This window comes from Phoenix dactylifera, chromosome 12, assembly GCF_009389715.1.
Source record: "Phoenix dactylifera cultivar Barhee BC4 chromosome 12, palm_55x_up_171113_PBpolish2nd_filt_p, whole genome shotgun sequence".
In the NCBI taxonomy this organism is placed as follows: domain Eukaryota; kingdom Viridiplantae; phylum Streptophyta; class Magnoliopsida; order Arecales; family Arecaceae; genus Phoenix; species Phoenix dactylifera.
Genome location: NC_052403.1, coordinates 4665077 through 4806365, shown reverse-complemented (window position 1 = coordinate 4806365; position 141289 = coordinate 4665077). Strand labels below are relative to the sequence as shown.

General features: G+C 38.2%; 9 protein-coding genes and 1 long non-coding RNA gene across 20 annotated transcripts in view; 5 read left to right on the top strand and 5 right to left on the bottom strand.

Moving 5' to 3' along the window:
* Positions 1-3026: 3026 nt before the first annotated feature.
* Positions 3027-20088, bottom strand: LOC103708902 (B3 domain-containing transcription repressor VAL2-like). Its single transcript, XM_017843264.3, has 14 exons — positions 19701-20088; positions 17712-17793; positions 17490-17591; positions 17213-17350; positions 15820-16598; positions 15566-15662; positions 14828-15002; positions 13190-13266; positions 12868-12948; positions 12526-12714; positions 11496-11545; positions 10172-10285; positions 8586-8653; positions 3027-4069 (listed from the first exon to the last, which is right to left on the bottom strand). Exons 1-14 carry the CDS (start codon positions 19820-19822, stop codon positions 3330-3332), a joined length of 2814 nt encoding a protein of 937 aa, XP_017698753.2. The 5' UTR covers positions 19823-20088; the 3' UTR covers positions 3027-3329.
* Positions 20089-27296: 7208 nt separating this feature from the next.
* LOC103708904 (U-box domain-containing protein 62) lies at positions 27297-35391 on the bottom strand. 3 transcript variants are annotated; one of them, XM_008794010.4, is made up of 8 exons: positions 34651-35388; positions 34288-34567; positions 33016-33097; positions 32257-32314; positions 29639-29727; positions 29439-29534; positions 29292-29362; positions 27297-27740 (listed from the first exon to the last, which is right to left on the bottom strand). In XM_008794010.4, exons 1-8 carry the CDS (start codon positions 35156-35158, stop codon positions 27614-27616), a joined length of 1311 nt encoding a protein of 436 aa, XP_008792232.1. In that variant the 5' UTR covers positions 35159-35388; the 3' UTR covers positions 27297-27613. The 3 variants fall into 3 exon arrangements, 2 of the variants coding, with proteins under 2 accessions (XP_008792232.1, XP_017698773.1); XR_604370.4 differs by having other exon boundaries at positions 27298-27740; positions 29649-29727; positions 34651-35390; XM_017843284.3 differs by lacking the exons at positions 27297-27740; positions 29292-29362 and having other exon boundaries at positions 29421-29534; positions 29649-29727; positions 34651-35391.
* Positions 35392-41780: 6389 nt separating this feature from the next.
* LOC103708905 lies at positions 41781-49310 on the top strand. The gene is made up of 4 exons (XM_039132669.1): positions 41781-41786; positions 43574-43913; positions 44405-44529; positions 48123-49310. The coding sequence occupies exons 1-4, from the start codon at positions 41781-41783 to the stop codon at positions 48579-48581; spliced, it is 930 nt and encodes a 309-aa protein (XP_038988597.1). The 3' UTR covers positions 48582-49310.
* A 5194-nt stretch (positions 49311-54504) lies between these two features.
* LOC103708906 (probable LRR receptor-like serine/threonine-protein kinase IRK) lies at positions 54505-59137 on the bottom strand. The gene is made up of 2 exons (XM_008794013.4): positions 56999-59137; positions 54505-56301 (listed from the first exon to the last, which is right to left on the bottom strand). Exons 1-2 carry the CDS (start codon positions 58438-58440, stop codon positions 54837-54839), a joined length of 2907 nt encoding a protein of 968 aa, XP_008792235.3. The 5' UTR covers positions 58441-59137; the 3' UTR covers positions 54505-54836.
* Positions 59138-71054: 11917 nt separating this feature from the next.
* LOC103708907 (aminoacyl tRNA synthase complex-interacting multifunctional protein 1) lies at positions 71055-84288 on the top strand. 2 transcript variants are annotated; one of them, XM_008794014.3, is made up of 12 exons: positions 71057-71290; positions 74891-74995; positions 75100-75270; positions 75875-75940; positions 78648-78713; positions 79215-79331; positions 79701-79882; positions 79956-80046; positions 80171-80239; positions 81737-81828; positions 83009-83072; positions 83902-84288. In XM_008794014.3, the coding sequence occupies exons 1-12, from the start codon at positions 71186-71188 to the stop codon at positions 84004-84006; spliced, it is 1233 nt and encodes a 410-aa protein (XP_008792236.2). In that variant the 5' UTR covers positions 71057-71185; the 3' UTR covers positions 84007-84288. The 2 variants fall into 2 exon arrangements, with proteins under 2 accessions (XP_038988316.1, XP_008792236.2); XM_039132388.1 differs by lacking the exon at positions 78648-78713 and having other exon boundaries at positions 71055-71290.
* A 1202-nt stretch (positions 84289-85490) lies between these two features.
* LOC103708908 (protein FATTY ACID EXPORT 3, chloroplastic-like) lies at positions 85491-92259 on the top strand. 3 transcript variants are annotated; one of them, XM_008794017.4, is made up of 8 exons: positions 85491-85867; positions 86745-87135; positions 87274-87441; positions 90138-90184; positions 90306-90343; positions 91652-91752; positions 91873-91905; positions 91984-92259. In XM_008794017.4, exons 1-6 carry the CDS (start codon positions 85616-85618, stop codon positions 91737-91739), a joined length of 984 nt encoding a protein of 327 aa, XP_008792239.2. In that variant the 5' UTR covers positions 85491-85615; the 3' UTR covers positions 91740-91752; positions 91873-91905; positions 91984-92259. The 3 variants fall into 3 exon arrangements, with proteins under 3 accessions (XP_008792239.2, XP_008792240.2, XP_008792238.2); XM_008794018.4 differs by having other exon boundaries at positions 91981-92259; XM_008794016.4 differs by having other exon boundaries at positions 91873-92259.
* A 2387-nt stretch (positions 92260-94646) lies between these two features.
* Positions 94647-102028, bottom strand: LOC103708909 (vacuolar-sorting receptor 1-like). The gene is made up of 12 exons (XM_008794019.4): positions 101271-102028; positions 99376-100068; positions 99171-99259; positions 98998-99067; positions 98830-98913; positions 98638-98714; positions 98462-98543; positions 96554-96636; positions 96411-96468; positions 96016-96144; positions 95470-95576; positions 94647-95108 (listed from the first exon to the last, which is right to left on the bottom strand). Exons 1-12 carry the CDS (start codon positions 101560-101562, stop codon positions 95010-95012), a joined length of 1863 nt encoding a protein of 620 aa, XP_008792241.1. The 5' UTR covers positions 101563-102028; the 3' UTR covers positions 94647-95009.
* Positions 102029-110221: 8193 nt separating this feature from the next.
* Positions 110222-113211, bottom strand: LOC103708910. 2 transcript variants are annotated; one of them, XR_005514342.1, is made up of 3 exons: positions 111523-113211; positions 110910-111420; positions 110222-110631 (listed from the first exon to the last, which is right to left on the bottom strand). It is a non-coding gene; the product is annotated as an uncharacterized LOC103708910 (long non-coding RNA). The 2 variants fall into 2 exon arrangements; XR_604371.4 differs by having other exon boundaries at positions 110910-113201.
* A 261-nt stretch (positions 113212-113472) lies between these two features.
* Positions 113473-130685, top strand: LOC103708911 (RNA-binding protein 28). Of its 3 annotated transcripts, none has more exons than XM_039132385.1 (20): positions 113473-113657; positions 114070-114190; positions 114287-114347; positions 115415-115451; positions 116962-117092; positions 117214-117306; positions 117408-117486; positions 118414-118547; positions 120155-120294; positions 120839-120889; positions 120980-121059; positions 121141-121195; positions 121272-121383; positions 123890-124445; positions 124602-124815; positions 124904-124974; positions 125630-125798; positions 125871-126000; positions 129623-130080; positions 130176-130685. In XM_039132385.1, the coding sequence occupies exons 2-20, from the start codon at positions 114077-114079 to the stop codon at positions 130431-130433; spliced, it is 2943 nt and encodes a 980-aa protein (XP_038988313.1). In that variant the 5' UTR covers positions 113473-113657; positions 114070-114076; the 3' UTR covers positions 130434-130685. The 3 variants fall into 3 exon arrangements, with proteins under 3 accessions (XP_038988313.1, XP_038988312.1, XP_038988314.1); XM_039132384.1 differs by having other exon boundaries at positions 117399-117486; XM_039132386.1 differs by lacking the exons at positions 113473-113657; positions 114070-114190 and adding an exon at positions 116577-116742 and having other exon boundaries at positions 117399-117486.
* A 4076-nt stretch (positions 130686-134761) lies between these two features.
* The window catches only part of LOC103708912 (glycerol-3-phosphate dehydrogenase [NAD(+)], chloroplastic), a 10632-nt gene continuing 4104 nt past the window's right edge, over positions 134762-141289 (top strand). The window contains exons 1-10 of one of the 3 annotated variants that reach the window (XM_008794025.3): positions 134762-135173; positions 135325-135461; positions 137352-137457; positions 137681-137882; positions 138141-138228; positions 138822-138969; positions 139471-139620; positions 139703-139852; positions 140569-140660; positions 140762-141181. In XM_008794025.3, coding sequence (XP_008792247.1) covers positions 134823-135173; positions 135325-135461; positions 137352-137457; positions 137681-137882; positions 138141-138228; positions 138822-138969; positions 139471-139620; positions 139703-139852; positions 140569-140583 — 1347 coding nt within the window. In that variant the 5' untranslated portion in view covers positions 134762-134822 and the 3' untranslated portion in view covers positions 140584-140660; positions 140762-141181. Of the gene's footprint in view, positions 135174-135324; positions 135462-137351; positions 137458-137680; positions 137883-138140; positions 138229-138821; positions 138970-139470; positions 139621-139702; positions 139853-140568; positions 140661-140761 lie in introns of those variants that run through there. The other 2 variants (XM_026805331.2, XM_026805330.2) reach the window with 2 other exon arrangements.

The following is a 141289-nucleotide window of genomic DNA, read 5'->3' as shown; positions in this document are numbered from 1 at the left end:
GTTGGGTGACAAGTCCTTTGTGTGGTCCTCGATGCTGCCATTGTTGACCTATGCCCACCCCAGTGCCTACCATTTACCACTTCTTGGTTTGGGTCCACACTTGACAAGAGGCAAACCCCATACTTTTCAATTTCTTAGCGCTCCAAACCTGTCACCAGGATCGATTACATAAACTGAGCCACATGAACATAGAACAATGCCCTAAAGATCATATAAGATCTAAGATGAATAAATTTTCCATAACTCTATAAATTTAAACCAACAGTTAATAGTCAGATAATCCAACTAAATAAATTTACCATAATCAAAGAATCAAACTTGTTCAATTACAAAATTTTCAAATGTTCTTTGATATTAGAAAATAAACCAACTAATAACTCTGATACTTGAACTCCACACCTAACCTGTCCGAAACTACGTATCTTGTGATTTTGGGAAAAAAACTATAACAAATGAATATGAGATTTTTAGCCCAGTAAGAAGTTAAAACTATAACAAATGAATATGAGATTTTTAGCCCAGTAAGAAGTGCAATTGCCACACCAATATAAATAAAATAAATTAATGATAAAGATAATCAGACAAACAATATTGGATAAAATAAATACTATAACAATATTCAGAAAGCTTATTCAAAATAATATATATATATATATATAAATGTCTCATCAAACGAAAAATATGTCTCAAATACCAACAAATTTAACTATTTATTCAGCAATAGTTTTCCATGTCATGTCATTTATTTCTCATTATCTCAAATTCAGATTCCGTAGCAATTTATTTTCCGGCTTTAGATTGACCAAGGTTATGTTCCAGTTTAAGACTGATAAAATTTCCATGCGCAAGTCTCCCATGTAAAGGCTATCCCACATGTAATGCCCACGGAGAATAATTTCATGCATAAGCTTCTAGAGGCTATCCCATGGCGAGGTTAGTTGAAGCCCCTTCTTATTCATCTGATTATTACTTGTTATGTTTGCGGAATCAATTCCAATTTAACAGTATATTCCTCATAATTTTAAAATAATTAGAATCATAATTTATATCATTATATTTCAATAGCTGATATTCATGTATAATAAACACATAAATATGCTCACACCATGATAGATGGCTACTATAGTCTACTTATCTAGTCCGACACCTACCATAGGGTCGGGTCTTGCATAAGCTGATTTTGCATCCATACAACTGCAATCTCACATCACAATATGGGCACATACTAAATTCTCTTCTGCCATGCACCACATTGTCGATACCCATACCAACTCCACGAGTCCCATCAAAGGCACATAGCCCAATTCGAGTGCAATTTTTCACAGGCTCCTCCTTCCCATCCTTAGCGTTCCGGTTAGACCAGAACAAGACTATGGTCGACCATGTTATCCCATACAGGCACCACATTTCCCACTGAGATTTCTTTAGATCCAAGTATTCCATCAAATTTTGCCACAAAGTGGTTCCCGAGTGGCTTCAAATAAAAACGGCACGGTCTTGGCTTAAAAAACCCTGCTACCGATCCGGTCTCATAGTGAATATATGGAGATCTCCCATTCTTCTGATAGGCGCTTCATGTATATAGCAAGCAAGCAAGCAAGAAGTAGTAGCACCTGGACGAGGGAACCAGAGGTTTGGAGCTACCGGGGTCGAAGATCATCGTGAAGTTCTGAGGCGGCGATCCGAGCCCAGGGTGGTCGACGGCGGTGGCATACGACTGCGCCTCCGGCGAAGGCTGCGACGGCAGCAACAGCCATGATAAGCGGTCGTGGATGAAGTCGAAAAAGGAAAGCAAAACAAAACTGGGGAGGTTTGGAATCTTGAGCCGGGGTGGAGGAGGGCCAGCGCTGGCGGCGGCAGACATCAACCAAAAGTCCGGCCTCCGGTGAAGGGAGGCAAGGAGAGCCGAGACAGAAATGACCGGTGGCGTATTCAAAGGAAAAGAAAAGAAACGCAGACGAACAGGGATTGGCTTGAAAACTGAGGGTGGAGAAGCTCGGCTCGCTCGGCGGCGGCCGAAACTCCTCCATGTAGTCCCGAGATCTCGGCAAGAGCTCCGGAGAGGACCTTGTCTTCGAATCAGGGAAGAGGGAGAAGAAGAGAGGAAGGGCGCTGGTGTTGAAGAGGGAAGAGGTAAGAGGGAAGAGGGAAGAGGCTTTATAGATTTCTTCCGAGGGTCTTGCCGGAGTCGGGAGTCCTCCTCTTCGTCCTCACGTGTAAGGCACGTGAGCTTTTCTTTTGAAAATTTCCGAATTTGGGCCGTCCCAGAGTCAGGCCGGCTGAAGGGCCGGGCCTCAAACACCAAGACCTCGAGGCTTTGTTTATTGGGTATCAAACTTTCCTTTTCTTGGCTTGGCCGCATGTTAGACCCACAACCTCCATGTCTGATCTCGGTCTTCAAATTTCTGACCTCTAACTTGCTTACACTAGTGTTGGCTTTCTTTTCTGGAATTTCCTTTGCTCTGTTTTAATTTTGGGCTTTTCTCAAGAGAGCATGCTAGTCTTGATCATCTGACTGACATTTTATCTTCCAATGTTCTTGTGACAATGCTACCTACCTCACAGATTGCCACGAAGGTTTCTACGTGGTCACTGGATCTGCTGTTAGTATTGGCTTCCAGAAAATATTCACTGGATAAAAATGCCCTAAATTCTACCATGTCTGAAAATCATTAACTTGCCAGTGATTGGGGTTGCACCTCTTTAAATGGTTCATTCAAGGTTCCGTTATCACAATCTCTCTCCCTGCTTGTTAAATAATGGCATATGGTAGGCTCAAATTCCTAGATAGCTGCACAATTCTTGCAAGTAAATGTTGGGTTGCACACAGAGGACTAAAATAAATCAGATCTTTTGCGGATGAATAGTTTTTATCAACAAGATTGCACTATGAGAACACGTGCAGGCAAATATCCAGTTCTGCATCAATTGTGCACTGGAAAACTCTTTGATCTTATAATAGACCAATGGATAAAAACCGGACGTTACAAATGATATCAAAAAGGAGCTGACTTATGATCCATGTGTAACTAAAAGATAACTGTAGTAGGAATTCTTTTAGGACTGGCCATGGACAATACTATGATTGGATTTGATTTGATTAAATTTGGACCCTTACAAGTGCAGCATTTCCGAGCTGCAGTGGATGGCTCCACTTCTCAACTTGAGGAGATTCTCCTCAGCCAAAACCAACAAACGTATGCAGCAAGAAAAGGTGATGCTCTGCTTATTAAAAAAAAAGACCAACATAGCACACGCTAAAACCCATTTTATCCTCTAATTCGGCTCATTGGACGGTCACTAAACAGTATAAAGAAAGAGGCAAAATTTCAAGCAGTATCATTCTGGACTTGGTCAGGTTTGTGATCTCCTTCATCGGCATTGACACTGCCCCGCTCCTGACATGGTGAAGAGAGGTGGCTTTCATCAGGGGTCCTTCCCTCCCTCTCTCCAGAGACCTGCGGCAATGTTTGGATGTTTGAGCTCGGTTGTTGCTCGCATGCCAAGCTTGCAAGTCCATTCTGCTTCAGATATGCATCCAGAGGACGACCGGCCTCCTGAAGAAGGCTCATCATGCTGACACGGGCCGGACCAGATTGAGTAAAGCCCTCATGCTCTGGGTGGCAATTCAGGTCCAGGTATCCCTTACTCATTTCAAGCCTCTCAGTAGCATTCTCCTGAAAAGGAACACACTTGAAAGAGCCATGTGCTTCAGTTTCTTCATTGCTGCTCCATAAGAGTCTCTTGTGGGACTCAGCTTCTTCTTGCTCGGACTGGCGCTTCTTCTTTCGCATCATAAGCGTAGCAAAGCGGCGCTTGACAGTCATACAAACATTGCACATGCATGTGGGCTTGTGCTTGGGGCCCTTGCCACTCGGTGGCTGGATGCACACAATGCACGTGCATCCAGGACGGTGCCGCGGGTGCTTGGTGGTAGTTGCAGCCCGGGTTGTTGCTTGGTTCCTGTTATCTGAAGGGGCTGCACCAATGCCCAGGGGTTCAGAAGTAGATGCCTCAAGATCTGGAGGACTTTGTTTGGAACTTGCAGCAATCCTCTGCCTTCTCATCTCTGAAAAGAATTTCGAGAAGACATGAAGGATTCAGGCCATTATATTTTAAAACATAGTTGACATAGCCAACTAGAAAAAAGAAAATCAGGATATAAATCGCATGTGATCTTAGAGAAAACCAAATACGATATTGAGACAAATGTAATATAAAAATAAGAACAATGAACAAGAGGAATGATTATATTAGAGAAGCTGTAAGACTTGCACCAATTAAGGACAGCGTGATTTAGAACTGATAATAATGGTAAGGGCATATACAACAAAAATTTGAGGACATTCTGATAAGAAGGAACACTTTCATCTGTCAAAGAAATTTAAGAGGGAAAACATAAAATGACATGGATGGAAGTAGTACAAAGAGGTATGGAAAAGCTTGGAATAATTGAAGGTGCCCCTAAATTATAAATAGTTGGGAAAAAGCTTGATGGTTATACATATATATTAGATGTGGCAATTTCTAATCCAACCAACCAGCCTGAACTGGCATGAAATCAACAGATTCAGGTTGACCAAAATCAACCCAGTGTAAATGGGTTGGGTATAGGTTTCATCCCAAACACAATGGGTCACCATGGGTTGGAGAAGCACTTAAAACCAATCCTAGGCCCCTAGGTTAGTGGTTGTAGTGTGGAAAGTTATAGGCCAGTCAAAATTTTGGTCAAGTGATAAAGAAGGTAGTGCAATTCATGAATTATTATTAAAAAAATAAAGAGAAGGTGTTCAACATTTATCACATTTTCTCCTCTTTAATTTCCTCTCCTCGCTCTCACTTTATTTAAATATTCAGTTACATGTCTCCTCCTCTTGGTGCTTTTTTCTTTTTCATTGTTTAAGATAAACGGTTAATAAATGAAGGCATAACTAGGTTGGCAGGTTAGGCATGGCTTTGTGCTTCTCAACCCAATTATAAATAGGTTGGGCATAAGCTGAGAGTTTTCTGACCTACCTTCTATTTGACCCAATCCATTGCCACCCCTATTATATACGTACGCACCCACATGCATCCGCATGCACGCACATACATAGGCGCATATGCATGCAAGCACATAATGCACGCACATGCGTATTACACAAGTTGCATGAGGTGTGTAACTTGATCCTCCTAGGAAATGATGATTCTACCTCTCATGTATTGCATTAGTTAGTTTTACTTGACCGGGAGATAAGTTTGTCATGCCTTCATAGAACAAATTCACAAAATTTATATCTCTACCACATATATACATGCATATATACGTAAGTACATACATATACACATATATGCATATGAATACATACATACATATATGTAAATATGTATATACAGTAGACATCTGCACTCATACAGACATGTGCAGATACAGACACACCAATGGATAGGGAAGATCATGTTTCAAAGAAAGATACTGAATCCAGACAATAAAATTACAAATCCCATGGCTACTAAACTAATATAAATATCAGAAAATTAAAAAATCTGCAATATTTGGTAAAATCCTGCATTGGGTAATCGTTCTCATCTTCTAAAATTCTCCAAGGTATAGTGATTGAGATATCATATTTTATTGTACTTTAAAATATTGATTTTCAAATTTAATTTTACTTCACTTTCGGTTGTTATAATCTCAATCAGCACAATAACAAGATATACTAAAGTTAGTTAAAAAATATAAAAAGTAATGATATATTTAGGATGTATATGCAAAAATAAGCTCGCATAGTTTTTGAAATGTTAATTTACATTCTCATAAATTTCTCAAAATTTCCATCTTAGCTTCCTCCATGCATCATGACTTAATGAAACTATATAATTGATTTACTTTAGGCAAAAATTCTGAACTTTTGGTAAATGATTAAGAAAGTAAGTTTTTTTTTCTATCAATTAATTCCCTGTGTTCTTGTTTCTCTTCTGATTTCTTCAGTCTCAAAAAAAGTAACTTTATCCAAGTTGTTCTGCTTCACAAATTCCCATCCCTGCCATGTTCATTCCAAAGCCTAATTTTGTCTTACATCAGATTATTAAATTCTTTAAGATACTTCATCTTTAGACTTGAGAAATTGACCCTGTTTTGGTACATGAAGGTGAGAAATTTTGCATACTTCAATGATTGGTACACAGATGCAAGGCTTACCCACCTAGCCTACTAGAAGTTTATCCACTGTGAGAAGGCAACCATCACCATCATACTTTGTTATAACAATGCATGGAAACATAATAATGGCTATAAATTTGAGTGATGAGCATAAATGAGTCTTTGCTGGCCTACCACTTCTAGAGATTTCATGGCTTGCAAAACCTAACTAAACATCCTACCTAGTTATGGGATGCAGATAACACAAATAGCAAAGAAAGATATAAGTTTTAACATTAAATAACAAATTAATTAATTTGACAAGTATTACAAGCATGCTTCCTGTTAAGACGGAAAGGCCACCAAAAGTGCAATTTCTGGCAATATTAGAAACATAAATAAGAATCTGCGGCTCTAGCAGGACAAGACCCCTTGATTATTGAAAACAATCTTCAACCACTTAAGCAAAATGTTTTTCAGCTATTTTAGCATGTATAATTTATATACATTATTAACTAACCAATTGATCCCAAAAGCTCAAGCTAATAGAGAAGGGTCAGCAATATATATCATACTTAACCCCCCCCCCCCCCCAACCCCCAACAGAAGAAGTAGGACAACAAACAGTCAGGGATAACTAAATAAATAATTGAACTAGAAGATTTGAATTCATCACTTCCAACAAACCTGAGCTCCGATACCATGTTAACTAACCAATTGACGCAAAAAGCTTAAATTGTCAAGGAGAGGGTCAACAATATCCAGCATACATAACATACATAATTCTATATGTTGATATAATATTTTCTTTCATTTGTTTTGCCTTTTGATTTAGAATCATTAAGAAGTGTAACTTGGTCATGATGCATGCAAATTGCACAATGTCCACAGGAATTCAAGGCTACCAAAATTAGATAATGCTGAAAACCAATATAGCCCTAAACCTTAAATATATACAAGCCATTTCACGGGAAAGCAGACTACAATTTATCAGATTAGATGACCTTCCCATTGATCGATGAAATTATCAAAAATGGTAGTATTTAGAATCACACAAGATGTTAGTATAATCATTGTAATTTATCTCATAATTGTACCACTAAATAATAGGTAAACATCATATATTCAGTATTGTCCTTTATTTCATAATTTTTATATAAAGGGGTTTGAAACCAGTAACAAGATATCAATACCTCTAATGTTCACAATGAAAACATAACGATAGCCTATGACCAGAAACTTACACATATTAATAATCATCTTTAGGGAGGGTAATAGGACCCTAAGAACGAAAATGAGGAAGGTAGTAAGTAAAGGTCCAATTGGGACAGATCAGTTCCAGAACCTCTGGTTACCTTCCAGCCTGAACCTGAATCCTTTGGGAGAGTGGAGGGTGGGTCAAGCGACTCGTTCAGCAGAAAGAGATGGAAACCCTACCTATGCAAGATTCAGTGCTGATTGCAATCCCTAACCCTGCACATCCATGAATTGGGTCTGGTCCATATTGGGTAGGATGATTAGAGACCGGGTTGGGTAAGGACTAGGTTCATGTTGAATCAGGTATGATTCAGGTCTGGGTTGGGTTGGACGAGGCTGCATCTTGGAGTCAAGTAGGTACTATTATCTGGAAAATCCAATTCCCTTTGTTCCCTCAAAATAATCACTGATAACTTAGCCTCATTTATAATTAATAAGTTTCATAAGAAATGTGAGAGATACAAAGTAAAACTAAAACATTATATACCAAGTAAACATCAAGACTGGATAAATTAACATCCTAACATAATTTATGACCAGGCTTGGTTCGATCCAAGTAGGTTAAATTTTTAGTAGATCTTACCTGGTCATGAATAATTTCATGCATCCATCTTTAGGCTCATATCTGAACCGTAGGCATATGGGTCCGGTCGGGCCTTAGGAGGGTCCGATACGGGTCCGTGGGTAATAGTAAGCCCTCCTGATAAGGTTGTAATGATTTTAAAAATATTTTTCTTTCAAACAGTTAGGACTAAGTTTCCTATTATGATTTTGGTTCTAGTTGTGTTTTGATAACCAAATACCCAGTTTTCTGACACAAATATTGACCACACTCATTCTTGCCATTATATTGTAAAATAGTCATGTATTTAATTAGCAACAATATGTTATTGTTAGGCTTTTAACTAAACCAATATCACTTTGAATCATTTTCTTCATGCTCTATTTGAAATATATTTTTATTGTTGCTGAAGTTGAAGAGCTTCCTCAATATAACACCATGATGCAATACAACAGCTCCATGTTAATCGAGTGCTCTCTATAACAGAGAGAGCCAAATAGTCCCTAGCACTAGTAGCATGTACTAGAAGTTCATTAAGAATTCATTAAACATTAGCACAGTTGCATTGACTTTAAATTGAGTTGGTGTGCTACTTTACATCCTAGCCAACTAGTTTTGTTAATTGTTCCAAAAGAGATCGCACACCTGCATTCTGCTGGAGAAGATTTTGCATCTCAGTTGGGCTTATTTCATTTGGTACTGAACATGAAGATCTGCAGAAATACAGGAAAAAATGGTAAAGAAAACTGTTATCAGTGTAAACTCGAAGAAGGGATAATTGACTAAATTCCTAGTTATATTTTAAGTATGTCCCGCATTATCAGGAGAATGGCAAAGATTTACATATGGTGTTAAAAAATAAAAATAAACTACATGACCACAAAATAAGAAAAGGCAGAATATTTTTTTTAAAAAAAAATCATGCATCAAAAAAATAGTGTGATGATTAAAATCAAACATCTTAGACCTCTCAGCGGGAAAATTAATTCTTAGGCTAGGATACCAGTTTTATTATTAAAATGGATAATAATACATAAACCTATTTTTTTAACAGTACATATCCCTTGTGAAAAATATAATAAAAGAAAATGGGTGTAAATACATATTGCTTGTGATAGAAATAAGCCAAACATAAGACAGCTAGAGCAGGCTTAAGCTCAGCTTGTTAACAGGCCAGCTCAAGCTCTGCTCAAGCTTGAACTGAGCCAGAGGCTGAGTTCGGGCCTTGCTCAATTGGACATGCCAGGCTCACAAACACACACACACACACACACAAAGAAGGAGGCAAAGGAGCACTCTTGGGGTGAGCAAGTGGCCAAAAAAGGTGAATTTGCTGATTCTGATGTATTTGGTGATGCCAATGTTGGTTAACTCCAATGTTATAAATGATGCAGGCTAAAAGATAAGCTCGACATGGAGAAGACAAGATAGTGCCAACAAGGATGGGCCAGTGATGATCAAAATCAGCCACACATCAAGATCGGGCATTAGAAGGCAGTGGATTTGGGAAATAGTGACGTGGATTGAGGAGTTTCCTTCAATAAAATTTGAGAAAGAGAGGGAGGAATAGAGGGAGAGGACATTGATGGAAGAAAGAAGAACAAAGGCGGGGTAATCTGCTCATGGGTCCAAGAATTTGGGTTAGGGTCAGTGCTAGATATCTTAACCCCATCTAAGCTCCAACATAACCATCAACTCTAAATTTTAAGCCCGAGGTGGTTGCAAAATACAAGAGTTATATTTTAAATGATAAAACAAGACAATTCTCATAAAAGGTCACACTGATGATTTTTTTTTATTTATTATTTTTATGCTATTTCAGAACTACTCATTTATATAATGATTTTCAAAAAGACATAAATAAATTAACTTTTATTTATTTATTTCAATTTGTATCGAGCCAAACATGAGCGACTTACAGCTAGCACATGTTCAGCTTCTCTACATATTGAGATCAAAATTATAAGTTGTATTCAGCTCATTTCCGAACCGAGCAAGCCCATTTCGGGCTAAATTTCGGGCAAACACAAGTTGCTCACAAACAGCCTGTTCATTTGACAGCCCTGGCTTGTGATAATGCCTAAATCCCCCCTTCCTTCCTGCCTCCCTCCATCCATGCTAAGGTATCTCTCTCCCTTCCCAAAGTAATAGTGGGCTAATGAGTATGGAACGGGCTAGAGTAGGATTTGGGAATAAAGAACACTTTGTTGGCAAAAATATTTCATGCTGACCTTTTTGGATCCCATTTGTTGTCAGTACACGTCCACTTTGAGGGAAGAAGAACATCCACAGGCAACCTACGCCATTTGAAACAGTTATCACATTGAACCCATTGATCATGTCCCCTGAAATTATAACAATCAACATAAGATCCAAGAAGAAGAGTTTCTTTGTTCTGAAAGCATGGTATCATCAAGTTACAACTAACTGAACTGAAAAGTATTGGAAAGCAATATCACCTAGAGTTACATTTTAGGCCACTAAATGCTATCTTAACCAGATCTTGAATGATTAGGTACAACCAAGGGGCTTACATGGCAATCTTAAAGTCGTAAGTAGCGTTTGCATGCAAGTGCATACATATGTACGAATGTGTGTATGCATGCATGTATTGTAATCACTGTTAAAACATATGCTGGTGGGCGGTTGGTGCATGGGCAAGGCTAATCTGATTTCAACCTAAAGTCCACTAGACGTTCTTAAAACTCAAAAGACAGTTTTCACTTATAAATCTTGTTATTGCTGAAGTCCAAAATCTAGAAAATTGCTTACAACTTCAAGCTTGGCATGCAAGCTGCTTACTTGTACCAGGTCATTATTTTATCTTAATTAGATAGCATAATAGTAGAACAAATATTACTAATACTGCTTTTCCAGTGCATGAGTAAATACATATATATATACACATACATACATATACATATACATATGCATACATATATATATATATATATATGTGTGTGTGTGTGCATGTGTGTATGTATGTATATAGTGCGGTCAAAGGAAACGAGAAATGGCCTTTTGCATTTGATATGCCATCTTTTAAGTTCTAAAACTCAAGAAAAGACCATTTAAGAGGATCTAGAGCTAGCTCAGAAAGAGGATTGCAATTGGACGCAAATATTCAAATATTTCGATCATCTTGATAAATGGATTCTCCATCACAAAGAAACTTATGCCTTAGGACTGTCTGTGTTACCCACACCTCTACATGAGAACACAACTTGCAAACTTATCTTTCCTTGTTTTGATTATTTTAAGAATTACACAATGCAAAATGGAAGGATATCCTGTGTGCTAATAACCTCATCAAACTCCTACTGATGCTTGAAACATGAGTGATGAGAAGATAAACTTGCAGCCAATTCTGCGGAACTGTATAATTAAGTGTAATTGTATGATTGTTAATCATGGTAGCATTATCATGACTACACTGTTTATTTATCCCTCAAATAAAAGGACTATTCAGCTTATTTTTCTATTTCATAAGTACATATGTACAAAGTACAAACACATTCAAGAGAATAAGCTGTTGCTGCCTGAAAACATCATTACCCAGATGCTCGGACTGTGAAAATAGTTCTCTTTCCAAAAACTGGGGGATCCTGAATAACAGCAATACAACAGATCAGAGATAGAAATTAGGCGTATGTAGAAGTAGCTAGAAAGACTAGATAAATCTAGAGGGGTAAAATCCAAATCTTATCAGCTAAAAACAAATAATGCATAACCTGAATCCGAGAACCCACAACTTTGATCACGACACAACATTAAACCAGATCTAGCAGTTCCTAATATACGACGGAGCTTCTAGTTTTAGATGACTTGTCATGTATTTTCATTTGGAAGGATTTGCTAAAATCTTCCCAAAAGAAGCATTCTTTCCAATTTATGCTCCTCAAATTCAAATTAATACTTAAAAATACTTTGATTATTAACAATAAAATGAAAACATGCATACATTACAGTTACCGGTAGCCAAATAGCATTGTCAAATCCTAGTTTCAAGATGGACAAAATGATACCTCTCAGCCTATCTAATATGAACCACCTATCATTATCTAACCAACAAAATAACTTGCCTCTGAAGTAAATCAATCAAGAGCCAACCAATCCCTGCTTTTGAATGAAAAAGTCTATGATATCTAAACAAAGCTCCCATAAATAAATTTCTAGGTAAGTTTACTGTTCTAACAAAACTTGTGGAAAGTAAAATGCTGATTTGATTTGGGAAAATAGGCAAAAAAAAAAAAAGAAAAAAGAAAAGAAACAAATGGAAATCTAGCACATCAAGGGTCATCTAGTTATGCAAAAACATGAAAATAGGAAATGGAATCTGTTGCAAAATTAAATTAGTTGGACTAGTTAGATCCAACAAATGTTGCTGATTCAGTTCATACATTGGTAGCAAAGGAAATGAAAAAAAGAGAGAGCAAATTCATAGTGTGAAATGTCATGTATAAACAGCACCACAGGGAGCTAAAAAGCATGACACAACAATGGGCATGACCAGAATTACATTGCGAACGAATGCACCAGAGAACCGGATAACTAACAGACTGATGTTTAAAAACTATTAACTTACTTCATATTCTTCAAATTCATGATCCTCAATCATAACAATGCTAGGCTTGACACTCGGAGGCGGACGTAGCAAATCTTGGGCCTCCTCCCATGTAAGTTTCAGCTCGAAAGCATCTTCATTCTCCATAAGGAGCCTCTTGCTTTTGGATCCAATATTCCGGCTTCTTTTCTTCTCAAGAGCTAATAAAGGCTGTAAACACAATCCATCATTTGATTGGCCTCCAGGCTTATCTGTCTTATATCATCTAACATACTATTAAGTTGAATTTACATGATAATATGAAGTGCTGAAGTTTCAACCTGTAGTTCCCTTCATAAATTGGAGTTCAGAGTAACCACTTACTATAGGCAGGTTCTCAATAACTCCTGAAAAGAAAGCTTCATTGCCAATGGCACCACTAGCAAAGGCAGAAATTTGTGAATCCTGCTTCAATCATTAATAAAAATCAAGATCAAAGTTCCGCTAACAATTTTTTATGCTATTTCCACATAGTGTTACCCTCTCAAATAAGAAATAAAATAGTTTGCAAACTACGTAACAGACTCAAAAGACAGAGAAGGCTAGATTACAATAATGAAAAAACAGTGCATATTCTTAGACATGAAGCCTGCATCATGCAGTATTCATGATCAAGAAAGAAAAAAATTCCTAGGAAGCTTCTTACCTGCAAGGAAACAGAATTTGTTGCCTTTCGAAATCCCATTACAAGTTTTCCTTCAGGATCTATTCGGCTGAAAATTACTGTTAAACATAAGGAAGAGAAGTAGCAAGAAAGTTATATGCCTGGATATCACACCATAAGTCGGATTTTAGATTTAGCAAAAGATGGAGAAAAATCATGTGCAAGAAAAACTTATTTATTTAACACAATAAGCTCGATGAGAAAATTCTCCACATTGATGCTAAATGTCATGCAGCATATATGAGCTACTTAAATAGTTACAAGTGACAATATAATTAAAGCAATGTACTTTCCACTTCAAATACCATCTCTTGCTGAAAAGAATGCGTGTGTATGTCTAGGTTGTTACAAAAAAAATACAGGTCAGCATTTGACAGGACAAAACTACATGAAAGAAAATTAGCTGTTAGGAGATATAATTTATCAAAATTTCACTTGTACAAAATAAGCTATAAAACAATGGTGCATGACATAGAACTATTGCAGTTTTGTTTATCTTCTCCCCATGTTATTGTTAAGACCTTTATATGCAGCCAATAAATAGAACAAACTAGAATAGAAATAGAGCATACAGAGTCATACAATCAAAAGAAATAAAATTGAGAAATGACAGACAAGAGGATAAAGTTTTGTTGATCAATTTGGATGTTGAAATAGGAACTAGTAAAAATTTGACATATCCCAAAATGTTACTACAATACTCTCAAAAATGTGTTTAATTCATTTATCAATTCATATGATCAAAAAATTGAGAAAAAAGATCCTCATGCAAATACTTCCTTGCAATAACCTATGGATATCAATGATATATTTTGAAAGCACATCTCCATCGAGCCTATAGCAGAATAGCTGCACTGCAACTGAGTGTGCACCTAGAGTTATGTGAAGCATGAAGAAATTGCTAAGAATTGCTCATGATAATTTTAGTAAAAGCAAATTGAGTATTCAACTGAAAAGGTGATAATGCCATTGAAACAAGTCAAAATATTGGACCATTTAGGTGAGCCAGATGATATAAGAAGTACTCTAAAGCTCAAGCAAGATGGAGATGTTGCTTTTCATTGTAACTGATGCCTTAATGACATGATACTTGAAGCTTGAAAAGTTTTCTCATTGATGGCGATCTGGGTGTCCCAAGTTCAAGTCTCAGCACCGCATTTTGCCGAATATTCTTCTTTTAAGTAATGCAGAACCAGATTATGGTATATGATCCAAGCAGCTCTGTAAACGTAAATTTTTGAGAGTGAAGTAAAGAAATTCTCTGTTTTTTTCCTAATCCAAATGAGAGATTATATGCAAAGCTTCTTTATGGTTTTAAACTGGATGAGTTGATCATGTATGGCATTATAACCATATTTTCCTGAAACTCAAGTCTGTAGGACACCTATCTCTGAAGATATCTTGCTTCATAAAGTTGAACTTGAGATAAGGAAGTCAAAAGATACATATGATGTTTCATTTCAAGCATGAGATTATATATGCAAAGCCTTTTAAATGTTCCAGTCTGACATTTTCGCTCTTGCTTGTCACAATAATTTTAGTAAAAGATGAACTGACAGCACATGCATAATTTGGTGATGTAATAAACATGATTTCATCAAATGCAGCTACATATGCTACCTGTGTCACCAGCTTGTAATTGCATTGACTGTATGCATGGAGTGACACCTTCTAAGACGTACATTCTGCTATTGTTATTTGGCCAAAATCTGAATTGAAGAACCCATTCTTTTCCTTTCACATCTTGAATCTTTAGTGGAAGACCTTCCGGTTGAGAAATAGGAGGAAAATATGCCTGCATAAAATATTCATACAAAATGATGTAAACCTCAAATAAAGAATCTTTCGAAGGAGGAATTTAGATATAGTATCACAAGCCATAAAACTAGAACATGCAGAACAAAACAAACAGATATAAATAGCTAGTGAAGGCATCAGCATTAAGTATGCAAGTGAGAACAGAGAAATTTCAACTTTTTAGAATGCAAGTATTCATGTGGTACATCCTGTATGCAAGATGCTCTGATTTAGTGCAAGCAAGAGGTTTTTGATGAATCATAGTGCTGCATGCTTTCACAGCAACAGATCAACCAACCTAATGACTCTACTCTTTTGATATGGTGGCTGATGACAATTCCATGAAACAGTATTAAATGCATTGACTAACCAGGAAAGCTAGTACCTCTAATGCACTTTTGCACATCTTCATAAAGCAGAAGGCAAATCAATCACAAGGGAAAACAAAAGGTTGAGCTTATTATCAGGTATACATATCTGAACTAATTTTTAATATCAATATTTTCTTCTGATGTACTGGAAAGCCACATAAATGGTTTCGAGCAAACTTGGAGAGCTTACTTCTGCGCATGCTTTAGGCAGGACTAAGCGACCAATCCGACCTGCATCACTGGCACTTAGGATCTTCTCGAATAATGGCACAATCGTAGAGTTTGAACTTAGGAAGCAAAGTTATGGAATGAAATAGTAAAGGTAGTAGAGGGAAAATGCAAAATAACAAGGACCACTGGACAAGTGCTTTGAACATCGAACCAATCTACCAGCAAGCAGAAACATATTTTAGTTCAGAATTAAAGAAAAAAAGTTGTGGATACTCTCCAGATATTTGACGTAGTTCTTGGTCAGTGATCCTTGGCCAATAACGTGGAAGCAATTGATTCCGGACCCTTCCCTCACCAGGTGGCCTTGCAACACTCATACCTGAAAATATTTCTTTTGATGCTTCTGAATCAGTGCCACTGCTTGTCCTCAGTGGCATAGGCAGAAAATGGTGGGACCTCTGCACTTGTTGAAAGGCAGATAGTACTTTATCCTGCTGCCTTCCTCCAGTAAGTGTATTAGAAAGTGGAAATGTAATCTGCGGATTTTTCGAATTAAGACAAGCGGTCATGTTGCCAGAGTTTGAAGTCCCTAAACTTATGCTCAGGCATGCATGGGCTAGTGACTCATATATAATTTTATCTGACACAGTATCATTTCTGTCACCTTTATTGATAACCAGAGAAGACCCTATAGGACCATCATTTTTATTTGTGAAACATGAACTTCCCTTCTCTCCAAGATGAAAAGCAACTTGCTCCCTTTTTATGTGCCCAAATGATCCATTTATGCTCTCTCTTTGGGCTAAGACCAAAATGCTGTGTCCATCACCCTCAGTTCTGCTTCCCAATTGTATGTCATTGCCCTTATCTCTGGTATAATTATCCCTTTCACCATTAGTGGAAGTATGCTGCAGTTCACCAGCATTAATTGTTAATCTTGCAACAAAATCATTCCCCTTCTTTTCATCCATAGGGCTCATGGAAGAGGGAGCAAGAACAATGGGAGGAGGTTGAGGCAAAAGCTCTTGGATAACTTCACAAGGAATATGTGCCTGGTAAATTTTCGATAAGTTAGAGTAAATGATTGGAGACAAAAATATTTATGTATTCCAACACTCATAGTTCATAAACAAAATCAAATATCTGATGATAAATATGTAAATTCTTCTCAAAAAAAAAATGATATATATGAAAAAGTGGATGTAGCATAACATTGAGATTGTCCAAATTATGATAATAGAACCAAGTACAAAAGTTGGAACTTAAAACCAAATGTCTTCAATTATTCACCAGATACTGAATGACAGGAAGCATTGAATTTGTACTCCCTCTCTCTTACATAACAGGATGCATCAAGTTGGCCTTACTAAATCAAATGTTCCTTTAATAAGTAGACTGGATATGTCGAATGAGTAATGAATAGAACCAATTCCATTTACCAACACAAATAATTTTTGATAGCTAAATGTTATGTGTGAAAATGTATAGAACAATACAGCATAGGTGGATCCTACATGACAGTTTGAAACTGTGAAACACATCTAATAGATAAGACATTTTATGTCTGACCCCCTTATTAAACTGATGATCTGACAATAATATATAGTCAACCAGTAACATGATAACATTGTGGCGCGCATTTAATTTTTAATGGAGAACACTATACCATTCTTACAGTCACAAATATAATTCTATTTATTTTGTCAATTCCCTGAAAGCTTCCACCTGGGATTCTAAGAGCCAACATGAATAAGATCCAACAACCTGATGGTAGCGATGGTGGTGAATGATGGAGCATGGCAATCTGCATCAGACATGGTTAGCTCAGGTCAATTCATACATGGTCCCACATGCCAAAACTCAAGAGAGCATGTAACACAAACATCAAAAGTGTAACCCAACACATATATGCAAGTCTACAATACAAAAACAAATGATCTTACAGATTCACATTTAGAATTCTTCATGCAGCTAATACACTGTACTCCCCCACTGTCAAGTAGATCAAATGATGACTTTGAAGCAATACATCCACAATGTAGCTGCTGCATATACCAGTTTCAGCTTTCAATATAATTACCAGACAGCAAGAAGGCAAAGCCAAAGATAACATGTTTAATCATAAAAACAAAAAAGAAAAAAAGAAAAACTTGCAGCCGTCTTACCTTTCCACAGAATATGCAGTCCCTCCAGCCAGTTTCATTTAAGTGAAACTTGTCACAGAAAACTAATTGTTCATATGCCATCCTAGATTAAGGGACAATAAATTGTTAAGAACAGAGCATAGTAGCAGTGCACCAGAATGGTAGCTGCAAGCAAGAGCTACAGCATGACGATGTAATTGACCTACTTTAAAAAGAAAAACAGCCATATAATGATCATTACATCAACAGCAAATCTACTATCTGATTTAAGTATGTTTTGACAGCCTAATCAGATATTTGAGGATAATTAATTGTCACAAATTAGATGCCACAATGCCCTAGGTCTACATTTTCTTCTATTATCAGCTGCACATAAAGCTCAACTGATAATTTTCTTATCCCGTATTCCAATGGCAGCATGGATGGTATTGAATTTTATCCTTGAAACTACTAAATGATACATCTCAAGCAAAAGACACATTTAGGCCTTGGGTATCTTAATCAGTTCCCTTACAATGAAAATGACAGCATTTTCTTAATGATAAAAATCTGAGTGATGTGACTCTTTCAACTTTTCAGCTCCTCCCACACTCACCATTATTCGGCTTATACCTTTACCTAATAACATCAATAGACATGATGGCTTTCCAGGGGTTACCAGAACATTAAAAGAAAAATACTTAGATTGAGAGACAACTTGTTTGCCTCAACTACCTGGGCATGTGATAATGGATTTGGCTTTGTTGAGACAGCTTTTCAGGAAAATGCCGAAGATGTTAAAAAAAGAGAACAGAAAAGTAATGTATACAGTAAAGACTGCAATGTTCAGGGAGCCACCGTGATGAATCCCATATTTTCTCTAAGTTGTATAAAAGAGTACAGTAATGGAAAATTAGTTTAGGCAAGACACATCTGAAGCATTGTTACTACAACGGGAAACGAGATTGTGAATAATTGTGTATGTCCTTTCCTTGTTTCTTTCTTCTTCTTTTTTTTTGGTTATAGCAGAGTTATGAAATAACAATTCCTCTAATCTGATCTGACTTGTGCACAATATTTTTGGACAAGCGTGGCACTTCAAAGGAGGAGAGGAGGAGCCCTTAAACTTCTGGTGAAAGTTAAAGATCCAAATTATGAAAATATGTTTATGCCTTAGAAAAGTTGACAAAACTTCCATATTGTTTTTGACAAGGAAATCGTTTATTTGGCATGACCTTCTTTAGATTCTCCTTACCATTTTACTTACAGAAAGTGATCAGTTCACCGCAAAAAGCAAGCATCAACAACGGTATCCTAAAACGTTAACATCTGTTATAATAAACTTTATCATATCGCATATTTCATCTAAGAGAAACATATAGTACATTTCATCACTTCCAGTTATCATAAAATCAATTTAACACAAACCACTTCTAAAATAACCCCAGTCTAATTACAGCACAAAATCACCATTTTTTTTCTTTCAAATCAATGGTTTCATCACATATTTCAACAAATAAACCCGTACACTCCACAGGTGTTGAAGTAATAAAATCAAAAGATAATATACCATAAAAAATCATGATAAATCTAATCTAAGTGATGAATGTATCATTAAACAACAAAAGAAAGAAGACCCGCTAATATTGCACCAAAAACTCAAATTATATGAAATTAGAAATCCTTGCAAGTAAAATATTGAAGTAAATTAACATTAAAATATAGTCTTGAAGAACTTTATCAACTGAATGTGACTAAATAAAACGGAAAAGAATGGTTAAAAAACCATTCTCTTTTTAAGAAAAAAGCAATTATCGAGAACTCAAAAGCACGAGCATCACAAAAGCAAGATTTCATGCAAACAATAAACCTGTCCATGATCTCCTTAAACGCAGAGTAACAACCCCCAAAAACCGAATTCCACTACCAAAAAAGAACACCTCAACAGCATCAATAACGATGGCAAGGCGTAACATCAAACAAGAGACGCAAATTAAGCACAAAGACTCCAAGAAAACGATATATGAATACCCGCACTTGTCGCAGAGAGTAGCAAATCCGCCCGATTTCAGCCCCCAGCCCTTCCTCCACTCCCCCTCGCCTCCCGGCTCAGTCGCCCCACACCCAGTGTTCATACAGCGCTTTGACCCCATTCCAAACCCCTTGAAACCCTCTTTGTTAATAAAATTCGAACAAGAAACCCAAAAAGAACGAGCTTCGAACAATATCGGAAGAACCACCTCCTCCTCCTCCTCCTCCTCAGTAGAAAGCTGGGACTCCTCTCTACGTTCGAGAGAGTCTTCGAAGAGAAGTATTCGGCAGACGCAACGCCGAGATCGGGGTGCGAGAGGAATTCCGGCCGGCGGAGAGGAGACGACGACGAGAGAGAGAAGAAAGTGAGCGGTCGCGTGCGTTAGGAGAAGAGAGAGGCGACCGCGATATATAAAAGAGGAAAAGAGAAGAGACTGGGAAAAATTTAAATGCACGCACCCGAACTGGGTTCGGGTTGTCTCTTTCGCCCAAACAACGATCGATCTTTTTCGCGACCTCAGCACACATCTCAAAGCAACCGAGCCTGTCCATTCATCCGCGATCCAACGGTGCATTCGCGCGAAGGAAGGCGAATCATTCTTTCGCGCGAAAGATACAATCCTGTCCCCACTCGACCCTCTCAACCCAACACGGTGTCTCGAGCTTGAGCTCCAACCGTGAGAGAGAGAGAGAGAGCGCGCTTGTATATGAAAAAAAAGAGCTAAACTAGAAGCAATGATTAAATATTATAGTTAATGCATCATTGTAGCGCCTGTCAGTGACGCAAATAATTTCTGGTCCCACCACACAGAGAAAAATCGAAAGAGTACTACGTGCACCAACTCAATTATTCCGGAGGTGGTTTAATCATTCTACTAAGTACCAGGAAGTCAGTAATCTGCACTGATCAATCTAATCAATCTGGAGGGGGCTAATTTGGATAAAAAGAGTAGAAGAAAAGTTAATTTGGATGACTAATCAATCTGCACTTAGAGAGCGATGTGACAGTTAATATTGAACACATGTTTTTAACTTGATATAAATTAAATCAAAAAATATTTAATTTTTTTTAAAAAAATTTATTTGATACTATTTGTTGAATGATTATGAGATGTTAGCTGATTCGTATTTTTTAAAAAAAAATAGATGGAATCCAAGTGCAATCAAGTACATTAAAAAGATGAACTCATAGTATAACAAGCCAAATAAAGATGTAGTTTTCGTAAGCTTCGTACCGCAAAATTTGTTGCATGAAATAATTTATTCAACATAGTTAATGTATTACCTTGCACGTCAGGTAAAACCAAAATATGCCAATAAGCTCTTATAATTGAGGCCGATGTCTCATGAATTTGATCAGATTATAAATCAAGCAAAAGCATAAATTATAAAAATGATGAATAAGATTGGCTGAATTAGGAAGCGCCACGTCAGGGCCACTCGTCTACGTTGGAGAAAGGCAATCCAACCGTTGGATGACTGGTTGGAAATTTGCAGCCGTACGATCCGTGATCTCTACGGAATGTCGTGGAACCCAAGGTCGTCTACATCGGGCGCCGCAACTGCGGTCAACATGGCCAGTTTCCAGAGTACGGGTTTCAGAACCTTCCAGGTGGCGTACTTGGTTCTCATACCTACGTCCTCATAGAAAACCTATGCGGCTCTAAACAGATGCTTTGACTTCTGAGAAGAAAGAAAAGTAACGGCTGATTGAGGTGCACCTATAAGAAACTATATGCGGATTCGTTGGAGAGTTGAGTGGACGACCGTTAGGAGGAGGAGGAGTACCCTCCCAGCCAAGTCTCGACCGTAAAGATCCCGCGGCTACGTCCGTTTCCTTTTTGTTTATATTGGAAGGAATGATGGCGGTGAGGCGGGCCCCACCGAGGAGTCAAGTGGCGAGTCACATCACGGGTTTGGTCATTGGTGCGCTCAACTTGTCAGCGGAGGGTGTCAGGATTTGGATTGCTACGCTCATGATCAAGACACCGGACCGGACCCTTTGGTCTCTCGCTCCCCCTGCTTTCTTTTCCATTGGGAGTGTGGATTTGTGCTCTCAAATCATTTCAAGTTGACGAAGAACAAACTTGGGATTTATTTGTGATCATAAAAAGATGCCGGCAATAATGCCTATTAGTGGAGGAAGCTTTGTTCATGATGAAACCTTGATCAAAGCTATCAATGTTATCCTCCCAATTATGACACCAATACTAGCCAGGGCTGTGCTGGTGCCTGGTGGAAGCCATGCTAATCATGGATCATATATATTAGAAATAGATTAGAGGATGAAATGATAGGGATAATATAGATAAGCTTACCTTTTACTGCATCAAAATATAGACTAATATTAGTTTGCTAGGTTATATTAAGACCTATTGACTAATTTTCCTTTCTAAGTGAGTTGATAGGTTTATTTTCTTTTTCTTTATTTTCAACGACAAAATTAGTTATTTTATGGTAAAAAAGTGATGTATGAACCACTGTATCGATGTATTAATTATGTACGTACGTAATATTTTTAGCATGGTTGAACAAATTAATGTTTATATATACTTTTATTTTACGTTAAGTTTGGAGTTTGTTGCTGTTATATATTATAGTAAAGTAAGTACAGGCCTTCCAGCCACCAGGAAGTGGAGCTGGTCTGAAGAAAACACCAAATAAAAGAGCCGTACACATCCATGCAAACCCTCACTAAACCCTATATAAACCCTAGGCAAACATATATATCGGGAAATCAGTACTTCCAGCAAAACCACGTAGGAAGCCAGAACCAAGGAGTGAGAATTAATGGACGTCCACACCGCAGTGAACTGCCGGAGAAGCTTGGACACGTTGAATGGAACGTCCGTTCGTCTCACTTAACTTCGATCACCCTGGTGGCAGAGTGTAGCCGAAAGGGTGAGTGGTGGGCTGCGCCAGTGTTTCGGGCGGCCCAATTCTGAGTGATGACGCAAACTCATAAGATGAGCGATGATTGGACGATAGAGTCTTTTCTTACTAGAAATCTTTCGAGGGTCTATTTGGATAATCCTACCGTATCTTTAGGATTAAAAACATCATTTCTAGTATTACAAGATATGAGGTCTCGCTCAATTTATGTCAACTGAATCTTCCTTAGCCCATCCTCATAGGGAGAAAATAACTAAAAGTAGTCAGACTTGAGTTCGACTCGCCCCAACTTTCAGGCGTACTTTTTAGGTCTGAGCCCAGTACTTACTCAGGTTTTGAACTTCGGAGCCTAGCCTCCAAGCCTTGGGTCCTTCTTTTCAATTTAAAAAGTCTAAAAAATACTAACAAAGATTAAATATTTAAAAAGAATTGGTAAGGATCCCAAAATTGCTTTTCTGGTTATTCATAAGAAATGTTGGTGTATGAAGAGAGCTATTAATATTTTTTTATCGACAAAACCAGATTCTTAATGGATAAACATACAATATATCTTTTATAAGATTCGAACTGGGTTAGGCTTGGGCCAAGCTAAATTAAACCCGTACTCTATCTATTTTAACAGAAAGGCTCATATTTCAAGCTTAGCCTGACTCGTTAGGCTTAAAAACTCAAGCTCAGGACCGTCCGAAATACTTCGGGCTTGGATAGGCCGTCCAGCCCATGAACAGGTCCAATCGGAATTCTGCAGTTTGAGCTACATTAAATAAGAACCATCAGCAATCGATGTATTGGAGGATTGCTGGGTAACCGCGCAGCCGATCAGCCGCCTGCCGATCATGGTGGATTCGGGACGCTTAGCAGGCTGTAGGCTCAGTTATCTAATGATCCCAAATGAGGGCAGGTAGAGGGTGGGGCTGGTCCAAGAGGTGTTTGAGGAGCAGCTGACATAGATAATCCTGGCTCTTCCGGTGCCCAATAGGGGGGAGTCTAACAGGCTGATCTGGGTGCCATCGGGACGGTCGCAAGTGCGAGTTAGGGATCTCCTGGCTCTCTTTAGTGGGGAGCCAGTCGGCAGATTGAGGAAGGGTGGATTTGGAGGATGCGGATTCATCCGCGGGTGGCACTCTTCATCTGGAAGGTGGCCTGGGGCTGCCTACCTACCAGAAGTATGCTAGTCAGGCGGGGTGTGCGGATCCCTCAATATTGCGAGATGTGTTCAAACGGTGTGGAGACCATCGAGCATGTCCTGTTGCAGTATCCCAGGGCTAGGGAGATATGGAGGTCACCTGCCCCTCTTCCTTGTTCAGTGGAGTCGCTACAGGATTTGTTACATCTGTTGGGAGTATCCGTGCGGAGTCCTAGGTTTGCCCAGCGGGGATACTTAGAGCATATTTGGCCTACTACATTTGGTTGGACCGGAATGCGTGATTGTTTGAGGGTGGAAGGTTCTCGACGAGGATGGTGGTGGATAGAGCTGTGCTTCAGGCCGGGGAGGTTTCCTCCAGTCTCGACTTGTGTTCTCTTGGGATGGCCAGGGATATCTGGGGTACTCGTTGTACTGTTTCAGCGCCCAGGTTTGTCGTTGCTTTTTGGGTGCCCCCACCCCTTGCTCATCTCAAGGTGAGCTTTGATGGTAGCATGGCGTTGGAGGGAAGGTCTGGAGAGGTTGGATTTATCATCAGAGATCACCTTAGGCACCTGGTTGCTGCGGGTGGCGGGTGTACGCCAGGGCTTACAGTAGTGGCAGCTAAGCTGCGGGCAGCTTGGGAGGGCGTATCCTATGCGAGGCAGGTGCTCGGTGCTAGGCGGGTGCACCTCGAGGGGGATTCATCTATAGTTATCGATTAGATTCGAGGTACGGACAGGTATGGTGATGGCCATTCTCTTATTCGTGAGACCCGCAGGCTGGCTTTGGAGATGGACGATTTTAAGGCGGTACATGTATTCCGAGAGGCGAACAGAGTAGCAGACTGGGTCGCCTCTTACGTTGCACGGCATTCAGAGGAGATCTGCTGGACTTCCACTGTAGAGCTCCTGTCCCCACTGTATTTTTTGCTTTCTTCTGATCTGGCAGGATGTACTCACGTTAGAGTTATATAAAATTACCGTTTTTACTATAAAAAAAAAAAACAAACAAAAACAAAAACAAAAATAAGGAGTGTCATGGAACTGACAATTTGGATACGCTGTGAAGGGTGGTTCTATATACACCCCCCCTATTGCTCAGGACACCCCCCAAAAATTAAAAAAAAATTAAATACTCTCTACACCCCCCCATTTGCTAAGGACACCCCTAAAAAATTAAAAATTCCTAAATTACCCCCCACCCTCCCCACCCCCTCACCTAAATTGCTCTCTACACCCCCCAAACCCCCCCCCCCCACCCCGCTCTTCCCCTCCAAAACACCTCGCCAACGCCCAAAACCCCCCCGTTCCCCCTTCTCCCTCTCGTCGCCGGCATTCTCCCGATCTCCGACCACCTCGCCGGCTTCTCCCGGAACCACCTCGCCGGCTTCTCCCGAAATTTTTTTTTTTCACGGTTCGTGCTCCGTTCGGCACTGGATCGCCGAACAAAAGGCTTCTGTTCTGCTGAACAGTGCCGGACAGAAGCCTTCTGTTCGGCACTGTGCAGCCGAACAGATCTGTTCGGTTGAGGGTTGCCGAACAGAAGGCTTCTGTTCGGCACTGTTCAGCCGAACAGAAGCCTTTTGTTCGGCGATCCAGTGCCGAACGGAGCACGAACCGTGAAAAAAAAAAATTTCGAAACAAGGTGGAACACGTACCTTTGCGGCCGATTCTTCGTCCCAAATCACTAGTTGCTTGTCCATGCTTCGAATGGGGCTTAAATCTCCTTCAAAGATCGCCTAAACGATGTAAATGGATCGAGGGATTTAAGGGGGGTTTGAGGGGTGTTTTTTTTTTTTCTTTTCAAAACGAAACGGAGGAGGAGGAAGGAGGGGTGTATGAGAAAATTTCAAGGGCAATATGGTAATTACACTAAAGGTTAGTTTGGGTATTTTTTTTTTGGTTTTTGGGGGGTGTCCTTAGCAATAGGGGGGGGGGGGGGGTATATAGAACCACCCCGCTGTGAAGTATAGCAGTTTGATAGCTGAGAGAGGACTCCATGGAATGATTGAGATAACTTTCGTAGTTATACCAATAGGATCAATATAACCTGGATAGATCACAAGTTCTTTTCCATTTTCTTGGCATCTTCATGTCAGGTTAATTCTTTAAGCTACTGAAGTCGCTGGGAGTTCTTCGGCTTCACTACATCGGTGAGGAAGAACCGGCGGCAGTTCCTCGTGGGGCCGAACTCGCTACTGCGGAACATGAGGGGTCCGGAGCTCGCAGCCGCGTTCGGGCTGAGCGAGGAGCAGCGAGGGAGGCTCGTCAAGGCGCAGAAGGAGGTGGTCATAATTCCGGCTTTGGCCGGGAAAGAGAGGAGGAGGAGGAAGGAGAGGAAAACTGGAAATGGGACAAGGTGGTGGTGATGAAGAGTAAGCTCTTTTCATGAGCTTGCCACCATTTGCTCTCTTCCCGGGATATTTGCAACCTTCTGTTTCTAGTTGGGTTTCTTTTGTTATCCAATTAGATCCTTTCGTGATTCTTGGCGTTTGCACTGTTCTTAGTTGAACTGGATCTTGACGTTCGTTGCACTCGTGAAGAATGGACGGCAGCTGCATGAACTCGGCTTCTAAGAAAATCGTAGTAGCATCTCAAAATTGAGGGACTGGTGAAAGTAGAATAGTAACATGGTTCGAAGAATAATCAGCTTCAACCTCTGCTTGGAATAATATTATCCTGTTATCCACTCCCTTCTCCCCCTTCCCAACTTCCAATCCTTCCATCTAACCTCCTCTGCTTGTTCTTTTTGCCAGCCCTAATGTCGGGTTTCTTTTCCTTTTATACTAATCTGGTTTCTGCTCTTATTCATAATCTCCCTTTGGAATAATTTTATCCTGTTATCCAACCCAATTACCTCCTCCTAACTCCTAATCCTTCTGTCTGGTCTCTGTTTTTTCTTTTGTTCTTTTTGCCGACTCAGCTGTTGATCTCTTTTCCTACTGATTTACTGGATGAATTTGATGGATTATCATCTTCTTTGGCAGAGACGACAAAAAAAAACACAAGATCCTGGCATTCGAACAGACCCTGAGCAATGGAATTAACTCAGATCGGATGACAACATTTCAGTTATCAAAATATTATGCTTCACAAATTTTTCAACTTTGTTTTCATTTTATTCTGTGATCTAGAAATTGCCCCATTGCAGGTTTCCTTTTTATATTGAAGCGTTATGACAGTTGAATGCTGGATCTAGATATGAGCATCCTAGCTTTTAACTTATTATGATTCATCTTTGGTAGATAATTCATATGTATGCCTAAATGTTTTATAGGATATAGAACTTGTATGTTTGAAATCAAAACAGATCTGTTAACATATTCTTGTTTAGAAGCTGCAGTGAAATGCATGTCATCCATTTGTATGGGTATGGAGAACCAGTTTGCTACATTTAAGGTAGTTCATCCTGCACAACAGCCAATAGGACACTCTTCTTCAGGCAGTGGCCAATTGAGCTGATGCCAGTTACTTTCTTCCAATCTCTCTGGAGACACAATTAAGCTGATACCAGTTTGAAAAACACCATCCCGTAAAGTCTGTTTGAAAAATTCCAATCCAGGGTAAAGTCTTAGGCCAATTTGAAAATGAATACTGTTGCTTCTTTCAATTAATCAGCTGGATACAAAAAAGTTTGATCTAATGGTCAAATCATACAAGATTTGCCGGTAAAATCTTCAGGTACAGAAGAGTACATCTTCAAATGACCCTATTACTGGGACCCCAAACCACAGAGCACTTGCCAAAAAGACAGCATACCAGCCTATCCAGGTCCCTTGCATGCTTACACAGGAGCTTGCATTAAATGTGTCTCACCAGCAAAACAGATAACGGCTTTACGATTTCTCAGCAACAGTTCAATGTTTTGCATCACTCCTCCGCTGTACATCACGGCCTTATAGCCAATTTGGTGCATGAGCTTTATCTGAGATCATATTTGATACTTGATCATCTGTAACCTTTGCTAAGGAACGATACTGAAGTTTGATACTCTCCGCATTATCCAATGTCTTCACCACATACCTGTTTATGATGGAAACTTGGATGGTATCAGATCCATAACACTACATATATTGCTACTTCCATGAGAAATGATTTCTCGTAACACAACCTTGCATGCAATTATGGTGCCAATAAATGCTATTGGTGCAATAGATCAACCTAAGTACAGACCATGAGCCTCTTACCAAGCATAGAGTAACTGAAATTGCAGTGCTTCCAATAGACTGGTGAAAATTTATCCGCAAAAAAAAAAAAAAAAAACAATAAACATATTTAACTTCTTGCTCTAGGAATTTGAAAACAATTTAAAGTTGTCAAGATAACAATTAAGTTCAATATGTCACTTCAATGGGGTAATTGCTGATTATGTACAATGTATTCTAAGTAAATTACGTCTGAGTGCTTTGTATGAATCCATATGGTTCATTGATACATAATGCATGGTGAATTGGAGTCAGTTGGAACCATTGTGTTTGATTCTAACATAGGAATCAAATATGAGAGCATTTGCATCAGGATACCAAAAGAAGAGCAATCACCAAATTTTCCCTTGATCAACACATCTGTTCTTCGGTAAATCAAGATTTGACCAACATTAGTATTCGGTCCATCACCCTGGATAGGAGAAGGCATCTGTTTAGCCAACCCAGACTCAACATTTTGCCAACACTAACTCATCTTGGCAGCAGCCAATCTTAAAAGCAGGAGACCAGATTTGGCTGCTTTCCATCAATTTTAACAACTTTAGCAGTATTATTACTTTGGTCTGAAGAAGACTCATTTTGAGACAAAATTTGTTTGGTTATTTTTAAAACCCTCACGAAAAAAGACTTGTTTCATCACATTTCGAGTTGAAACAGAGAACTAATGACCTGATCCACGTTTCAGCTTGCACTCAGGTGTGGGAGCATGGGGAATCAAAGAAAATCTTTTATAGATTATATCATAATTTCAGTGACATTTCAAACCATGAGGGGGGCAAAGTAACTTCTAGCAACCACCCTATATCAAACCTTAGCAATCCACATTTGTCATGCACCTAATGCATAGACCGGCTTTAAGCAAACTCATCAAGTCATGCAAGCATGCATGCATATTGCATATGTATATACATGCATATGTTTGCAATATAAAGGAAAAAATTTAAAAAAAAAAAATTTGACTCAGATTTTACTCAGCCTGAGCTTATCCGTATTTCTTCACAAACAAAACATTGTCTTCGACTCTAAGTATCAAAGAAGAGACCTGATCCTTATAGACTGACCCTCTTCCCATTCCTATCCCTGTCCCTTCTCAAAAAGATCAAGAGTACTTCTAGAAAGAAATAGCAAGAGAGAAAGCAGCAAGCAAAGAAAAAAAACACGCGATATGCAGAGATAAATATATATATATATATATATATATATATATAGAGAGAGAGAGAGAGAGAGAGAGAGAGAGAGAGAGAGAGTTTATTGTCAAATGATGACCTCAAAGAAAGTAAAAGTTGCAATATATGCATGCAAATGTCTGGCATATTAGTTGAAATGGTTATGATAGGCATTCCTTCGAAATTGGGGAAAAAAAACTGACCATCCATTTAAGCACTGTGTTGTCACTATTGCGGCACGTCCAACAAATCGTTGTGGTGTCCTCTTGTTACCCTGAGAGAAATTGACAGTATTTAAAAGTATTTGGTGGAATGGAGTAAAATAAAGCTTAAGAAAGTTGTTATTTTACCTTGATTATGACCCGATCAGAAACCGAAAATGGAAACTGAACACCTTTACCCCGAGAAAAATCCATGGGAAAAGGATCATCATAATTACATTTGTCCTTCATAAAGAAGAGGATAATTTTAGAATGCCACAACATCGGAGTACATCAAAAGAAAAAAAAAACCTAAATTTTGCAAAGAGCAACCTATTGAAAAGGCATACTTGTTCAAACCTCTCTCTTCTTCTTTTGGATGCTTTCAAAGATTGTGACTCTTCTTCCCTGCAGAAAGCCTGAACCGCAGAACGAAGAGCTGAAAAAGTGGAATAAGAAAACAACATAGAATGAAGTTAATGATCAACTGAAATCATATATTTACTTCCAACAAATTCTTTATAAATAGGGAAAAAATACAAAACTGGATTAAGGTTGTATTTGGTATCATTTCTATTTTTCTTTTTTTAAAAAAAAATGGGAAACAGAAAAATATGTTTCCATTTTATTTTCAGATTTCGTACAAAGAATATATGTTTGGTTCTCTTTTTTCTTTTTAATAACAGAACCGTCGAGCCCGAGATAGTGAAAGGCCATGGTACAAGATGGAAGCACGAAACCAAGCAAGCATCGAGAGAGCGGGGAGTGGGGAAGGAGGCCAACCAGGGACAACGTGATAGAAGCTGCTCAAACAGGAGCATGCTCAATCGGACTGATGGATGCTAGGAACGGATGGACGCCACCGCTCGAGGGAATGAACGAGCAGATGAACGCCGGTAATGAAAGAACGGATGCTAGGAACGAATGAATGAATGGACAATGGTGGAAGATGGGTGCCAGGAACAAACATAAAGACATCAAGAATAAACCAACGGATGGATGACGAGAGAAGATGGACATTGGGAACGAACGAATGGACACCAGACCGCACACCCGAGGGCAGCTTCATCCTGGCCGTTCTCCGCCACTGCTCCACCGTCGTTTTCTGATCAAAACCCCCACCAGCATTGTGCCCTGGCGGTAGAAGCTTCTCTCCCTTCGTCCCCACATCTGGCTCCACGCACCAGAGCTCTGATGATCTCCTCTGGTGCTCGATCTCCTCTGATCGGCTCCTCTGACATGAGCAAGTCTCCAAGCACTGGTAGAGTAAAAGATGGCGGGACTGAGGAGGACGGCGACGAGGTGGCGAAGGAAGTCACTGGAGAGGCGGGCGGCGGCAGGAAGGATGGTGGTGAAGGCTTCAAGTAGGAGAATGGGCGGCACCAAGATCGCAAGGTATAGCAAAGAAGATGTGAGGAGTGAAAGCCCACTTTCAAAAAAGGTGGAAGTAAAAATTTTTCACTTCCATTTTTTCCAGAAATAGTGAAAGTTATTTAAAAAAACAGAAATAGAATAGCTGAACATATGTTATGCATCGAATTCCATATTTTTGTCTTTAAAAAAGGAAATAGAAAAAAAATGATACCAAACAAGGCCTAAGAGTTGAGAGTTAATCCAAATCAGGAAAAAACATTGAAGGATTATCACAATGTACATGTTGCTAATAAAGCTACGACGGAGATGCTAGCAAGAATGTAATTATGATTAAGTAACATGAACCTTTGTAGACCATAAATTGTGAATTTTATAATCCCGAACAGCACCATCTATTCAAAAGTCTTGGTACCAATAAATTAAGGTATATAAAGTTCTATATATTTTGAGGAATCAGGCATAAAGATTTTAAAAACAAAAATAATCCAGCTACTCACTAATAAACATGGACCAGGGACCCAAACACATGCAAGACCAATAGTTAGGATATGTAAACCATAAACATGGATTGTCGTACTGCCTCCTACTATCCGGTACGGAGTGTACCGTACCATACCGAATGGGAACCAATATAAAACTCAAGTTCGAATAGATACAAGCCTCGTACTGCCCTGTACCGCCCCACACCGAGGCATACCAATGGGTGTACTAACCCATACCAAGACGTACCAAAATAAAAAGTGAGAAAAATAGTTGGAGAGTAGTTCCGATACAGGGTGCATATCATACCACACCAACTGTACCGTACCGAACCGGTTAGTTATCAATACGATACTTAGTACCAAAATCACAGAGCTTGACCACAACTAATCAGAATTCACATAACTTTAGGCCCGTGAAAGTTCACTTTGCTCAAATACTAGCTCTTACTTGCTATGTAAATAATTGATGCAGATACACCACCAGAAGTGAATTGTTCCTCAAAGTATGTAACTTTGAAGCATTCAAATGCTAAGAGAAGCGAACTGTAATATATCAATGTAAGTGCACTGATTCCCAAAAAAAAATAAAAAGAAATCCTCATTCCTAGAGACTCAGTCAGAAGCTAAAATTTAACAATCCAACTTAGCTAGTCAATTAGTCTGTTATCTTTAAGATCCACAACTTCATCAGGGAAGTCATGCATGGAATGATACCTTTCTTAAATACGATGGTTGTGTTTCATTAGACCATGAATCTTTGTTAGCTTATCATCTGCTATGAAGATAGCCCGTTCCAAACAATAAGTGATGCTTGGAATGATGCCATCTATAAACACAAATGATGTGTTTCAATAGGGGAATAAGCAGCACCGATGTCCAACATATAGACTTCCATGCACATGTCCAGAAGATAGAGTCATCCATGTATCTTACGCAACTTGTTACATGACAACTACAGCATTAAAGCTCATAACAATTAGAACATTATGATAAAGCAAAAACTGGCATGAAATTAAAGCTTCTATCACTGCAAAAAATAACATAATTATCAAGCCTTTGTCCATCTTTGTCAGTATCTACTACTTAATTACAAGCAACAATTGATGCCATACCCAAGTTTGGTCGGACTGAATCTTCTGAAATTGGCTGAGCACATTTGCAACAATATTTCTGCATGCATAACACAAGACTTCTTAGTTAGCACCTTCAGTTTATTTCATTCTAGCATGGTCATTCTATTTAACAGTTTAAGCTTTAAAAACTTTTTTCGCAGAATAATATAATATTATCAACTTTAACTTTGAGCAGGATTTGTTATATATTGTTTTGCACATATTTTAGTTATGTTCATTAGCATCAGCATGAATGTTTTTATTAGACTTAGGGCATCACTTCCTGGGGGTGTCAAACATGTCAAAATTCTATAGCACAAATTTTATTACCCAAAAGCAACCCATATGCTTTCACTGCTACATAGTAGAAGCATACTGGCATGATAGATAGCCGGCTAAATATTTCAATCTGGAGCTCAGGTCTAAATGCTGAGAGATAATCCTGGAAGAAATTTTCAACAAGGTCTTGTATCTTGTTACAATGTAGACAGTATGCTTCATTAAAAATTGTAATATTGGTCACCAGAAAGATTTCAATATGGCGAATGTAGTCGCATAGCTTTCTCCATTGCAGCCAGAATTCATTGTAGAAATCTCAGGCTCAAGCACTTGCACTTATAACTTATAAGCAGCAAATTTGGAAACAAGCAATTGTATTTATTGCCACAGAAAAGAAAAACAATGACAATGTTCTACATGAGCTTGAAAATAGTTACGATAGGAAAAAATGTATAGGGTGTAAATGCTTTTAGAACGCACCATTCTATAAACATGCTGCACTCCACTACTACCAAAAGAATGTCCGCATGATAATATCATTGCATCGTCCATGAGAGCACCTCTTCACATGCAGATTTAGCAAAAAGGTACACAAAAATGTTAGCACTTACCAAAACAGTGACTTGTTTTATGAATACATCTCACATGCATAATTTACCACAAACAGAATGGTTATTCATGCTGAAATTATCATAATTTCTAGATAATGGTACTAATGACTATCACATTTCTGGATAATGGTGTGTGCTGCATTTGCAGATAACTAGTTCTAGAACTGTAGTTATTCCTTTTTGCATCGTTTTAGAAGAGAGTAATAAAATATTTGAGATCTTCTAAGAATGAATACATACAGATGTTCCTTTTTGCAAAGTTTGTGGTGCATGCTGCATTTGCAGATAATTAGTTCCAGAATTGTAGTTATTCCATTTTGCATAGTTTGAGAAGAGACATAAAAGATTTGAACATAAAAGACTAGAGATAAAAATGATTTGAGATCTTCAAAGAATGAATATAAAAGTGGAGAATGTAAGATGAAGATGATGAACTAAGAAAGTGTACCCAAAGTAGAAATTTCCAAAGATTCTAAGGGTATGAATTTCTCTAACATGGAAAAAGACCTCGTTATATAAAATCATAAACTATAATCTCAAATAACAAGCAAAGTTACAAAGTTAAAGCAATAAATTATCATGGTTCAGTGGTGTGCATTCTTAGAATAATAGGTGTGAACAAATCTCTATGCATACTAGCGCTAATATGACCAAGCAACCAAGCAGAAACGTATGCATGCGTGTGGTGAAGGTCTGGCACAGATCCACTACCTTAGTAGTTACTTCCTTCATAAGAAGCCAGTACTTTGGCCTTCAACAGGATCTGTAGCCTACCCACTTTTCCCAAGTAATAGTTGCTAATCAATTGATAACCCACTAGTGACATTCAAACAAGTTTACACCCTTGACAGAAAAGAGAGGGAAAGAATCCACCAGCTAGCTCCAAACAGATCAAGCAAAGTGCATTGAATTAGGTTTTCACATTTTTCCTAGGAATTGCAATTAATTCCAATTACCTGCAAACTTAGAACAACCAACAAACGCACAGATTCAGGAAACACACAGAATGCTTCCAGGCATTTGGATTCAGAGATCCACCATCCACTTCTACACGGTTCTTAATAGAACATGTGGAGTTTCTATAATACAACAAGCATCGACAGAGCTCTTATAAAATTATAAAGATAGATCACAAACTCACGTTATTGGATCCGAGAGGTGCGTCCTCAAAGACTCCCAGTAACCAGCTGTTGACCCGACCTCTCTTCTACCACTGAACCCACATCCAATCTCTCCTCCCAACTCCTTCTGGGCAGAAGTTGAACCCTCTCCCCCATGTATGACATGGGTGTAGTATGGTTCAGGATCCACGACAGCAAGAGCATTCTCGTAACTATCCATCCGACCCTGCTGGTATTGCTGCACTCCCAAATTGTCTCTTCCTTCACTCCCATCTTTCTCCACCACTCCTCTCATCAATCCTAGGACAACAATGAACATAAATTCACTAAGAATTGTAGCTTTAAGAACCAAAAACACAAAAAAGGATGACTTTTTTTTTTACCAGAAGACGAATGGTGCTCCTGTGATTTTGCTCTGGCGTCCTGAATCTTCTCCGAACTACTCTGCACGCTGCCGCTGCTATTGTTGTTAGCCTTGTTATTGCCGTCCTCCACTGACACCAAGCCATCCCCCTCATCGACATCCTCGTCATCGTCGTCGCTGTTATCCTCCCCGTCGTCTTCTTCTTCCCCATCCGATCCGTCACCGCTGGGCGACCCCCCGTCCCTCACGGCACCCCAGGTCTGGTTCGAAAAGAATCGCGGGTCTCGATCACTGGGGGACATCTTATCGCCAACGACGGTGAATCCGGGCGCGGGGCCGTCAACGGCCCTCGGTTTCCGCGCGCCGGCGTGGTCTCCGTCGCCGCGGAAGAAGGGAAAGGCGTCGCGGTGGAACACCATGCGCGAGCCCAACCCGTTCTCCGCCCTCCGCGATTGGACCAAATCCAGCTCCTCCGACGCCATGATCGCCTCCTTAAACCCTATGCGCCGCAGTGCCTCAAATCCCATCGGAAAACCACAAAGCGCGCATATTTAGGAAGCTCTCGACATCGAGGATAAGGGTTTGGTCGAGGAATCGAAGAATGGCGGGGGATGAAAGTGGATTTCCCATGGGCGAATAATCTACGAGGACCTTAACGTTTGGGGGATGGAATGAACCCTAGTAGGATGAAGGCGGGGGGTGGGTGGAGGAGGATTGCAGGGCTCCTCCATCAAGATTCAAGATGGAAGCTGCTTCGAGATTCGCGCATCGGAGGCACCGGTCTTGGCTTTTTTATTTTTGTCCGTACCTCATACGGACAACATGGTGAGACCCACCGCTGATTAGGCGAGTAGTTATACCGTCCATAGTTGATTAGTTGGTGAATAAAATTGACCGTTGAGCAGAGACACCGAAAGGACTAGTGAGTAACTTCGCCCGCAGCAGCTATTTGACTAACCTGGTCCGGCGCAAGGAAAGACCACCACAGCCACGGGAATTTTAATCGTGACCGCTCATTCTATGATCCCCATAGCAGCAGGTAGAAATAAATAAACTCCCATTTTTCAACGAGCACGGGCATTTGCGGTGCACTGATAGTGGCCATCGAATGCTCCGCGGTGCACATAGCGCACCGCAGAGGATCCCAATATGCACTCTCCTATTTGAGTAACCTGGTCCGGATCAAGGAGGGACCACCATGGCTACGGGAATTTTAATCGTGACCGCTCATTCTATGATCCCCGTGCATCCAACTCCGCGATGCAGGTACAAAGAAACAAACACCTATTTTCCAATATGCACTCCCCCATTGCAGTTTCTCTAAGATGTGCGCATTCAGAATCGGCCCAACACTTAGACAACTGAGGCGGTCGCCTAAGTCCCCGGCTTAAAGAAGGCCCACCGCAGGAAAGGCCTCGAAGACAAAATAAAAAAGAAAAAGGCCTCCATGTAAGTTCGTCTTAAGCTGGCCCACTGTAGGAAAGGCCTCAAAAACAAAACAGCCTTAAACCCCCAAATATATTGGGCCGCTCTTGTGCGTATTTATAATAATAATTTAAAAAAAAGGTGAACTTTAATGATAATCTACCAAAGGACGGTGTCGGTGCTGCATTTGTGATCAGAGACTACTACTTCAGGTTAATAGCTATAGAGGACGGCGTACTTTTAAGGTATGTGTTTCTGAAGTGGAGCTCAGGGCAGTGTGGGAGGAGATCTCCTATACTGGGCAGGTGCTCACGGCGAGTCACATCATCCTAGAAGGAGATTCTGTTGAGATCATTGAGCGGATTTACAAGTGGGGTCGGGGAAAGCAGACCATCCGCTTCTAGTCGATATTCGGAGGTTATTGAATGAGTGTATTACCTTCCAGACTGCATATGTCCATCGGAAAGTTAATAGAGCTGCGGATTGGGTTGCCTCTTTTGCGGCTCACCACTCCATTAAGGTTCTCTGGACAAGCCATGTATCCGTTTCCCCATCTCTGGGATGTATTTTCTCTCTAGACTCTTGTGGCAGTGCTCATATGAGATTAGTATGAGTAGCCGATGCACAAAAAAAAAATATTATATCTATATAAATTGGGCGGTTTCGCAATTTTACGTGCCTCATTTTTTGATACTGCACTCCCCTTGTTTCATTTTGAGGGCATAGATTATGCCGAACCAGAGTATATTTAGTTGAAACGGGCATACCTATACGAAGTGGCAAAACGTTGCCGACTTCGACCCTTTTTGGAGGAGCTTTTAGAGGGCCCAAAAGTACTTTCTGGCCCTCCAAAAGTACTTTTAGATAAAAAATGGTGTTTGGTAAAATTTTCGGAAAGCTGTTCAGCTTTTGTGGGAAGTTGAAAACAGCTTTTGGGGAGAAGCTCCAATTTGGAGCTTTTCGACAACGCTGTTTTCAGCTTTATCGGGAAGCTGTTTTTTGGACCAAAATACCCCATTTAAATCACACTTTTTTCTCCAAAACTCTCATCCCGCCTCTTCCTCTCGCATCCATCCTCTCCCTCTCCCTCTCTATCTTCTTTTTCCTCTCAACGCCGCTGCCTCTGTTCCTTCTTCATCTTCTTTTTTTTTTTCTTTTTTTTTTATTGTTTTGGGAGCTCGTGGCTGCCCATGGTGGCAACCACCATGCCGGCCACCATCCATGGTCGGCGACCCCTATATATTTTAATGAAATAAACTAATAAATAAATAAATAAATAAAATAAAAAGAAAAATAATGAGTGAATAGCAAATAATCTAGCCTAAATAAATAAATAAAAATATTAGTAATTATTTAACCAATTTTATCACTTAACTAGAATATTTGTTAGAGAGATAAATGGTCATTAGAATGATGAAAAATTAATTTACACTAATAATTATAATATTTTATATATTTATTATTGTATTATACTATAAATATAATATTATATTACATTATATCATAATACATTGATATGTTATGTTAAATAATTTAATATTATATTAAATTATTATTCTATAATACATAATGTTATAGTACTATATTATAATAATATTATATTATATTACATTAATATTATACTATATTATATATTTATGTATTAATACATATTATATTTTATTATGTTCTATTGTATAATACTAGTAATGTCCTTTATGGTCATTTTGTCACACAAAAGTACTTTCTCAGTTTGTTTACCAAACACATGTTAAAGTGCCACAGCACTTTAGAAATATAGTTACCAAACAGCAAATAGCTTTTTATAAACGCTCTGCTTCAGACAGCTCTACTTCTAACAACTCTACTTCCAAAAGCTCTACTACTAACAGTTCTTCCAAACAGAATCTTCATCATCCTCCATCTAAGTCTCTGCGCGAAGAGAGAGAAAGAGAGAGGTGGCAGGGATGGCTTCCCTCCACCTCGGTTCCACCGACCGCGTCCGCGCCTCCTCATCTCTCCTTTGCAAGCCGTCGCATTTTCCCAGGAGGCTCGGATTCTTCCTGCAATATCTGGTGTGAGGCGAGGCTGCACAAGTTGACGATGATAGGTCTTTTGCATTAAAGCAGTTAATGCAGAAGCTTTTATATACTCTTCACCATCTCATCACAGTTTTAGCATTTGGGAGTATAACTTGCGTTCAAAGCCGGCAAAACTTGTCACAGGTGCTGCTGTGAATGTACTATTGTTTGTGAACGCTGGTGACGAGATATGGTAGTAGACTTTCGACGCCTTCGGCCTTTGAAGCATCTCACATATCGAGGGAGGCTAATGATGTGGTGGTTGATTGGTTGCTTCATGCTGCACACCACTCTGATAATATAATTAATGTGGAATTCCATCTCCATGACTCTGATGGAAGTTTAGGATATTTTACGTGGTGATGATTCTGGCTACGTCTGCACTGGGATGATATGATTCGTTTATTCAAATAATATATATATATATATATATATATATATATATATATATATATATATATATATATATATATATATATATGATCCTCTCATCGCTCAGGTTGACGACGATCGCGATCCGGCCGAGAAGAAAAAGCATGGGGAAGAATGTTGGGTCACCTACGCGGTTGCCATCCCCGATGCCGGAGCCTGGCAATTGGTCTCCGGTGGCGTTTGATTGGGATTAACATCAAGAATGATGGTTTTTGGAGAATTTTTATACGGTCGTCTCCCATTCACGAGAGCTATGTATTATAGTTTGTTCCATTTCTGAAAGGATAATTTTGAAATTTTAAAAATATCTTGTTACATGTATAGAGATGGATAATTGGACCATATTGTAACAAAAAAATAATTTTAAAAAATTAAGCAAAAATTAAAAATTTTTTGAATATAAATGTAAATTGCAAAAAGTTAAAAAAATGTTATGTAATTTTTTTCTAAATATTATAATTTATTGAGCTACGGAGACCCATCTGAGAAGCTCTTCTGAGATTTTTGGCTACATCTCTGATGCATGACTCATTTGTGTTCAGGAAAACATATAAAATTGCTTTTTGTGGTTTCTCATCCAATTCGTCATTCCCCTGTTCAAACTATTGTACTGTAGTTATGCCAGAGCAAAGTACAACTCTCGCCTTTGTGCATGACACATGCAAATCTTTAGTAGACATAATCTTCACCTTCTGAATTGCATAACTACTATAAATAAATAAAAAACATAACTTTATTCCATGTACATCGCGCATGCAAACATTTTACTAGACATACCTTTAACCTTTTGAATTACATACATACATATACCCACCCATATGCATATAATACATAGAGCAAGTTTTGATATTAATTTGAATGCTATCAACATATCTAAAAGCTAATGAAAATAACAACATAATGTCCATAAATATACGTCTTGACTCATATTTCATGAATCGAGAAACTGTTACGTCATTAAAACTAAAAAGGCTAAAAGGTCTAGGCCGGGCAAGCCCGAGTCTCCCTCCGTTTAGCTCCTTCCTTCGTATGACCCCTCCCACCTCCGAAGACCCGACTGAACCACCTCCACAGAGACAACCTCGAAGGCCTCCGTCCCGGTTCGACGCCCTGAGTTTGCTGCCGGGGCGGTGGCCGGGGCGATCTGGCGAACCAGAGCGGGCTCGGAGCGGAGTAGCTCCTCCTGAGAATGGTCCGGTTCAGTTGGATCTCAAAGGTCAGACGCTCGAACTCGTCAAACAGCGTGGTGTGGTGATCCCCATAGCAGACCTGAAGGCTTCCTCTTCTTCCTTCCTCCATGGCAGAGGAAGAACATGAAGAGGTCACTGTTCGCTTTGTATTTAGATTCATTCTCCTGAAGGGATCTGGGCTTGAAATAAAGCGAGCATCTAATGCTTTGTGCACTGTTTAATGCCGTATGTATTGAAGCTTTGACGTGCTTGGGAGGTCAAGCATCGAAGAGCATGATTTAGAGCGTTCATGTGGTGGACCGGGTTTGTAACAAATGGGTGGATGGGTTGGATTGCGTCTCGCGTCGGGCACGAACCAGATTCGGGGGTAGACGTTGACGATGAGTTCAAATAGTTAGGTCTACTTCGACTCACACATACCCGAGATATAGGGAGTCTAACCAAACTAGTTATGTTGTCTCTTTTTTTTCTTCTTCTTTTCTTTTCTTTTTTTTGTGGTAAGAAGCGGCATTCATGGAGCTCTCACATGAGTATAGTCTGCTAAGTCAGAAACAATAAAGTGATACAAGAGAGAAGATATCTCAGTAATATAAGTCCAAATGAACTCTCTAGTGTGCCGAGCAACGTAGGAGGCAATGCAGTCCGCAGCTCTGTTCGTCTCCTGGTACATGTGCGCTGACTGGAAAAAAGCCAAACTCCCAATCAGTCTGCGGGTCTCACGAATCAGTGGGCGACCATCTCCGTATCGATCAACTCTCCGCATCCAATCGATCATCGTAGAGGAGTTACCCTCCAGGTATATTCTATCTGCATCAAATACCCTCCTTGCAAAAGAGATACCCAGGTCTTGAAGTTAGAACGAGTCAATTTGAACATCCCTTTCGTATTCAGTCTTGCACCATTAGCTTAACAAGGAAGTTATGCACCATCCACATAAACATTGAGAAAAAGGAGGAAAAAGTAATTGCCTTTGAGTGTGAAGGGGGGAGTTAGGCGGTCCAAAGATTACTATTCCATTTATCATTATTTTCATCTCTTATTTTTAAGTTTCTTCTTTGAAGTGATCAAAAGATTTCAAAGAAGTCGCATGATTACCCTGATATATGCCTCAAAAGAGATTTTTTTTAAAATTTTTTTTCCTGTTCATGTACAATAGCATGAGATTCATCACATTGGCTCCTACAATATTTAATAAAGCATCCATACGAGTAATTTATATTATCATCAGCTCCCTAGATCATTTAGGCAGTATTCTCTTTAAATTTGCCGCCAATCTGCCAAGTGTTTATAGAGATTCTAAGACGTGTATCTATCCGTACGAAGACGAACTTTGCTTGGGAAAGATGTCCGCACAAATGGCTTCTTCGCAGCAAGAACGCAATAGAGGACTTTTTAGGTTTTCACGAGTAAAAGCGAAAGAATTCCAAATCTAAGAAAGAAGAGGGAATTTATCTAAGCCTAAGCAACCTGCCAAAAAACTCTCTGGGGTCGTGTTATCCACTCCTTCATCAAGGTTAGGTCGACCAGACCATGATCGAGTCGAGTACGACCCAACTCTAGAGGCGAACCGGGCATTTTAGAAGCAAGTGAGCCTCAGGACAACCAGCTTCTACCGGCAATTTAGCAATTAAGCGACCATTGGTTTCCGACTCCTTGCCTTCTTGCCTTCCTAACTCTAGCGCTAGCTGCACCATCTGAACTAGCAGCAGGCCTTTACCACTGCCTTCCGAATGAGCCATTCACCACGGAGCTTGGGAAACTTCAGAAAGGGCTGGTCGTTCAAATCAGACCTCCATTTTGGTACAACGAGAAGGAGTTTACTATGGTCAGTGCAGTGAGATTCGTGGAACCCTGGACTCTCGTTAACTTTTAGGTAGGGGGGGTTGTTGGAACTAATCCCACCGAGGGAACCAACGGACTTTTTGCTCTGACCGAAAGAGAGAAGAAAGCAGGGGATAGATGAAACGGATCTCGGTCCATAGTCAAGCCTCATTTCGCCTAAGCCCGACCCAGGTCGGGGGGTTTATCTGGACATCTAATCCATGCAGGTATGCCAAATGACTTTCTCTTTATAACGAGGAAGGGAGGTGGGAGGTGGTGACACACAACGACCAATCCTGAAAGACCACTCTTTCGTCTAAGGATGCCTAACCGCCGCACCGATCATTCGGGGGGGGGGCGGGACACTGCGAGGTGGAATTGACCTGCTAATCATTCACCATGCAGTTGCACCTAGTTCTCATCTCAATTGTGGCAGTTGTAAAGCTCTTTAAATCTGCCAATCACTTTGCTTATCAACCTTCTTTAGCTAGATTTGAACAAGATTTACATGAGATTTAATAACATAGTGCTGGTCATGTGTAACACGTGACAGAAGAATATGCAATAATAACGTCGGAGGAAACCTAACCAAACTGATGAAATCCCAACTCTTAATTACTACGTCTCAAGTTTAACCATGCGCAAACAAATTTTTTATTAAAAAAAACAAATGGTGACATTTTAATGTTTGAGATTTCAACCAAGTTTTTCTTTTTTTTGGCCATGGTGCTCTTATCTACACAACGATTAAGGGGTTAATGGCTACCCCCACTAGACTATTAAAACATACACCACCACCGCTCCCACTTCCTACTCTTCATAAAATCATTGGCAAATTCAAAACTCTACTTCCTTCGCTTCTAAGAAGTTTCTATCTTTGTCTTAGCTAAATCCAACAGGCAAACCAGAATCAAAACCCTAACCCTAGCTCCCAATCCAAGATCTTTTGTTTATAATAATATCCTAGCTCTCCAACCGCGATTCCTCTCTCTCAATGAATAGGACTTTCAAGTTTAATTGATCTTGTTGCTACTGAAAACTGACTAGCCCTAAGCACTATGGAAAAAAGCACGATAAGGCTAAAGAGCTCGGTAGTCGACTGCTTTGGTTGGAATTGAAGAAGGCAAGCGACGCTCGATCACTGCAATCGAGATCCTCGTCGGATGACAGCACTCCAACCTAAAACAATGCAGAACAAAAAAGTCATCTAGTCGGAACGTATCGAGAAATTCTCCAATACTTAAGTTAATCGAAGAAGAGAAGAAAGTTATCTTTCAGTCTGTTAGGGTATTTTTCTTGCTTATCTTCTCTACTTTTTTTTTTTTTTGTGTTTGTCCAGGGATAAGCCTACCTACTATTAGAGAACTAAACCATGTGGGTCAACTAGATATAACTAACTTAAGTGTGGCCTAGACATGGGACGTAAATACTTCGTACGTGGATGTTGTTTTGCTTGTCACGTTGGTGGAATCTCGGATTTTTTTTGATACGCAAGCTTGACAGTGTAGCACTTTGGCTCGCCCAATGGCCGCTCTTGATCCACCGTGTGTTGGGCGTGTTTTAGTTGGTTAGATCTGGTGGTGAGATGTAGCCGGTTGGAGGCGTTTGAGATCTTCTTACTCTCATTTTGTTTCCTTTTTGTCTTCTCCGATCGAGTGTCGGATTCCTATCATGGATCTCTGCCAATGATGAGGTTTTTGGTTCGTCTTTGTTCCGATCTCCGGATTGGAGCTGTCTGCTATCTCCCTCATTCGAAAGGCTACATCTCTGGGTATTGAAGAAGGCTTTGATAGCTTCTGATGGAGAGGATTAGAGTTCTGGTGGTGATCGTCTTGTTTTGGGTTGTGGCGCGAGAGTCCGATGCTTCATCTCGAGTTCTAATGGCTGATGGAAGGGAGACGACAAGCTCAACTCGGAAAAGGTAAGAACTTGGCTTCTTCACCACTGTTCCTGCATTGGGGTTTTAGGAGTGGCCTCATGTGCTGCAAATCTTGGTCTTTGGGAATGTATCCAGGTGTCTCCGTCTCCTGCTTCGATTACTTCACCGAAAAACAATGTTTCTGAGTGGAGCCAGAAACCTCCGCGGAAGAAATCACTCCAATCCCCTCCACCTGCTGCGAACTCCACTACAACAAGTCTTAAAACTCCACCATCGTCGGGTAATGCGACCAATTTAGTGCCACCCAGACCCAGTGGACCGGAGAATAACAACAATGGTAAAAATTCTCAAAGAAGTGAGGTTCCTACTAAGTCGGGAAGCCCTACGGATAGAAGTCAGGAGAATGCATGCCATGCGTCAGCTGAAAAATGCCGTATCGATGAATTGGTTGCTTGTCTTCAACCTCCTGGACATGGTAAGATGGGTGTTTCTTTGTTCTTGGCTTGCTCATTGTGCAATATGATACTATGTAGTTGTCTTTTCAAAAAAATTTACTGCATGTCTAGTTTTTCTGTCTATATAGTTTCCTATTAGTAGTTTCAGTTGAATATATCTGCTTGCTGAGAATTCTTAGTAACTGTGGATTCTGGATATGGTGGGATTTGTGATGGAATCTTATCTTGTGTACTTTTGATTTAGTATTGCTGTTTATTGCTTGAGGAATTATACATTTCATGTGAAAAGTTCTCTAAATTTATGGCAAGCCGTGTTACCTTGTTGCTTCCAGCTCCAAGACTCCATGTTGAGATTGTATCTGCATTGGATATATGTCTTGTTATTCATTTCAATCGCAAGTTGAATATGCTTCTTTGCTTTTATAAGGATCCATGAAGAATCATTTTGCCCCCTTTCTGTTTATTTCATAAAGGTTTCATCCTTCTTATGCTCTCTTCTCTTCTACTGCAGATTCCAAGGGATTATTTCTTTTAGTCCAGAACACAGGGGAGAGCACTCTGACTGCGAAAATTATAGTAACACCTCCTATAAATATTTATGAGAAGATACAAATAGCCAAAGGAAACAACAAAACAGTTTGTGCCTTCTCCTTGCTTTTTTTTTTGACAATGAAAATTGAAAATTTATGATTTTTTTCATGGTCCCTGAATTTCTGAGTTGGGCAGTGGTCCATCGCTTCTGCAGTTATATTTTTAGAAGGCAAAATATCTTACAACTTCGGAATAAACAATTAAGCTTATTATGCCACAAAGCAAGAGTTTTGCTTTAAAAAAATAAAAAAAATTACATTTATTATTTTATTTCAAATATTTATTTTTTAGATATGAGAATATCATACAATCTTTTCAAAGTAGGAAAGAAGTGCTTACCAAGTAGATTATCTAAGGTAAAACTTTGCTTATATCTACTGTTTCTTGTTAGTGGATGAATTTCAATTTTATTGATGTGAAGCCGCATACAAATTTCTTCTAGCATGACAAACCCATAGTCAAGGCAAATATGCCTTTAGCATGAGGTAATTGAGTCTATGTATGCATTGTATGACTAGCAAATGCAATAAAAAAAAGTGGATTGAGGTTATTATTTCTTTGACTTATATATTGATAGAATGGCCTGTTTATTGTTGTATTATGCATAGAGAAAACGTACTGTATGATCGTGAATTATAAAAGATGTTGGAAGTGAGATGTTATGGTTACATATTGGGTAATTGTCTCACCATCTCCTCGTTGCATTGTTGCACTTTCCCAGCACTTGTACAGCATGGTATCAAAGCCTCAAACTGTTTTCTCAAAACCATCTGTCATTTTAGAAAAATCTGAGTAATCCATCTTTTTGTGTGGTGGTTTTCCATTTTATCTGAATAGTTCATCATTTCATGTGGTGGCAGTTATATTTGCAAATTATGTTGAAATTCAGGCTGTTTTCAGGTATGCCCACGTGGCTGCTATTGGCCAAAGTAATGTCACTAAGTCCAACAAGGCAAGATCTTCTGTTTGATATCCACCAAGGCCTCAAATAAGAGGTCTTACTAGATGTCTGTTGTTGATTTTATTACTTTCCCCTTGCTGCTGATTGATGAATATTTTGGAAAGTGCTTTTGAACCATTCTTTATCCGGCTGCCTTCTTGAGAGTTTGTGCTTATAGTTTTGGATGATTGGCATGATCTTTGTTAAGTCCACCTGGTCCCATATATCTGACCTAAAAACAATGATTATGTTGACTTGACCGAACTTAAAGTGGACTCCATGCATTTCTTATCCTTCTCCAGATGCCTCAGTTTCTTGATACCCCTCTAAATCTACATGTTTGTTACTTCACCTATGTTTTGTCGGTATAATAGATTATGGGTACTAATTTGGATTCATTTCAAGGTTGCGGATATTTTTTGCCCATCTATATTTCTATAATTTCTTGCAACTTGCTCATACTTTTAATTTTATGACCTTTCTGTGCATGTAGTTATTATATTTCAGTCTTTTTGCTTTGCAATGGCCCATTCCTACTGCTTATTTTCGTAGCCACTCTATAAACTTTGTTTACTTTTAACATTTCTTGTGCTTAACCTCTTGACCGTGATCTTTTGACTGCACATGTTCCCCCTGACATTCTTGCTGGAAGCAATTTGGTTGCTAGTGCAAGTAATCTTAGGTTTGTATTTGCCTACAAATCTTGAATATTTAGATAGATAGGCTTAACTTGATGGCTTAGATCTAATGCTTGGGTCTTTACTGCAATATTTCATGCTCCGCTTTTGAGGTATTATTTTCTCTTTCTTTTTATTATTTGATTCGTATTGGTTTCATATTAGTTCTAATGACATCAAACAAGTTACACTATCTTCTTATAGTTGTTGCTTATCAAGATACCTAGATGTAATTGTCAAGGTGTTTTGTGCTAGATTACTGCACTTTCACTCGACATTTCTGGCAATCTAGCCATGATATATATTGTATGGCTAGTACTAGGACCTTTAGGTCATGAAGTCTAATTCTTTAATGGATCAAAAGTGGATTACATCGGTGGTTATCCGAGTCCGATCCATTAAGAGATTTTTTATAAAAAAAAGGGGGGATAAACAAGGAAATCTGCCTAATCTGATAGCTCATGTAGCCTAGGTCTATAAAACATCAGATATAGATTAGATAGGTGAGTATTGAAGTCCAATCTGTTCTAGGAGGAGGATGGGGAAGCAAATCTGCTTCATCCACCCTAGAAATCTGAATGATTGACCTTTAGTTCAAGTATGAAATTAGTTGGAGTCAGATGGCTGAGCTCATTATTCAATCAAACCCAGTTTGGTCAAAGACCAAGGTTTGGGTGTTGAGAGCAAGGAGGACAAAAGGTGATGGTGTTAAGCAATGTGCTAGACCCATTGACCCTACCAACCTATATTGGTGGCTGGTTCACATGTCCATGGTTCGACCATCTGAAATTTCTCAAAACCTTGCCTGCTTTGTATACCGTAGTTTATCCTCCCAATGCCTCCATTCCACCTATCCTTTGATGTTCATGGCCACTCTCTCCTTTAACATTGAGCCCGTGTCACCATTACCATCCATCGCCTCAGCCTGTAATTCATCAGCCCCTTTTGCCTTTGATTGATGGGTGTATTTTCATTCATCCGTTCTCATTCGTGACCTCCGACTCAAAGACCCTTCTTCATACCTTCACGACATTTGATGTCAGGTAACTTCATTGCCATCCTATCATTTTATTTGGATCTAACCTTATTGTTGGAGGGCATCTCATAAACCATCTAGTCCTAGTGTTCTTCTTGACAACACCACCTACCATTTGCTCCATCTCTCAGCCATTCCAGTCAGACTTATGCTTGTTTCCATCCAACCTCACCATGCTGTGTAGATTCTATAATGGCACCTTAATTGCAATCAATTTTGTCAAGCTTGGGATTGAGTCGTGGACCATAAAAGGGGCTGGGGATTAGATTGGAGCATATCATGAATTGGATTGCAGACCATAAGATATTTCCAATTTATCTCTATTTTTTCAAATATAAAACAAATGAGGAAATTGAAAAAAATGAGTCAATTATACTATAGACTAATGGAGAACAAAAGGCCATACATATAAGAATTCTGGATCTATTAAGCCTATATGTAGCATGTTCAATATTAAGCCTATATATAGCATGTTTAATGAAGCAAACATTATGTCCAGTTATTCAAGATATTTGTATACTACCTACTCCTACTTTTAACTCCATGAACTCCAAATAATGGTCTTCCTGTTCTTAGTGATCCAGACTTAATAGTGGTAAAAATGCCATATAGTTAAATAACTTACTAAAAATGGACTTTAACATGCTTCAATAATATAATTATCATGATCAATTTTAATCTTATTATCCAAGGGACTATATAACTGTTAACACAGATCTATATCCTATTTTCCCAAACTGATCATGATCAGAAGATGAGATCCAGCTTGTTCAGGGTCATTTTGTTCGAGATCATAAAATCCAGATCAATTATCAACAACAATGATTACAACAGCCTTCTGTTTTAAATGTTAATTTGCCACTCTCTTTGGTAGCTTCACATATCTGACCAGCAATCTTTAGTTTGTGTACTGACCAGAATTTATTTTCTTTCTAGTGTGTGGGAATTATGCTCTTAGATTGATTATTATCAATGCTTGTTTCAGATTTCAATGAATGCTATGAGCGGACTAGAAATAGTTATAAATGCTGGAAAAGGGAATTGCATTCTTCACACCAAGACTTCTTTTTCTAACTGGAATCCTGTCCAGCAGTTTCCTTCTTATGCAACCCATCTGACACCTATTTATGGTGCCTACTTTTTGTTTGTTACCATGGTTATTGCTGGAGGTACATGGGCCTGTTGCAAGTTTAGGAGGGGAAGGAGAGATGATACTGGCATAGCATATCAGCAACTTGAGATGGGAGCACAAACACAGTCAAGTTCAGCAGTTGTTGACTCAAACAAAGCAGATGATTGGGATGAGGGATGGGATGAGGAATGGGATGAGGAAGAAGCAGTGCCACAGGCTTCAGAAAAGCTACCCACTGGAAGTGTTTCAGCTAATGGACTCACTTCAAGATCTCCCAGAAAACATGGGTGGGATGTTGATTGGGATGATTAGGCTCTCAACAAGGTGGAAAGTGAGTGAATGGTCCTTTATTTTTCCAGGAGAGGAAATAATCAGAAGCAATTCCCAAAAGAAAGTTATCTATACTGTGGCTTTGCTAGGCAAAAGTTGCATATCATAGTGCCAAGAAAAGATAGTGATGTTTAGGGTATCCAGCCTATTTGTGTGGAGAAGAAAACAATTTCATGAAGAAATTTTGTATGATAAATTTTTTTTCCTAATTGCTGTTTTTGAGCAATAGGTTTGTTAGTTGAATTGGAAACCCTTTGAAGGGCTGTATCTTTTAGATTTTCACAGGGGCTTCTGAGTTGAAGAACCTTCTATGGCGACATCAGACAGGATCTTCCTAGCTGCCACCTGCCCATCCGCGAAGAGGAGTTTGATCCAACCTTGACAGCTCTAAAACTATCAATGTTCTACCCAGCTGCTAAGTCCATAAGCTATTACAGATCTCCTACCATCAAGAGTACACAATGAAGCATCAATACGTCACCATTGCTCATGATCTATACTTTCGGACAAAATAAGCAGAACAATGTGGATCCAGGGGATGTTGCTGTGTTGCAATCTGTATTGGGGTTGCCCTAATATCTGTTTAAAGTGTCAAAATTATGTATTCTGATGATGAAACTTTCATTGTTCTTTGGTTGTTTGCTTGAAAATGCTGCTGATTTTATCCAAATGAGCAATTAGATACAAGAGATTGTCTTTTGTGTGCTTGAACCAGCCTATGTCTTAAGAGTGATCACGGTCGTATTGCTTTCTAATCTTGGTTGTTTGGCATAAGCTGCCTCTGGTTTTACAGTAGATTTAGCTACAGGTTATTGTCTTATGGATGATTCTGTCTTTGTAACCATAGTATCTAAAGGTTTATCAAGCCATGGTTTTTCTTTTTCTGATCTTTGCAAGATTTTGCAAATAAAATCCTACAAAAGAAGAATTTTTTTCTTGGCAGTAGAAATGCTGCGCTCATGTTGTTTTTGTCTTAAAAGATATTCATGATCGTGTAATTTTTAGATTTCTTGCAGTTCATTTTTCAATGTTATTCTGAAATTTTCTTTTCACCCAAAATATGAGATTCTGGTACAGTGATGTGTCATGATTAAAATACTTAACAGTTGCAAGTTTATGATCGTATTTATGATTGTGTGAAAGCTTATGATTCATAATTTGCAGTCTTCTTTTTGCAGTTCCTTATCTTCTTGTTGAAACTCCTAAAGAATGCCTGAGATTATCCAAACCACGAAATATGTCATCTGGTTGAAACCTTAAAGTGAGATTTATTAGTAGCTTTCTTGCCGTTCCTCTGAGTCTTATTGTTAGCCTGTCATGCCTAACTACTGTAAATTATTATTCCAAAAACTATAACTATGAGGGATAAGATTTTTTAGAGCATGAAGCCAAGGGAACTTGGAAAGCTTATAATTTCACCCATTGTAGCTCCAGCATCATGGGATCATGCTGCCAACCCTAGAGGATTTGGAGGTGTCATCCCAGTTGGCTTTAATAAAACCACCCAATACCATGAAACTCCCCAGCCAGAGAAAGTAGTATTCCACAGTGGTTTAGCTAAAGATCGAAAACGGGGAGGGACTTTTTCTATCAAGAACGTGTCTACGAAATCCATCTGTTCGAGCTAGGCAGGTGCAAGTTTGTATGATGTTTTAAGGTTTGCAAATGAAATGTGAATACATGGAAATCTTCTATTGTAATGGTAAACATTCTCCTACTTAAGTAGATACACTCTTCTTCTTTTTTTTCTTTTCTTTTTTCTTTTTTTTTGCTAGAGCAGGTATTTCATATATTAAGAGTACGAATACATCCAATGGAATTAGTAAACAAGTCATGAAGTGATCTGAGCAACTCCTCCTTCACAGCCCACAGGGTGCCTCCGGAGTGGTTGGCCACATATGCAGCCACCCAATCCGCAGATACACTCTTTTGATGGCCATCTCCAGCCTATATACAATAGTCAAAAACAACTAGGCAGATGCAAATTTATATGATGTTTGGGTTGCGTATGAGATATGAATACTTGGATTTCTGAATGAACACTCTTGATGACCATCTCCAGACTCGAAAACAGAGTCCGTCCTGGAAATTAGAGTCCATAGAGCAGCCTATGTGCAAGCCAAGCATGTGTCACAGAAGTTGCAATAAAAAATCTACAAATTTCGGTAGCACCTATTAGTCCCCATGGTAACTTTCTTTCAGACAATGCCTATGGAAACAAGAGGTGAAATATCTTTGATCTATCTTGTTAACAAAAAGATCTTATAAAGTTCTTTCGAATACTTTGCCACAGTTTGGGTAAGTTTTGTTATTTGTTTGATTTGTAAATTGTGAAGATCATCACAAGCACAGGATTCGCCTGAAGATCTAAAACTTTAATGTAGTAATAGGATGATAGCTTGTCTTCTGCTTCTTTCTTGTGCAGAACTTGCATGCCCATGTGTTTCACCTCATTGATGACAAAAAAAAAAAACAAATGCACGAAAGAACAGATTAAAAGGCACACAAACTGGTCCGCTTAATGTAGGATAGACCTTCCCACACCAAAATGATCCCCATCCAGTAATGATGTGAGCTCTAGGCCATGATCATGTAAAGCTGAACATCCCAACTTAAGACATCATCTTTAGTTCAGGTGAGTGGGATAAAGGATGCCATGTTGGAGTGGTTCATTTTCTCCATCCTACAGTCCTCCCAACATCATGCGCTTCCCCAGCCCCATATGCCTAGTGAAAGTTGTGAAGGGCGTATCATGCTGTCCCTTGTTAAAGTAGTACCAAGCTCTTTCTCTAGGCCTCCACTCCACCCAAGCCTTCAAGAGAACTCTCCCTTTTTTATCTTTAAATGATGCCTCTCCTCCCTCTCCCTGGCCTTTGGGGCTTATCTTGCAAACCCAAACACGCCCCCTCCTCCACCCTCTTTTGCTGTTCAAATGAGTTGGTGCTAGGGTTCAGGATAGGAACCATCAACATTAGCAAATCTATGAATGAAAAGTACTAGATTTCATTCATGAGCTGGCAAGCCTGCGACCATACAAGGCCTGTGCCCGATAGAATGCTTTGTGACATGCAGGTCATTTCCATTATCCATTACCAATAAAAATACCAAGAGGATTAGACTTGCACATGCGTGTGTGTGTGTGATTACTCTATCATTTGGTGAGAAAATCAACTCTCATGAGCATGAAACCAGGGGCCCTTCTTCAATCAAGACCTAAGGAAAATTCTTAGGAGAATAAGAAGGGAGATTCATCCTATATGAACATATAGAGTCACAAGTTTCATTCTCAAGTCATTAGCCTGTAAACATAAAAAGGGTCATATGTTTTATACTCAGGTTGCATCGGCATCAAAGTGTATTCCACCAAGTATGCTCACTATTTTAGCTTAAACAAAAGCAAGATGGCAATGATGCCCTATCTTTTGCAATGGTGGAGAAGAAGAAAGAAAGAAAGCACCTAATACTCAAATTGCTAGCATGATAATGGTGCGGCTGGACACCATGTGACTTGACTTGACTCCAGGGTGGATAATCTTTTGATCACTGAGCCCCAGCAAATCAGATGTTGCTAAGCTTCTATTGTGATTAAATACCTGAGAGTGGGGCAGTCATGCCTGAAAAGGAAATTGTTCATTTTGGTCAAGGTATATAATTATAAGTACCAAGGAATCAAGTATAGAGAAACAAATAGAGAGTCATATTCCCCAACCACACCATATGGAATTTCCAGCAAATATTTAAGATCTCTCTCCAGGTCAAGAGCATACATAAGCCACATTCAGCAAGTTGTTTTCTAATTATCTGATAATGGTTTTTTAGATCTTTTATACTATCTCGTTAACTTGAGTCATGTTTTAACTTTCAACTTGAAGGAATTTCTCTACTACAGTCCATCTAATTATAAGTATTTTCATCTCAAACATACTAAAGACTTGTTTATACTCATGATCATTTTTTTCATCACACCTTCATTTCCAATTCATCACTGTTACGTTTTTTCTCTTTTCAAGGAAAATGATGACAAGGTAACTACCATTTTTATTAAAATAGCACAAAGAAGTAGGCCTAACAGAAGAGCATATGCGATAGAGATGGTGAAAGTTTTGTTATGGTCAATTTTTTCCTCCAATATTAGACACGGCAATTATATCATTTTCCCAAGCTATTTACTTTCTCTACCACATTTATATACAATTAACCCGAGCACATGAAAATAAATATTTAAAAACATGAAAATTGCAGATGTAAATATGCACATGATGAAGGTAAATATTTCTCATTTCAGAGGAAATGAAATTAAGAATATAAGCAAAACCTCAAGATAAGAAATAAAGGGTGGGACCGCTACAGACAGCTAATGCCTTCAAGATGACAATATTTTCTCCCTGTCTAGAAGGAAAATGCTCTATGTACCACTTAGTGTATCCTGATACTTTAAGATGAATATGACTAAGAGACACTTTTTTATGCACTGGATCCCACTTGGACCCCTGGTACAGATGTTGTTGGGAGGAGGGTAATGATTTAAGAAAAAAAGGACTTCTCCTAGTAGGCCACATCAACACACTGCATGATTCTCTCTCCACCACTGCATTAGCCTGTTGTGAACTAAATAAATATTTTTCTCCAACTCATGTTACGTCTATTTGTTTATTGTTTCTGTATCACCCTCTGTTTATTACTACGAGGAGTATAGAAAATCTAAACTCAGGTCCCTTCAGTCCCTACCTGCTTCTGACTTTAGGAGAAGTTGTTAGCCTTGAATTTTGGAAACGGGCTGAAATAGTACTGGTCCAGAATCCAGGTGCATGTATAAGTTTAAACATGATGCAGGCTTTCACCTACAAAGAAGAAAAAGAATGGCTATGATGCTCAAAACCACATGCAAGCTTAAGGGAATGATGGGAGAGTGGAGTCAGGTTCACTCAAATCCTATTTTTTGCACTTTTCTGACAGCCTATTGAAGGCCAGGGCCCAGTTATAAAAGTTAATGAACCACTAGGTTCTTATCCTCAGATTAAATTTAGAGAACAGGGGAATGGTTGAGGTTGAAGGCGTCGCCAGTAGAAAAGGGATTCACTGCTGATGCCATCATTCTGGATGAGCAAAATGTCAATAAGAGTAGCATCTTACCAATTCCTGAAACCACAAAAACTTGAGTCAGTTCTCGAAACAAGGAAGTGAGATATATATATATATATATATATATATATATATATATATATATATATATATATATATATATATATATATATATATATATATATATATATATATATATGGTTGCTTCTGATTCGAAGAAATGGATTAGATTCAGAGAAAGCAAAGTTCATACGCTAGGGCTGCATTTTGAAATTTTGACCTAGTTAGGCTTTAGAGTTCCATCAGAATTTGATTATGCTCCTAACACAGATCTTGATATGCCTTTTGTGTATCACATCAAACACTGCAAGAAACCCCTTTTCCCCTTCGAAGTGGAGTTTCTAAAAGGTCCTAGCTTATGAAACTTGAAGGCAAAATTTATAAGACTCGGCCAACCTGTTGATGATTAAAGTGCCTAGGATGCAACTTCAAATATACCATCATCATAATGTTGTACTTATTCAGTAAGAACTTACCAAGTCCAACATATATGGTATTTATCGGCTTCATGTGTAGCCAATCTGTTTTGTCGAGAGTGGAGATGCATGACATCACAAGGTTGCATACAAATCTGATATTTCGCAGCCTTGCAGCCATTACATATCAAGCATTATGTTCATACTGTTATCATGAATTAGACTTCCATGTCAATTTAATGTAATGTCACAACAATGAAGATTTAGAAGGTTAGTTATTGTATATCCAACAAGCCAACAACATATTCCACCACCATCCTGTGTGTCCAATCTCAGAACAATGCTGCTAAATAGAAACACGTCAGAATCAGATAAAATAACAGACAAAATGTCAAGGGTCTGACAATCTAGGTGCCCGGTGAAAGGGAATCCGGTCAACATAAATACTAGCACCCACTTGGAGAGCAGAGAAAGCACCTGCCACCTTAAACTGAAAAATACAACCTCTCAACAGTTCTTTCTCCAATACTACAGCCCAACTCCTCTTCCTCTCATTCTAAACAGGCAAACCGGATTCCTCTTCACCGTAAAAACCCTATGCTTCTCTCTCTCTCTCTCTCTCTTCATGTCTTAGATTTCAAGTAACAAAAAGGGAAAGCAAAAGCAACTTCAAGGGAACTCAACTCAATTCCTCTTCTGAGCTATCCTGGGGGCACCTGATCAGCTGCAAAATGTTCACCACCTCCGCCATATCAGGCCGGTTCGATGGCACCTGCGATGTACAAATCAGCCCCAGCTTCACCACTGGCACAGCCTCCTCCACCGGGAACTTTCCACCAAGCTTTCCATCCACACACTCCTCGACCCTCCCTTCTTCCAATGCCCCCTTCACCACATCACATAACACCACCACATCATCCTCCATGTACTCCACAGGCCGCCTCCCTGTCATGATCTCCAGTACCAACACTCCAAATCCATAAACATCGCATTTCTCGTTGATCTTCACCGTCCTGCAGGCGAACTCTGGTGCCATGTACCCAAGTGCACTTTGAATTTTGCTGCTAAGAACATAGCGGTCCAGCATCGGTAATAGTTTTGCCAATCCATAGTCCCCTACCTTAGCCTCGCCTGAGCCATCAATCAGAATGTTGCTCGATTTGAGATTGTAGTGAATTATGTTGAACCGGTGGAGGTGGGCTAAACTTCTTGCGATCCCAAGAATTATATCAAACCTCTCTTGCCACGAGAGCAAGTTCGAGCCAGAGCTTTCATGGAGGTGTCTGTATAGATTCCCACCAGAGACAAACTCGTAGATGAGGAGCTGCAAGGATGGAGTCCAGTAGTAACCTTCGAGGGTTACAAGATTGGGGTGTCTAACCTTCCCCAGCTTCTTGACCTCCCTCTCAAAATCTTCTTGGGACTTCACAAGGCTTGAGACTGTGAGCTTCTTGATGGCCATAGGCCGGCCATCTCGTAGGATAGTCTTGTATACTGTACCAAAGCCCCCGCGGCCCAGCTCACAGTCCTTATTAAGGATGGCATGTGCCCCGGCACTGAAGTCAGGGTCGTTTCCAGAGAACATGACAAGCTTGCCAGAGTTTGCTTCAGTCCCAGGAGAGTGGCTATAGTAGTCATCGGAGAGGGCTAAAGGTGCAGCAGATTGGGAGGCGGCTGAGGAGCGGACCCTGATATTTAAGACAGTGATGGTGATAACACCAAGTGCAATCACAGCAGCAGCTCCAATGGCAATGAGAGTGGAAATGCTTAGGATGATCTTCTTGTGGCGGAGGCTGCCAGGGGAGAAGGCCGAATCGGAAGAGTGGTCAGGCGAGGAGGAGTTGGGGTTGAGGACAATGGGCTTGGGGAGGACTGCAGGGCAGGAGCGATTGACAATGGAACCACAGAGGCCAGGGTTGTCGGAGACAGAGGAGTTAGGGATGGTGTCGAAGAAGTTTCCAGCGGGGAGATCTCCAGAGAAGAGATTGTGGGAGATGTTGAAGGAGATGAGGTGGGGGAGGTTGGAGAACTGCTTTGGGAGGGTGCCTGTAAGCCTGTTGCGGGAGAGGTCTATGGTTTGGAGGTTGGTGAGGTTGGCTAAGGTTGGGGGTATTGAGCCTGTGAGATTGTTTTGTGATAATATTCTACATGAACAACCCAAACAAAAGAAACAATAGAATCAGTTAGATAAATGCATTAAGCTAACAAAAGCAACTAAAAGATCTTATATGATTACAAAGCCAGACAAAATGAAATTTTAGAATTTCAGGTTTATCACTGAGCCTGTACCATGTTTATAAAGTAAATAAAAAAAGATTCTAGTGATAATGAGAAGGAAGATGGTTAGCAAACTTCGAGTGCAGAACACACAGAAATCTATCAGGATGGTGAGAGCTTATTTCATGAATGAGAGCCAAATAACGTGTTATACCATGTGGGATGTGGCCGTCAACCTAATAAGCATGGGCAATCACCAAAGAAGACATGTAATAAAGGGCAAAGGCATCACGCTGAAAACCAAATGGATAATCCAAAAAGGCTGTGATTAAGACAGCAGTGGCAACAGAACATTGCTTGCCGCTCCAAAACAAAACACAGACAAGTTTTTTGGTGCGAGAATCTAAACAATAAGAATCTGATGAAGATAGCCATAAAAGGGAGGTCTAACACACTCAAAACAGCGAAAGAGAAAGAAACCACAATCCCAGAATGGCTGATGCAAAGAGGGGAAGAATCCTCATATCTATCTACAAAAACCAATGAAATCTAGATGAAATAAGATAAGAAGAAATTAAAATGGAAGACATCAAGAATGGAAAAAGGCAAGGACAGAGAACTTACAAAGATGTGAGGGAAGAACAGTTCGCAATCTGAGATGGTATTCCTCCAGTAAGCGAATTCTTCTGCAGCCTCAGCTCATTCAGAGAGACTGCTCCCCCTATCTCCGGCGGGATACTCCCGTTGAGCCGGTTTCCACTTAGATCAAGGACCTGCATTGACTTCAACTCCCCAATGCTCGCCGGGATAGAACCCGAGAGTGAATTCCAGGATAGGTTCAGGAACTGCAAACCATGCATGTTCCTGATATCAACTGGAATTCCACCGGAGAATCCATTGCTGGATAAATCCAATGCCTTCAGGGTCTCATCAGTAGCAATAGGAATTTGTATGAAGCCACTCATTTTATTCCCCGAAATTGAAATAACCTGCAAACCCGATTCAAAAATCCATGTTGGGAGATTACCCGTCAGTGAGTTCTGGCTGAAATCCACCTCCAACAGGCTTTTGCAAGTGCCTATCGATTCCGGCAAGCTCCCTGTCAGACCATTATGGGAGAAATCCAATCTTTTCACTAGCTGAAGTTGGCCAATGGAATCTGGAATCTGGCCAGAAAACCAATTGCTCGACAAATCCAACGTCTCTAAACTTCTCATTTCTCCTATCCACACCGGAACGTCACCGGAAAAAGAATTCGAGCCCATGCTCAAATAGCTACACATAGAAAGGTTCTGCAACGTTTCGGGGAGGCTGCCGGTGAGCAAATTGCCCCTGAGGTCGAGCGACTTCAACAGCAAACACCCTCCAATGTCATCCGGCAACCGGCCGGAAAGCCGGTTACCATGCAAGCTGATTGCCCTCAGATTGTAAAGCCGACTAATTCCCATTGGTATATCACCGGACAGAGAATTACCAGAGAGGTCAAGTGATCTGAGACCATACAAAGACCAGAGCCCACTCGGCAAACGACCGGAGAGCTGGTTCGAGGAGAAGTTCAGCACTGCCAGCGTCGAGCAGGAGCCCACGCTCGGCGGAATCTCCCCCGAGAAGTCATTGTTGGCCAAAGAGATGGACCTTAGGGACCTGCATTGCCGGAAAAACACGTCAGGTATCGAACCAGAGAGATTGTTCTCGCTGAGATCCGCACTCCAGAGGCTTTCGAGCTGGGAGAGATTCGGATTGAGGCTGCCCGAGAAGTTGTTCCGTGAGAGGGATAGCTTCCGGAGGGATTGGAGCTGGAGGAGACCACGACCAATCTTTCCAGAAAGGGAGAACCCATCGAGATTGAGCTCGGTGACCCTGTTAGTTCTCGGGTTACACTTGACGCCGATCCAACCGCAGGGGTCGTCGTCGTCCTCGTTCCAAGACAAGAGCTTCGACGTGGGGTCTTGAAGGTCGGCCTTCAAGACGATCAGGCCGAGGACGTCGTCGTTGAGAACGCCGGATATGGCCAAAAGAGGAAAGAAAACGAGAAAGAAAACACAGTAGAGCAGCAGATTTCTCATCTCCTATCAAATTTCTTCCCCTTTTTCTTCCAAAAAAATATCCTCCTCAATCTTTCCTTCCCTAAGATGCTAGTTTTTCATTAGAAAATCTGAAGCTAAGCTCGATTATTTCAATTTTTCTACTGGTCTCCAGTTGACTCAAAGACCTCGATTTTTTTTAGCTAGCACGCGAAGGAGAGATTTTTCAGAGGAAGAATCAAAAGAGCACGAAGAAAACACCCACATCGGTCATCAAAAGCAATGTGACTTCTTTTGAAAGGGAAACGCGAGGAACAAACCCTAGAAAAGGAATCCAAGGAACCGAACCGGCCATTCTGGAACGAAGGCAGCAAGGAAACAAGAACAAGTAGAAGAAAAATAGAGCAAGAGACCAAATGCTTCGGAGCTAGGAAAACGGAGGACAAGACGAAAGAGGAAAAGTAAACAGTCTTCTTCGCCGGAAAGGCGAGGAGAGGACGGTGGCGGGGCTGATCTAAGAGCAGCCAGGGAGAAAGGGCTCCAGGTTCCGCCGGAAAGCGGAGCACTTATCGCCGGAATACAGCCGGCCGCCGGAAACAAGAAGCTCTCCGGCCATTAGAGAGAGGGAGGAAGAGAGAGGGGACAGTTCCTTCTTTCTGCTGGTTCTCTTGTCTGAAGTCTGAACGCTAAACAGCTTTTTTTTTCAAGAGAGAGACAGAGAGAGAGAGAGAGAGAGAGAGAGAGGGGTTGGAGTGGGGGAATGTGAAGACCGCTGGGCTCTTTATTAGGGGGGGGGCTGTACACGTGGCGTGGTCAATCGGATCCTACGATGACGAAACGTGGCTCGCCAGCTCTGCGGGGAAAATGATGAATTTGTTAGTTCACCGTAGATAATTTAGCACTCACAATTGCACCCCAACGAATCACTCGTGAGACCCAGATTTGTGGGACCAGGAGTCAAATGTGGAGTTCGGGTTTGATGTTTCACGAATAAAGGTAATAAACCATCCCCTATTGCCTGTGCTGGAAAGGTCCTCTTCGAAGTTTTAACTTAGGTCCCTTTCTTCAAAAGCAGGCAATTTGGTTGGCCTTGCCTTTAATTTTGCTTTTTTCCCCTTTTCTTTGTTGGGGTGAAGCTTAGAACTCGGGAGAAATACATTTTAATTTTCTTTTTTTTTAATGATGATGAGTCCGAAGGGTTGAATCATTATATTTTTTGGAAAAATAAAAATAATCATTATACGCCAAGTGCGGCATTTGATAGGATTCTCCATGGAATATAATGATACTAGTATAATAGTGTTTTTTTTTCATAAAATCCTTACTTTAATACAATATTACTTGTATAATTTTATCTAGATTGATATCTTTGTATATCTAAAACATATCAATCACCGTTTTAATCCACATCTCATGGTCATTGTGATGGATAAATAATAAATGGTATATAAATCTAATTATGTAAACATAGATAACAATGCAAGACATCCAAAACTATTGGTAACTTTTCTCATCAATAATACGTTATAATACTAGTGGCCTATCCAAATTTTATTCAAATTTAATTAAATTTTAAATTTTAAAAAATAAAACTAAGTCTGTCATTTTAGAAATCACATGCATAGTTCAAACTGCTCTATTATAACTATAACGATGGCAAACTACTCTATAGACTATTCCCTAGAAATTTTAGTAAGAACAAATAGCTAATAAAATGAACAAAAAATATGTTCGACAAAATCATACAGAAATACAATTTGAAAAAAAAAAAGACCATTAGATTATGAGAACTATAACTATGTCTGCATGTGTAGTGTCTTAAACTCCTGACCGGCTCACCAAATCCCTTGATGTGGAATGCACTGTTTTCATTAAATTAACCAAAACTAGGATCAGAATAAAATAGGCTAGTTTTTCAGACCCCAACCAAATGGATCCAAAGAGACAGGAGATTAATTTACTTCAATTTTTGGCTTCGTTTGCTACCCATGATGGCCTGAAACAAGATTAATCTAAGCAGTGTCGCAAGTCACAGTTTTCATCCTTGTCTGTGAGCTTTCTTAAGGTTCTTTTTTCTAGATGGCGGTAACATTTTTACCTCAAGATTATTTCTCTAGATGGCTGAAATCTTTGCTCTTGCATCCAAAATTCTCTCCCTGGGCCACTGCCTCTGCTACTCTGCGGTGCAATAAATACCATTTAATGGGATGTCGTTTCTCCGTATTTAATGACCCTCGTCTTCTCTGACCTACCGAGGAGCCCAAGGCTGAAACAGAGGAGGGTGCTCATTAATGGATGGATTGGGGCTCCTCTGCGATCGGTAACCCGGAGGCCATTGGATCTGCTCAGGGCGCCATATGCCTGTTTCCTGTGACATGGTAACGTTGCGAGCTCTCCGTATTGACCTGTTTGAGTAATTAAGAGCACTTGAATGCTTCTTTGGTGTACTTTGTTGTTTGTTCTAAGATGAAGTTAATGCTATTGGTTTTATTTTCTTTTGAAAAGAAAGTTAATGCTATTGTTTGTTTTCTTGTTAAGAAAGCTAAAGCTATTGTTTGTTTTCTTGAAAAGTTAGACAACGTTACTGTCCTTCTGCCGGGAGTAGCGAACGTGGAATGTGTTTCATGTCATATTTCTTGGGGGCAGAAAAAGAAATATCCGCTTTGGTTCGCTGGAAGAAGAAAAGGAGAAAAAAAAAATCAAAAAAAATATTTTATATTTAATTAGAATTTTTAGAAAATAAAAAATAGTTTTTTATAAAAATAAATTTTTATATTTAATAAAAATAATATAAAATATTAAAAAAATATTTTTTTATTAAAAATTGGAATATTTTTTAAAAAAATATTTTTAAACTTTTAGATAGAAATGAACTAAAAAAAAATTTCCTTTATTAAGAACATAATAAGTATTTTGCATAACTCTTCTAAAAAATAGATGCTGACCAAACATAAACTATTCTGAAGCAAGTTCTTTTTTCATAGTCAACTAAACATGTAACAACCATTTTTTCAAGCATCATATATTCAGATATCAGCTTTTTTAAAAAATTATTTTAGTGCAAAAAAAATTTTCTACCAACTAAACGAATCCAAAGTAAATAACTTTATTAATAAAATATAAAAAATTAAAAAATGCTGAAAAGTAAGAATAATACTATAATTTTTTAGAAAAAATAGATGATGCTCCAAATATCCGGCTACAGGCTCTTTCCTTGCGCCAACAAACTTTCTCAGAACTTATGCTTGCAGTGCTCTAAATGGGTGGTGACGATGGACGAGTTTTGTGGTTGCTGTTGTTGTTGTTGTTATTGGATTTTTTATCTTTTTTTCTGTTTGAAAATGCAGTGAAAATGCCCTAGCTTGAGTTCAAATTGTGGACATCTACCAAATGGAGAGAAATGTCTGCCGGTTGTAGTTATATTTATTTGTTGCTTGCTCAACCAATGGTTGTATGTAGTGCTAATTTTGAATCATTCTGATGAACAGCTCATAGAAATAACTGCTCATCTAGTTGCAAACATTGTTCACCTTTACTAATAAAAATTGGGTTGCTGTTGTTAAGTATTTCCAAAGGACACATTAACCATTATGTCCTTTAGGACAGTAACGTATTCAAAATAATGCATCTATGATTTACTGTTATGCAAACAAGAAAAGCAGCTTTGCCTCACATGGCTCTAAATACTTGCACCAAGTACCTGCTATTATTGGCCTCGTACACCAAGAAAATATTGTCATGGAAACGCAGAAAAAATTGTATGAAAATTTGAGTCACTCTTATCATTTCGAGAGACAACAAAAAGGGTTCAAGCTCACCCGCAGTAATGATTCGAGCAACAAGAAACGACATGTTCAAATGCAACTACGTCGACATTTGCTTCACTTTCCGACAACATAGAAATATCCATGCCGTAGTTTGTGGGAATAACATTTATCATTGCGATGCCGAACCAATGTGAAATTTGGACTTTGTTTTTCCGCAGGGTGAACATCATAATTTGAAGGTATACACATTTCGATCGACCATCTAAAACTATAATTCAGGACTTAAACTAAGTATGGCCACTCGATAAATCTAGCCTGTTTTTCAGGGATGAGAGGAAGGTATTGATACTCTCTCTAGTACTCTTTATGCCTTTTAGAGCTGTTCAAGGGACAAATTATATTCTCTCTTATCAACCATCTAATCACCTGGGATGATAACGTGAAAGTTTTCATTAGTCTTTCATCCAATGTTGTATCCATTCCACGAGCTACCTTGTTAGCACAGAATTTCGGCCAATACATTCTATAAATGATCGTTTCTGTTTCTGAGAAAGATATCATTCTAATCAACTTCCAGCACTGGTTTTCTGTTTTTTTTTTTTGTTTTTTTGTTTTTTTTGGCTAGAGCGGATGGATTCATACCTAACGAGTATGAATGCATCCAATAAAGTTAAAAAACAAAATGTTACGAAATGCTCGAGGTACCTCACCATCTCCAGTCCATAGGATACTTTCGGAGTGACTAGCCACGTAAACAACCACCCAATCTGCAGCTCCATTGGCTTCTCGAAAAACATGTTTGGTCTGAAAGATCCTTCCTCTCTCACCATAGCCCAGATGTCACAGAGCAATGGATAGCCACTGTCGTCGCTCCTTAAGCTTTTCTAAATCCAATTGATAACTGTAGCGGAGTCTCCTTCTAGAATGGTAAAGCTGGCTCCACTGATTCTATTGTTAAGCTGCCGCTCCACTATGGTAATTACAATTTTTCATAAAGTAGTAATGTTTTGTTAAATTCTTCATGTTAGAAACTATAGTTTTCTATGTTTCTCTAGTTTGTAATTTTTATTTTTTTTGGAGAGGGGTTTGAATCCTATATTAATATTGTTGTAAATGCTATTATTATGTATTAATACAGCAATTTGCTTTTTTTTAATAAATTTTTTTTTAGTAACATGTTCCTTCAAAACATTATGTGAAGTAATTAATGCACTGAAGACATCAACAAGACCAAAGTAAGTTTATAGGCCCATATCCCACCCTTATTGTGGAGATAATTTGGCCGGAAGCCACTAAAATTTAATCTCTGTCAGTCGCATTAAAATGCTCTTGGATGAACCAACACCAGAGCCTTCATCCGTTGGGTAAAAAGAATACCTACTCGCTGCTATATTTGTGGACCCGCGGCCCGAACAATTTAAAGCCCCGTTCTCCTTCGTCCTCCCATGTTCAAAGCCATGGTGGCTGTTATCACTCATGGAATAGGATGCCTGTTTGTCACTGCAAAGCTTATGTCTAATCTAGTATTAAATAAGAAGTAGTGCTTCTGATGACATCTTCTTCCCCCGAGGCAGTCTGTGCACAGCTTTAATGAGGAGGAATCTGAGTGTTTGATTTCTTTCCCTTTATCTCAAGCTTCGAATGCTGAGGGGTAGCTCTAATTTGCTTCTCCCCCTTGGGCCGACATGCTTCAAAGCTCATTTATTGCACACTATAATGACTTTATAGATTCTTTTGAGTTTTTCTATGTCAATATAGCAAGGAAGCCGGTTCCTGGTATGAAGCAAAGATGGCACACGCGATGCTATTAAGAGACTTCATGCGAGGTATTTTGTGAACAAGAAGTAGGAATTATTTCACAATGCTGAAGACTAGCAATGTTAATTATGTCCGAGGAAGAGCTACTTAATTTAGTTTGCAATTGCTGGAAGGGACCTGATGCCCCTATTATATTAGACATCATTATTAAAGACGCACATCTTAGTGCTTGGCTCTGATCAATCTTCTTCCAAAATAAGAGATTAAGTAATATAAAATAAAATCATAATAGTATTTTGAATTAAGTAATAATAGTTGAACTGGAGCAGAGTGCGGCCATCACCAAGGTTGCCATGTAATTGTATGAGAGATGAATTCTTTAGGGTTTTGCTTCATTAGAGCCACCACTCGCGCCTTAGAAGAATGTATAATTAAGCATAAATTTATGGATCTATAATATCATTAATTGCGGTATATCCTTGTTGAGCTTAATAAAACAAATTATTACCCAAGCAAATGCTTGCGTCAATGAATCTATTTTAAAAAGCAATTGTTTTTATAACCATCGAAACTTCCAACATATATGATATCGAGTGCCACTTGCTAAGATTAAGCCCCATAACAATGCAATATACTAAGTTTCACTGAAATTCTCTTGGGAATTTTACCACACAATATGTCAATAACTTAAATTCAGAAGATATGATGAAGATATAATAAAGACAGCAAACCCCTCTTAGTAGAAATATATATTTTGTAGGCTTGTTAAATCCATCTTGTTAGAATTATAAGTTAACTCAAGAATATATACTTCGAATCATGTGTAAGGCTGCATTTATTAATTAACAAGTCAGGTTAAACATCAACTAGGCCATATCGACTTGCGAGTTGATGATACAAATGGCTGACTTTCAAAATAATACATAAAATCACAACTTCTCACGACTTGATTAAATAAGCTGTCCATCTAACATAAATTGGACAAAATCTAACTATTTGATACGTAACAACTTGATACATATTTTGGGGAGGAAATTACATTGCCTTGTCTTCAATGGCATACTTTTTATCTGCAATTTTTATCTAAAAATTTTAAAAAAAATACAGCCAGTTTTCTTTACCAACCACCAAGTAAAATATTCCGATGATGCCTTATAGGGATGATACAAAAGGAACATGGCAAATGCCTCTCTCCCTCTTGACAAATACATTTCTTTTTTTTAAATTTTTTTTGCATGAATATCCTTCTAAAAATTTAAATTTGTATGTATATCCTCTTAAAATTTATATTTATTTCTATACCCTTATAAAATACTGTTTTTGCACAAATGTCCATAATATAATAGTTCTTCTAACACCGTTAATAAAAACCATATTTATTTTAATAAAAAATTAAAAAAATTTGAAATTATTTTTTGTCCTCCATCGTGATTGCTTATAAATATTTTTTTTGTACGTTTATTCATTAAGAGTATTTTAGTAATTTTAATCGTTAATTTTTTTAATGGCGTTAGATTGCGTAGGTACATATGAAAAAAACAAAAATAGAAAAGGATAGAATAACAGAATAAGTGTTTCATGAGAATATACATGCAAATATCAATTTTAAGATAATATTTATGCAAAATTTGATATTTAAAAAAATATTTATGAAAGTTTTTTTTTTTATTGCTAGTAAAAAGCATGCATGCGTACATACAAATCTCAAAACCATTCTTTTCTGCTTTCATTTAGACTGTTATATCCTCTTACCCTTGCAGCATATTTGGGACGGATCTAAGTACAGTATTATTTCCACTAATAAACTTCTTACCATAGAATAATTCATAAGCAAAAGCTTAAGCCTTCAAGAAAATGTTCCGGAAAAAAAAAAAAGCAGGTAAAGGCCATGCAACTTTGCTTGGCATTCACATTCAATGCCTCTGTCTCTTCTCTGTTAATTAACTTCTCCCATTCTCCCTTGTTACCTTCAAGGAATCTGAGTACGCTCTACCTGTAATAGGTTAACACCAAGGACTTGTCTCCCAAAGTTTGTCGTTTTGCTGTTGGAAGTTTCAGCCATGCAGCATGATTAAAAAAAGAAGAAAAATAATAAATTAAAATTAAAATCTTTCTCCATTTCCGTCGACCGTAGGGTTTTCATTCAACCCGGCCAAGTTTGCCGGTCACAGCCGGTCTCCGTTTGCCAACTAATCTCCTCGATATCCGCGAGTAAAAGTAAAAAAAAAACATCACCGGCTTTACCGGTTCCCGAGGATGTCGTGCCCGGAGAATCCCCTAAGTCGTCGGCCGACAATCGCCGATCGGCTCTGGCAACTCGCCGTGATGTCACGTGAAAAAGAAACCCGTATTGTTGGCCCCGAGTATACGCAGAGCCCTTGATGGTTGGTGGGGTCCATGGTACCGGAGTCTTGTTTTCTGGTCTCGATGGAGGTCATTGTTATGGTGATCCTGGGGGAATGCCATCGTGTTTTTATAGCCGACCCGGATTTGGACTTTTTGGTGTGATGTGACGTGTTCTGGTCTTCATTAATGAGCATTTATATGCGGTCGCTGATGCATACCCAACTCCAAGACAGCAGGACACGAGTGCATTAACTCCTAGCTGGAAGTCTCTTGGAAGTTTGGGTGGCTCTCTATGCCATCCACGTGGAATTTTCCTGTCTTCAGTGAGTGGGTTCCTTTTGGGGCTTGTTTTGGGTGTGAAAAGTTTTTGTTCATAAAAAGATTTGAGGAGGTTCGTTGGTGGGCCCCTCTGACGAGGTTCATAAAAGTTTTGGTTTGTGCGTTTTTTATCGCCTTATGTTCAATTTTGCGTATGTTTTTGGCGTTCCGACATGGAGGTGGGGCAAAGGAGATGCTCCTGGAGGATCAGTTCAGCCACATTGCAGAAACTAGAGGAAGCCCCTGTTTGGGGAGCTTTTGGAGGGCCAAAAAGTACTTTCTGGCCCTCCAAAAGTACTTTTAGCAAAAAAATGGTGTTTGGTAAATTTTTTGAAAAGCTGTTTCAGCTTTTGCGGAAAGCTGAAAACAGCTTTTGGAAGGAAGCTCCAATTTGGAGCTTTCCGAAAATGCTGTTTTCAGCTTTTTCGGAAAGCTGTATTTTTGACCAAAATACCCCCATGTAAAAAAAAATTCCTCCCCAAAAAAGGTTCCTCACCGCCTGTTCCTCTCCCAACCGACCCGCCCCCCCTCCCCCCGGCCCTGTTCCTCTCCCAAACCACCTCCCAACCCACCCGCACCCCCACCCCTCCCCCCCGCATCACCGCCGCCGCTGCCGCTGCTGTGCCTCCCTCTCCCCCGCCGCCGCACCCCGTCCCTCTCCCCCGCCGCCGCACCCCCTCCCTCTTCCCCGCCGCTGCAGTGCCCCGCCGCCGCACCCCCTCCCTCTCCCCCGCCGCTGCAGTGCCGCACCCCGTCCCTCTCCCCCGCCGCCGCACCCCCTCCCTCTTCCCCGCCGCTGCAGTGCCCCGCCGCCGCACCCCCTCCCTCTCCCCCGCCGCTGCAGTGCCGCACCCCGTCCCTCTCCCCCGCCGCCGCACCCCCTCCCTCTTCCCCGCCGCTGCAGTGCCCCGCCGCCGCACCCCCTCCCTCTCCCCCGCCGCTGCAGTGCCGCACCCCCTCCCTCTCCCCCGCCGCCGCACCCCGTCCCTCTCCCCCGCCGCCGTAGGGCCGCACCCCCTCCGGCGCCGTCGGCCACCGAGACTGTCGCCGGCCACGGCCCGGCCCCCTCCCGCGGCCGCCGTGGCCTGGCCCCCTTCCGGTGCTGCCGGGTGCGCGGGAGGAGAAGAACGGAGAAGGGGGCAGAGGAAGGAAGGAGAAGAAGAGAAGAAAAAAAGAAATGGAAAAAAAAAGAAGAAAAGGAAATAAAATAAAAGAAAAGAAAAGAAAAGAAAAGAATAAATAAATAAATAAATGCATAAATAAATATTTATATAAATGAATGAATGAATGAATAAATAAATAAGATAATAAATAAATATATTTCAATGGATAAAATAATAAATAAATAAATGCATAAATAAAAATATATATACGAATGAACGTATAAATAAATAAATATAAAGAAAAATAATGAGTGAGTGGCAAATAATCTGATCCTTATGATATTGATAAGTACGGTGAATTTGTCGCCATTGCAAATAGTTAAGTAAAAAGATAATCTATTAAACAGATAAATAGTTATTTATTGTTGTATTATACTATAAATATATTATTATATTACATTATATCATAATACATTAATATGTAATGTTAAATAATTTAATATTATGTTATATTATGAAAAATTAATTTATACTAATAATATATTATTTTATACCTTTATTATTGTATTATACTATACATATTATATTATATTACCTTATATCATAATACATTAATATGTTATTTTAAATAATTTAATATTATGTTATATTATGAGAAATTAATTAATACTAATAATTATATTACCATTATGCTATGCTATGCAATATCATATTACTATATTATAATAATAATATTTTATATTACAGTAATATTATACTATATCGTATATTATGTATTAATATATGTTATGTTTTATCATGCTCTATTGTATAATACTATGCAATGTCCTTTATGGTAATTTTGTCATATAAAAGTACTTTCTCAGTTTGTTTACCAAACATATGTTAAAGTGCCACAGCACTTTAAAAATATAGTTACCAAACAACAAACAGCTTTTTATAACAGCTCTACTTCAGACAGCTCTACTTCCAACAGCTCTACTTCCAACAGCTCTACTGCCAACAGCTCCCCCAAACAGGGCCGAAGAAATCTCAGCCATTCTCTCTGCATCAAGAAACAAAAGAGTAAACAAAGGACCAGACGCACTACCATCCTCAATTGAAACTAGGGTTGCCGATGGGTTCCACCGGCTCGAGCAGGCCTGATTTCTTTTTTCTTTTTTTTTTTTTTCTTTTAGATAGCTGGTGATGTAATCTTAAATCATTGATGATCTTTATTATGAGGCAATCTGATCTCCAATAATTTAAGATCATAACATTTGATATGCTATATTTCGGTGATCAAAGATTTTCAACTATCCACCACTAACTTATTTGGTATTTCAAGAGAATCTAAACTCACACACCATATAATTACCACTTATGTATTCCGTAAAAATATATTTATCAATCATATAAAATATATTATACTAAAATATTAATATATTTTTTATATTAATTATTAATATATTTTATAAAAAAATATATTTATTCGCCCATAAAATTATTAATTTTGTAAAAATATATTAACTGTTATTATAGAGTTAGTATTTTTATTTATACTTATAGCATATTATTTTTTAATAATAATAATTGTTTGATCACCAAAATAAGGAAAATAGAAGTAATATATTAAATACTTTCATTATCTAAATATAAAGTATAATATAATTAATAATATATTGATATAATATATAATATTAATATAATCTCTCATATATATATATATATATAATATGATATAATATATTAACGGTATATTGATACGCCAATTTTTTCGCTGGATTGAAGGCATGTTTATTTTCAACTTTTAGCCCAAAATCATTGCCTTGGGTGATCTTTGATTTCCAATCTCAAGGATGGGTATCCCATCACTTAGTTGGACAATGTTTTGAAGGATAAGAGTGATTTAGGATTATTGTCACATAGAATCACTATGGTGCAACCAAACGTAACTATCTTATTACCTCTACCCACATCATTTTTGATGTTAGAATGATCACCCTATATTAAACGCCCTTTCAAGGAGGGAGGTGAACTTACGAATGAACAACTAGTAATACTGGACTTTACAAGAGAATTTAACTCGGAATGTGGTTGCGCCCAATGCTGCATCTTTTCAATACTATTGCACCTTTTTTAGCAATTTGTTGGATGATTAACTTCTCTCAGGAAATGTATAATGTCGACAGTCAAAGTGTAAATTGAAGGTTTGAGGAGTGATCTTCGAATCCAAGTCCCTTCATCTATGATATAGCTGCTATCCAGACTACCTTGGACCAAATATTGAGTGGATTCAATAGTTAAGTAGTTACCTTTAGATATTCCCAAATGATAAAACAGATCTGTCCAAGTTCAATTTCACCGTGCCTATGAAAGACAGGAGGTAGCGAACAAGAAAGTTCTACTTTAGAAAGCTCAACTTTTAAAAACTCTATTTCCAAAAACTCTATTGCCAATAGCTCTCCCAAATGGACAAGGACAGATATGGGCTGTCTAGTATTTGGGTGTTGTCAGGGTTTAGGGCTAGAAATCAATTTGACCAGATTAAGTCTTCGGGCCCCTAAGAAGGCTAGGAGCAAGCTGGACAAGGACAGTCCAATCATCAAGTTCCAGGCTAAGTTACATATTATTTTGAGGATATTGTGAGCTGGGGACGAGACCCACTTCAATTTAAATGTCTACATCTAGATGGTTTATAGGCCTGGTATATAGAGTATGGTTGGGAGTGTTGATATATTACTCTTCAATTCTAGCTCTAGCTAGTTTGATTTAGTTTTGCACTGACAATAACAACACTTTATTTATTCAAATACTAGTAACAGTATCGAGAAGGGTTTCGACCCTTTTCAAATCTACGCTACTAGGATCATCGCTGAGACCTATTGATTCATCCGCGTCTGCTTATGGATTGATGTGGGTCCAAAAATAAACTTATATAATCTTTTGGATCTAAATCCAAATCTACTAAAATAAACTCAATCGGAGACCAAACCAACACGATCAATATATAAGTATTATGCATTTGATTTTTTAGACTAGACTTGATCCAAATCTGGATATCTAATATATATTACAATTTATATTTATATCACCCGTACTTGTTATAAAATTTATTAGCTATAAGTTGTATTTATATTATCAGTAAATTTTTTTGAGGGTACCATAGAAATTGAGCTTTTCTTCAATAGTTAACTTAAAATGGAGAGACCAGACCTATTCCTGATCGAACTTAGATCTGGCCCGACCTTTTGCTACCTGGTCCGATCTGAACCTAACCTGACCCAAGCCGGTTCTTAGGTGGCTAGGGTACGGTAGAGATTTAACGTGATCCTCCTGATGGATCAGCTCAGATTTGGCGATACCCGGAGCCGACCCGGCCGATCCAATAGCTCCCAGCACCAGTTTTTTCTCGCATCCCTTCGGGGCTTGGCTTTCTGGTGATTGAGACCAAGATTTCTTTCGAACGTTACTCAAGAGTGCAGGGTTTTCTCGCCATTCCATAGCGAGCGAGAGATGACTGCGGCGATGGAGTCGAAGGGTTCCGGCGGCGTAGACATCGCTTCCAATCGGAACAAAGCGATCCTTCACGCTCTCTCCAAGCGCCTATCGTTCGATCGAGTGAGTTCTTGATCCTATTAACAAAACCCTATGCCCGAAACTTCGATTCTTTCAAGAAACTCGCATTTTTCGATTCCGAGGGTAGTTGATCTTTCAAGCATACGAACGTTTCACTTGACTCTATCTTTCGATAGCTCCTGGTGGATCTTTGTAAAATATTGCTATCTTGATGTGGAGTCTTTGGCTTTTGATCGTTATTGTTGTTTTATGTACTTGTTTTTGCCTGTGGGTTGGTGTTTTGAACTTTTTGTTTGGTAAAATTCGATTATGGGATGGGGTTTTGAGGAGAAATGGTATTGCGGGTGGAGATAGAGAGAGATTTTGTGGGAGTTCTTGACTACGTAGTGGTTATAGGTGCTAGTGACTGAGTAAAGTTGGAATTAAGGTCGATCTAGAGCACGTGGGAGGAATTCTTTTTGGTCCCATGATTGATAACCATGGCTATATAACCATTTCATCGCACTACTATGCCGAATTGAACTGAACTTTTGGTGACTATAGAGATTTGTTGCCGTTTATTAATGCAGACATTAGTCATCAGTTTTTTACAGATGTGTTCAAATTAAAGCATAAATTAGTTCACTACATTATTATTGGGTGTCTCAAGAGCACTTCTTTAATGATCTCGATTATAGTATTGCATCTCTAATGTTGTTTCAACTTAGAATACAGTTTGATCAGTCCATATCCATCCATAAGACTTTTTTCTTATTTGTTTTTGTTCTTTTTTGCGAAAATGTAGTGACATGCTTACAGTTCTAACTTGATGAATTGAGTCCTTTCTTGTTAATTTTGATACATTTTGCATATTGGTTGCTGAGGTTGTCTTTTGCTAGACAGATAGGGTTATGGGCAAGCTTTTTCATAATTTTTTATGTTGCATATCAAGTCTCGGGTTCATAAAGAGAAGAAAAATAGAAGAGGGAATATTTTGACAATTTTAGTTATCTTCAGTTAAGTTAGAGCTAATAGTCTTATTTATTTTCATCATAGGATTAAGTAGCCCTCCAAACACCATTTCATATGGATCCAAATTTGTAACCAAAATACCATTTTAGTTTAGGATCTCTCAACATCTATGTTATCTTTGTTCTTGCTACTGTTATTATTGTTGATCTCGTGGCTATCATGCATCTGCATTTTCACCCTTAAGGAGTAAATTCTTTCCTTTTTAGTTTATTTCTTTCTTGTGTCGAGAATTTCTTAAATAAAGGCATATGCAACCTTACTTTGAGTTATATACCAAAAGGTCCTTGTCATTTCACGAAAAGGGTTCCTTTCCTTTCATTTATATCCTTGCTTTTCTCTTGAGGCGTATAGCTTCCTTTTTTACTGTAAGTGTCCCTAAAGTTACCTTTGTTGCTGTAACTGTTCCTAAAGTTATTAGGAACCTGTATGATCACCAACTATGAGAACCTTCAAAATATTTTTTTGAGTTTTCCTTCATTCTCTGTAGTGATGTTTCCTTCAGTCTAGGTGCTGATTTCTTGGTTATTTGGATACACCAACTCTTTATAGTTTTCTTTTCCCCCTTCTTTGCTAGTTAGTGTCCCGTCTTCTTCCCTAAATTCGCACTCAAAATTTGCAAAACCATAATCTGTTCCTAGGTATCTAAACCAAGCCCTTATTTCATCATCTTAAGGGTTTCTTCAATCGTACTGAGTTAGGCAGTTCTAGTTTGGTTAAAGTGCATCTTTATGGGAATGTCCAACAAACTAGTTGGTCTGATCATGTCATGAAAAAAAGACCCCGTTAATCTGTTAAAGAAAAGATCCTAAATAGATGGGAATAATAAAGCCTTCAAATATCATTCCCCATCAAGGTTCAAGAACTCTGTTGTTTGGGTTGCCCTTTGTTTAGATCTTATAGGAATGCCAACAGACTTGCAATTTCACTTTTCTTGGAAATCATATATTCCTTATTTTGAATTCCATCACCTAACAGCTACTGACCAATCAAGCTCTAGATTATCCTTTTCTACCCCTACTTTTCATTAAAGAATGAAAGAAGGAAAGAAAAGGTTGTGATGATGCGTTTGATGCCTTTGCAACTGAGAGTATTACTATCGGCTTCTTTTATGCTCGGGAAAAGCTATATGACTTCAATCATATGGGAACTTGCATCAATTCTTTAGAAAATTTTTGCCTGAAGTTTCAGACATCCAAATACTATATGTCATTATTTTGCCTGATGTTTGAACTACCACTGATCTATTACAAGCTTTCGTGTTGGAAATTGGGAAGCTCATCCACCTTCACCTTTTTTTGGCAATCAATTCTGCCCATGCTCACATCTGTATGTTTAGTTTTCTTTACATGTTCCTTTTGCACTACTACCATCCCAAAGTCACTAGCATAGCCTAGCAGCCTCGACTTCCAAGTAGATTCATTTTGAAATCGAGCTTAGGGTCGTTTGTTTGTGTATAATACAAGATGGAAGTCATGTAAGCCAAGAAACTAAGCAACTTCCAAGAGTTTGATGCGCCCCTAAAATTCTACAACATGTGTGTCCAACTTAAAAAAAAAAAAACTACCCTTGACATTTATGAGGGGAGTACCATGAAAGAGGGGAGTGGGGGATAAACCTCCATGAAGTAATTCTATAGGAAAATTGCACTTCATCTTTCCACGGCATAGAAGCCGCACCATTGATGTTACTTTCCCTCCCACTTTAGTCAACTTCTTCAATCCAATAAAAGCAAGGGAAACCAAATGATTGTGATTCGAGACTAGACTTGTTCACAAGTGGGCGGACCAGCTGGCCTGCTGGAGTTCGAAGCCTTTTGGGATGGCTAGAGATAAAGGTTTTAGGCCTAAAAGGTTAGGCCGGGCCTGGAAAATAGGCATGTTTAATAAACAAGCCTGGCCTAGAAAATAGGCTTCTTTAATAAATAGGCCTGGCTCGAGCTTGTGGATTAAAGCCCGACACAAGCCCGACTCGGCCCGAATTTTCTTCTTTTGTTATTTATTTATATTTGATGTATTTACAGACTTAATTAATAATTGTTGTTGATATATAATTTAGTGAGTTAATAAGTATGTTGTTGCTTATTGGAAATATTTAATTATTCATATTTAGTAGTTTTTAGAATATTTTAAAGCATTTTTAGTATTTTCTTAAATATTTAAAAATGGTCATGAAGTCTCAGGCCTGGCTTGAAAGACCGAAACTGCAATAAGGGCTAGACCGGCCTGGGCTTAAGTAAATTGTGTTGATCTTTGGGCAAAGCCTGACCGAGTCCAACCTAGCCCTACCCATGAGCAGATTCAAGAAAAAATGCATCTACTGCAGTAAATTCTAATAATTGGACCTCACTTCCAAGGAACTCATTTCCATTAATTCTTGTAGTTGCTGTTGCATTAAAACAACCGGATCCTTAATGGATTTAGTGGGAGGCATCCATCATACATCACTATTTTGCAACTTTATGGAGGAAAGCTGTTCTTCCTAGTGCATGTATTCTTAGAATGTATGGTGTGTCTTGAACACACGCCATAACTTTAAAGGCTTCCATATCATGTACTAGATGACTATTGTCGTGTAGGGATACAGGATGGAAATGGAATGTTGATAACTGTCTAATGATATTGAATTTCACAGAAGAAATTTCCAAGTGAAAGCATTGGAGGATATGACATTATGAGCCTGATTTCAAACATATTGCAGCTATCAGCTAGTGGGGTTCCTTTGCAGAATCCTGATGAGGTAAGAGTTGAATTTATGCAATTATAGATTTGTTACATTTTGGGTTTTATTGTCTTGATCATCTGTAGAATATCTCATCTTAATATTTTGGGTTCTACTCTCAGATTATGAAATGGGTAACATTTGCGAGCGACTTTCCTAGTGAAGCTGATGCTTGCCATGCAACACTCAAAGGTCTGAATGAAGATTTGGCCCAGAGGGCTGTTTTATTGGGTGATGGACTTAAACCCTCAGTGGCTGATATTGTTGTGTTTTCCACACTGCATCATTTTGTGGTATGGGCTCATGTATTAATTCTTGCAAGTCTTTACAATAATTTTGATGTTCTTTTATCGGTACATTCTTTCTACTGGAGTGCAGCTTGGGTATATTTATCAGCTGTCAGTATTTCATATCTAGCTAAAGGGTACATTTATAATAATTAACAGCAATTTTCAATTTAATCTTAGTAAGGTTTGCAAGGACATGATTCTCCAGCTCTTATGTATCTGCCGTTCTGCCCCTAATGTAATTCATGTGCATGCAAGTGTGTATTCACATTCATGAATATGTTAGGGATGAATTTGTGTTGTCTCAGTGCCTTTTCCTGCATCTCTAAAGGCAGGCAGGCATTGTATCTTGAAATATGGATCTTACAATTACTTAGAAGAAGGAACCATGTGATGTAAACTCCATATGGTTTCTTTCTTTGGAGTTGTTTTTGTTCCAGACTGTATGCAAGACATATGCAACTGGAGATGTTGTCTTCTTTTCTTTGTTTTCTTATACGTTATAAGTTTTAAGAGTGCAGTTACTACTGCTACAAGGTTAACAAACTATAACTTAAACTAGATCGATTATTCTTTTCATTCTAATTGTTGTGCATGGTGATCATGTCAGAGCCAACTTACTGCCTCAGATATGCAAAAGTTTTCTAATGTGATGAGGTGGATGGACTACATTCAGGTAGTTTGCTCGTGTCCTTTTATTCATTTTTTCCAATTTTGCCCTTTCTTTCTTAACATTGTATTTTAGTCTCTCAAGGAACTCATTATGTAAGATTGCAGCATAGATGTTTTTCTTTGTGAAGTTGAATCTTATATGCCCATTACCCATAGAGCTTCCAATGTAACAAGATTAAAAATGTGGCTGTTTACATATAAGAAGCAAGTCATGTTTTTTGTATGCCATCGGTACTATAAAGATACTGTAAAGAGAACTCTAGAGCATCTATCATATGCCAATAGGGCATTCCATGGTTTTCTCGCATGTAAGCATGTAAAAGGGAACGTAATCATCTTTATTAGAGTCTTTAGCATCACAGTTATAAATTTGTAAGGGATTAGATAATTTTATCTGTTATTTACTTTTGCATGAACCCTTTGAGAATCCCTAGAAATATGGTTGCATGCAAAATCTCCTAAGTCCCCATGTTAGAAAGAAGAGAGGGTATCTCAGTTGCCTCTCTTTTTCTCTTTTACATCTCTTGCAAAACCCATATTTCCTAAAATAAGTAAATAATACTTAATCATAGCCATCCGCATGCATTACATGTATCAAAATCTGGTATTATTAACTGTATGGTTATGTAAAATATTGTTATTTAATGTGTACATTTATAATGTGCTAATTTGAAAACTGTTAATTTAACTTTGTACATTTGTAAAGTGGAAATGCTGTATGCACTATGTTTTAATTGCTATGCTGTCTTTCCTTTCTATGTCAGCAAGTATGGAAAAAAATGCTGCCGTTATGCATTAGGTGCCAGTGGCATAGGCTAGGGTTGGGTTTTGCTTATTGGGAGTTGGATCAGTTTTTGTACTATTGTTTGTGATAACTGCATATTTGTACTTTTTATTCATTTATGCTTGCCATATTTGGTGAATATATTATCATTGATCATTGAAGAACACATGTTAGGCTATCTTGTTCAATTTTAGATGACACGCACCATTTCATCTTTCAAAGGCTTGGTCTTGAACTATATTTGATGGGCTTTTGTATGTCACTTCTAGAGGATTTTATGTGTAAGGTTTCTTTGACGGAATGTCATGGGGGGTTTAAGCAACAATCCTACCTTATTTTGGCACCTTTTCATGTTAATTTTAAGGAAATTGGGGTTTCTCCTCATCCACATAGCTAATTTTGTTATTGTTGGTTGTTTATCATTGTTAACTCAGCAAAAAGTTTCTTCATAAATATATATGCAAGGAGTCAATATATAGCATCCTACCAACCTTCATGATATACCTTAGCGCGTACATTATCTTTGTTGTGCCTCATATTATTTCAGGTAGACCTCTTACAAGGGATTTGGGAACATGGGCATTACAGGAACTAGTTTCTCCATAATGAGCACAATATGGAATGTATTTCCATGCACTAGCTCATGGTTTCATGACTTTTCCTTTAAATGGATGACATGGTTTTCATCAGGAATGACTTATCCTATATTCTCTTAATATATTTTGAAGGATTAAAGAGGAGAGAAAAGTCCTAAAATACTATTGAAGCAAGTTCTGAGAAAGGATTTGCAAAATCATGCGGTGACACTAATTATAGCCCTTAATAGGATTTTGCGGCAAATTGTGACTCATAAAGCAACTCTATCTATTGGGACAAGGCTCAATAGTTGTACTTCTTGATATGTATTCCTCTGCTTATTGTAATTCATCTGTAGCATTGATTGGATGTAAGTGATTTGCTGATCTCACTGTCATTGACATATTGGTAGTTGGGCTATGCCATCATTTCTGAGCTTAGCATTGCTTAAGTCATCTACATGGTCTGCCAATTAATTGCCTTGTCATGCCCTTTTCCAGTATGTTTTAATTTGTTGCACCGATTGCTACTTATGGCACCATCTGGAGTGCACTCCTGCCATCCTTTGCTCCACTGTTCTTTTGATTCTGATCCGGTTGGGAGATGTTCTGGTTGTCAGTGTGGCGCCGCCTTTCCTATACTGGAGATCTATATGTTGCGTGTAAGGCTATTTTCTTAAAGCTGTTTATACTGGTCCAAGGCTTGGATTAAATAAGTGGGGATTAAAGTCAGGTTGACAACTAATCACAAAAAGCATGTGATTCTATGAATTAGATCCAAATTTGATATTTGTTAATTTAAGGGTATCCTGAATTAGGCATGCTTGGTGGTTATGGTTGTAGTTAAATAGTAATGCTTGTGAGGATTCATAAGCTGATTCCTGAATAGCAGGGACAATGCGTGATGGTTAGGTCATTGATATGGTTTGCTTTCTCAAATCACAGGCCTCCTTTGAGGTACCACTATTTGTGTGTTTTTTCCACTTTCCTCTTCAACTAAACTTTAAGCCTGTTCTAGATTCTTGATGTTGATTGGGTCGATGATATCGTTTATCATTGTTTCATCCCAATGCTATGTCATCCTAAAAAAATCTATCATCTTATGGAAGACTGAGGAGCATAACTCTAATTTGCATTGTTTTTTTTTATGTTCTTGTGAGCCTTGGGAATACTGTTGCCACTAGTTTCCTCATGTTCATCGACAACCATATGGGCTCCCATTTATCTGCTTTATCATATCTCTCTTTTTTTTTGGCCAAGTTCCACTTTTATTTGTCAACTTAATTAATAGGTTGCAAAGAAGATCTTGGTTTCAAGTTATCTCTTATGATTCCTCTAATTGTTGGATGCAGAACAAGGAAGATTTTGGTGGAGAGCATAAAATGATTGTCATTAACAAGCCTGTATTTGAACCTCTTGTGAGTAATCTCTATGCATATTATGTCGATCGGTCTTTCTTGATTCCTGAAGATGTTATGTTTGATTACTCAAACTATGTTGATCTAGTCTTTCTTGATTAGGAGGTCATGTTTGATTACTGAGGTTATGGTGTTTTGTGTCTGCCTTATTCTCTTATAGTCATTGTTTCTGTTTCTCAAACATCTCTCTTTGCTAATCTGCACTAATCGTGTGCTGTATTATTGCGGCTACATATTATTATTAACTGTTAAATGCCAAATGTCATCATTTTTTTCTTTTTCAATGGATGAAAACTGTTCTTGATTTCACTTGACTGTGTTTTGTGCTATGATAGAAATAGGATGACAAACGTGGTTTAGGAGTATTTATAGATGTCTTGAAAATTTTAATTTAATGGTTGGAAAATAAACTTTTCACTGATGGTCATGCATCATTATATTCTGCCCATGCATTTGAACTGTGGGAAATGATTATGACTTTTTCTTTGGTTCACTTTGCAGTGCTCAAAGAAAGCAGATAAGACAGATGCCGATCTGACTTCAAAAAAAGTTACTCAGGGTCCAAAGAATGTAGACAAGCCTGAAGGAAATATTGATCCAAAGAAAGGTGCTGCCGAGGTAATTTGCGCCCTATATATTGCTGGTGTGCTTTGTGTTGAGCTTATTTACCTTGATGGAAATGCTCTCCGTCAGCAACTGTGTGCTCATGGGCCATGGCTTAGGGGTGCTCATGACAAATTTTTGTTACCTTGTAGTGCCTCCATATTATTCTTTGTTTATAATGTTATGCTTTTGCTTACCGGTATTAAGCATATAAAAGCTAATAAATAGACATGTAAAGTCATCTCCAGAGATGAAACTATGTGATATCTTTTTTTATTTCTATATTGTCTTGCTGATCTCCATTTATTATAGCATTCTTTTCCTTTTTTACATTTTCATCATTGAGTTGGTGGCATTATTAATTGTTTGATAAAAAATTTCAAGAAAAAAGCTTCTGGAGATGATAAAGCTGCTGAGACATCAACAAAAAATAATAAACCCACTGAGGAAAAAAAGAAAGCTTCAGAAAAAGCATCTGCTGAGAAGGAAACAGAATGCAGTATTACAATTCTTAATATACAGGTTGGTGTTATTCGCAAGGCATGGAAGCATCCATCTGCTGACAGGTAGTTCTGTTTCTTTTAAAGCATTTATCTCAAATTTTGTCAAGAACTTCATAGTTTTTAATCCATTCTACAGTTTATTGGTTGAGGAGATAGATTTGGGAGATGGCAACTTACGCCAGGTAGTTAGCGGTCTTGCAAAGTTTTGTAGCCCGGATGACCTATTAGTAAGTACAAATTACAGAATGACTGCAGTTGGTTTTTAGTTTTGTTTGCTTTTATTCATTAAATATGTGAATTGTATTAGCTGTCACTGAATATTCTTATGCATGCCTTGATTTATCATGTCAGAATCGCCGTGTAGTGCTTATTACAAATGTGAAGCCTGGAAAGCTGCGAGATGTAATGTCTGCTGGACTGGTATATCTCATTCTGTTCTAATCTTCTAATTGGGACTTATAGTTGTTTTTTGAGTTTCCACCTCTGGAAGTTTGATCAACACTTTTCCAAATCAAGGTTTCAATTGTCATGGTAATACATCTATGGTTTTACTTTTGCATGTTAAGCTGATCCTTGTGTCATGAACAGCTGAGGTCATTAAGTTGTGCATTTTCCAGTACAGAAACTTGAAGCCATTGTTTATTTTAAAGTTGACCTCATCTTGCAAACAATAGTTTAGTGACCAAATATACTTCAGCAGATAATTTGATGTCGTATAAGCTTTGCTGCAAAGTTCCATAATGGTTACTGTTCTCTGTGTGGTTTGTTTTACATTTTATGGTCTTCTGTACGATTGACTGGGGGACTTTGGGCGGCCCTGGTTTGGACACCTGAGCTAGTATGTATACCAGAAGCTTCATTTTTTTTATCCTGGCTTGCTCCTATCTCATGTTTTAGCTTCCATGGACGGAGAAAGCCCATACATAATATGATATTTTCAATCCCAATTTTTGCTGGGATTGATAATGTAGCTAAGCCTCATTGCTCATCCTCGGGCATTTTCATCACATCTAGGCCACAATGCTTTTAGGCTGTCTGGGGCCTTTGGGCCATTTACTGTATAACCGGAAGCTTATGCCGCGTGTTGTATCTTTTTAAGCTGTTCTTGTAAGAGTTTTGTGTTTTTGTTATTAATGCTACCTTCAGTTTTCCTAGATGGGTATCATTCTGATGTCACAGGCAAGCACCTCCAGCTCAAGCCTGGCTAATTCAATTTGGAAACCCAATTTTTTTGTCTTGGCTTCCCATCAGGCCTATAAGTTGGTTCCAAGCCTAATGGCCTGCCAGTCCAGTAGAGCCAATTGGTATGCATATATTTGATCTGTTTAATATTGGAAGATCATTGAAGAAATACGAAAATTTACAAAGCGATGCAAAAGAAGCATGTCTCGTAATTTTGTTGTGTATATAAGTGATACAACAACCAGCTTATTTTTTCTTTTCTTTCATAATGTGCATTGTGGCCTTCTCTACCTTTTGGAGTTCATGCAAAGTCTACTTAAGTAGCCAACTAAACAAATTGAAAAGCAAGCTTAAGTTGTCTTAACGGAAGCCTCACTACTGCCACTGGAACTGCTATGATAATTATTCCATACACTGTGAGGGAGTCAAGTCTTAAAGGCTTTAACAGCTTTTGCACTTGTGTAATGTAATATCACTGGAGCAGTGGTATCCTGTTCGATGCTGCAGTTTTATTTGATGCTGCATTCTCTGGCTTTTTGCTTTTTGCTTTTTGGAGGTGCAGCGTCCAGTTAGGAGCATGTAAATTTAACTATAAACTCCATGAGTTGGCTTTTGCCCCCTGTGAGCTTGTCTTCTTTTTAAGCATCAGTCTTTGTTCGCAAGTCCTTTTGTTCTCTATTATTTGTGGAGAAAAAAAAGAAAATCTTGTTTAGTATTTGAGTCCACATTTTACAGGTTTTATGTGCTTCTAATCAAGATCATACAGTTGTGGAGCCTTTGATTCCTCCAGAAGGAGCCAAACTTGGAGAATGTGTTTCATTTTCAGGGTAAGTGCGCAATATCACAACATTTAACCTAGTATTCTTATGTAACAAAACCGCTAAAGTCATGTAGTTTCAGCCTGTGCGCAAAAAATATTGTTTTAAATTTTGCTGCTTTTATAGCTGGTGTGCTAAGTAACAAAATGGTTACCAAAATTAATTTATATGTGAAGTCTATTTTGTATTTAAAATCAGTTACTATGAGTTATATATCGAACACATTTTGCACATGTGCATATGAGTGTATGTGTTGTTGAATAAGTGTCAACTAATACAATATGTCTTGTTTTGTGCAGACAGAATTGAGGTGTTTTCATGTGCATTTTAATATTTTTCCAGAACTCTGTTTTTCATTTTTTTTCCTTTAGTAATATGGCAAATATCTCTGCTATGCTTGTTGATCTTCTCTTATTTAATGGCCAAGTTGGGATTTGGTCTGTGGCTATAGTATTGTTAACTTTTGCAAACCAAGTACTATACTCAAGGTCTAATACCAGATTACACTAAGGGGATGTCAATGTCATAATATATAGCAATCAGTTATCACTTTATCTTTGGCGTGTAAATAGAGGATTTGGATCAGATGTCTGCATAATCATATTTATATCTGCTCTCAAAATGCAGCTATGGATGTTACTTGGATAAAAATTGTGATCCATAAGAAACACATAGTGATATGAACAGAAAAAATGCCTTGGATACCAATAATATGGGCTCCTGGAGGGATAAGGTTATAGGAGTTCTGACAGTGCATCCATGATTCTAGATATGTGCCTTTTAGACGACTCTTACAATAGGGCCTGTTGAATCTAGTCTGGACAGTTAAAAAGGTAGGGCTAAGGGCAGTTTAAATTATTTATTAGTTTATTTTTTTAAAAAAAATGAAATCATTGAAGGAATATATAAAAATACTTTTAGGCAATTGCATATGATTTAGTTTCTAAGGCAAATATGGCCTAAGTAATCAATGTCCTAATTATCTTATTTTAAAATGTCTTCATGATGGGACACTGACATGGCAAGGTATCAGATTTAGCCCTTTTTGTTTTCGTAGTAGCATCGTTAATCATGCCCTTAGTTTTGTTGGAAATTGAATATAAATAATTTTTATCAACATTTCATTGCTATTAATTGGGATGAGTTAATATCTATTCCTTTTTGTACTTGCCCCTTGTGAATGTGGCAGGTATGAGGGAAAGCCAGAAGATATCCTAAATCCAAAGAAAAAACAGTTGGAGAAGATCACACCGGTATGCTTTATTTCCTGCTGCACTTTTTTTCTATCTGATTCATTTACAAAGATCATTTACCATTGAGCAATGATACATCCATTGACTTTCCTCAATATGATATGCCCATCACATATCTGACTAATCTTGTGGTGTGACTGAATTTAGTGCCTAAGTAGTCCACATTTGGGATGAAATATGTCCCTCGATGTTCAGAATTTCCATTGGTGGAGTAGGAGATCAGATGGAGATAAATGCAACTTGTGGTCTTGCATTGCTCTGTCATTTTTGTATGATGGAGGCTGCAAAGGCCTTGTTTGATGATACAATATGGAAACTGAACTTGCAAATCATTTTCCTTCAATGCTGTCTATATCTAGTTGTTAGACAATAACTGCCTCTTTTTTTTACAAAAAAAATTTATCACAACTTGTGTGATTATGCATTTCTTTTTATTTACGAATTTCTTTTGGATTTGAAATTTTTGCGCTTTTGTCAGACTACCTAAACCAGTTCATTCCCTGTATTTATTGGTTATTGTGAGTGCAGCACCAATCAGCCAACACAAGTTCATATTATAGCCTTTGTGTTGCTAATTTACTGGTCTTTTGTGGCCTTGGCTGACTTATATTTCTGTGATGCATTTCCTGTCAATGTTGTGCTAATGCTCTCATCCAAGCTTTCTATCAGAATTATTCATTTTAGCTATTTTCTTTATGTTATCGTTGTTCTTAGCATCAGGAAGGAACATGCATCAATGCTAAAACTAATTGGTCATATGCGACTCGGTTTGAGGATTACATGTGCACTCTAAATAATTGATTTTTCTAATTTTCATTGGTGAATTCAGCATCTATATACCGATGACAAAGGTGTGGCAACATACAAGGGAACACCATTTATGACATCTGCTGGCCCATGCGCATCGTCCATTTCCAATGCAAGCATCAAGTGAGCGGCTCATCCTTATTGTCAACAGCATTTTACGTATCATTGTACCCATAAATGTTTTCTCTTGCTTTATGATGTTGCCCTCAAGTGCCAAAACATTGCGGGAAGGTGTCAATCCTTGAGTGCCTTTATATCTGGCTGATTTGTAGGTCACATCTCTTGTTATCCACAAAAGATGTGATGTCTCTAAAGCATGCATCTCAAAATGGAAGCGTACCGATTGATTGTAAGATATCTGAATTATATTATAAATCTTGATACTAGAAAACTGTCATTGTTAGTTATCTTCATTGTACGAGGAACTGCTTTGTTGCATTTGTCACGGACATTCCCTTTGGCGTTGAAAAGAGAACGGCACAAGAACTTCCATGCAGTTGGGAACTAGCAGTGATTCTGGTGGGGAACATTCTCTATATATATTTTATGCAGCATTCTTAGTGCACTTTCCTAGATGGTGGGTGACCCATTATTGGCGATTTTTAAAGCTGCAATTGTTTTGCTGCATGAGAAGGAGGGTTTTTTCTTTCTTTATTTCTTTCGTACCTCCTGCTTATAAGCACATGTGCTTTGCTCTACTCCGGAGATAGGTATGGCCATGAGGAAGGCTAGGAAGCATCTATTCTTCTCTTGTCCTCGGTGGGTTGTCCACCTTTGCCTTCAAGGCATCCCGCTGTTGGAAAATAAAAAACAGTGGAGTCTGTGATACTGTGTTGCTGTTAAGCAAATGCTGAAGCTGCTGAATATAGATGGATGGGTTCTTATGGGGAGAATTTAAATTTGGTTGTTCCAAGGCATGTGGATGGACTGCTATAGTTATGTTGAGAACTGGAAATAATATATTGATCAACAATGTTTCTGGTGTACAATGTCATGCTGAGTCTAAGCTCGCCCCCTCGAAATGAGAGGCTTTTGAGATGGATGAGGATCCCATGTTAAACAGAGTGGGAGCATGACACCGACCCCACATTGCAGTATCTCATATTTTTTTAGTGCAAAATAATAAATGCGAAGCTAAGTGCATGATGGAATTTCCCCTATCTTGCAATCAAATCCTGAGATCAACCTCAGTTGATGGTTCAACTCTAATCAAATTAATTATAAACATTGTGATTGGCTTGTGGCCAGTAGATTACGACTAGATGTATAATTTAAAATATTATTCTAATAATTAAAAAAATTTCTAAAATAGACTATCAAAAAAAAAATCCTATCCAAAATAATTAGTTGGGACATCATTTGGATTTCTGTGCAAGTGTTCAAAATAAGTCCTCGCACACCCTTTCCCTTGATACGCGAGTCGTGTCCCTGCGAGTCGTCTCGCCGCTCCCTCGCTCCTCCACGACCCATCATCCGTGCTCCTACGTGTCCCGTAACAGCAAATTAGGCAGCTCTCCCTCGGGTCTCCGAGAACTTTGGACACGTGGCTATCTCCCAATATGTTTGGTTTAGCAAATTTACACTTTAACTTGGTGGCCGCTCGCCGTGCGCATACAAGGCCTGCTTACGTGTATAAAAAACCCAGTAAACCTTCTTAAATCCCCAATTCTTCAGGCTCTCCGCCATTTCCTTTCCGAAGCTCGGCTCTCGCTCTCTCGTCCTCGTCGCATTCCGCCATGGCTGCCTCCCTTCAGAGCTTTTCCACCCTCCGAAACCCTAACCCTAGCCCCTATCGCTGTCGCAGCAGGGTGCCGCAGGCTTTCTGCCGCCTTTCTTTCCCTTCCTTCTTGCAGCTCGAAGCCGTTCCTTCCTGCGGCTTGGATCTGGCTCAATCCTCCCTCTCGAAGAGAAGCCCCGGGTTTCGTCTCATCGAGGTGGAACGACGGGTCTTGAGGCCCGTCCCCTTCGCGGCTTCGAATGAGGAATCGGTGAGCCGTTCTTGAGAGATCTCCCTCGCTGTTTCTGGAGCTCGCTTTCTCCTCTTTGATCCTGCTTTTCTTGCTTTATTTTTGTCCAATCGGTGGGTTTGGTATCGATTCTTTTGAAAGATTTCCACTGTTTTTATGGGCGCTCTCCGTTGTTATATTCGATACTGTTCTCCGTTCTACTGTTCTTCGACTTTTGGGGTTACGAAAATAGTCCTCTTTTCTATTCCCGTTTTATTAGGGTTTTGATCGAAACTTATAATAAGAAACTGCTTTCTCATGAGGTAGAATGAGTATTAAAAAGATTAAATTTTCAAGAAGTTACTTCGACTTTATGGGATTTTGAACCAGGAAATGTAGCAGAATTTGATTTATGACATAAGATGGAGTTGATTGTGTAGAATCATTGGCAGTGGTCTTGGAGAAAGCTCGAGAAGCTGTACAATTGGTGCCAATCATTAGTGATTGGCACGGGCAGTAGATCACATGAGCTAGGTGGACTGAGCGGGCAGGCGCAATCATTCTATGAGAGTGGGAACTTTGAAAATGAGTTGCAACATTTGCCTGGAATGCAGTGGCTTTTTCATTGTAGGAAAAGAAGGAATGCTAATCGGAACTTTTTTCTTTTTGCATATAAATCATGTGATAAATGATATTCTTTGTTAATATATGCCACTTGAAATTAACAAGTGCCATGTACGAGAAGTTTATTTTGAATGAATTTTGCCATTGTCCTCCCTGTGACAATTTCATGTAAAGGGAGTGCTGTGTCATCATTGAAACAATGCTATGTTTACTATCGATTGAATTGACCTTTGTCTCTTGATGTGTTAAGTGGATCTTATACTCTTTAACTATTGTACCATATTTATTCATTCAGAAACAGTCAGAAATTGAAGTGGAGAAGGAGACAGATAATGTTGAAATAAAAGCAGACGATTCACAGGAAGCATTGAAACAGTCACTAGAATATGTTAAAGCAGAAGCCATGAAAGTGAAAGACATGTCCCAAGAAGCATATGAAGTGTACTCGAAGAAAGCGGCGGAGATATTGCTGGAGGCATCTGAGAAGCTAAAGATTCAGGCAGGGAAAGCACAGAATGATTTGAGTGTAATAGCAAAAGAACTCGGTGAAGAAGGAAAAGAATATCTTAATACAACAGCAAAGAATTATCCTGATTCAGTCAAGGATATTCTGGAAACTTTCACATCATATAGTGAATTGAAGAAAATATCTGAAGTCCGAGATTACCATATTGGCATTCCTTATGGTAGTATAACATGCATTCCTTTTTATTGAAAGCATTATTCAGGATCACATCTTTCTTTTTTACATTAACCCATGACTGCTTATATGGTTTTGTCACCGTCCACATAAGTAATGGTTAATCTTACACACAATTATGCAGGAACTTCTCTTTCCATTGGAGGCTTTCTTCTTTTCATGTTGACTGGAAGCATTCCTGCTATTCGGTTTGGTATCATTCTTGGTGCTGCACTTTTGGCTCTAAGTGTCTCAAGTTTGAGATCATGGAAGCGTGGACAACCATCTGCATTAAATTTGACAGGACAAGCTGGTAAGTCCATTCATTACTATTATCACTGCTGCTGCTGATACTATTAAATGGTAATTGAGACTTAAAAGGCAAGATGCTGAGATACAAAAGCCTGATGAACTTCTCTAGGCACATGGTCCTACAATTTACAAGCACTAGGCCCATCCAGAATAGCTCCACAAGACCCCTTGCTGCATGTAATGCATCATGAACACCTCCCACAATAATTTACATGTAATAATATGAATGTGCAATAACTTTTACAAAAGTGACTGGGCTTCGTAGAAAACGATCCATTTGGTGCTACTGCTGTTTGGGAGCAGGGTCGTGCTATCTATTCATTCCCTGCTTATATGATATTTCATTTTCATACAATTTTAAACGAGATGTGCCACGCGCCATATATACCACTCTATATCATTTTTCTAAAATTATTATTGATTTGATATTTTATATGCTTAAATAGAGAAAAGTTATTTTTTTAAAATACTATATCAATGCATGTTTGCTGGCAGTGCATCATCACGGCCAAAATTGTGTCTTTTATCCTTTAACTGTAGTGATTGGAAGCATCCAATTAATAAATGACTAAACAAGGAAGTCACTTATTGAGGTAGGAATATATTGGTTTGTTGATTTAGTCATGAATGACGCAAATATGCCTTATAGGAAATTATAAAGAAAAAGTTATAGAACTTGTTTAAAGAATGAGATTATGTGACTTAGGATTTTGTATGTATTTTATAGATGATTTAGGTATAACCTGAAACTTTTAGCAAGAGTGACTAATGGATGGCAAGCACAAGAAGTTTCTCACTTTCCGCCAGACATACATTTGTAAATAAAAATATCTTTATAAGATTTTTAGGGTGTGACCACGTGTTAAGGCAACATATCCGTATTGGTAACACAAATCTTCTCAAAAATAATAAAAAAAGGAACTTTGCGGGGGTTGGGAAGGGCTTGTTAAAGAAGAGAATATATTTCTGAATTCCTAATTAGAGGAAGCAGACATACGCATACCAGCCTGAGACACTTGATCAGGATGTCTCATATCAGCTAAGCCTATCAGTCAAAATGACTCTCACTGTGAATGTGGGAGATGTTGTCTTGCATTACAACTAACCATAAAGTGCAGGCAATCATGGGTCTAGCATGGATTTTGGTTTGTGGATCAGGTGAAACTGCTCGGGTAGGTGCAAATGCAAAGTTTCATGTGGTATGCCCAGTTAAGTGGGTCCCAGTAGCTTGAGGTTTAACTTTGAGAACTTTAAAAGAGAAAGAACATGTACAACATGATGTTTTGAATTTTTGAGAATGGCTCTGGCAGATGGTTCCCCCATTATGATTGCGATGAAGACTAGTTTGTGTCTGAGGCTTCAAAATTGTTGTTGGTAAAGAAAATGAGAAATGCTCTAGTGAATTCTTTTCATCTTGTAGCACCTGATATACATGAAGTCTGAGGAAAAAATCACATGAGGAAGTGGGAGGGATTCGAATAGCCTGGTGAATCCTTCAATAATTAGGAAAATGACCATCCCCTCACTGAGGAGGTGGTTTAGTGGGGATTTTTGTTTGCGGATGTTTAGCCTTTCTTTTAATTTGAGGATCGCTCTCCCTGATTGAAGATCCGATAGATGTATTGGGCGATATTCTTGTGCTGTTTTAGAACAGGTGTTTAAGACTGTAAGATTATTTATGACATTGATATGTTAAAATGTCATATTGCGATGGTGAAATGTCCTTAAGTTCCACATCATAAAACAACATGTAAAACCTTTTACATGATTCAGTACTGAAATGACCTGAATGCCTTCATGTTTCAGAGCAGTCAGTTGATCTTAAAAGTTGCTGATTTTGACAGTAGATTCATGTGTACCATAGAGATCATGAGCATGCTCCTAATATTTCTCATAGCTTCTAAGTTGCGGCTAATCAGCTTAAAAGTTCCCAAATTTAAGCCTTTTGTGTGGGCAGGCTGACAATCTTGTTGCTTTAGGTGTAGAGATTGGGGGAACAAAGTGCATATAGTAGGGGAAAGTGGTCCGGTGTATGCTTAAGTTTGAGAAACCACACATACAAGATGCACCCTCATACATACAGAAATAATGCATATGCATGTGCCTCATATGTGCATAGCACCAGTATTGCTAGCTGTTTCTATACTTACCAACATACGAGCAAGAAATTAAACCTGACCTCATAGCTTCATAGACAGGAAGTAGTATAAAAACTTACTGCCCAAAAGAGTGTGGCTCAAAATAGGTGATCGCTTTTCAACCTTAAGACGTCATCACCCTTTATAAGTATATTTCAGTTTAAGATCATTTCTTCTTGTCCAAAATACAAGTCTTATAACAGTTGCTTCATACATTATACAAGAAGGATTTGGTTGATAGATTTGCTGTAGACCTGTATCATGAAATAGCATTGATCAACAGAAAATAATTTCAAGCTATATGTAAAAAGATAGGACATGGTTGCAGAAAGAAATGGTCCATCTATTTTATCATACTGTTCCAAAATTTGGAACTTTAACTATTAATGTGTTGTATTGTTCTTTATTATTTCTGACATTTCAGATGATATCTTCAATCACATCTCAAGTTGAAATTTCTATGTAAAAGAAATATTTTACTCGTTATCAATTCCTTCTGTATTGTGTACAATAGCAGCTTTTAGAATCATGTTTATTGACTTAAACGTTGGTGGTGCAGCAATTGCATCGATTATCAGCATAAGGGAGTTGTGGTGTTTCTGTCAGGTGAAAGTTTTTTCTAGTTTTAAACCTTGCAATGGATTTAAGTATATGTAGATTATGTAGTTTTGTTTGAAACAAAACAGAAAATAAGCTTGATTATGATGATTTATTTCTTATCTTGCAGATGCGATCTTTTTTAACTCTTTTAGTGGTCATCATCAGGTTAGTATTGAAGAACTTTATAGTTAGTTATGCTAGTTGCTGCTATGCACTTGTTTAATCTGACAAAAGAAGGGGCATCTTCCAACTTTTATGATGGATTTAGGAAATTTTGATGTTTGAATTGATGGCACGGAACTTTTATGACGGATTAGGAAATTTTGATGTTTGAATTGATGGTACAGACTAACACTCTTAGGTGCCTGGAATCCACCTATGTTTTCACTACATCCCCTGTTATAGTTGATAAACAAGATGCTGTGAATATATGATCCTGCTTCTGTCAAATAAATTACTTTGTTCATTGCTTATCAATTACGGAAGTAGGGTCAGCTAACCTTTTGTATGAATTTGAGGTTAAGTGTACCTCTTCTAGATTTTAATTTGGTACATTCGAACCTTGCAGGTTTTTCAATATTTAGAAAAGTAAGTTCTTTTGGGCCAACTATTGAATGAATTAAGCCAATAGTCTTTGCACTTGGAACACCACCTACATTCCCGTTCAAGGTTTAGGCATCATGTATCAAGCTATTGCGAATCACAGTGAATATGATCATGCATTCTTATGTTTTTATTTATAAGTTTATTATATCTAATAAGATATGACATGATCTCACTTTTTACCTCCGTGGTGGCTCCCAATATGAGTCTGTATTACAGGGAGCAGGAACATCACCTCATATGTCTTTTGTGCCTTTTCCCTTTCAATTTTTTCCTGCTTTCATAGTCTTGTGGTGTGTGTCAACCATAATGAGAGCTGGATGAGTCAGATGCATTCTAGCAAGCATAGTGATTATAACAAAGCATCCTAGCATGCTATGTGACAGGCATTGTGCCAAACATGTGTATGCCACTCGTCTTTGTCTAGTTAATAGATAAATTTTAATTGTAATTTAACTCTAACAATACCATTGGATATTATGGTCGACTGCAGCAGCAGGTTTAAGATCTTTCAAGCTTGAAAAAGAGCAATTTTTCCCTTTCCTTTCTTTTTGGTCCTGTGAATGAGGACGAACCCTGCAAAGACCCATGTTTTCTTCTTACTGATTCAAATAATGCATTGTATAGCTCATCAAAAAATATCATAAGAAGTTCCTGTGAAGTTTTCACATACTTCCATGAAAATTTTAGCAGTATTTTCATTATGCTAAATTTGCATTTTTCTTGCAAGACCAAGCCTCAAGTCATTTATTCCCCAATAACCTATGCTTTCTGTGCACAGTTCCTGATAATCTTTCTTTTGTCCACTTTTTATTGATTCTGCTTCACTATCTTAATTTGTGCTCTGACTATTAAGCTTATGGAGTGCAGTGGAGGAGTGGTAGCTTTCTATGTTTACTTGATCTTAAGGGACACTCGCAATAAAGGTCCAGCCGTGGAACAGACCTCAGAGAATTAATGGTCTGGTCGAGGTTAGTTATCACATCAAAACCTTGGGATTTTCTGCAATATTGGAGTCGTTTCAACTTGTTCTATTTAACAGCTCGTAGCTGATTTCTGTCCCTCACTGTTCTATGCTCGTGTTGCATCAGGAATAAATGAACTTTTCAGAGTTCAGCAGCAGAGTGAGTACTGTTCTCACCATCCTTTGTCCTCACTCTTCACAATGGTTCTAATTTGTTGATGCTTTCACCGGTCAGCAGAAGAAGCTGGATTTTGGTGGTCTGTAGAATGTGCTGTGAGAGGATTTACTTGAATTGAAAAGGATTTTTCTCCTTTTCTTCTTGGTGCGTAATGTAATTCTAGTAGTTCTAGAGATTCCACTAGAAATGGCTGATATAGTACTTATTGTGTGTCTAAATTCTCATTTATTATTGTATGGTCTATCATGTGTCCGTATTCTCAATCTTTTTGTTATCAGGACTCGAGAGCCCCATTTCTGGAATGTTTTTCTTGGGAAATATGATTGGGTTGCCTTATTATTTTGACAAATGCGAAGCAGGTTGCTTCTATGGGGAAGATAAAACTGAACTTTGGAAGCTATTCCTATAACTCTCTTCACATGTATTCAAATCTTGCCAATTGCTAGCAATCTCCATCGCCGCTGGCAGCCGGTAATGTTCGGATGACCCATTAATAATATCGCAAACATCATAAGAGTGTCACTCCTAGGTCTATCTTCTAGATGGAAAGTTTAGAATTTTTTTATGTATATTCTTGTAAATATTTAAAATTAGTTGGATACTTACATAAATTTATTATTTACATATATATTTTATAAATTATTTTTTATATTTATACTATTATAAATATATGAAATTGTATCTATATTTTTGTGAATTAGCTGTTTGCATTATATCCTTATCCATTATTTCTTTTTTAGTATATATGCTTCCATAAATTTATTATTTGTGCATATGTCCTTATAATTTTTTTTTTAAGCATGTCTACCTTCATTAAGTTAAAAGTATATATGTAAAAAGTAATTTTTAAGGATATATACGCGAAAATAAATAATTTATAAAGCTATGTATGCATGTAATAAATTTGTAAGGATATATATGTAATTTTATATATTTATAAGAGTATATATGTAAAAAGAATAATTAATAAGGGTGTATATATATAAATAGTGAATTTGTGAGGATATTTACTCAATATCAGATATTTATTAAAATATACATCTAAAAGAAAGGAAATTTATTACCATAATAAGGGGTCAATATTGATGCATGGAAAATGATGGGTGAACTCATATCTGGGACAGATTTTGTGAGACTGGTTTTATAGTGGTTCGAGTTGGCAGTCATGAATTTGTGCGGCAAGATGATTGCGCTCCGAATATTAGTAAAATTAAATTTAAAAATAAATTGTAAATTTTTTTTTGATATTAGGGATAAATTATATTGACACATAATAGTATGCAAAATTTACGCTTATTCCTTAAAGTTTATTTTTATCTAATATTTAAGCGTATAGCTTAATAAAATGTTATTAAATTGAAAACATTAGTGAAACTATTTATCTATTATAAAAAGTCAAAATTACTCTCATAAGAAAATAAGATTTCTTTTTTACTTCTTTGGTTTCTCGATCTCTTCAAAATCTTACGTCTTTAAGAGTTTTCTTTTCTTCGAAATTGAGTGGCTATGGTTTTTTTCTCGCTTTACCACCTCACCATGAGCGTCCATTTCTAATGAGTAACTGATGACAAACTTCCTTCCCAACCAACATCCGAGGACGAGCATCCTTAATTGAGCATCATTTTTTAAGGAAAAAAAAATAGGGTTATGAGTCTTTTTTTTGATACAACAAGGTTGTAAGTCTTTGTTTAGCATTTTTCGATCTGGGATTGGGTGCTTGAGTATAGAAAAGCAAGTCAAGTGGAAATTAGTTCCGAGTGACGTGAATAGTTTCAGCATGGTGCAAGCTTGTGAGCAATTTGACAAGCATGCTGCAGGTTGGGACTAGAGGACCTGGAAGCAAGAATATACTTCAAGTTAGTCCATTTTGTTTCCTGGCTCGCCACCGAGTTCTTAAGGCTCCCAAAATGGAGTGTCTATTTTTCTGGAGAGGCATGCAGAGCTAAATGTTACAGGGACACGAGAACCTGCCTCAGTATGACCTATTATTTATTGAACAGGTTAAGCAAATCAAATCACATTGCTTAATTCAGATTTCAAATCCTAATCAGATTCAGATTTGAAATTTTCTGATCTAACTTATTTTTAACCTCATCTATATGTGATCCAACCTGACACAATTGCCACCCTAATATTGCTAGGGCTAATCCCTAAGCAGAGTCCCGAGAAATATGCGTTTGATTTTTTTCCCAACTTGATCAAAGCCTTTTCCAGCACAGCATCTGGGCAACAAGCTGACCTTGGGCTGCTCAGGTTCAACCTAATCCAGCTTAATCATTTTGAATTCATTAAAGCAGCTGGAGTTGAGATTACTGATGAACGCGCTTTACTCTCAAGTCCGGCTGAACTATTCTAGCCCCTACCACTTTTTCTGACTTCAAAAGTTCGTCAGGCTCGACTCATTCAAGCCCGTTACAGAGACATCACTACAGCAACCTGGCGTCAACCTAGCTCAAAAAAAATTAACAGAAAACATGGTCGACCTGGCTAACCAAAAAACGCTCAATCTCTAATGCAATCAAGCCAATTAACGAAAGGAAAACTTTTAGACATAAAGGGTTAACACTGGGTACCCCACGCTAAAAGGCGCCAGTGAAGCACAACCTCGACACAGAGGGTTAACACTGTCGAGCCTGTGGTCACATTTTAGGAGATTTAAGTTCCTCGGGATCAGTTCAGAAAATTGTTTCCACTCCAGCAACGGGCAACAAATTCACCTGAAAAAACCATAACACCCACTGGTAACGTCATAAGATTCAAATTTGTTTGGTCTAACAATCTAATGTGGGGGAGATTCACATTATTCATCACGTAGATCTGTGGTGTAAAAGCAAAAGTTACAACAGCAAGAGAGCATTACAGGCCCAAACTATCAGTTTAAAGATTAAAATGGTGGCGTAAATGGACTTCAAATTTACACGGGATCTGCCTAGAATCCCCATAATCAAGGGAGTAGCAACAATACCAACCTGAAGGAAACCTAGCCCCGTTAGTACAAACATAATCCAATTAAACGAGCACCTGGGGGGACAGGCAAGCATTTGTTTTCTCTCCTTTTCCTGCTTCTCACAAGAAGCTGTCGCAACTCAGATGTCCCCATGAAGAATATGATTGGAGGCCTCCCCTTGATTGTCCAATGGCATGTACTGAGCCATGATGGCACGTATCTCTGAATCCATGTAGCTCTGAACAAGAAGTGAGGAACTAAAATCAGTTGCTGAACTAGAATATTTACTCAATAAATGAAAGCCAAAATCTGAATCTGTACCGAGTCTTATTTATGCATGCATACAGTAAGCAGCTTTGGATTGCATAATAGATTAATGTACATACTACAGACATTGTAAAGAATAAAAGCACAAAAATATAATAGATTTCACATATTTGATTCTTTTCCATTAAAAACTACTACAGAAAAGATCAGGAATTTATTAAATGCAAGCATATTCAAAACTTCAAAACATTAAGCATCAGTGTATGATATAAATGTATAAAATGATTAATAAAACTGAGGAAACTTGATAAGGTTATTGAGCAAGGCATTACCCGGATTCTGTATTTGTAGACTGCATAGGCTCCCATTCCAGCTACTGCCAGACCAAAGAAAATGACCCACAAAAAGCTCCAGCCAACCTCTGTGGTTCCCTCTTTACCTGGACAACATTTCCACATGCAACAACACAAGTACAACTGTGTAAGTCAAACTAGGATAAAAACAGTAAAACTGTGAAAACCTATCAGGGAAGGCAAACTCCAACATAAGATTTTGCAGTTTAAAATCCTTCCAATAATCCATCATATCTACAAACGGGTGTAGGAACACAACTGAGATGACAATATTAGAAGCTTAAGACCATGAATGTCAATTAGTCCCTTTTGACCCCAACTTCATTTTCATGCAATTCTAGCAACACATTAACGTAAAATTTTGAGACCTTGCTGCACCTTGATGTTCAAGAGTAGTTTCTTGTTGAGGAAGTTTTTGCACACATTTCTCATTACTTTATTTTTTCACTAACATAAAAAAGAAGAAAAAAGAAAGATTCTATAGACATGAAGCATATAAGATATGAGATATACAAAGATACGCACTTATGCATGTGTCATGCTCTTTGATGTACAACCGATCACCACTACAGCTGCAGTCATAACTTCCCCATGTGTTCTTGCATTTGCATGCCGAACATTGACAAGCAATCTTTTCTTTGCATTCATCAATATCTGAAACAAAATACGATCAGAAATGCATAATAAAATCGACAACTCAAACGCACAAATGCTATTTCTGGGGCGTCCCTGAGATCTTTTCGGCATTGCAAACTGAACCAGAAGGCCAGATTGAACATGATTGGATTTATATACATGGAAGCATAACCTTGCATCCAAATAGCTGTGACCCAGAACTACGTGAAGTTCAAAAGCTAGCTAAACAAATGAATCTTAGTGAAGTTGTCCAAAAATATAAGGGAATTGATGGAAGAAAATACCTTCACAAGTGTTGACCCCGTCACCCTTGAAGCCCGGTGGGCATTTGCATCCATCATCCTGTCCATAATACAATTCTTATACTCCAACTGAAGGAACAGCCCAGAAAAACTTTAAAAAAAGAACCTTCCATGGAAATACTTACTACACAGGCAGAGTATGTCTTGCCATCTTTGGTTTTCTTCCAACAGCCTCCATTGTCGATTTCACACCGTCCAGATCCTGAAGCTGAAGTACAAAAAATTCATCTCTACAAAACTGATGGTTGTATATGGTGATTTTGCTTCTAAAGTACACAACTATATTGACAGCAAGAGTAAGAGAGAGAGATTATAAGAGATAAGATATGAAAAGGAAGCAAAATTCAAGCGATATTTTGCTATTCCCGGGCACCTTTGGGATATTTATGGAAAGCAACCACCCTAACAAAAATAAAAGGCCGCAAATTTGGACATGCATTGAAATTGCCTCATTCAAGAGTAATTCAAATATATCTACCACAAAAAAATGAGCAATTTGAATATTAAGATGTGCCCGTGAAAGCACCCTCATTGCAAACAAATCAGCTACTTTGTATGAAGGAGAGACAATGTTTCGGCTGAGGAATGCTCTCAGATTGAGAGCTAGTTGCAGAATGTTCTCAAACTTTGATGTATGATGTGTTCATCTACAATGCCAGCCGCTATTGATGTGTTAAGGCTTGCAGGTTTGGTTTGGTAAAATCAGAATTCTAGCTACATCTAAATGTTCATCAACAGCAATAAGAACACTGCAACTGATCCCTGCCAAGAGGCAGTTGATGATCAATCTCACAAAAATATTTTACCAGCTGTACGTAATATATTCCTCAGATCACTAATGGGAGATCCAGATAAAAAGGACTAATATTTTACCTCTGGCTTCTCACAGACACAGTTTATCATGTGCAGGTCATCGCATCTGACATATGGAAGCCAGTAGCATGGTTTTCCTTTTTAAGATGAGCTTCTTGCATGGTCTCCATTATAATTGATTTAGATCATAAATTGTTAGTCTGATGAAAACAGAAAAATATTACTCTTCTGCTACCGGGGAGTATCGATCATTCATGTACAACAACAACAACTTACAATAATTCAATTACATACGGAACAAACAAATAGAAATATGAGGTTTCCAGTGTTTATAAGTAATGATACTGTTTTAGAATGATGCATGTCATGTACTTTAAATAGGTTTCTGCATTTAAGCTCTTAGGATGTGATGGCAAGTTCAAAACATGACCATGGTGGTGCATGAATGTTTAGGTCTCGGACAAATGAACATACTCATAAATTACATTTGGTTCAGTACAAATTTTTTTTCTCTCTCGGAATATTTAATCGCCTTCTTTTGTTTTCTGGAACTGGCACTCATTGAACAAGTACGACCTGTGTCAGCCTTGATATCTCAATGGCAAGAACTTAGAGACGTGAAAGATTCTGCGTGATACATTTATGTCTAGTCTATGACCTGAGTTTGTATAAACTCTGAATATGCATATGCCATGAGTGAGAATAAAAGAGTGTAAGAGCTAGCTTCCTTATTTTAAGGGATAGGAATAATAATATAAGGCTACCAGTCACACGTCGGGCTTAAGTTAGGAGTTGGAGTTGAAACGGATGTTATGCAGTTATTATCAGACACCTTAGGTGGAAAAAAGTAAGACCTAGCATTTAGAGTAACGACAATGTCTACGGCAGTTTTTGATTGTCACCATGATGCTCGCGTCAGTATTGGAACTCAATACAACACAACTATGGAAAAACAGGATAGTCCAATAATTGTTTGAGAAAATGAAGTTTAGGTGCTATGGGATTAGCAGCATCATTCTGCTACTTGAATTGGAGATATATGGAGCAACCATGCTTCAAAAGCATGATACAGGTCAATTTGTGTATGGTAAAATACTCAAGAGCAGAAGGATATCATAGAGCAGATACCTGATTGGTCCAATACCTAGCAGAACTTAACATTATAAACAATAGATAAATATGCAAGTGCAGCCCCTTTTAATGTTTGATCAATGATATACCTTTACAGTGGGTGTATCCATCACCAACAAACTTTACACCTTGCACAATAGGGCACTGACATACTCTTCCACGAAAAGTATCCTGTATTAGGAAAAATTTGATGCAACATTACGGCACAAAAACACGGATTTAATACATTAAGGGATGATAAATGATGCATAACAAAAACATATACCCTGCAAGCAGTGATATTTGCAGCCTTATCTTCCCAGCATCCACCATTGTTTTCCAAGCACTCATTTGTTTCTATATCTGCAAAATTAACATCAAATTAAAAAAATACCAATTCATCTTCTATAATTATATCATGAGATTAGCAGCGTAAGATGAGATACAAATATAAGGAACTTAAAGAAATCCTAGCAACCTTCACTCAAACAAACAGCTGGCTCAGTGGTCTCCTGAAAACCTGCACAGATTGCTTTAAGCACGGCACCCTTGTCCAGCTTACCTAAAAACAAAGTGATTTAAAGAAATGCTCAACAAAGTCTTACTGAACCAGCCTGTGCACATCATAATTGTTTGAAAAACACACCTCTGTATTGTCTATTGTTAATGACAAGAGTTGGTAATATGGTGACATCCCCACGAGAATCTTTCCCAATCTAGGTTTAGAAATTGCAAGATATAAGTAACAGAACAGGAGGATAAATAATGCCATGGACATGATTAAGATATTATGACCTTGTACAAGAATGTCAGTGTTACCTGGGCATCTTGTTCAGCTTTAAGCACTGGATTTTGTTCGTCTGCATCAGGATCTCCAATACATTTATTTATCTTCTTGAGATCAATGCCTATAAAAACCATCAAACATCATGAGGCCCTGCTTCAATAGCACAGATCTGCTTTTGCCAATCAGTAAAGCAACCTACTAAACAGCATAAATAACAGGCGGAACTGGCAAACTTACCCAGAGATTGGATTACTTCTTCAGCACATTCCTTTGTGTATTTCTTTTTCTTCATTGGGCACCTGATCGAGAAGTCAGTCACATAGTCCCACCATAGCCAAGGCTTCCCACTTTCATTAGCAACCTTAAATACGCAGACCTGGCGCAAGTTTTGGATCACAACATCTTTCCCATCATAACCTCTACTGAAGTCCTGTTCTGGATCAGGGGCACAATATCTGCCATGGTTGATGCACTGCGATTTGCACTGTTTGCTCAGGATAAAAGCTTCAGGACAGTACCAAGTAATGTAATGTGGAGTGAACTGGGTATAGCCCTTTTTCTCCAGTACTTGTGCCGCTCCTTTGAAGCTCTTTACAAATTCAATTTGACTATCACATTTGGGGCCACATTCATCATTACTATTGGTCCAAAACTCATACTCCACACGCTCATCAGGATGGGGTAAAGACTCTCTCCAATCTAAATTGACACTAACCATATCACCATTCTCAAGTGCTTTCTTTAGGTTATCACCAAAGCTTTTGCTAATAAGCGCTGAAGGAATTGTGATGTTCTGAAGATAATCCGCCCCACCGCTTTCTTCTCCAGGTGTGTCCATTGTAATTAAAGGTTCTACCTTATCATCAGCAACAAGGATTGCAGCAGCTCCTGCATTCTGTGCCTTCCATGCCTTTGATGTAAAGAAGCAATCTGCTCAAAACGAAAAGGAACTAACATATGTTAGTTCATATGGAAGGATCAATATTTGGAGAGACCTGATATCAATAGCCTGTCATCATTAGACACAAACTGTAAACCACAACTGAGTGCTTTCCGGTGTTTGGAAGAAAATGCAATTATCATTAAGAAGCAAACCAGCAAGTAAATAAAATAAAGGTTTCTTTAAAAAATTTAACAAAAAAAACTTGAAACTAAATAGAATTGCTAAGGGAAGTGTTAACATTCATAATGTGCTTGAATATCAAATTATACTTGGAAGTAAGTCTCATGATAAGAGTGGACCGCTTTAATCAATTACAAATAATCATATGCACTATTCTATAAAGAAGTAAAAAGGTTTTCCATTTCAACATAGATAGAGACATCTAGCTTTCTATACACTTAAAAAGGGAAACCAAGTACATGAGGCTCCTGCCATTGTGGGGTTTGGAGAGGGTTAAACACATATTTATCCCCGCATGCCAAGAACTTGTTTTCATGCGTTGAATCCGTCACCTACAGGACACAGTGGAGCAACCTTATCATCGTGCTGAGGCTCACCCTCTTAGCTTTCTATATGGTTCACTCCCAAAATTTAATCAGTTCTATAGACTGCCTTCTATATGAGAGTGAGGACAGAATCCACACTATCACAAGCATATATGCACATCCCCAAATCATGTTAAAGATGCTGGGAATGGACACATCTCATGACGTGCAACTTCATGAATTAGTTCTCAGACTCAGCTATAACCATCAAGTGACAAAAATATGTATCGTACTTAAACAGCACAAATCAAGCCAAGGAGCCAGAGCTAACAAATGGGAAATCCAGCTAAAAAGATGCTAGCATAACATAAAGCAGCCCCGTTTTTTAATATTTAATTAGCATAGCAATTTCATAAGAAGGCGTGCAGTACGTGAAAAGAAAAATCAAAACCAAAGATAGCTTTACAAAAAAAAAAAAAAAAGCAAAGAGAAAAAAAAATCTTTGGAACAATTTAAACCCAGGCTTAAAAAAAAATTGAACAGTTATAGTCCATTAAAAAAAAAAAAAACTCCTCATCAATTCAAGATTAAGCAGCCAAACATCACAACAAAAAGTTCAAGAAAATCCGTATTGAGTGGGGAGTCAGATGAGCCAAAATAAACCACACACAATCAAATTTATTATAAATAGCATCAAATCTCACCTCCTCTGTCCACAAGAAGAAAAGTGGGGAACCCTCCAGGCTTAGGTTTGAAGGAGATGTCAAAATCATCAAAACTCTGGCAAGCTTTCCTATTCGCCTTCGGATAGACCACGATCCCGACCATCGTCCCACCATACTGAGGAACACCAAAATTCCCGATAGCACACTCATAGATACCTTTCAGCGATTCAGGTGAAGTCACCTTCAAGCTATTTTTCTCCACCACAAATCTCCCCAAAGACGAGCCCCAGAGAAACAGAACCCAGACCGAAATCCATAACTTTCCTCTCATTCTTCCCTAAATTCCAAAACCCTAATGTAACCTCCCACAGAAAAAATAAGTTAAATTGAGTCCTAAAAGCCCAGTTACGGAGAAAAATCCAGATCGATACGTCTAAAACTCCAATAAAGAAACCCCAATCACCAAATCTCAATCTTCAGCGTAGAAACTCGATTATGGAATGAACACCAGATGGACAAAAAAACATTCTTTCGCGGGATAACTCAAATATCCAAGAAAACACAGCGTCTAAATAGCGAACTTCCCCAAGAAAAACCGGATTTTGAAGAGAAAACCGATTGAAGAAACACCGGTTAGACGGGATAAGCCGAATTGGATAGTGGGATCTATCCAAAAAAAGAGGTCTCTTTCTCTGGTTTTATCGTTTGAGGTGGGCGAGAAGGGGTGGGATTCTTGTCGTAAAGGCAGGCTGATCGCAGGGACGTGTTTGCTTTCGCAGCTTCCCGTCTTTGGAATTCCCGAGCCAACCGACCTCAGACTGATATTTTAATTATCAAGCCATTGACATCATTATCTATCTTTCCTAACCGTGTGATTGATGGTCCATCACAAGAAAGGAATAATCCTGATCAAATATGATGTGCGGTCTGATTGAGAAGAAGGCCAGTGAGTGGATGGTACTGATGGACTCCATAAATTTGGTTATCGTGAGTGGATGTACACATACAAGGAACTGGCTGCTAAGCCACTGATATTGCCACTTGGAACAAGGTCCAAATTAACAAAAAAGAATTGGCGAACCACAAATTCCATCACATATTTGTTATATATATATATAGTTTTTTTACATAAATATTTTTTAAAAAATTTAAATTTGCATGAATACTCTTTTAAAATTTATAATTATTTATATATTTTCATAAAATATTATTTTTATAGAAATGCTCCTAATATAACGGTTTTTCTAACATCAATACACTATTAATAAAAACTATATTTATTTTAATTAAAAATAAAAAATTTTGAAATTACTTTTTTGTCCATATTGCGATTGTCTTAGAAATATTTCGTTTTGTACATATACTTATTATGAATATTTTAATTATTTTAATTTAAAACTGTTTATTTTTTAACGATGGTGTGGATATATATGCAAAAACAAAAATAAAAAAGAAGGATAAAATAGCATAATAAGTGTTTTACGAGGGTAAATATTAATTTTGAAAGAGTATTTATGTAAAATTCGATATTTATGAAGGCACATATGTAAAAAAATCTTATATATATTATCTATATAATGTTTAATTAAATTTAATAAAAATATTTTAATATATTTAGGTGAATATAATTTTTTTGAGAGAGAAATAGAGGTCTTACCTTGTTGATAATATGCTAAAAACTAAATAGAGGGATTTGACCATGACAAGTCTGGTTAACTAATAAAAAATATTTTGTAAATAAATTCTTTTTATTTGTACCTATTTTAACTTTGTTATTTGTCTTTTGTTTTTGTTAGAAGAGAAATAAACATGAAGCAATAAAAAATAAAAGATAGTTCATTTATCATCAAGAGTGTATCGATAAAAGAGATCCCCATTTCAACATAGCAGCCGCTCACGTTTCTCATGCACGTGATTAGTGCTGAGCAATAAATTAAAATATATGTTTTTTATATTTTTTTGTCAGAATATATATTTTTTTAAAATTAAAATACTGGGGCGATGGACTACCGTTTGAGCACTCCAACGAATGGCGACGAGAGAGAAATAATAAAACGAAGAATGAACTTGCACGTGTCAGTAACGGGAATGAAACTAGAAGTGCTGCGGGGCCCAATTGCGGTACCAAGCCAAGCCAATTGCAACGTGTCAAGGGAGATTCGTCCTTTCCCCAATAGCAGCCACGCCACCTACCACCGTTTTAAGAAGTGTAGCGTTCCTGGGGCAAAACTCATGACAATATGGATGGGCATCTCCCATGCAAGCGAGTGTTTAGGGCTGAAAACGCCATCTTAGAGGATGACTCAGTAGAGCTTATTGAGCAAATTCGGCAGAAGAGATTGGGAGAGCTAGATCATCCGTTGTTAGCCAACATTTGAAGACTTTTGGATGAGTGCGCTGCCATCTAGATCGAGCATGTCCATCAGAAGGTGAATAGGATCGCAGACTGGATCGCCTTCTTTACCGCGCACCACTCTGATGATATTCTTTGGACTCGGTATGTATCTGTTTTTCCATTTTTTGAAAGTATTCTCTCTTTGGATTTCTCTGGCTGTGCACATTATAGACTGGTGTGAGCGGCCTAGGGTTATGTGGTGGGCCCTGTAACATTTCTACTCAAGCAGGCCACAAGCCATACACGTGTCATGCCAATAATATTTTCCCACGTAAATGCTGTGGGTTCTCGAATTGGCGGCCCCGTGAGCTGTATGGTAATTGCTGAGCAAACCGTGGCATGGGCAACCGTTGGTGTTAGGGAATGATCCAACTTAGTTCATGCACTTTTAACTTTTTTTTTATTATAGACCACTTTGAAATCTATTAAAAAGAATAAGATTAAAGGAAGATTTAGACCTTAAACGAATTCGGATGAATGAATTAATAAAAAGAAATTACCTAAATATTGATTTTTGCACAAAGAGGCATGGGGATAGGTGACGATAATAAATGATGGTGATGGTTTTGCCAAGGTTTCTCTCATCATATTTAGAAAAAAATATCTTACAAAATTTAAAACATAAAAACTTGATTCGGATGAAATCTTGATGGTTGTCTTGGAATTATACTTCAAAATTTAAAACATGAAAACTTGATTCAGATGAAATCTTGATAGTTATCTTGGAATGGGACTCATTCCAATATATATACACTTCCTCCATATATATATATATATATAGACACTGCGTGTTTTTCTATTGAGGGGTGGGGTGTGGAAGATGCAAGGGGAAAGTTTTTTTTATAATAATAAAAAAGGTGGATAAAGCAGCCACCAAGCTTTTACTGAAAGCTAAAAGTAATTATAGAAGAAGAAAAGAAAGAGTTACAACATCTAATCAATAAAGATTTAATTAGAATGAGGCAGTATGACAGAAACAAAAGCAGTTACAAAAATAGAAAAGTAGAGAAAAATCAAAAAAAATAAATGATATAATTTTAGCTCAACAAAAAGAGCTAACTTGTTGTCCATATTGAGCAATCCATTGAAACAACTTTTGGATACCGCCATGCTCTTTTTTTTTTTGGTCAAAATTGCAAATTATATAGCTTTAAAGTGAGTACATCCTGCCAGATCACGAGAAAGTAAATAGTACAAAAAGGAGAAAATATCTCTTATAGATGTTCAAAGAAACTCCCCGGAGTGCCGGGCGACGAAGGAGGCGACCCAGTCTGCTGCCCTATTCGCCTCCCGTCATGCTCTTCTATTTCAGTGGCCGACACCAATAAAAGTTCCAGGTGTAAGACTTTTTAAGCCCTCATACAAAATGAGCCTTGTCGTGCATCAGCTCAACAAACCAATTTTGGTACATATCCCCTGCCTATTAAAAAAAAAAAAACTCTATTTGAGCATAGTGTCATGTCCGAGAGATTGTAAGATAGGACAACGTATAGCCTTAGAAATATGTTTGGCAGGCAGAGTGGATGGTAGTTGAAAATGGGTCCGAATGATAGGTGCACACCCAATGCAAGTTGCTCTTTTCTTGCCTACTATTTATGCAAGGATTGAACTTGTATTTGGACTAGTTCAAAGAAATGGTTTTGCTATCGTAGCCTAATGGCATGGACATGTATAGGAACATATTATATTATACAGATAAGAACGTACTCCATATATTATATTATATTCAATACGTGCATCTTCAATAACTGAGGAATTGCAATTTTGTTTTCTTTAGCTATAATTCTTCAAACTTTACTTACTGTCATTTGCTAAGTTTCGAGCTTCAGCCATTATCAAGGTGGTGGTTCAACTGAAGTACTTTCATTTGGTTTTGCTGAAATCCTAATGGCATAGTATGCTGCCTTTCAAGGATTGTTTTTGTTTCTTCTTTTGGTGGAGCCTTACAATAAAGGAAGGAAGCATTCTGATAGGAAGCTAAATTGAATCAAAGACCAGTCTAACAGGAAGCTGATCTTAACTCCTAACTATCTGCCAGGTTGTTTCATCTACTTTTTCTTACTGGTTGTTACTTATTCCTCTCTTGCCTATGTACTTTTCTTACATATTCAATAAACTGGGTAGCTCGGCCTCCCCTTCCCTTAAAAGAAAAAATATTCAATACGTGCATTGGTTCTTGCATTTGATAAGGAAGCAGAAGGCTCTTGAAGATACAGTACTTTGGCACAACCATGCCATCTGCCAACTTTAACAGCAATGGTTAATAGCAAGTTCATGAATATATAACTGGAAAATGGAGGTGCACATCTTTCATAAGAATGAGCTAAACCTCTTTCATAAGAATGGGCAACATATGACTGCTTCTTTTACAAGGCCGATTCTGTACAATCCTGCTATAAGTGGATACCAAGGCATTGCTGTGTTTAATCATATCATTCAAAAGCTCCAGGACAATGTTCATCATTAATAGTTGAACATGTCTGCATCATAACGCAGGCGCTGTCGCCATGCTTGTCCCTGAAGAGGTTTTCAGGAAAGTAGAACCAGTCTGCTCATTGAGCTCACATGCAGCAACAGTCATTTGCTTTAGAGCACATAAATCTTAATTTATCAGTCCCATTTTTACCACTCCCGCTGAATACTGTTAATCCAAGGCATTTAGCAGCAAATCCCATTCATATTACCAACCATGTTGAAAGTCTTCGACCATTCCTCATCACTCACACCGTGAAGAAGCCATCTGATCCAAAAGTTTTTGAGCGTATCAAAGTTTATCTTCTTCCTTCCAACTCTAAGCAAGAACATTGTAGGTGGCCGCAGTGACAACCATCCTCTTTTCTCCTACACCATCTTGTATTCGAAAGTATTCTCACAATTCCCTCTCCCTAAATAACTTATATAAACACTGAAGATGCAAGAATTCTTAAATGTACTCCCCAGAAACCATTTCCTCTACGGTGAATGAGCAAGATCAGATCTTCCAAATTTGAATGGTCCATCTATTTGCGCATCATACATCACATGTTTAAACAGGAATTACAAAGAGAATGGGTTTCTTCCACTTATCGATCCAATCTTGAAAAGGGTGTTTATGCAGAGGAGTGCGTTAGTTTGTCAAGGATCAAACTGTTTTTTTTATGACAAGGGAGGCAAGACTACTACCCGGCTTTCATTGAGATTGAAAACTATATACAAGAAGAGCAGTATACAAGAATGATCAGATACAAAAGATTTGCTGAACCAACTATATCAGATACAAAGTTTTGATTAGGTGCAGTCCTCAGAAGAGGAATGACCTGTCAGAACTATATCACAATCACGGATTTGAAAATTGAAACAAACTTTTTCTGCTGTTAAAATAGGCGATCCTCACATTATATTACTTATAACCAGGTGGATGCTTTATAGACAATTGAACAAAAGTATAATTAGCTTAAAACCATCTACGACTGCATTTTAATGGTGAGTTAAAATGATGATCTTAAGTTATATGCAGCATTGTCAACCATCCAAGTAAAAATTGCAAAGGAAGCATGCCAAAGATAATCTCCAATGAAGCAAGTTGAATCATCACATCTTCATCCTTGAAATCTTTGCATCCTATCTCAAAGACATAAGGGAATTACCTCAACTTGAATTCGGGTAACATGATTAATTTCGATTCTTTTGCCTTTATTCTCCAACAAGAGGACATGCCATCCTTTAGTCTTTAGTGCATCCCAAGAGTCAGCCCAATAGGTCCCTCATAAAAAAAAAAAAAAATAGGAATCAGCCCAATAGGAAGCAGCCTCGATGAGTCAACCACAACAGGAGTATGAAATTTTGAACCCAACGATAAGACTGATATTGCTTAAAAACAAAACACAATGGGGTTATGGAAAAGTCCCAAGTGGGTGGACTGGATTATCTCATTCTCTATTCAGTCTGTAATGGGAGATCTTAATCACTGATGTTTATCCCACATACAGTGATCTATATAGAGCATCGTGTTAGTCCTCAATGTACTTCGGAGGCAATAAGCACTAGAGAAATATACTCGAGAGAGAGCGGGTTCTTTGGAGAGGCATCTAGCACTCACTCTTCATTAGGAGCTTCTTTCCTCATATGCTTTCTAGTGCAGGTCAGAAGCCCATAGGGTAGAGTGGAAGAGAGATGTCTCATACCTATGTTCTCGTGATTGTTCGCTATTATGAGCATTTTCTTAGGTTTTATCATGTACGTTGCTCATGTTTGAAGGCTTTGCAGTTACTTTGCTTCAAGTTTAACACTTGGCAATTTCACGATGCCACTTACGTAGTTTTATTTCCACTAACTCTTGAGATTTAACTTCTTGGTTGCTGAAGTCCATTGTATCTAGATTATGATACTCCATTTGAGTGGATTTTATAAGCATTCCATTGTATAACCTGTCTCTTTATTTAAAACAGTTCAGAAAACTCAAGTGTCCAGTTTAACAGTGCCTCCATCTTTTTAGTAAGGCCTGAAAACTGACTTTCTATTGTTTGATCTCATAAAACTCAGCTAGTAAAGTCTAGTCGTTCTCTGTCGCTATTGCTTTTTCCTGAAGCAAAAGAACAAGGATTGCCTAAAGGTCATTTAGCAACGCTACTTACAAAAGCTAAAGTAATCTGCAAATCACCACTAGAGCTATAGTCAAGTAAGCTCACAATTTTTCCCTGCAGATGATGTGGCAACCTTGTTGAAGGCACTTCTGAGAATGTACTCAGTTTGGCCTAACCAATAGAGACAACAGGAAACCCTTCTGCTACTCAATGCTAGACAATGAATCTACAGATCCTTATATCTTAAGTACACTCAAACTTCTTGTTTTGCTTAAAATCATTAAAAGGAAAAAGAAAGTTCTTATTTTGCATGAAGCAGTGCTAGGATGATCTGACTTGAGAGAGCTGGAAATTGTAATTAATGATCAGCAACAAAGAGGTGATTTTCTTTTTTCTTGCATTTTTCCTTTTCTCTTTTAAATGACGGCTATGCATTCTCTCTATAGAATTCAGTGGATGATCAATTCTTGTTTAACTTTATAAAACTAGAAAAAATCAGAAATAATTTATTAGCATTAGAAATTTCATTAATATTCTGTTTCTTTTACATAAATCTCACCCCACAATAATTCTAGTTTATTTTGTGATTCCTTGCAGACACACTGATAGGAGCAAAATGAACGACAAAACATGCATTCTATTATGCATATCTATGTCTGTGCCTATGCCCGCGAAAGTGTAAGTCTGATTCCTAGCAGAGAAGTGTGATGGATTGACTGCATGCTCATCGATTGTGTAATAGAAGAAATCTAGAGTTCACGATCTGAATTCTCTGCAATAAAACAAGTGTATGGACTCTAGGCATCATTCATCTGAATTAAGTGCAACATGCAAGTGCATATGAGAAGCAATGACTTTGGAAAAGCACATAGTTTTTCGTATGCCAAAATAACTACTTGGAGTTTGAGGGTTTTTTTGTATCATGATATGGCTTCTCTTTTTCTTTTTTATTTTTATTTTAGAGTGAAGGTCATGCTCTGGCACACTGTTATATTTCAATAACTACGCCGATATTTCTATTTTGTCTGGAGTTTTCACCCTGCTTGAAATCAAAAGATGCCATCGAATAAATCAAAACTGATAAAGCCGCTAAAACAAGTGGATAATTAGAACAGCAATAACGCACCCATTCAGAAGGAAAAGATAAAGACACACAGAAAAAGAAAAAACTATATATGTAAACTAAAAAGCTCCTGGTTTCAAATTGTGTGCGCAAGTTTTTGTTTTTTTTTTAGAATTCTGTTTTTTCTGAGACATATTTGCATAGAATTTTTCTACTCTATGTAGAATCCAGTATGGAATACTCATTATGATGAAAAGATGTATTGAAAGTATCTTCACCAGGCTGTTACTTGTTTGGAATTTTTCGCAGAGCAAGACCTTTTTTGCTCGACCAAAACCAAGGTCATATCATACGTACTGCCAATTCCTATATCAGACCAAGATGTGGTAATAAAAGACCAGAGGTATTTTGGAGATAAAGGCTGAAGGCAGTATGACTTATTAGTCCTTAGAAGCTTGCCATGAATATAACTGGAATCTGGAAGACGCAACACAACCATGAAATGATGCATTGTATTATAGTGAAAGATTTAACTCGCCCCATAGTACTAACATAATTAATGAGGCAGGAAACTTCATGATGAGAAAGAACGTAAATGAGCTCTGGAATTTTTAACGACTTAATTTTTTATGAAAGGGAGGATTACTCCACCCAATTTTTATTATGGAATCAGAAGTTGCAGCTAAATGATTCCCCAGAAGAGAGAATCAGTGTAAGAAGGTACAAGGAAGGGTCAAGAGACCCAAAGATTTGGTTCAGATTCAAGTGTTGACAGTAGCAAAATTAATGGAACTCCCAGATGAGTTCAAAATAGCGAGAAAGCAGCAGCCTGGAAGGTCTGAAGTTGACGCGGTAGATCTTACTGGGAATGAAGTTTATGCTGTTTCATCTATATCAGAGTTCCACAAACCTAAGCATGACATTGAAATTCATACAGCAACCCAAAACATATAAAGTGCCACATATGTACTGAAGTAAGAACACAGAAGAAGACTCATGAATCCCTTCTTATTGAATTTATGCGCCAAATTAGCAGCTCATGTAATCCCATATCATCAACACACAAGAAGCCTGATCACAGCATTAAACAGAGCTTCTGGAACATTTAAAGCTTATTAACAAATCCATGGCCGGTGAGACTAAATTGCCAGATAAAATCAAGCGAAATGACTGTGGTGGTGATGATGGTGGCGATGCCGGCATTCATCCAATCCAAAGCACTGCAAGAAGGGGTAGCAGGCCACAAACAGGCACCTCCCAATCCCCCTTAAAAAACAGGTAGCAAGATAGCAGGGGCAGCAACAGCAGGCCAAGAAGGGATCATCAAATGGGCTATCCTTCTCATGGTCATGGTGGTGGCGATGGTGATGACCCATGGTCCTGAAACAAGTAACCAATATAATTACAGACTCAAAAAAACACCAGAAGAAAACAGAGGGAAAAAACCACAATTCCATATCAAATCAAAGCAACCTTCTTTATTGAAAACCAGCATCCTCAAGCCTAGAGGAAGAGGTTTCTACTCTTTTGGTGTGGTAGAAAAAGAAACAACTAGACCTATATAGCTATTTGCCAGCAATTCAAATCAAAAAAATAACTTTTTTTGGTTGAAAAACAAATGCCCAGAACATCAAAGGATAGAGTCGAATCTACAACACCTTGCAACTCTGGGAGGCTTTTGGAACCAGAGACCCCGCGATCTCGATCAAACCAAACTCGGATTGGAGAGAGATGGATATATAAAATTTGAACGAAACCAATACAAATCCAGGCAGCTCCCTCCCCAGTCGTCGACAAAAAATAAGAATAAAAAAGGAGTCTTTTTTTATGAGTTTGGTCCAATCTTGGGGAAGTTTATTTGGGGTGGTTGTCGTGGTTACTTCAAGAACTGGAATTTGAAGCCTAGCAGAAGCAGGTGATAGAGTGATCACGCCCGTTGAAACAGCATATCGGTCCGAACACTCGAACCCAGAGTCCGCTCCGTCGACGTCTCTTCGATTTCTTAGAACTGAAAGTCCAAACGGAGTTGCCAATCAAATCACGAAACCCCTTGGCACCTGAGGAGGAGTACCGATTTGACGTCCAAGGGCCTTCAGGATACTTCTTCCAGCGGAGCTGTCGCATGATTGCCTTCCGGAGACCGGAGTCATCCCAGTAAATTTTTTTTGACTTCATGATGACACAACAAAAAATTGAAGCTAACCTCAAAAAAATTCGGACATTACAAAAAATAGTACCATCAAAAATAATCCACGAAGTGTGGCAGCTCACTGGTCGGATGACAACTCTTAGAAGATTCGTCGTCCGGTCAGCGGAGCGATGTCTCCTTTTCTCCAAAATTTTCAAGAAGTCCAAAAATTTCGTATGGTCTGAAGAGTGCCAACGCCTTGCTTTAAGTAAGGTGGCAAGCCAACCGCGGACTGATACGTGGTGGCACCGAAGGGGAGCTATTTTAATTGGATTTGGATTTATGGACAAAGAGAATCCCCGCTACACTTGAGCCCAAACTCTGGAGTCAATCCTGAGCCCTTCACCAATGAAAAAAAACAAAAGAAGAGAAACTCAACTCAATGTATCAGGTATGCTCTATCTATATTATTCCATATTTTATTTTTCTCCGCTATTTTCTAAAACCCCTTTCGGTCGGATCAGCTCGCCGGCCTTCAAGCTCTTCTTCTTTAAATTAGATCTTTTTCTTCTCGCATGGATCCGCCAGCAACCTTTTACCTTCGGGTCGAGTTTTAGCGGCAAGATCATCTAATGATGTTTATGCAATAATCACAAGTCATTCAACATGGCATGTGTCTCTGCTAGGATATCTCGTCTCTTTTGTTTGGATACTCTTGCACAAAATCTTGCAAGGATCAAGTGTGTTGGCCCATTCAAGTCCCCGCCTGCAACTTAATTAAAAACATTTGAGTGAGGTTGGGTGGTATCAAACCTCCTCTAGATCCCTTCCCTCTAGCTACATAGGCTAATCAAAGCCCTTAAAATTAGGGCTTAAACACATTGTATTCACAAAGAATGGCAAGAAATCTTATTATATGGTTAGAGACGCATCAAGGTTGGTGGCTTCACCCATCATGGTATAACCAATTGTTACTGATGTGGAAGCAAGAAACTCAAGAAACTCTTCTACATCACCGAATATTTTTCCAATCTTTAAAAGATCTTCTCATTCTTCTTCTCCAACAACTCTCCTTTCTCTTCTCCTCCTTCCCTTCACCATGGTTGCTCAAGCCAGCAATATCTAATCACCGACTATTGAACAAGATTCCACCATCGTAATAGCTGCCATAGTTGTCATCTTGCTCTTGCCACTACTCGTATTCATCATCATCATTTTCATCTACTGCATCAAGAAGTCGAGGCACCGATATGACATTAATTCTGCTCTCGAAATTGAGCAGAGTTCTCCAAGCGTCGTCACGCAGGCGACAGTTCTGTCGAGCAACCTATCTCGACACAGAAGGTTCCGCCAAGTTCGTTATTATTATTATAACCCTTTATGTGTTGTTATTGTTGTTATAATGATAATGGGCTATAACAACACCCGTATCGTCACTCCAGTAGTAACATCAGATAAAGGGTTATAACAATAATAACGAACCAAGGAGAGTTCCTTATGTCGAGGTTAGTTGCTCGATAGGACTGCCATTTGCACGAGGATGCTTGGAGAATTCTGTTCGATTTCGAGAGCAGGGTTAATGTGGTATCGACACCTCAGCTTCTTGATGCAGGAGATGCAAACGATGATGGCGAATACGAATAACAGTAAGATCAGGATGGCAACTATAGCAGCTATTACGATGGTGGAATCTTATTCCATAGTTGGTGATTGCATATCTAGCAGCTATAGTGAAGAGAGAGATGCAGAGAAGAGAGAGTTGTTGGAGGAGGAGAAGGAGATCTTTTAAGTTTTAAGGGCCAAGGTAGAGGTGATCACGGGCCTTCTGGCCCGGCCCGAAATTTTTCGGGCTTGGGCATTGAAAAAGAGTCTATTGGTCTGGCCTGGGCAGGAAAAACGGCCCGATCAAAAAAATCGGGCCGGGCCTGAAAACTTTTAAAAATGGCCCGGTTCAGCCCGGCCCGACTATAAAACAGTAAAATATAATATATTAAAAAAAATTAAGAAACAAAACTAAAGCCCTAATTCCTAAACCCCCTTCCCCCTTCCCTCGTTGAGACCCAACCCCCCCCCCCCCCCCCCCCCCCCCCCCCCCCCCTCCCTCACTGAGTGCCGCCGCCCCCCTTCCCTCGCCTGAGAGCCCCCCCTTCCCTCGCGGAGAACCACCGCCCCCTGTAGCCGGTTTCCGCCGGTTTCCCTGTAGCCGCCGCCTCCTTTCGGTGTCCTTCTCCCCCGGACGGCAACCTCCGCGGCTCCGGTCACCGACTCACAGTCGCCGGTAAGATTTTTCTCCTCCTCCTCCTCCTCTTCGAGCTCGATTCCGGATGAATTTTGCCCAAGCTCGGAAGTAAAGCCCCATATAGCTTCAAGCCCGGATGGAAGAGAGAGAGAGAAAGAGAGAGAGAGAGGTGGGGGGAGCGAGAGAGCTCAGAACTCGGAGGTGGGACTCTGGAGCTTCCCCATCGGGCCGGTTTTTTAGGTGGGGGGGGGGGGGAGAGGGAGGTGGCTACGAGTCTTCCCGTGGGTGGACCGGTGGAGACTGGAGAGAAAGAGGGAGGAGGGATTTGGTTGGCTTGATGCCTTGATGCCCATGGGTCGTGGGCATCAAGGACGCCGGAATCTTCAGTTCTTCACGACCCCGCTAAAACCCTAAAAACACTTCTCTTCTAACATTTCCCCGTCTCGCGTAGGACGGCCATGGGGAGGAGGAAGAGGAGCGATAACGGCGAGCCTGAGAAGGGGGGCGCGAGGGAGCGCTGCCCTGCTACTATCTTCGTTTCCAATCTCCCCTATTCGTTCAAATCCTCCGAGGTATTCATCATCACTACTTGTTGGCTGGTTCTTCTTGAGTGGTTTTGGAGCACTGCTTGACTCTCCTCCGTTTGTATTTTCGTTTCTTGCTTATAGCTGGAAGAAGTGTTCAGCGATGTCGGTCCGGTGAGGCGTTGCTTTATGGTCACCGAAAAGGGTAAGAGGCTAAAGAAACTTAGTGTAGCTCGAGTTCTTGGACAATCTGGCTCTTGACAATCTTTTTGCTTGGGAACTCGATACATCTGTAGCAATTGTTGTTTATGTGTATGGACATCATTTTCGTACTGATAGGCGATTACGAGTTCGAACTCTGAAGAAAAAGTAATTTAATTCTATATAATAGTAAAAGTCACATCTGAAACAAATGATATAAGAAACCATGTTTTTTCTGAAACCAATTACTCAAGAAATCGTGTTTTTTTGAGTATCTTTTTGATTCAAACTGTTTTTTGATACATCTGTGTCGGTTGCTGTCTATGCGTGACCCGATTTCTATACCCATTGGAAATTAATTACATGAGTTTTAAATAAAAAAATAAACCAATTATATATACAATAGTAAAGAATTGCATCAAAAACCAATTATTGCAAGAAATCATGATATTCTTTTCTTTTCAGTCTCGTTGTCCACTTCTTCAATAAATTGATGATTGAAACTCTGATCAAGAACATTTTATGTGCATCTATTTATTTTTTCCAATATCATGGAAGGAGAGATTTTAAGATTAAGGACATTGAATGTCTATTTATTTGCATAAATGTGCTTTATAATATGTGATGAATAGTTTACCAGACTTAGGAAAAACTTGTAAACTACTTGGATGAGTAATTCTAGTGAACATGTTGCTGCTATGCTGGTTCACTGATTAGGTTTAGAAAAAAGAAGAGCTTGAAAGAGGCAAATAATGAAGTTTACCAAGTTTCATTATCTCAGTTTCAAAGCATACTACAAAAACTGTTTTAGTATATGGTGGTCGAAATTTTTTTGCTAATAACTTCTGTTATGTTTGAAACCTTGGTTTCTAGTGTGTGCTGGATGAATGGAACAATCATTGAATTTCTGTTTTGTGGTAATAGTTTTGTTTTATTGCACTTCATTAGCTTGAGAGAATTTTTTCTAATTCTCCCTTGTCTAATTATTTTTTATTTAGCTTCTCATGCTACAAACTTTTTATATATTTCATAATAATAGAACAGTTATTCTAACCTCTTTCTTTTTACCAGGTTCTGAAGTAACCCGCGGCTTTGGTTTTGTCCAATTGTAAGTATGATTATTCTATGGCCTGAATTTTGTTGGTATCTTCTAATGCTATCTGCTATAATACTTTGTAATAGGAAGGCTAAAAACATTTAGAGCTGATGGAATTAAATCATTTTGAAGTCCATGTGGTGGTTCATTACTTTATTGTTTAATGCCTGCCACGTGACAAGACTTATCCCAAAAATTCCTTGACGTGCTTCTTGCACTCCGAAATTTCCTAGATTGTTGAGAATCTTCTATTGAAATAAGTAAAATGATACTAATGAAATATAATTCAATGAATTATGATGTTTGTTAGGGCATTATGCCAATCTTTGTTGTCATTACAAGTGCCAAGCTTTCTCTTTGCCTTGTTCTTTATTGATCACAAATGTTTCTACTCATCTGATTTAGGCATTGGCCACAAAGTCCGCCTAGCCTTAAGGCTCTGGCTCGCAGGCTCAATAATTGGGCAGGTCTAGGTAGATATTTCAGGCACAGCACGTTTGATCAAGTCCGCTTTTTTTAGATCCATCAAATTTCAGTCTGATCTCAGGTTTGATAAACTGCCCTTGGATGTCCGGATTTTAATAATATATATATATATATTATTTTTATTATGTAGTAAAATTTCTATGTATTCCTTGATTTTAAATGCTTTAACTTTCCTTTTTTTTTGATAACATGTAGGATGACCTTTGGAGTCTCATACTTTCGTGCATCTTTGTGCACCGTGAAAAATACTGGCAGCTCTCTTTTCAACTATAATCAGAATATTAACTTCCAGAACATTAACTTCTAGAATATTATGGACTTTTTTGCAAGGGAAGAGCATGAAAAATTTGTCTTCTAACAAATCATCCTCTCAATTAGTTTCTTGTGTTTCTTTAGGCCTTCTTTGTGCATAATACCTTTGTGACACAAGGTAATGTCTTTTAGTGGTAATGTACTATGGACTTTGCCATTCAAATAAAATGACATATTGACTTAAACTTTTTTTGAATGACAATCTTACTGGATTACCTTTTATGCACTACACTTTTAAGTTAGCAAATGGTTCTTCAATTATCCAATGAGTTTCTATTTATTCAGGATCTCTATTGAAATGCAACTACTTTTTTGTTCAATATTTTTTTGCTAAAATAGTAAAAAGGAGAAATCATCATGTTCGGATTCAAAAAAAGCCGAAAAAGGATGGTACCATTGGTATTGTACCATTCTGTCGTGAATCTGGCACTATTGCAGGTGCCAAGACGGTGAAATCCATTACATACAAGCATACCGGTCTATACTGGTCCATGCTGATGCGCAGGTACCAGTTGGTATTGATGGTTTTTGATTATTTTGATGTTATTAGTTTCAGTATGTACCATTAGTGTTCGGTACTGTACCAATATCATGCCGCTTTGTTAGAATAATAGTATAGGATTCGATACCGGTATTTAAAATCTTGGTATGTACTGATGCTATTGCACACCAAGGAGTCTTTTACTGCCACTTGCATGATTAAAGTGGGTTCCCAATTTTTCAGTGCCTCTGTTGAAGATGCTGAGCGTGCCATTCAACTTAAAAATGGTTCAGCTATTGGTGGTAGAAAAATCAAAGTCAAACTTGCAATGCATCGTCTTCCTCTCGAGCAACGCAAGAAAAAGGCAAAGAATGGTTATACCCCTCATCCAAGCTTGTTGTTTATTATGCCCAAGTTGTTTTAGTATAACAGTTTACAACAGTTTTTTGTGGTAATGACCACCAATACATCTTTATGAGTCTTCATATTCTGCAGAAGTCCAGTCAAGCGACACCGGTGCAATAAATGAGACAATTGATTCTTGCAGTGTCAATAAACATAAAGAAGCTTCACAAGCACAAGGCTTAGGTTTTTAACTAATTTTGATCTTTTCTCTTATATATCTTTCCACTATGTTCCCGTTGCATTGACTGTAAAAATTGATTATGTTGACAATTCAGAAACTGCAGGAGTTACCAAGGATGCGAGGAATGTAGTGGTACCAGGCAGTCACCCTCCGGATAAGGCAGATGGCTCAGAAAAGCAGAGGTATGACTGGGTATATCAATCTTGATTATATCATCATATATGCCTTCCAAAAATTACTATCTAAACAAACTCTGGAAGCAGTTATATTAATAATAATTGACATGGAGTTACAAAATTTTGTTTTTCCTTTCTTTTTGAGGAGAATATATTATTAGGAAAATCCCTTTGTTATCCTTTTTCTTTCTGCTTGTTAAATTTCTTGTCCAAAGCAGCTAACATTTTTGTAGTTTCAGCTCCTTGTTAACTTTCCTTATGACTCATGGTGTTATTCATGATGAGATATCATAAAAAGCTAAGAAAGAAAAAAGAAAATAATTGTTTCTACCTTGTTTTGGACCCTTTAGATCAAAACATGTTTGCCGCTGTAAATGTCTAGCAAGAATGAGGTATGCTAGAAGTTCACAACATGATAATATATTCTTTTGGCAATATAAATACAGTTAGTCCCTCTTCATCTATCTAAATCTGTTACATGTTTATTTTCTTTTGGCTACTGGTGTCTGGTTTTCTTATTTCCTTGACTTGAATGTTGGGTCTCCTCCTAAGTGGCTGCTTTAGGTGGGGTGGGCCCTAAGCACCTGATTTTGGGATGGGCTAAATCATTTGATTACATGGTTAGATGTTGACTAGTGCTTATGTATAAGGCGTGTTTAAGCAGAAGGTTGCATTAGTTTCCTATTTTATGACATTGTTATACTTTTATTTGGTAGTGTAGTGTTTTCATGAAGGAAATGAGATAAATACGGTGAAATGCAAATATAAATTGCTGTCAGCAAACTTTCGAGGGAGAATGTAATATATTGTATCGTCTATTACGCCAAAAATTATTAGCTCTTTTTGACTTTCCTGACCGTGTAATGCCTTTCTTCTTCCAAATATTTTGCAGAATGTCCTTGAATTAATCATCTTCTCTTTTGTCTTGTGTAGGGTTGCAAGAACTGTTATATTCGGTGGTCTTATTAACAATGAGATGGCAGATGAAGTGTTCCATCTGGCTGGAGATATTGGCACCATATGTTCTATAAATTATCCTCTACCAAAGGAAGAGCTAGAGCTCCATGGTTTGTATCTATTCAATTTAACATTCATAGCTCAATTGTGTTTGATTATTTTTTTTATGGTATTGTCTTTCCAGAAATTTTGTGGGTGTATTTTAAGGAAACCGTCTTAAAAGAGATGAGGGAAACAATCATTTGGTCAATATGAAGGACCTACGGTGAGAGCTTTTATTTGGGTCTTTATAGAGGGATCTAATTAGATTTGATTGTGGCCCTTTTACGGCATGATTAGAGTTGGTGCAGTTGGAGTTTATGACAAGTCAGGTTCATTGCTAAGTATTGAGTATTGACTATATCATGCATGATCTGCTGTCACCAATTATTAGTACATTGTCTAAGTATTTATTAGAAGAGACATGAAAAGGCCTCTCTATATTATACATGAGGTAAACAATGCATGTGGTTGGAACTTTCTTTCAGTTTACTTTGTTGAGTTACTTTGGTTTTCCATCACTTATTTCATTTTGGAGCTAATGGAACTCCTTTATTTAATTCTATTCAATTCTTTTTGCTTATTTTTTAGAATTGGATAAATTTTCTCCCATAATCTAATTAATGCAAGTGGTGAAAGATTCTCTCTTAGATATTAGAAGTCAATCAACCACTTTTTTTTTCAAAATAGACTTAGTATGGAGTTTTATGAGACAGGCATTGCCCATCTTCTTGGATTTAGGAGAAAACCTTGTCCAGCTTCTCTCTCCTTTTTCTTGATTTCTTTTTTTTTGTGCGCATGCACATGCGTGTGCGTATGTATGTGTGTCAGAGAACGGAGGCGCATAGTATTTTATTGGATGACATATTTCCAGTTCTGTAGTTTCAGTTTTAAAAATACAGCGGAGGTTAGGTAGTTTGAAGAGATTGGGGAAGCTAAGTGACAGCTAATCCTTATGTTTTAGGGATAGGATAAAACACCTTGCAGGAGGTATTGGTTATTCCTAGAAAATGGGGATTAGTTGCTGCCTGGTGCCTGCCATTTCCTTGAGCCATGCATCACCTATGTATTTTTCAAAGACGAATGGCCCCTGCCAGAAGATCTTATCTGACCAATAAGATCTTCCAGCATCAAAACAACCCCTTAATGTGTAGCATATACTACCAGATCAGTGGTAGGCAAGTTGGAAACACGGTGTCCCAAGTTGTCATTAGTGTACATTATTGACTCATGTTGCCTAATCTGCGCTGACACATTATCATTGTGTCTATGACAAATGTTGTGCTCAGAATAAGAAAGTTTAAATGATTAAAATAAAAAAATGAACATCAACCGAGGCTAGTAACAAACATTAGATGAATCTTGCAAATCATCACTTAGTGACGTGAAATATATGGATGGAAATAGGGGCACAATTATAGTAGCAATGCATAACTTGTTGTTACTTTCTAGATGCAACTTGGTCCACTTCTTAAACTACTTGGCCACCTAATCTGCGCAATTGTTTTTGTAGCTAGTCCACTTAATTTTATGGAAACGTTCTTTTGCATTACCTGCCTTAGTTATAACAACAGTCCCTCCCCACAAAATAATGAATATTGTTTGAGACTCTAATTTGAAATATCCTCCCATTGGAGTTTATGGTGAACATTAACAATAAATTGTAATACTTTTCCAGGGCTTTCTCGAGACGGATGCAAACTAGAAGCTTCAGCAGTACTTTATACTAGTGTCAAGTCTGCATGTGATGCTGTTAAAAAGTTGCACCAGAAAGAGATAAAGGGTGCTTGTGTTTGGGCTCGGCAATTGGGTGGGGAGGTATGTTTTTTCCTATGCTACATATACAATTTGCAATCTAAAAATAATAGATTTTTGAAATGTTCTATCCTTTTTTATTAACTTGGATTATGAATTGCATCCGATATATAATTTTATTTTGACAGGATCATGCATTTTCAGTTATTATTGAGTGGCTTAAAAAACATAGCTTCAGTTGAATGGTCACATAAAAGTTGCACTTAGGTTTTTATCAAATTATGTAAGGACAGTTTTTGTAAGATCAACATATATAATCGGTATATGACAAGCATTTTGATTTTCCTTAACTTAAAAAATCTGCAAATTTTACTATACTGCATGGTGAATTACAGAATGTCATTGCTTGGATGATAGATACAATTGGTTCCAGTCAAGAAGTTAACTATGTAGTTGTAATAGTAAGGTGCACCTATGCTCTAACTCGATGTATCATTTGCTGATAATTTACTTTAAACATCACCAGTTGAATGTCAACTGTTATAAGACTCTTCATTTCTTTGTCCAAATATTTCCAATATTATTTCCTTATATCATTCTGATTCAGGGCTCAAAAACTAGGAAGTGGAGAGTGATAGTCAGGAATCTGCCATTCAAGGTGCTTAACGTAGTATAACATACCGAAATCACTTATACTGGTTTGTTGTTTAAGGAACACTAGTTAAGCTGATATAAATTTTGAATGCAGGTTACAATTGGCAAGATCAAAGATATCTTTAGCTCAGCAGGTTTTGTGTGGGATGTGTTAATTCCACAAAAATCAGAAGGGTATCCGCTTAATGTTATATTTCTTTATTCAGTTATTAAATTTACAATGAAATATCATGTTGGTTTTTCTACTTTTTCCAGAATCTCAAAAGGCTTTGCTTTTGTCTCATTTACATGCAAGCAGGATGCAGAAAATGTACGGTTAGTTACAATTCTGTCATACTAGAAGAATTCTGTGATTATTAAAGTTGTAATGATGCTTTCCTTTCTAGGCCATAAAAAATGTCAATGGGCGTGTGATTGCAAAGAGACCTATTGCTGTTGATTGGGCTGTTCCAAAGAGAGTATATGAGGTTGCTACAAAGTCTGCTACTTCAAAAGATGGTAACTTCTAGACCCTTCATCTTATTTTGTTTTTATACCCTTTGTGCTATTTTCTAGTTTTGTGAACATGCTAGTGCATTAATTTTGATGCTTTTTATTACCAACTGAAAACATTACTTGTGGAGTAATAGCTGAATAAAGAAATTAAACAATAATTACAGGTTGGCTTGTTCCATTTTGGGGGCCTGTAAGGTTTAGATCTGGATCTTGATCACAACTTTGTCTAGGTTCTCTTGTATCTGCTTTTGGTTCTGAGTCTCAAACATTTAAACCTCTTACTTTATTCGCCATGTCTTCTTTTAAATATCTGAACCTCTCACTTGTGCACCATTCCTTCTTTGTTACCATCTTGAGAGATCATTATCATTTATCATTCTGTTCTGCAATATTAGGCTTCCTCGCATGCACTTCATTGCTGAACATCCACTCAAGGCTTTAACATCTTCTGCTTTATTAGATACACACACATACATGTACAGATGCATTTATACACATACATGTATATGTATGTGTATGTATGTATATGTATTGCCCTCTCCATGCTTATTAATTAACATTCTGACATGTACATCATTGTCATGACTCACGATAACACCAACTTAGGACTGAACATATGCCTGAAACATCCTTTTTTTATGCATTTTATGATTTATTTGGATTATAATCTTTTTAGTGCTGTTTGTATTAGTCATGATGAAAAATACCAATGATCCTGACCTAGTATGTTACTTCTCATACATTTGATAATAAACATTAACTAGTGAACCTTCTGCCATGTATAGGTCAGGGTTATCAGTTCCTTGGGATTTGTCCTTTGCAATGACTGAATTACCCTAGGCCATATTTACTGTTAGTTCCTTGAAATGACTCGAAAGTTGTACAGATAGGAAAGAAGGCAACAAATTAAGTCTTGAGTTTATAAAGTCTCCATAGCTTTTGATACCTTTGAAACCTCTTCTTTCGTGCTCTTGACCATGGCTTGTAAGGACTTTCTCTAAGTAGTGGTAAACTAGAACACCTAGCACTGGTCAAACTAAAAATTATGTTGTAGAAAGAAAGCAGAAATTATTGATAGCTTCAATTTTAATATCTTCGATGCCAAGCAAAAGCTTTTATTTAGGTTCAGTTTCTTCTTTTGGCACAAATAAGGAAACGAAGTACTTGACATACCTTCTTTTATTGCCTTACCCTTTGACCATGACCACTTGATTTCTTTTTCATTAAGGAGGTCTTGATATTCCATCATTAAAACACTCATCTTTGAGGATCCGTTGAAGTAGCACTTCCTTTGTGATCAATCTGATGAAGTTCTGTATGAAAAGCTTATCCACATATATGATCTCCAATCATTGCAAAGGTCTGCCTTCTGACTTAAATCATCACTTTTATATAATAAGTCATGATTTAGTTGGACTATAAGGTAAAGTAAGGAGGCTACAAATCTGCTTAGGTTTCTAGACAAAGCATCCTGCATATTTGACCAATTAAACTTCTCAAATACTACTTTGTTACATTACTTGAACTTCATTATGCAACTAGTGGTAGAATACAGTCTTTTCAGTGAAAAGCCCTTCCCTATTGAAAGAAAGCAATATTAATTTGAGATCCCTTGCCAATCACCATAATTAGTTGGTCATACTTGCTAACACTCTTAACTAACACCAAGGACTTTAGTTATCTCCACCTCATCTTTGGCTGTTCTACTCTTGGTCAAAAGCCCAACATACGCTATTATTTGTTCTTGATGTTAAAAGAAGAGGAATAATTAAAGATTGACAAGGACACATATGAGATGATTAAGGGGTCCCATTTCAAAGTTCTCTGTACCAATACAATGGCCTCCTTATCACACCTAGTCTCCAACCTTTCAACCCTAATAGATTTGTTAATCTTTTTATCGTAAGTAATAAATTTATTTGATGCAAGCTAACTTCTCCAGCTCTTTCCCCATGATTTAATTTTCTACCCAGAAAGCTTTTTCAGGATTGTATTTGGCATAGATCCTTTGTAAGAAAGCAATGGTCCCTGATTATAGCATCGGACGTCAAAGACAGAAATTGAATTGCCATGATGTTCAAAAGAGAAATAGGTTTAGGCTGTTATAAACTTTGTATCATGTCTTCAAGTTACATGCTACATATTATAGTTGCATCAAGGGTTTAGGATATGCGTGGCCAAGACTTGGCGATATATCTCTTACTTTCATAAAAATCTGGAAGTGACCTATCTTCTAGGCAGAGCAGATATGTTTGTTGGTTTCTTGGCTTTTTTCTGCTTAAATATGGCCATCATGATCTACATATCCTAGATGCAGGATCATTTGTTGCTAGCTTCGTTGTTCCATACTCGTAGAGTAGTTTGTCTTCTGTGGTGAAACGACGCTTGTTGATTATGGGAGTCCATCATTGTTTTCTCTTCCCATTCCAATAGTTACTCCATACTTATAGAGACAACATGATATACAGATGTTTGTTTCTTTGTTTCTATCGATAGTCTCTTTTTGCAGAAAACCTTAGTGATGGCGACAGTGACAACGACAGTGACGAGCAAGATGAAATCAGTGAAGATAATATGGTTGGAAAAGATGTTGAACTTGAGACTGTTGGAGAACCCCAGCACCATAATGGTGAAAATGATGCAGTTCAAAAAGTTTCGAGTCCTTTCAAGAGTGACATTCTTCCTGTGGAAGTAGATTTTGAGAGAGAGGCAGAAGTTGCTAGAAAGGTTCTTGAAACCTTGATCAAATCCTCGGCACATGTATCTGATCCATCACATGGTGACAATTCCAAAACAGATGAAAGTATGGATAAATTTCAAAAGATGTGGAATTCTGAAAGTAAGGAATCTCTTTTGTCTGAAAAAGAACCTGGCATAGCTGAACCTAAAGTTGCCAAAGGATCAGATCATAGTGTTCAAGCATTGAAGAAAAGAGACACCAACTTGGATAGAACAATTTTCATCAGCAACCTTCCATTTGATATTGATATTGAGGAGGTGAAGCAAAGATTCTCTGTTTTTGGGGAGGTTCAATCTTTTCTACCAGTCCTTCATCAACTCACCAAGTATGTCAGATTTTGCATTCTAGTTTGATTTTTCTCACAACAATAAGAGCCTTCAGCTTCAAAGAAACCATTTTTTGTATACAAATAACTGGTGAGAGTCTAGTTCTGGCATTTTGTAACAGAATATTATGAGTTTCTCTTTGGTTGCTTCTGCAGGCGACCAAGGGGAACTGCTTTTCTAAAATTCAGTACAGCAGCTGCAGCAGATGCAGCAGTTACTGCAGCAAGTGCTGCACCTGGTTTGGGCATCATTATGAAGGGGAGACCACTGACAGTTTTAAAGGCTCTGGACAAGGAATCAGCTCACAGGAAAGAGCTTGAAAAAACAAAGAATGAGGTTCATGACCGACGCAATTTGTATCTGACAAAGGTAATTTTTCTCTCTTCTCCTTATGACATGTTCTGGTATCATGCTCTGCGGCGCAGAAGAAATTTTTCTAATTTCTATGTTGGAACAGGAAGGTGAGATTCTTGCTGGAACACTAGCAGCTGAAGGGGTCTCAGAGGCTGATATGCAAAAACGTGAGATGTAAGTTAATAATATTTAATTTTTAATTCATGTACGACCTTTGTATTCAATATGAATTTTATGTACTTTCTTTCATTGGTTGAATTCTTTTTCTTCAATGATGCTTATGCAATTATTACTGGCAGATTCTGGCAAACTCAGTGACTTTTTCTTTTTTAGTTGATGCTTGTGCAAATTAGTCACTGTACTCAAGTCTCTGGATTAAATTTAGTGCTGGCTTCGATTTTCCGTAGTATTTTGTCAATTAAGATTAGGTTTCGTGATATGCTTAAGGACTTTCTAGGAGAAACCCCGTAAACATCTGGCAGGATCGGCTGGGGAAGGGGAACCGGAGAAGAAGTGGCCGTTTCCAAGAGAACCTTCATAGGGATCGCAGGGTTTGATCCCCAGCAGGATTAAAAAAACATTGAGGGGCCTGATGCCCAAGAGGGTTTTTTTTAATCCTGCAGGGATTGGGCACCGCGACCCCCATGATGGCTCTCTCGGGCACCGTCTCTTCTCCAACTGCCCTTTCCTAGTTGATCCCTCTGGACCTAGTGGGTTGAGTTTAGAAGTAGTATATAAAGTAACTTGTCTTTGGAAGTGTAATTATTACATCAACCGGTAGATTGTCTTGTTTTCTTACGGTTATTTACAAATCAAACTTTTGATACAGGTTATCTAAGAAAAAGTTGGAAATGCTTCGATCTCCTAAATTTCATGTATCGAGAACTAGACTTATTATGTATAATGTGCCAAAGACAATGACATCTGAAGAAGTGAAGAGACTTTGTAGAGATGCTGTCATTTCTCGTGCTTGCAAGCAAAAACCTAAGATTAAACAGGTTTGACGCATTTGGATTCTCAATGTATTTGTATGTTGTTTTGGTCTACTGACTTTGTTACCCTATATCCAGGTAAAGATCTTAAAGGATGTGAAGAAAGGAAAGGTTTCTGTCCAGAAACATTCACGTGGTGTCGCTTTTGTTGATTTTGAAGAACATGAGCATGCACTTGTGGCCCTAAGGGTTCTTAATAACAATCCGGGTAAGATAGGATGTCATTTACATTTGGCCCTTGGAAAGGTATGGTCCTAAAGAGGAAATAATGAATGTTGACTATATGGTTTCTATGTTATAGTTGGTGTGGAGCATGCCACCTCTTCCTTTTCCTATGTTTACCAACAAGTTGTGAACATGGGAACCTTATTTTACCTACAGAGGTGTCCTATCTGCTGGATTTGGCTTGGTCGGTGTTATAATGGCATTTGCTTAAAAGCTCTTAATTGGTTTCTCTTCTTGATTGTATATATTATTGTTGTAAGAATTACCAATACATGGTATGAAAATTTCACCAGGTGCACATGCACGGAGTACTAGCTGGCTGGCTGGTAATGCCATTTATGCTGGCTGTTTTTTTTGGTGTTTTGATATTGTTTATATAGTTCTATGTTCCTATCTTTTCGGTCTTACTTGCATGCATATTAAGCACTATCAACATGTGAAGCTTTTAAAAGTTAAAATCTGCACCATAGTAAGTATAAAATATTATGAAATTTGCTCCACTATTGTTACATCTCTTGCTTTATATTCAATTCATTGTGCATTTTTCATGATCCTTCTATGTGAACTTTGCCCTGCTACTCCTTTTTCTGAGATTTTCAACTGTTCTCTTCATCTTTTATTTTTCATGTTTCTATTGAAATATAGTTAGAATTTCTCTGCTCTTTTTTGTAAATCACCTCTTCATTGCAAAGTACTTTATATTAATATTTCACCTTACTGTTCAATGCATGTGAATTTTTAAACCCCCACACATCTCACTCAACTATTATTTCTTTTACTAATTAAATGTGTTTAAAACCTCTTTAGGTAATCATGCATTCCATTCACAGTTTCTCCCATGCAAAAGATGAGTAAGCTACATGGTCCCTGACATATATCAGCACAAAACTGTGGAGAAATGAGAAGTTTCTCACATGTCAATAATTTCTGCGCTTTAGATTTTTTTGAGGATTATTTTAAGAACTGATTCATGAAAAGCTGAAAATATTCTACCTAGATTGCTTCACTTTGAAATTTCTTTGGAATCTGACCTTTGCACCTGCTTCCTGAGCATCTCCATACCCTAAATCTTCTGAGAGCTCTAGTCTTCACTCCCATAGCTGTGCTCAATTGAGGAAATTAATATTTTACAGATATGAGAAGGGTAGTCATACATCACATAGCATCTTTGTTTCAACTTGCTAGGGCCAACGGGCATAACTGATTGTCATTGAAGTCCTGCAAATGCCTCTAGCACTCCTAACAATCGGAAGAAGATGCAAGTAGATGCCTGTAAAGGAGATTTTAAAGGAAACCCGAGGAAGAAGAAATGACATGGAAATATAGACTATCACAGTACTTATCAGAGCCAGGCTATTTTCTCAAAAGGGCGTGCCTTCTCTTATATTCCATTCATTTTAACATTGATTAAGGATGTAAAATAATCAGGGAAAGAGGAAAAGATGAGAAAAAGGACTAAATACGAAGAGCAAAGAAATCTAGAAAATCGAGATCATAATGGAAAGAGATTAATTTGAAAGAATGCTTCCACGCACTTTCTCTAAGTAATATGTTTTTCTATACTAAAAGCTGTGATTTGTGAAAGTATATATTCTTCATAAAGGGCTTTTATTGTTTAGAATATGCATTTGCATCCTGTTGGTTCTGGACTTTTTATTTAATCCTGACCTTTTTATTTGTTATTGACACATTTTTCATTTTTAAAATTATGAGGAAAATGAAATGGAATGCCTTTAGGCCACGTATCTATTTGGTTGGTGTCAAAAATCATAAATAATATTCGTTCCTTTTACTTTACCCTGATTTTTCTCCATTTTGTGTTTGTTTAAAAGTAGACCAATTCCTATGCTCTAATCCTACTTGGCGCTGTAGTTGCCTGACAATGCATAGCCTATAGCCTGATTCCGAGGATGGTGTTAGAAGGGGCTGGTACTGTGATGGAGTGCCCAGATTGGTGCTGTAATCTAACAGTGGCGATCAACTACAAGTTGCTTGATAATGCATGACAGGTCTTAGTTAAAAATAAAGGCGCTAGGCTGGAGTTAAAATTTCGGAATCTCTTCAATTGGAATCTTAGAATATATCATCTTATATCATGTAGCTCATTGATTCACTTTTTAGGGCATCCATTTCGGATGTTAAACTCAAAATAACAACATATAAAGGAGAATTCGTGAAATTTGTGATAGGAAATGGAGATGGACTCTAGCTGAGATAGTGTCCTCTGATATATAACACAGGTGAAAAATTTTAATTTTCAATATATTCATCTGGTGTGTTCTCCTTTCCCTGAATTAGCATGTTCTTGAGACAATAGAGTTGTTTAGATGTTATTTTTTCAAGCCAACCCTTAGTTGTCAGAATTGAGTGCTGATGCGGAAGCAGGGGCAAGGAAGTGGATATTTTAGAAATACTTTTGGTAAGGAAGTGCTTACAAAGCAGGTGCAGGTTCGAGATTTCAAGAAGATTTCGAAGTGTGTACATCTTTAGTAACGAAGCATTTAGAAAGCAGGCGTAGGTTCGAGATCTCAGGAAGATTTGGAAGTGTGTGCATTATCCTAGGTAGAAGATTCCAACTACTAAGAATGAACTGGTGTGAGCAGTGTGCAACTTGGACTGTAGTGTTCAAAGAGTTGCCTTGAGAAATTACTGCAAAGAACCTTGTAAATGATTTGAAGAGAGTTATGGTTTTGCAACATTGGGAACAAGCTTTCGCAGTAGCAGAAATTTAGCTGAGATGCAAGTGGTGGATATGTCCATAATTAAGGAATCAGACATTTCTAAGAATAAATTAGAAATGCAGAGGAACCTATCCCTGTACATGGTTTTGTGAGCCTCTAAAATGTCTTTAACATGATGTCCAATGCCCCAGTTGGTCCTGTACATATGATCATCGGCCAGGAAAAGAATTGCAGTAGCTAGATGATGGTATGCAATATTGCTTAGCCATAGACCCTTTGTTATAGGATCTAATCCTCCATGAAACTCAGAAATTCCATGTATTTTGACCAATTCAAGGTGAAAAACGGGTTGCTTCCTTGGTAAAACTGGGATAAATTTGTGCCAAAAGGTTTCAATTTAAGATAAATTGATGAGGAAGTGGTGTCTCTTTAGGATCAGCTCTACCATCGAGAAATTAGTTAATCGGTAAAGATACATGGATTTGGTGTCCCGCCTAAGCGAGAGACCCAAGTTATTGTAACCCTGCTAAGTGGTGATTCAACATGGATTCTACATCTTGGAACCAGACCATTTTTTGGGGCAGCTTTGTGATAATGGAACCTACCGGCAAAAGGCATTAACAATGCAAATATTCCACTTGGCTTTTCTGTTCAGTAGGAAAAACTGTGTTGAATAGGATTCTGAGCAGTGACTGATGATTAAAAATGTTGATTTTTTTTTACAGCTCTTTATTGAAGTTGGCCTGTTGCTTTTAATTTCCCATTCATGATTTTTTCTGTTAAATTTATTCTTATTCCTGTTCTTTTTACTTGTTCATTGGTCAACCAATTGTGAATGCATTTTGACACGCTCTTTTTAAATCTCTATACTACGAAACAGAAAAGTTGTTTAATATTGATTTAATTGCGCATTTTCTGTTTTAGAAACCTTTGGTCCAGAACATCGCCCTATCGTGGAGTTTGCTCTTGATAACATCCAGAAATTAAGGCTGCAGAAAGCTAAATTAGAGACTATAAAGCAGAATCATGGCAACTCTGAAGATAGACTAGCAAATCCGCAACAAAGCTCTTCACCTGAGTTGATGGATACTGACTTGAACAGAAGGGACAAAAGGAGGTTAAAAAACGCAAAGAGCCAGAGAGACCATGAGAGATCATCTAATGTATCTGGATCTCCTGAAGGGCCCAAAGTGGAGCTAGATGTGAGTGGCGAGGGAAGAAATGCAGATGTAAGTGCAAGTATGGAAGATAAAAAACAAAAGACAGGTCTTGTGAGAGGAAGGAAGGTTAAAGAATCAAGAAATGGGAAGTCAATTGTAAAGCCAAACTCCCTTCAGGGAGGCATAGAAGTTAAAGGAAAGCAATCAAATGCAGAAGAAAAGGTAAGTACTTCATCTTGGTACTTCAAATATTATTCACTTCTATAGTTTGAACCAACTTGCTAAAATTACTCCCCCTCCCCTCCCCAAATTTGCAGAAGGATATGTCCGCTGGAAAGGAAACAATAACAGTTTTGAAGAAAAGGAAGATACAAACATCTGGTGGTTTGGAACAACGGAAGGTGCATAAAAAGCTGAAGAAAATAAAGGAATCATCAGGAGATGTAGTAGATAAATTGGATAAGTTAATAGAGCAATACCACTCCAAATTTTCTCAGCGCAATTCAAACAAAGCCAAAGATGCTCCAAATTCTGGCCATAAAGAAGTCAGAAGATGGTTCGAGTCAGATTCTTAATAGGCATCACTCGTCAGATTTTGCATGTACATCTTGGTGGCAGAGTTTGTTGAGTAGTAAAATATATGCATTCCCTAAATCAGTTTTTGGTTGGGGATTTGGCACAGCCAAGTCCATAAGAGTCCTGTTTGCAGGATCTTCTGCAATGTAAGACTGAAATCTGTCGATCTATGATATGAGCACTGTATTTTTGTGTCAAAATTGACTACTTGCAAAAAGGAAAGCCCGTTCGGTTGTTTTGCTTGCTGATAATGCTTCGTGGGTAGCTGGTGAAATAGTTGTAACCCTGCCGATGAGGTTAGGTTACACAATCAGAAACTCAGTACTACAAGATTGCAATGCTCTTTCAGTTTCCAACTTTTCTATCGACTTGAGACACTAAGTTCTGGATTGTTTGTGCACTGACAAAATTGCTCAAACTACTGAATAAACTAAACCTTAATTCATTCGTGAATTTTGCAGAGTATATGTACACTTTGTAAATAGTAGTTTATAAGCTTGCAAGTAATAACTGACTGATGACTTGGTGCGAAGTGCTTATTGCTTATTCGCTCTCCAACTGATTTTATCGGGACATTTTAGTCTACCTCATAAGGTCATTTCCAATATTCAGGATACGTTTCAGGACTGAAAGCTTGCCTTGATGTTGTGTTTGACTTTCGTTTTATAGGGAGGAGAATTTGCTTCGTCTGTAGTTTGAGTTAGGTGTGTAGGATTCATTCGTCCCCCAATACTAATTACTCCCAGTTTTTTTACCATATGGGAGAGCCTTTTAGCAGGAAGATGGGCATAACAAAGCAGAGCAAGTACCTAATAATTAATGCAACTTGTAAGGAATGCAAGCATCCTGAAACAAACGTGGACTTAAATTAGGTGACCGGGAGGCCGGGACCATTTGATTACAGTTGATCAAAACTAGAATCACTTTCAGGCCGAGTATGTTTATATAAAAGCTAATGGGCACAGATTAGGTGGTTTCGTACGTGGCTGACCACTCTGGAGGAGAGGGCTATGGACTGGAAAAAAAGAGCTGCCTAGAATACTTTGCAATTTGCTATTTTTTAACTTTTTTGAGGTGCATCTCTACTAGATGCATATGAGCTATCTGCTTTAGCAAAAAAAAAGAAAAAAAAAAAGAGACTAGAACTAAATAAAAGTGCAAGTAGGCAATCTTTAGAGATCATGAGGTTGCTAGAACTTTACTGATAATTCTAAATTTACATTGCATAACCAAATAATGCATGCTCTCTACTTTCTTAGTCCACTACGTTCTATGACAAGTCCCCACCTATCAAGGAAATGAAAGAAAAAAGAAAGACAGAGTGAGATCTGGAGTCTCTTGTATGGATGAACTAAGAAAATTTCAGAATAATTTTTTCCTTGAAAATGTTCAGATAAGTTCATAGGCAAAGTGGTTACTTTGTGGAAGTAAACTATCATGAAGACTTGAGTAACTTGTCTTTTTGTTAATTTGTCTCAAATTTGCCAATAATGAAAAAGATTGAGACCTCTTAGGGGAAAAAAATCATTATTTTTGCCTTCCTTTCCGCTTTATTTTTTCGTAGACGGAAAAAAATCTTCTGTAATTAATAGTCCTTTCATCAACATTCTATATAACCAAATAGAGCAAAAGGGAGGAAAGATGATGGCAAACAATTTCTGAACTATTAAAAAAAAATTACAACCAAGATAATGTCACATCGGCAGTGTTACCCCTGCAGAGCCTTAACATATCAATGCATATTTCATTTTTCAAACGAACAGAGTTGCCACCAAGGTGGTAGCCTAGTGGTACTAGGCAGCAATTCTAACCACAAGGTCCCAAGTTCGAATCGCTGCGGCGACGATTAAATTGTGGACCGGAGCTTACTACTTTAGCCACTGCTTGGACTTGTGGTGTAGGACCGACCCAGCAACTTTTTCTCTCCAACCTCATCCCAATGTACAGGAGATCTGCACTTTCTTCCATAAAGGGCTTCGTAAGGTGCCATCTGGATGCTAGAATGATAGCTGTTATTATAAGCAAATTCTACCAGGGCTATATGATCATCCCAGCAGCCTCCAAGATCAACTGTACATGTCCTCAGCATATCCTCCAAAGTCTGAATCGTCCGCTCTGACTGACCATCAGTCTGAGGATGATAAGCAGTACTGAGCCTCAATTCAGTTCCCATAGCATTCTGAAAGCTCCTCCAGAATCTAGATACAAATCGTGGGTCCTGATCAGATACAATACTAACCGGTATGCCATGTAGGCGCACAACTTTCTCAATATATCTCAGTGCCAGCTTTTCAAGAGGAGTGCCAACCCTAAAGGGTAAGAAGTGAGCTGACTTTGTGAGACGATCAACAATCACCCACACTGCATCATTCTTCTTAACTGTCTTGGGAAGTCCAATAACAAAATCCATAGTGATATGTTCCTACTTCCATTCTGGTATCTCCAACGGTTCCAACAAACCTGCAGGCCTTTGATGTTCGGCTTTCACCTGTTGACACACCAAGCATCGAGCCACAAAATCGGCTATTTCTCTTTTCATGCCACTCCACCAAAAATGTTCCCTCAAATCTCTGTACATTTTAGTGCTACCTGGATGGATGGAGAAGCGGGATTGGTGAGCTTCCTCCATAATTTTCCTCTTCAATTCGATCATCTGGTACACATAAACGGCTACCAAATCGAAGAGTACCATCCTGATGAATACTGATCTCGGGTCGCAACCCCGTTTTCACATCTTCTCTTAGCTGGCATAAGTGAGCATCAGTCTGTTGGGCAGCCTTAATTCTTTCAAGTAATGTTGGTTGCACCATCAAACAAGCTAGCCCCCCAGTACTCGTAGTAATCACCTCGATATTCATCATATCGAGATCTCTTACAATCTGCTTCTGAGTGGTGAGCAGGGCTATTGTGCTTACTGTAGACTTTCTACTGAGAGCGTCAGCCACTACGTTAGCCTTTCCTGGATGGTATTTAATACTTAGATCATAATCCTTCAGCAGTTCAAGCCATCTCCTTTGTCTCATATTAAGCTCCTTCTGTGTAAATATATACTTCAAGCTTTTATGATCAGTGAAGACTTCACATGGTTCTCCATATAAGTAATGCCTCCAAATCTTCAGGGCAAAGACTACCGCAGCCAGTTCCAGGTCATGTGTTGGATAGTTCTGCTCATAGGGCTTCAACTGTCTAGAGGCATAAGCCACCACTTTATCATTTTGCATTAAAACACAACCCAGTCCTTTCTTGGAAGCATCACTAAAGATGGTGAAACCTCCAAAACTAGGTAGAGTGAGGACAGGAGCAGATACTAATCTCTGCTTCAACTCCTGAAAACTCTGCTCACATTCTCCACTCCAGATGTACTTTGCTCGTTTCTGTGTCAAACGAGTCAAAGGGGTGGCTATCTTTGAAAATCCCTCCACAAACCTCCTGTAGTATCCAGCTAGACCCAAGAAGCTTCTGATCTCCGTCACATTAGTTGGACGAGGCCAGTTCACTAATGCTTCAATCTTCCTTGGGTCCACTGAAATTCCGTTCCTGGAGATCACATGCCCAAGAAATGCAATGCTATCCAGCCAGAATTCACATTTGCTCAGCTTGGCATATAACTTTTTTTCTTGCAGAGTTTGCAACACTAACCTCAAATGGTGTTCATGCTCTTCCTTGCTTTTGGAATAAATCAGGATGTCATCAATAAACACAATAACAAACTGATCCAGAAATTCCTTGAAGACCCTGTTCATCAGGTCCATAAAGGCAGCAGGAGCATTGGTTAATCCAAAAGGCATAACCAAAAATTCATAATGACCATATCTAGTCCGAAATGCTGTTTTGGGCACATCCACTGTTTGGATTTTCAGTTGGTGATACCCGGACCGTAGGTCTATTTTCGAGAACACTTGAGCCCCTTGCAACTGATCAAATAGGTCATCAATCCGAGGCAATGGGTACTACGCGGGGGTGGAATTGTCCCTTCCTCCCCTCTACCCCTTTTCTTTAGCAAAAAAAAAAAAAACGAACAGAGTTGAGAAAAGCGAGTTAATTTGAATGTTTGCTAACTCGTTTGATTGATGACGCATCGAGATGTGTGAAAGGTGGAATCACCTTCGACGCACATAAACATGAATATAAATTTCTATCCTTTCATGCATCTTGATACGCGATAGAAGCACAAGAGTTGCACCCAACGGATCTGATCAACGTGGGGCCCAACCCAATCCGTATGAATTGGACCACCTGGCCCTGCTTTTCCTCACCGTTAAACCCCACTCGATATTGATTCCGATCGCACGGTCCAAACTAACCCGCCCACGAATCATAAGCCTCCAGGCTCGCGCGCGCGGGAACGGATAAACTTGCCACCAGTAAAATCCCTCCGAGCTCCAGCCATGGCCGCTCTCATCGCGGAGCCCTCTCTCGTCGCTCCTCTCTTCCCTTCTTCCGGCGCTCCTCGCCGGAACCTCTCTCCATCGGGGGGAAATCTAGGGTTCCGCCTCAAGCCCTTCCCTCTCTCCGTCGTCTCCCCACCGCTCCCTCCCGCCTGCCCCTGCTCCGCCGGAACCCTAGACCCCGACCCGGCGGAGGAGAGGCCTACTTCTAACTCTAGCACTAAGGTGGGAGGCAGAAAAGGGGGCAGGGATAGGCGGAGGGCGGTGAGGATCGCGTGGGAGAAGCTGGTCCGCTGGTCCCGGTCCTGGCGATCCAAGGCCAAGAGCGACATCCTCGAACGGACCAAGAAGGTGCGACATCTTGAAATTTAGGTTTTATAATGACTGTTACCACTCTTTTATTGACGACGTTTGACCGAAGAGCTGATATATATTGGCAAGTATATATGGTAAGAATTTTGATGAAGGATCCCGTTTTCCTGATAAAATGTTGTGTTAGTAGGTTGTGGTTCTTGGTGGTGGATCATTTGGGACGGCAATGGCAGCGCATGTTGCAAGCAAGAAGGCTGAAATGGAAGTTGCAATGCTTGTTAGGGATGTTGATGTTTGTCGAGCTATAAACGAGTCCCACTTTAATAGGTAAGAGGTCATCCTACAGTATCTATTGTTTTTTTATTCGATTTAGGTGTCATTCTATTGATAGCTTATTCCATTGCATCAAATTCTTCTGTTATTAGATATGAATAAAGAGAAAAAGTATTGCAACGTGTAACTAGACATGCTGTCAGTAAAAAGTTGATCTCTTTGTTGATATTTATAATCTTATCCTGTCAAAAACTAATCTTTTGATAAGTTCTACAAGGGTTGCCATTAGTAATTTATGCAATGCTTTCTCTATTAATCATCGTCGAGATAAAAGAATGTATCCACATACATGTGACTAGGACCCACACCGATAGTCCAATTTTTTTGGTTTCATGAGTATAACAGGAGTGCGATCAGCTTCTTTCAAAAAGATGACTGTGATTGGCATTATCATAAGTTTTCTTATGTTTTCATTAGAAAAAATTCTATCATAAAGAATTTAGTTCTTGATTACCTTGGCGATTAAGTTCTAATTCCAACTTTGATGTTGGAAGCCACGAGAATTTGGGTCCTTAAAATTAATGGGTTTTAAGATGATAAAAGTTAGAAGTGTGGTATGCCGGAACTTACAGTTAGAACTTAAGAAGAAGTTTATAGGGAATGCTTGGATCAATCTAGGGGATAAGGACTTGATGGATGGCTAAGGATGCATGCACTGGTTTCTATAGAGAGTAAACCATTGTTTCAGATCTTTTTCTAGTTGCTTTGTGTAGTGGCTGAGGCTACGTTGGGGTTCTTTGTCACTTTCCTGATAATGATATCTTCAAATCACATTTCCTAATTCATCACAAGAAAACTAATTTTTCTAGATTTTCTCTTTAACCATTCTCACCTTCACTTTGTTAGAGCTTTCCATTGCAATGGCCAATGGGACGACATATATCTGGCAGAACCGTTCAGTACTATAACATCAGCAATTATTCTGATTTAATTACTAGTAGATTTCACATACAAATTATTAGGACTTCAAGTTACCAAAGGAGTTAGTATTACAGGTTTTGGACTGGAAAATGGACCTCTTGTCAATCTACAACTACATGGTAAATTAACGTAGCTTTGTTGGAGGAATGCAACTACAAAATGTTATTTTGTTCTTTTAAGCAAAGTATTGCCTTTATTCTTCTCCACAATCTTTCACTGAATTTCATTCAAGCATCAAAGAACCTCCTATTTTTATCAGTTATGCATATTCTATTTTAAGTTTGTGCCAAAATTCTTATACTACTCATAGATTTTGCCCAGAAACCTAATAGGAGAAAACAATCTCCACCTAATAAAATTTCTGAGAAAACAATCTCCACCTAATAAAATTTCCAAATTGATTTTCAATGCACAGAAGATGGATTTCATCTGCTCATCATTGTTGAACATGGCATGAAGGGACCTAGTAGGATAATATGCTCTTTAAGTCTCTCTTATAGATTGCTTGGTAAAGTTGCATATATCCTTGCAATCCATCAGAGCTGTTAGTTGGACCCAGTTTGATCAGTATCTTGCTTGCAGCATATGACCAGCAAAAGGACTTTTGTCACAACAATGCTTGGCCACTGTAATCAATGTGAAGTTGTGCAAAGAAAGTCATTAGAAGGAACTTTGTAATTTTTTTAATATTAATGTGTTTGAAAGAATATCGTAATTATAATCTTAACAATGAAGCCTTTTCTCCACTACGCTGTTGAATTTATGAATCCTCATTCACCTAATTGTTTGAAGGAAAAAAATTGTGCTTATTCAGCTGTTGCAAGGATTTCCCCCTATTTAGTTGTTTTTGATGTATCTGAACTTTGTTATGTATTTATATCAGGAAAATCAGCAACGACCTGACATAATCCATACCAATCTTCAGGCAGTTCTAACTAATATCATCTATATGTGTTCCTGTAGCAAATACTTCCCAGAACACAAACTGCCAGAAAATATTATTGCAACAACAAATGCAAAGGATGCTTTACTTGGAGCTGACTTTTGCTTACATGCTGTTCCTGTACAGGTAATCCAAATTCTCATTCTTGATGATTTATACTGTCGTAGCAGGATAATATATGATATCCCCACCGACCACTAATTTGATGACCTTATCATTTATACTCTTTTTATACTCATTGAATCATATCTTATTGATGCATTACATAATAACAACTTATGAAAACCCAGGGCATTTTCTTTATATAAGCCTCAAGCAAGTGAGCTAACTACAGTTGCCTTTGTGACAGTTCAGCTCATCCTTTCTTGAAGGAATTTCACAACATGTTGGACCGAACTTGCCATTCATATCTCTTAGCAAAGGTTTAGAACTGAATACTTTAAGGATGATGTCTCAAATTATTCCACATGCACTGGGAAACCCTCGCCAACCTTTTATTGTGCTATCGGGGCCTTCATTTGCAGTGGAGTTGATGAAGAAATTGCCAACAGGTTTATTTCAGCTGAATTATGATGGTATCTGTGTGTGTATTATTGTTAGAGTTGTGTGTTAAATTTGCAATGATGAGTCCTAGGCAACTAGGCATGGAGCTTAGGTTTTTGGTCCTACAAATTGTGCAGCATGCCAAGTACATATGTGTATTATGCTAATAAGATATGAGTTCAATATCCCAGCCAACAATGGCTACAACTTTGTTCCTTTTCTGGAAGCTCTATGGCTGTTCTCATGCATAATTTGCAATTCTGCAGCAATGGTGGTGGCATCAAAAGATAAGAAGCTGGCAAGTGCCATCCAGCAGTTATTAGCTTCACCCCATCTAAGGATAAGCTCATCCAGGTAGCTAAGTTTTCATATTTCACTTATCACCATTTTTTGATATTATGGAATTAGCTTTATGTGCACTAAATATGAATTATTGACTCATATGTTTTGATATACATGTTCTGTTTTTCTTACTTATTTTTCTGAATTTGCTGTTTGTTCACTTATCTTTGGTGCTAAGCATTTCTCTGTTTGGGACAAAAGAACTTCTGGACATAATTATCTCTTGTGTGACTTACCTAATATTGCAACTTTATATTAGCATAAGATATTTGATTTTTTTTCACATAATAAATGAACTGTGAGAAAAAAATGAATTAGACTCATTTTTATTTGAAATGTGTCATGTAATTTGGAATCTCACAAGCTAGATGATATGCATTTTCTATCTAATTTTTTAATTATTTTTTTCAAGGAAATAAATGGATATTAATCTAGTTATTTCTGTGTATATCATATAATCTACATGGAAAGATTTACTCGATCCTCTTTCTCCCACACAAAATTCACATAATTTTCCATGACCTTCATTAGTGGCTGATTTGATCAGACAACTGGCAACTATATTTTAATGACGGATCTTCAATTTGTGAACGGTGATGCTCCAGTGATGTTACAGGAGTTGAAATTGCTGGTGCACTCAAAAATGTACTTGCCATAGCAGCAGGTATTGTGGAGGGGATGAATCTTGGAAATAATTGTATGGCAGCTCTTGTTGCACAGGGTTGTTCTGAGATACGATGGTTGGCAACAAAGGTATGTAACTTAAACTACGGCTTCCTTGATAACATCCTATTCTGCAATAATGCCTTTCATTCTGCTTAGAAGTGAGAAAATACAAGAACTCATTAATTTAAATAGTACAGAATGAGTTCTTTGAATTCCATATTTTTCTTGCACATTAGTACATCATCTTTATTTATTTTAGTTGTGACTTGAATAGGAAATATATAGTCAGTTCCACATTGAAGAATATATTATATTTTCCTCTTGTCTGAATTCTAATCTTTTGCTGCACCGTGTCCTCATGTTTCTCAGTCATCTATGTTTATTTTCTCTGGAATTTGAATGCAAGAAATTGTTTCTGTCAAATTGCTTTCTGAAAGTATTGGGTTTTACATTAAAGTAGCATGCGAAGTTTACCAAAAGAAATCTCTCTCTCTCTCTCTCTCTCTCTCTCTCTCACACACACACACACACACACACACACAAAGAAAGTTGCTTGTTATCTGACAAAATTGCACTCTGGATGTGAAGATGGGAGCAAAGCCAACGACACTTACTGGTCTATCAGGATCTGGCGACGTTATGCTTACATGTTTTGTGAATCTTTCACGAAATAGAACTGTCGGATTGCGTCTTGGATCAGGAGAGAAACTTGATGATATATTGAATTCAATGAATCAGGTTCTTGAGAGTTTATTTGATACTTGTATTGATTTCAAAACTAAAATGACATTGTATCATCTGATTGGGATGTCTTTTTCAGGTAGCTGAAGGTGTATCAACAGCTGGGGCTGTTATTGCATTGGCTCAGAAATACCATGTAAAAATGCCAGTCTTGACAGCAGTTGCCCGCATCATTGACAACGAGTTGACTCCAAAAAAGGCTGTTTTGGAGTTGATGAGCCTTCCACAGGTTATTGTTGACATTTAAATTGTTTGCATGCATCATAATGGTGCAATGAAATTGATATTGCAAAAGATGCCAATTAAGTATGCGGATTATTATTCACAGCCTTTGAGACAAACATAGAAGCCAGTTTTTATATGACCTCGTACTCATTCTATTTTGGAAACTTGGTGGGTTTGTCTTCCATTGTTCTTTTTTCCCTTTTTGATCAGCAAAAGGAAGTTTTATGATGAATACTCAATGGGCATCAACAAATATTCTTCCTTTTCCTTTGTACCTTTTCTCCCTTTTATGAATTAAAAAAAAATGAGAAAAGAACAACTGGAGAGTCTTTAGAAGAAAGGAAAACAACAGGTCTAATGTATGATTAGTGAAGAAAGATAAAGATTAAGAGAGGAAATTGAAGTTTCTTTTATTGCCAGTCTTCTTGAAGACAGAGAATGGTCAGTTCATGACTCAGTAATGTTGGTTTAGTAGGAACTTTGTATAAGATAGTAACTTGGTTTAGTTTTAAGACAGATGAGAGAGCACCAGCTATTTGATTCCTCTGGTTAATTATTAACTCAAAAGTAACATAGAATACGCACATCATTTATGAGCACTGATTGTGGTGGTGATTTCTTCTTATGTCTGTGAAAAGTTCTTACTTGTTCATATAATACTGTGCGACGCATTCTTGTTGACCTTATCAATCACTTTACTTTTGATTTTTTTATTTGTAGGTTGAAGAGGTATGAAAACATTGAAAAGTCTAAAATAGTTAGGCATCAAGGGCCCAGTATGAGGGTGAACCAAGATAACTTTGCTGTTGAAGGTGAAAGGCAGCATTCTTTGTGATGATATTTTAATGGTGAAATATAATATGAAATTTTAAATGATAACTTACATAATCTTGATGTTTTACATCCTGTACAGTTAATTGCAATGCCTGCGGGTTACAACACCACCACGAACCTTTGAGGCCAGAGTCGCAAATCTTTGGTCTAGCAGGAATTTTGTTCTCTTTCTCCAAGGAAATATTCAAGCATGGAAATTGTGGACATCTGAATCACAGACTGAATTGACTGCAGAGATACTAGATTGCATATTGCAAATCAAGATTTGATAATCTATAAATCAGATGTTTTGCCTGTCCTTTTCTATCTGCTGCCTGGCCTCAGCTGCTAGATTGCTGATTTTTTATGCCAAACCATTATATGATTGGTTGACTGTTAACAGCTGAATGACTAGCGTAAATTTTGTCTAAAACAAACACCTCATACATCAGGTGATGAAACTGAACTGAAAAGCTTTCTGGTGAATTACTCTTATCACAGCATCGCTGAACATGATCCATTTTTTAAGCTTATTCTCGAATCCTTTCTTCAGTTCTGCAGATCAGGTGCCTGTAAAAGCTGCTTGTTTTTTGGATAAGTTGACCCGTATGAATATATGTCTAGTCCC

Coding starts and splice junctions, on each gene's coding strand:
- LOC103708902 (XM_017843264.3), bottom strand. CDS start 19,822: ATGGGGTCAAAGCGCTGTATGAACACTGGGTGTGGGGCGACTGAGCCG. Junction 16,599..17,212: donor TATTTGTGACTGTAAGAATG/GTATAGTGTTCT, acceptor AAAATTTACCAG/GCACATATTCCTTGTGAAGT. Junction 12,715..12,867: donor TTATTGAGAACCTGCCTATA/GTAAGTGGTTAC, acceptor TTGTGTTTACAG/CCTTTATTAGCTCTTGAGAA.
- LOC103708904 (XM_008794010.4), bottom strand. CDS start 35,158: ATGGGATTTGAGGCACTGCGGCGCATAGGGTTTAAGGAGGCGATCATG. Junction 32,315..33,015: donor TGCAGCATGTTTATAGAATG/GTGCGTTCTAAA, acceptor TTATGCATGCAG/AAATATTGTTGCAAATGTGC. Junction 29,535..29,638: donor GAAGAGAGAGGTTTGAACAA/GTATGCCTTTTC, acceptor TTCTTTATGAAG/GACAAATGTAATTATGATGA.
- LOC103708905 (XM_039132669.1), top strand. Junction 43,914..44,404: donor TCTTCAACCTCCTGGACATG/GTAAGATGGGTG, acceptor CTTCTACTGCAG/ATTCCAAGGGATTATTTCTT. Junction 44,530..48,122: donor CCAAAGGAAACAACAAAACA/GTTTGTGCCTTC, acceptor TGCTTGTTTCAG/ATTTCAATGAATGCTATGAG.
- LOC103708906 (XM_008794013.4), bottom strand. CDS start 58,440: ATGAGAAATCTGCTGCTCTACTGTGTTTTCTTTCTCGTTTTCTTTCCT. Junction 56,302..56,998: donor TGTTCTTCCCTCACATCTTT/GTAAGTTCTCTG, acceptor TTGTTCATGTAG/AATATTATCACAAAACAATC.
- LOC103708907 (XM_008794014.3), top strand. CDS start 71,186: ATGACTGCGGCGATGGAGTCGAAGGGTTCCGGCGGCGTAGACATCGCT. Junction 78,714..79,214: donor AGCCTGTATTTGAACCTCTT/GTGAGTAATCTC, acceptor TTCACTTTGCAG/TGCTCAAAGAAAGCAGATAA. Junction 79,883..79,955: donor AAGCATCCATCTGCTGACAG/GTAGTTCTGTTT, acceptor TCCATTCTACAG/TTTATTGGTTGAGGAGATAG.
- LOC103708908 (XM_008794017.4), top strand. CDS start 85,616: ATGGCTGCCTCCCTTCAGAGCTTTTCCACCCTCCGAAACCCTAACCCT. Junction 85,868..86,744: donor CGGCTTCGAATGAGGAATCG/GTGAGCCGTTCT, acceptor TTATTCATTCAG/AAACAGTCAGAAATTGAAGT. Junction 87,136..87,273: donor CCATATTGGCATTCCTTATG/GTAGTATAACAT, acceptor ACAATTATGCAG/GAACTTCTCTTTCCATTGGA.
- LOC103708909 (XM_008794019.4), bottom strand. CDS start 101,562: ATGAGAGGAAAGTTATGGATTTCGGTCTGGGTTCTGTTTCTCTGGGGC. Junction 95,577..96,015: donor AGAGCATGACACATGCATAA/GTGCGTATCTTT, acceptor AATGTTGTCCAG/GTAAAGAGGGAACCACAGAG. Junction 95,109..95,469: donor TCTACAAATACAGAATCCGG/GTAATGCCTTGC, acceptor CTTCTTGTTCAG/AGCTACATGGATTCAGAGAT.
- LOC103708911 (XM_039132384.1), top strand. CDS start 114,077: ATGGGGAGGAGGAAGAGGAGCGATAACGGCGAGCCTGAGAAGGGGGGC. Junction 117,307..117,398: donor TTCACAAGCACAAGGCTTAG/GTTTTTAACTAA, acceptor TTGACAATTCAG/AAACTGCAGGAGTTACCAAG. Junction 117,487..118,413: donor GATGGCTCAGAAAAGCAGAG/GTATGACTGGGT, acceptor TGTCTTGTGTAG/GGTTGCAAGAACTGTTATAT.